The sequence below is a fragment of the Malaclemys terrapin genome, chromosome 10, assembly GCF_027887155.1.
Source record: "Malaclemys terrapin pileata isolate rMalTer1 chromosome 10, rMalTer1.hap1, whole genome shotgun sequence".
Lineage (NCBI taxonomy): Eukaryota > Metazoa > Chordata > Testudines > Emydidae > Malaclemys > Malaclemys terrapin.
This window is the reverse complement of record NC_071514.1, coordinates 14,992,694-15,135,248: the sequence shown is the minus strand read 5'-3', so window position 1 is coordinate 15,135,248 and position 142,555 is coordinate 14,992,694. Positions and strand designations below refer to the sequence as shown.

At 48.8% G+C, this 142,555-nt stretch overlaps 3 protein-coding genes across 6 annotated transcripts in view; 2 read left to right on the top strand and 1 right to left on the bottom strand.

Annotated features, from left to right (window-relative positions):
- Nucleotides 1–1,800: 1,800 nt before the first annotated feature.
- RLBP1 (retinaldehyde binding protein 1) lies at nucleotides 1,801–17,974 on the top strand. The gene is made up of 9 exons (XM_054042517.1): nucleotides 1,801–2,172; nucleotides 6,240–6,308; nucleotides 8,309–8,346; nucleotides 10,453–10,581; nucleotides 12,348–12,552; nucleotides 14,128–14,306; nucleotides 15,051–15,209; nucleotides 16,274–16,384; nucleotides 17,089–17,974. The coding sequence occupies exons 3-9, from the start codon at nucleotides 8,335–8,337 to the stop codon at nucleotides 17,245–17,247; spliced, it is 954 nt and encodes a 317-aa protein (XP_053898492.1). The 5' UTR covers nucleotides 1,801–2,172; nucleotides 6,240–6,308; nucleotides 8,309–8,334; the 3' UTR covers nucleotides 17,248–17,974.
- A 5,336-nt stretch (nucleotides 17,975–23,310) lies between these two features.
- Nucleotides 23,311–88,880, bottom strand: ABHD2 (abhydrolase domain containing 2, acylglycerol lipase). 3 transcript variants are annotated; one of them, XM_054042840.1, is made up of 12 exons: nucleotides 88,800–88,866; nucleotides 84,362–84,462; nucleotides 75,469–75,561; nucleotides 72,346–72,546; nucleotides 52,636–52,811; nucleotides 49,304–49,471; nucleotides 42,334–42,517; nucleotides 37,888–37,980; nucleotides 35,853–35,963; nucleotides 33,941–34,010; nucleotides 32,191–32,275; nucleotides 23,311–30,900 (listed from the first exon to the last, which is right to left on the bottom strand). In XM_054042840.1, the coding sequence occupies exons 4-12, from the start codon at nucleotides 72,537–72,539 to the stop codon at nucleotides 30,704–30,706; spliced, it is 1,278 nt and encodes a 425-aa protein (XP_053898815.1). In that variant the 5' UTR covers nucleotides 72,540–72,546; nucleotides 75,469–75,561; nucleotides 84,362–84,462; nucleotides 88,800–88,866; the 3' UTR covers nucleotides 23,311–30,703. The 3 variants fall into 3 exon arrangements, with proteins under 3 accessions (XP_053898815.1, XP_053898814.1, XP_053898816.1); XM_054042839.1 differs by lacking the exon at nucleotides 84,362–84,462 and having other exon boundaries at nucleotides 88,800–88,880; XM_054042841.1 differs by lacking the exons at nucleotides 84,362–84,462; nucleotides 88,800–88,866 and adding an exon at nucleotides 86,179–86,271.
- A 36,873-nt stretch (nucleotides 88,881–125,753) lies between these two features.
- MFGE8 (milk fat globule EGF and factor V/VIII domain containing) overlaps nucleotides 125,754–142,555 on the top strand; it is a 19,096-nt gene continuing 2,294 nt past the window's right edge. The window contains exons 1-10 of one of the 2 annotated variants that reach the window (XM_054041754.1): nucleotides 125,754–126,001; nucleotides 130,380–130,505; nucleotides 131,962–132,087; nucleotides 133,290–133,403; nucleotides 134,310–134,491; nucleotides 135,236–135,391; nucleotides 136,714–136,858; nucleotides 138,996–139,198; nucleotides 141,396–141,551; nucleotides 141,990–142,555. The exon at nucleotides 141,990–142,555 is cut by the window's right edge and continues 2,294 nt beyond it. In XM_054041754.1, coding sequence (XP_053897729.1) covers nucleotides 125,929–126,001; nucleotides 130,380–130,505; nucleotides 131,962–132,087; nucleotides 133,290–133,403; nucleotides 134,310–134,491; nucleotides 135,236–135,391; nucleotides 136,714–136,858; nucleotides 138,996–139,198; nucleotides 141,396–141,551; nucleotides 141,990–142,133 — 1,425 coding nt within the window. In that variant the 5' untranslated portion in view covers nucleotides 125,754–125,928 and the 3' untranslated portion in view covers nucleotides 142,134–142,555. The remainder of the gene's footprint in view (nucleotides 126,002–130,379; nucleotides 130,506–131,961; nucleotides 132,088–133,289; nucleotides 133,404–134,309; nucleotides 134,492–135,235; nucleotides 135,392–136,713; nucleotides 136,859–138,995; nucleotides 139,199–141,395; nucleotides 141,552–141,989) is intronic. The other variant, XM_054041756.1, reaches the window with a different exon arrangement.

Here is a 142,555-nt window from a genome sequence, read left to right as displayed (position 1 = left end):
TAGCGCCCCAACACCCCTTCCTTCGAGATAGTTCCCTGCACCAACCCCACAGGAACAATCTCTGTTTTTGGGTGGTAGTATCACTGAGGTTCCAGACAAGGATTTTAAATGAGATTACCTGGCTGTCCTTGTGCTTCACTATAACTGTAGCGATAGCATCCAGATTTTCCTGTGGGAAAGCACAGGCCCCTGCCATTTGAACTAAATGAGAATCTCCATTATTTGTTAGCATTATAGGGCCTATGACACACAGCACAGCTCTGACTCCAACCAGGAGCAGGCAGGGGTGCAACATACACACCAGGCCACATATTACAGTGGATTCCAAATCTCTAGCACCTTTCATCTGAAGATCACACTGTGTTTTAGAAGCTTTAATTAAAACCTCAGTCTTGACCCAACAGAGGTGGGCATGTCGGTGTTACTGTCCCCATTTCACATATGGGGAAACTGAGGCACAGAGCAGGGACATGACTTGTCCAAAATCACACTGCAAGTCACTGGCAGAGCCAGGAGGAGAATCTATGAGTGAGAGACTCCTAATACCCAAGCACTGATTACTACACAACCCGCCTTTTCCTGTGAAAAATTTCATAGCATCCCCACCATCCACATGCTCTCTCTCCATAACACACATGCACACACACTTTCTAAACATGGTTTTGGGCCAAATCTGGGTCACAAAGGAACACTCCCTTCCTGGACACATTGACCATGACTGGCTGGAGGTGTTCATGTCCCCTGCACACTTGGATGAGGTGGAGAGGCCATTTGTTAACAGAGCTGCTTTTGGGCTCCAGGATGGAGAACCTCAAGCTTTCATTTAAAACAATCCTTTTCCTTGAGACAAGCTTTGAAAATGTAACTATCAATAAACTGACAGCTAAGAGTGATTGGAACATACAGCCTGGCTGCATGCTACAGCAGAGGCTGAGGGACCCACCGATCCATACGCACATGCACTTCTCAGGGGAAATAAGCTGTGGAATCTGAGGAGCATCCCAGAGGATCTTCTCCCTGCCCTTCCCCACAATTCTCCACCCAGCCCTGTGATCATCATGGGCAGAAACTGGTTCTGTTTGAAGGCAGGCAACTAACCATTGTTTCTAGCCAGCCCCAACATGCCTTGGACGGCTCTGCTCATGTTCAGAGTGCTGCAAGGGGAACTCCCCTCTTGTACCCCCATCGTTGTCAATAGCTCACATGGGTGAGGCACCTTCCTAGTCCCTGCTCCCCAAGAGCAGGAGAGGTGAGGGGCCGAGCTGCTGCTGCACTGAGTGGGAATCCTGTATTGACTGCAGCCCAGCCTCAGCCCAGAATCTATAGAGCTAGAACCGGCAGGGAGCCTGGAGTCCTGTTCCTCTACCCAACAGCTCACTCCCCAACATAGCTACAGAAGTGCTGCAGCAGCCAGGAGAGACCTGCCTCAAGGACCATCCATTAGGACCACTTGGTCTCTCTTGTCTGCTATTCCAAGGAGACCTCGGCCCTTCCCGCCATCTCCCTCTACATCCAGTGGCAGATTGTCTTTTCTTTCCCTCCTCACTTCTCCCACTGCTCTGTGCTTCCACTCAGCACAGTCTCAAACCTCTTAGGAACTACAGCCTCCCGGCATCTCTGAGGAAGGAAGGTTGTGTGGGAGCGAGGAGACTTGGGGCCAATTGCTAGCTCTGCCACAGCGTCACTGAGCAACCATGGGCAAGTCACATGATCTCACTGGGCCTCAGCTCCCAGAGCGGGATCCCGACCCAGCTCCCAACCTGCATGAGGCTCAGGTACTATAGCGACGATCGCCACAGAAGAGCCAATAAATACAAGATCTTTGCAGTTCTAGGGCTCCTGTGGCCTCCTCCGTTCTGCTGCTTCTCAGGGATTCCCAGAGAGAGAAGGCTTCCCAGCCACCCCAGCTGCAGGAAGGAGCCCGGTGTTCCCTCGTGCAGCCGCTAGTGATAATTGCGCTTGCTCCCAGGCAGAACAATGCTCGTTTTATCATCAACAGTTTCTCCACTCTGACAACCTGCTTGTGAGGGGCTCTGACTGATTCACAGACAAACAGCCGCTGGCACCATCGATTGCAAACGGGTCACCCAACCGACCACAATGGGCCCATTGTACTGGAGATGGACGCCGCTCAGTGGACAGGACGGTGCATCTGGAAGGTGCTTTTCACAGGTCCTGTTGAAGTCAAGAGGGAAACGCACACCCTTTAAAGCAGGAGAGGTTCCCAGGGATCTGGAACCTTCCAAGACAGTCTCCATTGTGACTGGATCTGGGGAAGCCAACACCTTAGGGCACCCTCCCTGAAGATGGGTGAACATGCACATCTTTGGCTGGGCTTCCCAGAGCAGATGTCATTCCCAGCACTAGCAATATCCCTTAGCATCGGGCATCATCCTGCTAGCTGGACTGAGCTGCAGGTGAGAGAGGAGTAGGGGATGCTCCAGACATTTTAGTGTAGGCAAGGTGTAGCATTAGAGCCTACAATGGGAACTGTGCACCAGCAGATGCCGAAGTTTCAAATCCCTGGATGGTGGAGTATTAAACTGTAATGATTTTGGCAGAAGCCCATTCCTCCCCACCTCTCCCCAGGCCTGCCCCCATCCCGAGTCATATGTCTCCTTCCTTCCTCCTTCCCAGCAGGGTTTCAATTCCGTTTGCAGTGCAACGATATGGAATTCAAATCCTTAAATCCCAGCAGTGTTACAAAACATGCCTTGTGTAAAACCCTTCATTCCTGCACCAGCCACTTAGCCAGAGCTCCCCTCAGAAACCGCCTTCAGAATAAGAGCCTGGCTAAGATCGAGTGGTTCTCAATGGGCCCTTGTATTCACTTACCTTGTTCCCAAGGATGAAGTGTCCTTCAAGGGGAAGTTAGACCCTCCTCTTATTAAAGAGAGAAGAGAGTTTGGGCACAGCAGCACTAGCTGTGAAAGGACCTGGAGATATGGAAAGATGCAGAGTCCTTAGCACGAATTAATACAAAGCTGGCTAGCAACCCAAGGAGAAGGCTTCCATCTTTGTTAGCATTCACCCACTGGCTAACAGAACCCTCTGACTGGGTGCCAGGGCTTTGAGTTCGGTGTTCAAGTGTGACTATCATACCATTCTCACGTCAGCTGGGGGAGGGGGGAAGAGCCTGAGGGATGCCCACTGATCACTGAAATCAAGTCCCCCATATAAAAGGCTGATTTGGCAAGAGTCCTCACGTTCAGCTCTGGGAATTATGTGGGAAAGAGAGGTCAGGTGGGAGATCTCTGAGCTCCATTGGAATTTCATCCTCAGAAATCTCCTGGCTATGGAGCAGATACTGAAGAACTGCCAATAGGACATGACCAGGGACTGTTGCCCCTTACTAACATTCAGTGGGGGTGTTTTGGTGGCTAGCTCCCAGCACTAAAAGGGGAGGGATCGATGGGAAATCAGGACCCTGAGACTGACAGTCCCCAGGAATAATGGCGAGAGGCCAATGCTCCAGGTCAGCCTGATTGACAGGGCGGGCAGGCTAATCAGCATGACAGGAGGCCAGGGTGGGTCCCGTCCTCCATGTGAGTTGGAATTGCCTGGGTCCGACTGAGTGGGGCCGAGCTTAGGAGAAAGCAGGGGCCCAAGCTAAGCTGGAGAGCAGAACCGTGCCAGATCCAGAGGGGCCAGAGGTGCAGCCACAGAGCCAGAGACGCAGCCCAGGGAGAGCAGATCCTGTGCTGGGAGCAGAGTTGCAGCCACAGAGCCAGGTGTGGTGAGCAAGTGGGGCCAGCCAAGGGGGGACCTTGGGCAAAGGGCCCAGCACAGAAAGACACCCCTAGCTAAGGGCCCTTGCAGGCCAGACCGGGAGGGGGACCTTAACCTGACGGGGGGCTGACGCTGGGAAGAAGGGTCCCGCCACCCAAAGCCCGGAGGTGTGTGGCCACCACCATTGCAAGTGTCCAACCTGCAGCATACCTGCAGCACAGCCAGGGCCTGAGAAGGAAATCTGGGACCTACAAGGAACAGACTGCGAAGTGCCCTGATGTCCAGAGACACTGTTTGTGATGTTCCCTGCCACAGAGCGGGGTGATGTGATTTCCTTTAACCTTTCCCATTTTTCCTTATTCTTTTCTTTAGATTAATTGTTAATTAAACAACTTGTATTTGCTTTAAATTGTATGGAATAATCAGTGGGTCAGAGAGGTGCCCAGTGCAGAGAGGGTACCCCAGAGTGGGGACACCCTAGCCCCTGTCCTAGGTGACCACAGCAGGGTTGGGGGTTGAGCCCCCCCAGGAATCCTGGGCCCAGCCTTGTTGGGGTTACGAGGACTCTGCCAGACAGGAGAGTGGAAGGGGAGCCCTCAAGGGCAGGGAGGCCTCTGGGTAAAGGGAGTGGGAGCGAGGACTCAGATCCTTTCGCTAGCCCACTTCACCGGGGTAGTGCAGAAAAGTTCCCCACAATAGCAGGACCATTCCCCCACTTACACATAGCAGGCTGGAATTCAGTCAGCTCCAGAATGCACCCGACAGCTTTTGACATGGGCCAGAAACATTATGGGCATGTTAGTGAACTGTCCTTGGGAAAGTCCATTTTGGAGTGAGGGTCAAACCAGAATCAGCCTCATTTTACAGTAAGATCTTGGTGGGTCTTGGCGTTCTTGGTCAATGTAGCTGGCTGGCGAGTCTGACAACACAAGAAAAAGGAGGGCCCACCCCATCACAGCTAAAAACTGAAGCTTGGTGCATGGGAGAGGGAACCCATTGCAGCCCAAATACACAAGAAACCAGGAGGCCCTTTTAGAAGTGAACAAGTCTGAGAGAGTTACCTTTGTCTAACTGAACACAGGGGATGAAGAGGCACCATTGTCCAGCCTACCCTGGACCCAAAGCCTCCCTGAAGTCAGCTGAGTTACCCAAGCAAGGAATCTGGGCCCTTCCCTCTTCATATTTCTACACATTTAGAAGAGGTTCCAAAGTCCTTTTTTTAGTGGATTGATTTCAGGTTCCAAAGGTTACTACTAAGAGCCTTCACCTGAGATCCCCAGGTACAAGCTGCTCCCTGGGGCAGAGTGTAATGACCTGGGTGATCTCTCTTTATTCAGTTGCAGTTAGATTGCCTCCTGTGGGGAATGTTACTGTCTTGCCTTTGGCAATGAACATCATTAAAGGCTGCCTCTGTTCCAAGTCTATAGTTGTATCACAGAGGCATTGTGCACCAAGACTGGGATGTTTGGTAATTACTAACTCGGTGCCGACACTGTAATGTTCCATAGCGAGGGGGAAGGGTTGCATCCACAGTTCATTCTCTACGTTTGCATCAGGGTAATTTACAAATTCTAACCACATTTTAATTTAAAAAAAGAAACAAACACCACAGAACAGCTGTGTATTGCTCATCCTCACTGGCAGACACACAGCGGCCCAGCCAAGGCCTCAGGGTGGGATAGTAGGGGAGTTGGGGTGATGTAGGTGAGGTGCATTGGCAGAGCTGTGCATGTGGGAACCCGTGCTGGACCAGCAAGGGGGGTGCAGGTCGGGGTGGAGGAGCAGTAGAGCTGTGTGGGGTGGGCTGCCCAGGACCTCCATGCACTCTGCCTAGTTCTGTTCCCTGGGGCCAGCTTCTCACGCTTTCCTGACCAAATTCACTCACAAATTCTAACAGCTAATGCATCTGTGAGCCCAAGGGCAGGGCTTGGGAGCAACCTGGCGATTGCCTTTATCCCTGAACACCTGGGTGGGAGCAGGGATGAGCTAGAGAATGGAGGACAGAGACATACCCACGGCCCTGCCCTCTCTCCATCCTTCCCACCCAGCCCCCTTAGCCTCCATTCAGCAATCGCTGCCATGGACCCATGTCTCGCTGCATTAGAGGACACAGAGGGAGTTTTTGCAGGAGCGGGGAGTGGCACTCTGCCCACTTCCTCTGCCCCCCACTCTCCTTTCCACCCTGCCGAACGCTAATGAGCAAGGCCCAGTTACACAATAAGAAGCTTTTATACTTCGCTAATAGGCCCAAGATCCCACTGGCTCCCCCCTCTCTCCGCCCTCCTCCCCCGCCAGCCAAGAGGCCACTTGCTTCCCCCCTCCCACTCCTCGTCTGCCTTTTGTATTTTTTAATGGGGTCTCTTGCCTGTTTTGAGCGGACTTAATTAAAAAGCCGCTGTGAGTGATGCCTTGTGACGGCCTAATCCCAACCCGGTGACTCTACAAAGCTTTCGCCTGGGTTTCCCCCTGCTCCACTCCGGCCCTGCTCACTCCCTCGCTGTCTGTGTCAGGTCTCCGCTCCAGTGCCCCCCAACTGCACACGCTGACCCCTCCAGGACGGTTTGGTTTCTCGCGGCCCGGTAAGTATTCGGGACTCTGCGGCTCAGGCTCGTAGTAACAGAGATGTTAAACCAGGCCCCCTACCTGCTCCCGGGGGCCAGCCCAGGATCATTTCCTATTGGGCAGAACCAGTTCTCCCGGGCTTAGTCCAGTAGTTTGAAATGCCCTGAGCAAGACGGCTCCCCTTCCTCCCCTTCCCGGCCTGATAGACAATGGGCAGGGGGAAACCACTGTAATGGACTGAGTGGCTTTGACCTAAACAGCTCTAGAGAGACTGGCTTCACTCACAGGAGGGCCTGGGGGTCCTACAGGATGGAGAGCCCCATGCAGGGCTGCTGCCAACCTGCCAGTCTCCCTGCTGCAGTAGAAGCTGCTCAAAGGAGCTTGGCGTAGACCTTTGTGTTTGCAGCTCATCCTCCCTGTTGTGTGTTGTCAAACAGCCACCTTTAGTGGCTGCCCATCTGGGCTGCTCACTAGTGCTTGAGTTACCTGAAGCTGCTCCTGGGAGCTTTGGGAACAGGGCATTTGGATTCTGAGGAGAGAAGGTCTGTTTGTCCATTCAGAACTCTCCCTGCTGGTTCTGCCCAGCCCATATGATAGCTTCAGTAACACCACCTCTGGTCCCGCTGTGGAAATGGATCTGGCTTTCCAAAGAGGACTTGAATGGCAAGTCAAGCAGAAACATCAACCCTCCTCCGGGAGAGAACAGGGAGCTGGGCAACAGTCATAATGAAAGGAGTCCTACTGTCTGTGGGTGGAAGTTGATCAAGGAGAATTATTTTGTCTGATGCATTCAAACAGGATCCTTCACAGCTAGGATTTGGGCAATAAGGGGGAACAGATGCATCTGCCTGTCAGAGAATTGAGGAACCTCTACCTGAAAGAGTGGATCATACGTGGAAGAGATGCTATGTTGGTTTGAGGTCCAAGCACAGAGCTGAGTGCAGGGCTCAGGACGGGAATAGCAAGGGGTTCTGTAGTTCAGGATCCAAGTGCATTGGCAGCACTGTGTAGGGTACCCCAGGACTGAAATACCTGCTTGTCAATAGGACACCGTCCTGGGAATTGACCAACCCTACTAGGCAACGCTGGCAGCACAAGACATTAGACTGACCATCCTAGAAAGACTCTTCTAGCTTTATGGAGGTACCACAGAGCTGCATGAAACCTCCACCAGAAACCTATCTGGGACTATCTGACCTTCTTCTTAGCGTATGCACAATGTAGTTCAGTTGGCATGTAACCAGGATTCATCACTAAATTTGGTCCGCTGATTGTATCATTAGCTTCCCCAGCCCAGGCCGGGTACTGACAGGGAGCAAGACATGAATGCTGATCTATGCCTTCAGTCTGACCTTCATCAGGTGTCTCTGGCTTAGAGTATTCCACAGCCAAAGTGACTCTCACCAGATCCTTTATGGACTGATTGCCAGACAAAATTCTCAGCTGGCTCTGTGCACTGGACCAGCCATGCTGCATGAAATCCTTCCATCTGCTTCCTGACCACAATGGAACTAGGTGTTTCTGTCTTCCATGAATAAACAAGATGGAACCTGACCGAGTGAGCTCATGGGGTCTGTGGTGATGCCCACTGGGACCTCCTTATTGCTCAGAATACAGTTTGCCAAAACCCCAGATAGGAGCTGTGAGTCCTCAGCATCCCTGAAAAATCAGTCCCAAGGAGTCTGAATAAAGACCCTCAAATTCCAAGGCTACTTTGGCAAACGTTAACCTTAATATTTATAAAACCGCTTGAGTTCCATGGACAGAAGGTGGCATTAATTATTATCTGAATTAAGTGAAGGGGGGAGGTGGGCATCTGATGGCAAATCCCATTTACATCCCATCTCCAGACAAATTCTTCACCCCTTCTCCTGTAGAGCTGGAGAGCAGGTGGGGTGAGTTCAGGCCAGGGCACAGCTTCCTGGCTGTTATGCAGGGCAGGTGTTGAGGCTGGGGAAAGCTTTAGAAATGCTTCCCCAGCTAGTGTTAATGTGGGATTCTTCCTTGTCTCTTTCAGTGTCCTGTGGAAGATAAGGAAGCAGCATGTCTGCAATAGTGAGTACTTCCATTGTTCAGCTCTGCGTTGTCCCCTCCCGTGCACTAACGGGGAACTCGGGCCAAGAATGGGTCATTGCTCTCCGTTCACTCACAGAACTGGGGAAAGCCAGCTGGGCTGTAAACATTCCTTATCCACAGTGCCAGGCCCAGGTGATGTGCACAGCAATCTGACTACCCAGTTTCTCAGCCAGCTAGGTGGGGGGATCTCAGGTTGGCAGTCAGGTTGGATCAGCATTGATGTTAATGGGCACACACACACAAACTGATGCTGTTCTGAATGGTCAGGGCAGTGATCTAGTGGCTGGCTGTGCAGGTCTTTACACAGTGTTCACTGCACCAATCGTGGCTGAATTCCAAGCTCACACGCAATAGAAGCTATGGGAATCATAGAATCACAGAATATCAGGGTTGGAAGGGACCTCAGGGGGTCATCTAGTCCAACCCCCTGTTCAAAGCAGGACCAATCCCCAACTAAACCCAGCCAGGGCTTTGTCAAGCCTGACCTTAAAAACCTCTAAGGAAGGAGATTCCACCACCTCCCTAGGTAAACCATTCCAGTGCTTCACCACCCTCCTAGTGAAAAAGTTTTTCCTAATATCCAACCTGAACCTACCCCACTGCAACTTAAGACCATTACTCCTTGTTCTGTCATCTCCTACCACTGAGAACAGTCTAGATCCATCCTCTTTGGAACCCCCTTTCAGGTAGTTGAAAGCAACTATCAAATCCCCCCTCATTCTTCTCTTCTGCAGACTAAACAATCCCAGTTCCCTCAGCCTCTCCTCATAAGTCATGTGCTCCAGCCCCCTAATCATTTTTGTTGCCCTCCGCTGGACTCTTTCCAATTTTTCCACATCCTTCTTGTAGTGTGGGGCCCATAACTGGACACAGTACTCCAGATGAGGCCTCACCAATGTCGAATAGAGGGGAATGATCACGTCCCTCCATCTGCTGGAAATGCCCCTACTTAGTGCAGTGGGGTGCAACATCGAGCAGGCTGGAAAAGTCCCACTGCCTGGCATCCTGCTGCAGTGACTGAATCAGATCCACTGTGTGAGAACACGCTGTCTGCCTAGGTGCCTTCCAGGCCCATTTCTTCTCCTACTTTACAGCCTACAGCTCCAGCCATCAGGAAGCTCAATTCCTTCCCCCACTTCCCTAATCACTTCTCCCATCCTCCTCTCCCCCACACTTCCTGAGTGTCACCAGCACCTTCTGTTTCTCAAGCTAACAGTCAGGCCCCCACCCCCGTTCTCCATAGAGCTGGAAGAGGACAGAAGGGGACACTCTTGAGCGGCAGCAGTACCACGTCTCTCATAGCTGGCCATGTGTGTTCTCTGAGCAGCTCCTGTGGCTCACAGGGAGACAGCAAGGACCATGTTTCCTCAGGGTTTCTTCAAAGGCACCCACAAAATCGCGCCGTGCCATTTGCCCAGGTGATCGCATGTGCCAATGGGGGATTTGTGTGCACAAAGTAAAGGCATTTGCCAATCTCACGGGCTTGAAGGCTTCTTTCAAATATAAACTAGATTTACTCTGTCAGCAGGAGCCAAAACACAGTGGCAGAGGGAACCTTCTCCCTGTCCAACCCTGACACAGGTCCCATTGCAACCTCTTTACCCATATAAACCAGAACCGAGCCCTGACACTTCTTACAATCTGAGGGAGCCGTCCCCCTCCTGTCCCCAACACAGACCCCATTACCTCCCCCAGCCCGAGGGAGCCCTCCCCCTCCTGACCCCAACAGAGATGCCATTACCTCTCCCAGCTTGAGGGAACCCTTCCCCTTTTGATGCCATTACTTCCCCCAGCCTGAGGGAGCCCTCCCCCTCCTGACCCCAACACAGACCCCATTACCTCCCCCAGCCCGAGGGAGCCCCCCACCCCACCCCACCGACTCCCATGGCGACCTTGTTACCTTTGCTGGATAAGTCAGCGCAGGGAGTTAGTGTCTCAGATGTTGCCCTGGGCACAGTAGGCATCTCTGCTCTCAGTGCTCCCTGCATGCACAGCCCCAGCCTGGGCCTGGAGCAGGGAGGGCCAGGGCACTTCATAGGGCGAGCCTTGTGAGGCGTTCTCCTTTAGTTGTGGTTTTGCTCCCAGACTGGAACGTTCCGGATCGTCTCCGAGGAGGAGCAAGCCCTTCGCACCAAACTCGAGCGACTCACCACTAAGGACCACGGCCCCGTCTTCGGAAAGTGTGACAAAATCCCCCCGCACACCATTCAGAAGGTGAGAGCCATGGCATGGGAGAGGGGCCAGGGGAAGCCAGACCTACGGGGAGGTCACATACCAGGGGGTGGGGAGCAAGTGAGGGGACAGGAGGTTCTAAGGAGATGGGAACAGGACAGTTTCTCCTTTGAACCATCTGAGACTGAGCCTCTGCCCCTCCCATCATCCCCTCCTACCTATCAATGTTCCCAGCCCCACATTGCTCCCATTACTCAGACAAGACCCTGGTCATTCCCCACCTCCACGCGGGCTGCTGACCATGCTGGCCACTAGATGCCACTGAGCACCCAGCCAGGGCAGAATGCCTCTCTCCGGCTGGCCGGGCCCTATACAATATATTTTCATGGCTGCCTCTTCCTCTGGGGCTTGTACTCCACACCTCTGCCACTTGGCTGCCTGCTAATGAGGCTCCCCCGGCTCCTTGCCAGGAGCCCCTGCTGGCTAGCGGGGCGCAGGGAGAGATGGTTGTCTGGGGAGGTGATTTAACCCCATCCCTGCCAGGGCATGCATGCAACCCCTTTGCTGTGTTTCTGGGGGAGCGTGAAAAGACTGTCCCCCCACAAATGAACCATCTGGTAGTGAGAGAAGAGGAGACAAGTGTACGGGGGAGGCAGGTGGCTAAGTCTCAGCCACAAGGAGGCAGAGAGGAGGTGTGATAGAGGAGGGGGATAAGGCTTAGTTGTGGGGCGTAGGATGTGTCCCCTCCAGCAAAGTGAGGAAGGGGATTAATCTGCTCTGATCTCAGAGGAAATCCCTCCAATGGATCCTTTGTCTGAGGGAGCAGCTCTAGAAGCTTCCTCACAGGAGCTTCATTTAAGGATGAGAGATGGGACACCAAGCCCCCACAGTGACACCGGCACAGCTGCTCCCCTCCGTAATCTGGGACTCGAGGAGTGATGTGGCCAACAGGTCACAGGCCAGCTCACAGAGAACAGGCCAGGCGATGACATGGAATCTGCCAAGCAAGGCAGAGAGACTGTCCCAAATCCTCCATCCCAGAGCAGAGCCAAGGTCTGCAGGACTGGAAAGCAACACTGTTCTAACCAGTGAGGGGTAACACAGGGGTAACAAATGGAGAGCAGGCATCTTTGCGCCCCTCGAGGGGATCTGACAATGCTCAAGAAAGGCAAGTAGCGAGAGCGGGGGCTCGGGGGGGGGAGGACAAGGCAGGCTGGAGGGGCATCCACAGAGCGGGGTGGAGCCCCAAGACTGGGATAGCAGAGATGTGGGGCTGCGAGGGTGCTTTAAGGCAGGACTGAGGTGCCATGGAAACCCCTTAGCTAGATTAGGTTAATCAGAAGGGCATTCAAAGAGCAGTGAGGGGAGGGTCTGCACAGCCCGACTGCTCTGCCTAGCTGCAGCCAGTTATCCATTTCATGAGCAGTAACTTAGCCCCTCACTAATGTCAAACCTAAAACTGCCCCTTGGTGCTCTGGCATTCTAAGCTATCTCCTCTTGCAGCTGCTGCTAATGCAGGTGTGAGTCAGTCCCTCATGGGAGGCTTGGAGGCCAGGGCACTGAGAGAGCCCCTGCACCTAGGGTGACTGCACAGGCTGGCAGGCCTTGTCTCTCCTGCAGTTGAAGCGGGAGAGTCTGGGGGCCAGCAAAGCAGCAGCAAATGGCACATGAAGTCACGAGCAGGAGCCTGCGCTTCGGGGGCAGGAGGCCCTGTGTTCTGGCTGTGCAGTCATGGGTCCAGGCGCCTCTCTCCCTCTAAGTACTGCTACTGCTGAATCAGGCGCCTGTTTCCTTCCACCCTGCCCTAGGCAAAGGACGAGCTGAATGAGACAGAGGAGAAGCGGGAGTCGGCCGTGAAGGAGCTCCGGGAGCTGGTGCGTGAGAGAGCCAGCGGGAGCGAGGACGTGTGCAAGGCAGTGGCAGAGAAGGTGAAAGGAAAGGATGACTCCTTTTTCCTTCGCTTCATCCGCGCCCGCAAGTTCGACGTCAACAGAGCTTATGAGCTACTAAAAGGTGGAGCACTCCCTTCCTCTCCACTAACCTTCCCTAGTCCCCAAGCTGGGGGCCAGGGCACTCCCCACTCCTGGGGGCAGATCCATATCCTCCTTGCATCAACAGTAGTCCATGTCCCACCCCCAGGCCTGCTGTCAAGACAGACATAGGGCTCCATGCAGAATCCATCCCCACCGTCTTACACCCTGCGGAGTGGGGCTGATGTCCCGCAACCTCTCTGGATGATGGGGGGTGGGGGTGGACCCTGGAGCCATTTGCCCCAGTGTATCCAGCTGCTGCTAGGGTCCAGGTGTAAGAATGATGTAAGGGGAGAGGATAAGAGGTGGGCTAAAGGACTGGAGGTTGTGGGACAAGCAAATGATGCCAGAGGGGCAGGTGGGGCCAGTGCGGGGCAGGCAGGAGCAGTGAGAAGCTCGGCTCCTCTGGAAGCTCTTATCCTAGGATTCCAATAGGCAGTGGCAACTGAAGCATCTCTGTGTGCTGACCTGGCCGAGGCAGGTTGGGCTGGAGGGAAGGGGGAGATGAAAGGTGGCCCCAGACTGAGGTGGCCACAAAGGCCTTGGCTGTGGCTCCAGGCTCCTTTGTTTCTGTGTCTGGGATAACGAGGCCATAATTAGTGGCAGTGGATTGGAAGATGAGCAGAAGCTGCTGGCAAGGGAGGCATTTTGTCCGTTGGCATTTTCCCAGGGTGAGTTTCCTCATTTCATGCCTGAGAGTCTTTAATGGCTACAGGATGCCAGGGAAAGTGGGGCTGGGGGTGGGGCTGCCTATAGGAGAGTGCAGCGAATCACCCAGCAGAGGAGGAACGAAATAACATACACCATCAAAATCACTGATCAGGCTCCCGAGACTGAGGGGGAACATGGGAGTGTCAGCTGGGGCTCTCGAGATGAGGAGGGGTAATATGGTGCCAGGGAAGGACAACTGTGGCTCCCAGTTGGGGAGAGCTGTGATGTGCCAGGCAGGAGCAGGTTTTTAGCTGTGCTGGTCCCAAACCGGGTACCAAGCAGGAAAGAAGGGTAATGTTCTGTGCTGGGTGGTACTTCTGGTGTGTGGCACTGCCCTGACCCCAGCTAGCAGATTCCCCTTGGGATAGGGCTTTGCCCTGTGGAGTACCATTCACTTGTGCAGCTAGTTTAGGGCGTCGCAACCTCTTGTGGCTGACCTGAACCAGGCCGGACCGGAGCTCTGGGCATGGGCCTTTGTGCAGTCCAAAGCCACACCTTATTCTGCAGTAGAAACACACCAGATCCAGAACCAACTAGATCCAGACTCCCTGGCCCTTCACTTATCGCAGTGCAAGCTCCTTGGGGGCAGGGGTAGCTCAGTGGTTTGAGCATTGGCCTGTTAAACCCAGGGTTGTGAGTTCAATCCTTGAGGGGACCATTTAGGGAACCGGGGTAAAAATCTGTCTGGGGATTGGCCCTGCTTTGAGCAGGGGGTTGGATTAGATGACCTGCTGAGGTCCCTTCCAACCCTGATATTCTATGATTCCCAGGCCTGGCGCTGACGTTGGGGAAAGGAATTTGTTCTCGTCCCAGACCTTGCATACTCTCTCTCTCTCGCTGACTCCAGGCTATGTAAACTTCCGCCAGCAGTACCCAGAGCTCTTCGATAACCTGACGCCCGAGGCCGTGCGCAGCACCATCGAGGCCGGCTACCCCGGCATCCTGGCCAGCAGGGACAAATATGGCCGAGTGGTGATGCTCTTCAACATTGAGAACTGGGACTACGAGGAGATCACCTTTGACGAGGTCAGCTCCGCCATGCTGCTCCGATATGTCATAGCTCCACTCCCAGGGCTGTCCGACCCTGGGCTCCTCTTTCCCTCAGTATTAGAGCAGGGGGCCCACCTCTCCCACTCTGGGCATCGAGGTCTAAGCAAAGCTCTTTCCCCAAAGCTTGATGTTAGTAAGTAAGTAATATCTCTGCTTGCATGGATAGAGCACATTCCAGCCAAAGGGAACCCTGAACACACTCCACAGGCCATGAAAAGTGGGTATCACAGTGCTAACAACACTTAGAATTCAGATAGCATGTTTCATCAGCAGAGCTGAGAGTACTTTACAAAGCAAGGTCACTATCGCTATCCCCATTATACAGAGAGGGGAAGGGACCTGCCCAAGCACACTCAGCAGGTGAGACGAGTCTGCGCTGGTGTAACTTACATGTTCTCTTGACCCATCTTGATTCGTATGGTACCCCATTGTATATATGGGAATCGCTCATGCAGCACTGAAATGCACCAGCCTCTAGTGTGGAATAGGGCAGCTGTTTAACAGCACATAGCAACACCACATAATGTGGATAAGAAGTAAGGGAGACACCAGGAGAATTCAGGCAGGCAGAATATAATTGGCGGAGCTGGAACTTGAACAGAGCGCTGGGGGTAACACTCTGACTCTGGGGAAATCTGCTAAGGGATCCATAATGGCTGGACCTAGCCAGGCCCTTGCACTTGCATGTTAATGACCATTATCTCTCTTCCTCCGGCTCAGATTCTTCGCGCATATTGTGTTATCTTAGAGAAGCTGCTGGAGAATGAAGAGACCCAGATCAACGGACTCTGCATCATTGAGAACTTCAAGGGCTTCACCATGCAACAGGCGTCTGGCATCAAACCCTCCGAACTCAAGAAGATGGTGGATATGCTGCAGGTGAAGCTATCCTTCTGCTGCCCCCAAGTAGGCAACAAGAGGGGGATACAGGCTTAGGTTGTCCATAGGAGATGGGACTCAAAGCAGTGGCAAACCAACCCTGTGGAATCTGCAGGGCCATGAGGCATTCACCTGGCCCAGGGAGGGGATAAGCCAGGGATAACAGCACTAAGGTATTTTAGGTATAGAACATGCCTTTATGTAGATAGGCACTACTGTACTAGTAAGATCCATACTGGAGCTCTCATCATTCAGTACCGGCTCCCTACAAGGACTACACTGGGCAGCCAAGACTCGCTGGCTGATGCAAACATCCTTTCTGAAAATATCACCTTGTAGAGAGAGGCTGAAGCCAGAAATGGTACCATAGTCATGGGTTCATTAGAAGTTCATAATTCCTGTGAAGATGCAGCTCCACCTAGCAGATGTGGCATTCCCTGGGCTGCTCTTTGCCCTGCTTGGCAGTGCAAGTGTGGTTGGCATCATTCTGCAAGACCATCTTCTCATGCCTTCAGCCCCACCAAAAAGTTACTTCTGAAAGTGAAGTCACCATCCCCTACAGTGTTCACTGGCTGATGTTATGTCACATGCACAAGGTCCATCCCCATCATTCTCCCACTTCAGACACTATTTGGGCCGGGCAATGATTCATACCCAGAATTTGGCTGATCCTGTGCTTTTGGAATAAGACCAAAGAGAGAGGGCTCCAGCAGCTTCTGCCAGGAGAACTAGATTGTAGAGAGGTATTTCTCCTGTGGACTGGGGACCATGAGTTGCCCTTGAGGTGCTACTGCTGCCTAGCAATGCCTTAGAACACAACTCGCTTTGCACACTGGCAGAACAGGATGCACAGTCCTCAGTAGTAGGGTCCTCAAGATGGATGCAAGAAGTGGGGTTTTAACAGGGAACGGGGTGATGGGAAAAGGAGAAGAGGAGGAAAAAAATAGCATCTCTGGTGACTTTTTCCATCTATGCCACCGCTGCCTTGCCCCACCTGGATGCTGCTTTCCTGGTATGCCCATCCTGCCCGTGTAACACTCTGTGTATGGATTTGGAATCTGCAGGACTCCTTCCCAGCTCGATTCAAGGCCGTTTACTTCATCCACCAGCCTTGGTATTTCACCACCACCTACAACGTGGTCAAACCTTTCCTGAAGAGCAAACTCCTGGAGCGGGTAAGTGTGGGGGAAGGGCCAGCATGAATTGTCCTTGCAGAGGCTGAGAGGGGTGGGGCAAGGGACCACAAAGGCTCTGATCCAAATCAGGACAAAGCAAAGAAAACCCAAGGGATCAGTTGCTTCTCTGCCCAATGGCTTCCCTGCTCCTGGTTGGACTCTGCTGGTGTCAGTCTGCCAGACAAGGAGAGAAATGCACAGTCACTGGCTAAATGGAGAAACCTGCTCAAACCTGGTTTATCAACCTCCCATTGAGCTGTAGTGTTGCCCGTAGTCAGGTTTTTCCTGAGCTGAGCTCTTCCCAGCAATGCCAGAGCGCAGGAGCTGGCAGCTATGCACAGACAGGGCCCTGCAGGAAATGGGTTGAACATGGAGGGGTGTGTGAAGTGGTAGGGGCACCCGCTCACTGTATTTGGCTCACCATGCCCAGATGGTTGACAGTGCTAAGATCACCCCCGCTGCTGTTTCATTTGGGGACCAGCTGGGAAGATGAACTTGCAGTGCCCCCTAAGAAGAGCTGTTTGGGCAGCTCATGGTTAGTCTGCTGAGGGCCTAAGCCAGCCAGCCACAGGTTCAGGCATCATCTGGCTTCCTCAGGGCTGGGGCATGCTGTTTAGGAGGATGTGCTCCCCTTTGTGTGTCTGAAAGCCCATGTGCACGTGACTGTGCTCAGCTCTGTGTCCCTCCTTCCTATCTCACTCCAGGTCTTTGTGCATGGGGAGGAGCTGGAGTCCTTCTACCAGGAGATCGATGCTGACATCCTGCCAGCAGATTTTGGTGGTAACCTGCCCAAATATGATGGCAAAGCTATTGCTGAGAAGCTTTTCGGGCCCCGGATCGAGGCCGAAGACACAGCTCTATAAAGCAGATCCCCTCCCTGCTTCCCCATACAATAGGACTAGAGATGGCCCTTTAACCCCCCCCTTACTGTAGCATTGATTGCATGACCGCTTGTGATGATAAACTCTGGGTGCGTACCTCCACACATGCTCCTTACCCCTCCAAACTCCAGCAAGGCAGCAGGGTCTGCTGCCCTGAGTCTTGGGAAGGATCTTCTCTCTCCAGTTGGCCATCAGAGAAAGCAACCCATAAACAGTCTGTTCCATGGTACGCCATGAAACTGCTAAGAGAGGACAGGGCAGCAACTGAATGGGGAAGAGAGCGTCAGGCTGCTTGGAAGAGGGAATCAGAACTACCACTGCTTAGCCCCACCCCTCACCTGAACACTGGACCATAGCTTCTCCCCTGCTCGCCTCCAGCCTGGGTAGTGTAGTAGTTGCAAAGTGCATTTCCCTGTGCTTGCTGGCCTGGCTTGTGAGGGTGCGAGGCAGTGGGAAAGCAGATCTCCAAGGTCAGTATTTGACCATCCACAGCAGCGTACTTGGAGGCCTCGCTAGTGACAGGTGGCTACAGCTGAGGAAGGAGAACAGTGTGGTGGGAAAGCAGCAGGACAGCCCCCGGTAGCGGGGAGAGAGCGCCAAGCATCACGTGCAACTGTGTGGATGACACAGCCAGAGTCCATCATTGCAGGAGAGCACCAAGAAGTGCTGTTTGAAATATGTACACAAAGAAATAAAGTGCTCAACAGCTGGGATGCTTTGGGTCCCTTTGCATTGGAGGGTCAGGGACTGCACATAAATGGGCCAATGGGCTGTCATTGATGGCCAGGAAGAGGCTAGATGCACTGGCGTTTCTGAGGGTTGATGAAAGGTTGTGCCCAGAAGGAGAGGATGCAGATCACAGTGCACCTTCCTCCAACGATGCCAGGGGAGCTGGTGGAGCAGAAGGGACACAAGCTGCATCAGGAACAGCCAGTGGAAGGTCCTTGATGTTAGCCCCCCCCCACCCGTGATGCTGACAGCCCTTCTCCCTGGAGAGGCCAAGGCCGGAATGTGCCCTGGAGCCCGAGCTCCCTATTTTCCCTTCCTCAAGGGTCAGGCTCCCTCCTGGCTGCTGTCCATGCTGGGAACGCCCAGCCCCTTTCTCTAGCACGAAAAGCTTGGCTTGGGCTACGTGCAAACACAAAAGGCCTAGCAGGACCTGGGGAGAGGGGCTTCCTCCCTCTGCCCCAGGGCATGTTGGGTGAGGCAGGCGGTGGAACAGCATCTCCAAAGCAGGTGGTGGCTGCACGGTTAAGGCTAGTGATACTGCACTCAGTGGCCCTGAGGGCTCCCCACTCCATAGAGCAGCAATGTCAGCAAAGCATGGGCGTTAAATACAGGTCAGGCTGGAAAGCAATGAGCTTCACCCTCTGAGGATGCCTCTCTCCTCCCAGCATTGCAGCAGAGCAAGGATCTGTGCAAGTCAGGAAGTGGCTGAGGCTGGGTAAAGAGCAACTGAGGGGTGACCCCCTCCCCGCAGGTGCTGGCTTATTCCCTGATCGAAGGAGGGAAGCAACTATTTGGAGGGGGCAAGAAGGGGGGTGGTGCTGTCTCTTCCACCCTCAGCCCAGGGTAGTTTGAGCCAAAGGAAGGGATGCTGTTAGGCTTGTTTTATAAAGCAAAGCAGCCCAGACTGGATCCCATTAAATGAGCTCACTCCGGGAGGACAGCAGACTACTAAGAGTCTTAATCAGGGGCCCTTTGACTGCATTGGCCTCCAGGCAACAGGCACAAGAGGAGCCCAGAGAGACTCGTGGCTTGGAGAAAAGCTAATTTCCCTCTGTCCCAAGACTTCATAGTCACCCTCGACCAGTTAAGCTGCGGCTGTAGCCCCATCCCTCTCTCCTTCCCCCCCCCCCCAAATTCTCAGCTCTCCAGCTACACACCAGTACCCTTAATTTGCAAAGTAAAATAGCAGGGGCCCATCTGAAATGGTTGGAGATGGAGGATGCCGACAAGGGGTGCATTCATCAGGGCACTGGCTCAGACTCAAACCAAACAGGATGTCTGCTCTGAAGCTGCAGGGAGGATGGGGCCTGTCTGACTAGCGAGGGCTGGGGCTACATCAGCCTTCCCCAGCAACAGCACCCGTTCTCCCTGCACATCAGTGCATGCAAGCTCCAGCCCTGCCGCAGGATCAGGGGGTGATGGGGCAATGGTCAATGACTTGGTTCTGTGTTATTTTACCGAGACCCAGTTTGCATTACAGGATCACTCCTGCTAGGGTTTAGTACAACCCAAAACTCTGCTGGGGCGGCCAGGAGCAGGCAGGTGAGACGCCACTACTCCCCTTTCAATTTGCATCAACCAGTTCATTGTGGGGATTAGTATCTGCAGCAATCTCAAGGATATTGTGCCACATGGTCATACAGTCAGCAACCTGTGGCAGAGCACAAGCCAGTGATACTGCAACATGGGCCCCTTGCAGGGGGCGGGGAGGGGCTTCCCCACAAAGCAGGTACAGAGCTCATAACGTGCCCATCGGCAGAGGATTCAACAGCCTGAAGGTAGCAGGTCCTTTGGCTCTTAGCTAGGACGCAGCCCCCATTTCAAGGCCTCTCGCCCTGCAGCATTTGGGAAGTTGACTAAGGCTGTTCACATCTCCTTTCAGCTGAATGACTAGATGACCTCGGAAGCCTCAGCGCAGCAAAGGGAAACAATCCCATGGGGGCTGGGATTAAGCCAGGCACTGGAATCCGACTGGTCAATGCATTGCTCTCAGAGGAGCTCTGCCCAAAGCAGGAAAGGATTTGAGCTGTAGCAGACACAGTCAGCGAGAGCAATTTTGTTGGAGAGTTGAGAGGTTCTCACTCGATAGAGGTCACAACACCCCTCTTCTGGCCCAATACAATTCATTGTACAAGGGGGCATCTAAAGCCTAGTCAAGAGGCAGGCAATGAGGGCACTTCCCCACCCCACCTGTCACTTACACACCCCGCAAGACACTTTGGAGACCTGCTGCACAGCCAGCAGCCTATTGCAGGGGAAAGGAAACAGGATCAACTAGCCACCTTGGTCTGAGTGAAGGAAACACAGGAAGGCATTTTGTGCCAACAAATGAAGGGGGCTCGGGCTGGTTTTGGCAGTGCTTTGCTATACACGAGGCTCAGCCAACAGGTGGTTAACTCTTCAGAGGTGTCGTTTCCCAAACATTCAGGCTACCGTAGCGATTAGGAGACTGGATTTATTTCCAGCACCTAACAAGTTAAGACACCTCTGCCTTCTCGCTCTCTCTTCGCCACTTTCAGACAGGCTGATTTAAGAGCCAGCAGCCCCGCCGTCTGGTCTGAGAGGAGCTAGCGTGGTTCCAAGCTGAAGGAAAGGGGTTGATGTGCCAACATTCACATTTTTGGATGGCGTAGAAGGCAGCAGCCATGTAGGGACTCATTCACCGCTCCTGCCTACTCTTTCCAAACCGTCTTCTCTCCACAAAGAAACTCCCAGCCATCCTCCGAGTGGGGGGGAAGGAGCAGGCAGGAGAACACGGAAAGGGGATACAGAATAAACTGGGCAAAAGATGACCCAGCAAGATACATACATTAACCAGAACTTGACACACCAAGGAGAACAGATACATGGTATACTACCAGGGCAGGACTGCAGCATCCAGCAGCAGAACACTCCCAGCCACAGCTTAAGATGTGTTGTTCCTTCCAGGCAGGACAGCTTTGGCCGATAGAGCACACAGAATTTCCCCTTATGGAGCATGTGGGGATTAACACAGGATTATTTCATGTTTTAGGCATAGCTTTTCATGGTGCAGAGGGAGCTGAGAGTACTTCTGGAAAGCCAGGCCCTATGAATTCTAAGCTTTCCAAGGAGACACTAGTCCAGGGGTCGGCAACCTTTCAGAAGTGGTGTGCCGAGTCTTCATTTATTCACTCTCATTTAAGGTTTCACGTGCCAGTCATACATGTTAACGTTTTTAGAAGGTCTCTTTCTATAAGTCTAGAATATATAACTAAACTATTGTTGTATGTAAAGTAAATAAGGGTTTTAAAATGTTTAAGAAGCTTCATTTAAAATTAAATTAAAATGCAGAGCCCCCCGGACTGGTGGCCAGGACCCGGGCAGGTGAGTGCCACTGAAAATCAGCTTGTGTGCTGCCTTCGGCACGCGTGCCATAGGTTGCCTACCCCTGCACTAGTCTATACTGCCCTCCAAGCCCCACTCCAGTGCTATGTCCTGGATAGATGTAGGTGTGGGCTGGTCAGGTTGCACAGGACAGATGAGTAGTGCATGTATGTCCCTGGTAGGTGGGACAAGGGCAACATGCCCAAGGGCAGGATATCAAGTGGCTGAAGGCAGCTTAGGCCAGGTTATGCAAGTCATGGCAGTGGCCAGTGGGAAGAGACTGTGCAGTGAGAGGGGCATTGTACTGTATCAGAGGCAGGGACCACTGGGAATGCCCAGTGGCTGAGTCTGCAGACTGGCAAAGAAGAAGCAGGACCATATAGCCAGAAGAGTGTGCTAAAGTACTGCCAATGCTAAGCTCCAGAAGACCGATTGGGACGAGGGTGCCTGGGCCAGTGTTCAGTTGCCAGACAAGGTGGAGGGCACTTGCCCTGACTCCAAGGTGGGCACAGCCTAATCCAGGAGTCAGTCATGTGTGAGAAACTGGAATCTTTGATATTAGGCAGATAGCTTCTCTGTGGGTGGGCGAGGTACCAATGGCCTTATCTACTGCCTGGAATAATTTCAAGCAGAATAAGAGGGCAGGTGGGCTGGTGCCACATCTGTACCTCAGCTGCCCCAGTGGAGGCAGATCTAAGCTGGGTAGCAGTGCTCTTCTGAGGAGCATCTGACACACTAGGGGAAGGAGAAGGGGACTACACAGCATAAGGAGCAGAATCAGGGTGCGCTCCAACAGACTGATAGGGATGAGGGTGCAAGTAACAGCTTTTGAATGAGGGGTTCTAACTCTCAGCAGGGCTGCTTGGCTGTAGAGAGACAGCGGCCCAGGGCCGTTCAGTAGGCAGGACTATTGACCTACCTGAGTTTGTCTGCCTGCAATCCCTTTCATGTGGCAGGATGTCAGAGCACTGCCACCTCGCAGCAGGAGCTTTCTCTGTACTGCAGCTTCTTCAGACCTGAGCCAAGCCCTTTGCTCTGGACTAGCTTTGCAGTTTGAGAGGAACATGGTGTGATAGATACCACCTTCCCCATGGCCAGAGTTCCCAAATTCACCACTCACTTCATGCATCAGTCTCTAATGAAATCCCACATGACAACTTCCCAGGACAAGGTACTTCCCCCCCAGAGCAGTGGCAGTGCATGAAATCATTATCTCCCTCTGCAATTCTGTATTTTGTTCTGGTCACCTCATCTCAAAATTCAGCAGGAAAAGGTACGGAGATGGGCAGCAAAAAATGATCAGAGGCTCGAATCAGGGCATAAGCCAACAAACCAACAGGAACGTGTAGGAACAAACTGCCCCCCACCCCAGCTACTTAATGAAACCAGCCATTGTTGGAATTCTACCACTGGCTGCTGTTAGAAACCGGATATCTGATTAGGCAGACTGCTGGTCTGCTCCAATATAGTCATTTCCGTATGGCAAGGTAAGAAGGGTGGTACCCTAGAGCACGGATCAGTCTGGAATTCAGAGTTTTGTAAAGAAATTTAGAATTTCCATGAACACCAGAGACCTCCTGAGAGGTGCGGGGAGAGGAAGGAAAGTAATATTTTAGAACAGAATCGAGGCATCTGTGGATCTGATACTTATCTTGAAGACTGTCTGAAGTGTTCCAGCTCACAGATTTTAACATTCACATTAAGGAGAGACAGGATTCTGCCCTACTCCAAAGCACTTGACTCCACTCTCCACATCTCATTATTTAATGGTGGATTTCCAAAGAGCCCTTAGGCTATGGCTATCATCTTGAGCAAGATGAAACCCCTTTCAGAAAAGCCCTTAACTTTACACCATTTCATGGGCGGACGTTATTGCTGCTGGGTCTCCCAACACAGAGGAAAACCAATTCAGGAGAGATGAACCCATTAATAAAGAGCAACTTTTACATACGCAGCTACCACACAAAGACCTGAACTCAGAGAGTCCTTTATTTTATTTTTTAAGTAAAGAAATTCAATTGAATCAAAGATAACAAAATTACATTGTTTTGCAATGACCTCAATTAACATCACACAGAATAAAGACCAAAAAAAATTAACACACAAGAAAAAATAATCAAGGACACATTGTATAACTTTTTTAAAAGGTAAACGTCAGCAGATATAGAAAAATTGCATTGCTAGTTGCAAATCTTCTCCCCAGGAGCTGGCAGCTCCCGAGAATCTGACTCAGAACCTGGCAGCTGGGGGCAGGTCTCAGTATACGAACGCAACCTTTTCCGGGCAGCATTTAAAGTTAAAAGGATCAGGAATGTGGAAGTGATGATTCCAGAGAATCCAATCAGAAGCAGAATTTCCCATCATTTTTTTTTTTTTTTTTAATTTTGGTTGAACAGCGAGAGTTCAAAGACATCAAGAAAGTGACACTCAACCCACTCCACTAAGGCAGCTGCATTGGCAGAAATCAGAGTACACAGGTACAGATCTGGCTTCCTGAAGGGAATACCCCCTTCTGCTTGGGGACACCTAGGAGAAAGGGATAGGGCTTTTCTTGAAAAATTGTGCTTTCTTAATGAAGAGAAACACAGGTTTGTAGTGAACCAACACCTGGGGCTAGAGACAAATCGCTGAACAGTTGTTTTGGGAGAACGTCACTTGGACCGAATAGTCATTTTTGAACTAAATCTGGCCCATCAGCCATATTTCTTAGGACTCCCAGTTGGCAGCTGCCACCAGTTTTAGCACTCTGGTAAAACGTGCTTCTACTGATCACTCTGATATGATGTGCTGCCTCCTCTGATCATAGCTATGTTCTCTGCATGACAAGACAACCACTGCAAAAGCTTGCCAGTCACATAAAAGCAACAGCTGTATATGCCCCTACTTATACAGCCAACTATGGGACTCAGAGACCTGGATGCTCCCCAAGAGGGTTAGAACTAACCAGGCTGCTTGAAGTTAGCAGTGAGAAGGGAAAACAAGCCTATGCTCAGAGGAAGCAGAGTGGGACTCTTCTTGAAGGAGACATTAGATCTGTTTGGAAAAGGTTGTCTCCTCTTACAGCCCCAGTGCGGTAAATGCTGCCCTTTAATACAGCGATTGTGCCCTTGGATTTAACCAGCAAACAAATTTTAAAAAGGATACAAGTGTTCGAATGAACTACAGTACAGTTCTTGATAACACAACAGTTCCAACCCAACCCAGATGATTAACTGATAATTTGATCTCAGCTCTGGTGCCACCACGCCTCAGCCCCCTCAGCCAAAAGCAGCAGAGTAAGAAGAAAACAAGTCCAGATGGAGACAGAGTGGACACAGCAGTGGGAGCATGTCTTGCAGAAGAGGGGGCCTGGATCCCAGCATCACTACAAGGCACCCCTTTGTAGGTTGTTTGGTGTACCCTAACCTCTGTTCTGAATAGCCTTGTAAAAAACAGAGTACTCATACCAAGAGCAATTTGCTTTCTGCCTAGAATTTGGACCCCCTGCAGTAAACATTGCTATTCTGAGTCACTATGGCTACTGCACGCCACCCAAACACCCAGAGCTGCCAATGGAAGGACACATGGTGTCTGACTCAAGACAGAAGCAATGTACGCATACAGCCTTCTGATTGGCTAGTGTCACAGCTGTCCATACACCACCCACTAACACAAGGCTGGGTCCCTTTCTAAGCTTCTTGTAAAGGAGTTTTACAACCACCAATAAACCCTAGATAGGCATAACATTTCCAGGAGGTTCCTTGCATTGCTCCCCAGTGATCAGTGTCACTACATTTGGCAATAAACCCCCCAAATGCCACTCCTGATGTATCGGATAAGGAGACAGCCCATCTCCTGCTGTACTCTACCGGGCCAACAAGCTAGTGGACTGAGGGAGCTAGCTCATTAGAACGTGGGATCTTCTGGATTTTAGAAAGGAAACATGTTTATGTTTTAGTCAATAGCTGTGAGTCGGCCCCTACTTCTATAGGCAGGAGAAGTCAATTGTAAAATAACCTACTGCTTATTTAGTTATAACTTAAGCCTTAAAACATAAACTATAGCTAGTTTTAGGCTGCCCAAACCCAAGGTCCTTCCCTAGCTCAGTACACACCTGTCGTCCAGCGACATTTCCCCCGTAGCCAGGCTGGTTTTAGCTTTGACTCCAAAGAAGGGAAGTCAGGTGTTTGCTTTCTGCATGAGAACAAAGAGTGACAAGCAGCAGAACTGCAGCTATGTTGAGAAGGAAGTGGGAAGGAATGAAGGGCAAGGCACTAGGTGTCTGAAGGGTTGTCCTCTACGAAGCTTGACAGAACTAGGATGGATGAAGAAAAAGTAGCTGGCTAAAGTCAAGTTCTGAGAGACATCAGTACTCTATGGTTTAACTTAATGCTCACAATCCAAAACAAATACTTCTCGATAAACAAGAATCAGTGTCAAGAAGTGCTGAGGAGGAGACTGCAGAGAGTTTCAGGTGCCTTCACAGTGCAACTGCAACAGGATCAGACTCATCTGGCAACCCTGTCAAGTGCTTCAAAAGGAGAATGTTAGAAACTGGCTAGTAAAGATTCTGGGAGGTCTGATGTAAAGTTCATCATGCTCTAGTCTCAGAGCAGGTCCCAGCTGCTCACCTGCAAAGTTCAAATCTCTGCAGACACCCTGGTAGCAGTGGAAGAAAGACTGGACCAGTCTAAGCGTTCAGAGATAATTGGCTGCAACCTGACTGGGAGAGACCCTTTCTGGTGGTTTGTTTCTAAGTGCCGATGATATCCAATGACGGGATGCATAAATTTATGGTACTAAGTGCTAGTTAACTGAGCCCTAGTGAATTTTATTCCATTCTACCTCCATTCCTCAATCTGAAACCATCAATACAGAAAATCCACTTGTTAGCTCCCATCTCTCACAGCAGATCTAAAGAGAAGAGCTGCACTGTTCCATTTGCATTATCAGGCTATTTCAGAGGCTTTCACTTTGGATGCTTGCTATGGCTAGTGTGGTCGTTTTGGAAGGCGCTTGTTGTGGAAGAGAAAAAGTCTCTATAGGCCTGGAATGAACACATGACTTTCACCTCTAAAGGTAAGAGCTCAAACCTGACCTAGGTCATATGCTATTATGAGGATGATCTCAATATGGTCCCTGGCACGCATATGCCCATATCACACTACCACTGCTAGCATAGAGCATGGGGGACAGCAAATTAGGATCGATGTACAATGGCAGACCCTCTTATGGCAGTGTGCACTGTCTCCTCCAGCTATAGGGTTCAATACAGAAGTCCCCTCTCCAGAAGTCTCAATACAGAATTATGTAGTGCAGCAGATTTTTAACTAGAAGAAAGGCAGAAGAAATGATCTGCAAGATATGGCTTCCAGTCAGACTGGGAAGCTCTTAAGATTTTACACCACTGGTCCCTGACTCATGCATTCAAAGCCATAGCAAGTCACACTGGTGAGGGAGTTTTTAATTTAACATTTCTAGCTACAAAAATCTTGTTGGGATGAACTTAAGTCTCAAAACTCAAAGGAGACCCTTAAAGCCCATGGTAAAAGCCTTAAGCAACTCCTTCCCTGTCTCCCAAAACTAGACTAGCTAACTTCCACACCTCCTTTATCATACTCCAGACACAAGCACAACTACTTCAAGTACTTTACAAAATATAGACAGCTCACCTGAAAGTGCAAGAACTCTTGTGGCAAGAGTGCCAAGACTTAGGTCCACCTCCCTCCCCCCCCCCAAGTGATTGCTCCAGAATGTCTGGGGTGCTAAGTGCTCCTGAAGTCTCAGACTGCATATGGGCAGATAGAGAAGCAGTGAGAAAGTAAGTGCTATGGAAATCTCTATAGGCAGCAGTACAGGGAAAAGTTCTTGCCTGGTGCTATCTCTGAAGAGGAATGGATGCTGATCATGAACAGTTGCCTTAAGTCTTCCACAGTCCCATCCAGTCTAACCCTGGGAGGGGCTTTACTTTCTACAGAAATGTGGTGTCCCTCTTTTGGGATCGCTGCAGGTAGGATGAGCTCACAAAGGAAGAGGGGGTGGCAGAGTTCAGCTGCCAACAACGGTGAAAGAAAGAACTGGAATTTTCCCAGTGAAATCTGCTTCCTTTGGGTTTCTCCAACAGCAGAATCTCTGCCTGTCTGCCCAGTTTGACTGGACAAGCAGCAACTCCCACCAGTTTGGGAATTCCCCCAGGTGCTCTTCTCATTGTGGGAGGAGTTATGTTTAGTACTCAGCAAGAACAGAAGTCACTGACTGACCAGTCACCTGCCCCAATAAGATCAGTTAGTTACACTAGACGATATCCCTGTGTTTGAAGAGATGAAGACAACACCATTCTTCCTCACGCCCTAGGAACCAGGAGACCAAAATGCCATCACCTTACTAAAAGCCTTTCCAAGTCGAAGCCTCCCTCACTGAATCCCAGGAGACAGCGCTCCCCTTCAGGCAGGTTCTACAACACTTCGGTGTATGGTAATGGAATCCCTGAGCTCAGCAGCTAAAGAGCTGCCAAAGACATTGAACACCCAAAACAAGCCTCTGCAAAGCAACGATCCCTTTGATTTGTTAGCAAACGGTTACAAGCCACCACCGGGGAAGGACGCCTTCAGCACTTCCTTTTAGAGAACTGACACCCTGCAAACAAGGGCCACGCAACTCATTTACAGAACAGTTGGAAAAGTTACAAAACTGGGCTTAGTTTAGCCCGGCGGAAAACCCAGGGCTCAGCTACACTGGAAAGGGGGAGAGTTCATAATTATTTTATTAGAGAAAACAATTGAGGTTCTTTTTGTTTAAAAAGCAACTATTTGGGAAACAGCAAAACCATTTCTTGCTTCAAATACATCAACCTGTCACCTGGGTTTTGCCTGCTCGTTGAAGCCTTAACAGTTTGACGGGTGCTAAGGACAACTTCTGTTCCCCTGGGAGTGACGATGACTCCTACTTGCAGCTAAGCTGGGTTTGGAGGAATGAATGATCTGTAGAGGGAATTCCTTACTGTGGGAAGGGCGGTCTGGTCTCTTGGATAGCCGGTGACTTACGAACAGCAATTGCAGAGCTGGCTATAGAGTTTAAGCACTTCTGAAGTTCAAACCCTCTGTAAATAAAGAGCCACATCCCCACACATTTATATCATGTATCTATGCCAATGTGTATCAATAAGAGCGGCTTACATTCAACTTCTAAAAGAGTGGGAGATTTTCTAAGTTATGTCCTATGAATTATTTATACCAACCGCCACTTCAGCGAGAACAGAGCCAAAGTCGGAATGCCCTGTATGATTATTCTGGTGATCTGTGGATGAGATATGGACAAGAGGATGAGCACAAAGACAGACACAAACGCCAACCAAGGATGCCCTTGCTAACTGATGTGCTGAAACGTCCTTTAAGCCAGCCACAAGCGTGGCCAAATCTTGCCAAGGCTTTGCTTGGTCATTTCTTCTACTTCTATAACAGCAGAACCTGAATTCTCTCTCTAAACAAGACACTGCACAGGTTACCACAGTTTGTTAAAACAGGCCAAGGCAACTGGCCTAAGGCAAACCGAAGGAGTTTGTTTCCTGATATGATAATGCACCTTTGCTACAGTAATTAATTATTGCTTTATTAAACAAAAATCTCTCCAATCTACTGAAGTTCAGAGATCATGTGGCCCAGGAAGCTTATTCCACTAGTGTTACAGGACTGAGATTCAACAGGGTGTTTTACCCTTAAGCTTCAACTAAAGTGCCTAGAATGCAAAACCAGGGCTAAAGCAATAAAGTGCTAATTGGTGTGGGAAGTGTGACAGGAACAGAGATGAAGTAAATGGATGATGAAAGGAGTTACAAGGACAGAGTAATGAGATGATGATATTGACGGAACTGAAAGTAAAGCAAAGTTTGACCACAAAGTTCCACTGTCTCGACAGACTGTTTCTATTTTTATATTAAGGTCCTTGATTGTCATGGGGGAGCTTTTCTTCTAGGGTGTTTATCTTAAAAGAGCCTCTGGGCAACAGTACAGTATCAGCCCCTAGATGAGGGAGGTATGCAAGTGATTTTCAAATTGCCACACTTCACCTTGTGCATTAACTGAAGCTGATCTTGGATATCCTGGGTGGGGAAAAGACTTAACGAGCCAGAATGGCTCTAATGCCCAGCTGGACATAGACAGCCTTACCAGATCCTAATAACTGTGGAGGCAGTTAGTCATACAGAGATAAACATTTAAGCTACGCAGGGGTAGAGACATCCAGTTCCCGTCAACTCCAAGGCAAGTCATGTGGCTGAAAAACAAAACCGTTCATTGCTTTGAAAGTTCAGGGGAGAGATTTTGGAACATTCTACCCTGGCACATACAAGAAGGGGAGAGAAGAAGCAAGAATCGATATTGACATGTCCGTCCGTTCCCATCCCCCCCGACACTCCTTAAGAAAGGGTGTATTCATTCTCTGTGAAATACTCTCACACAAATTGGATATACCCCATAGACTGATAATCAGTGGTTCCAATGCGTTTACCAGAACCCGTTTCAAAAAGGCCTAGGTTAAAACACAAAAATACAGTGACAAAATAAAACTCTTTACATTAAAAAAAGGCAAGTATCACAAGAAGGCTATCTGTTTTGTCTTGATGTGAGAGCGTTTACATAGCAGGAAATCCAACAGAATGACCAACGTGAAACTCATCTATACACAGAGGCCCAGCGGAAAAAAAATGCAGGAGCAGCAGAATGCACCACCACCCTTGAGACAGCTGACGCTCTGACAAGTTGCTCAGCGTTTTCTAACCCAGCTGAATCCTGGTATGGGCACTGCCAGAAAAAGCAAGAGGCCCTTGTCAGATGGTGCAAGGCTGAAACTCTACTTGTCACTCCAAGGTTTCACTCTTTCTGCAAGCCACATCCCAGTGGCTTACAGACTGAACTGCTGGTTTCTATGGATTGATACAGGGTTCTCCCAGTGTTAGGAGAGATATGACCAGACAAGGGAACTGAACTCCCAGCACAACTCATCCACAGCTAAACAAGTTCTGTAACTCCGTGAAGAGTCTTGGCCAGTGGAAGAATAACTGGATGGTCAGCAGCACTGGGACTTCTACTTTCTAAGTAGGCCATCACATTAGTATGAGAATCCTGCAGCAAGCCCTAACCAGCAACTCAAAGCAGCAAGCCAGTTCTTCAAATGCAGCAGTGCACTGCAAACCCATAAAGAGACACAAATATGCTCAAAACCAGTTATTGCCCTCTGTTGTAGCTCCATTTCAGAAGAAAACATTGTGGCCAACCCCCAGTCCCAGGATGTCACAAAGAGGATGAAACCTGAAACAGCAGGTGAGGGAATTCAGAGTTCCAGAAGAGGGAAATATAGTGAAGCAAATTGGAGAGAGTCTTTGGGGCAGTTACTCCTGGCCAGACGCTGCTTGCTCTGTATCTGAGCACTGAGACTTATTCCTCTCCCACTGGCAGATGGCATTGGTGTACTGCACCACAAGCTTATCCATCCAAGTGAGGGGTTCAGGAAAGAGTACAGCCCCCTCAAAAAAGCCCAGGTGACCTCCATGTAGTGGTAGCACAAACATGACGTTCTCCCGTTTTTCTGCAAGGTTAAAAGAGAAAGAGCATGAGATTTCAGAAGCCAACTGCAGAAGCTAAACAGCAGAGCTCTGCATCAGCCTAAACAATGGTACCCACCGTGATGTGCTAGGGTGTGTCTGTGCTCCATCTGGGTAGCGAAGGCTTTGCAAGCACGCACTCTTGCTTCACAGCAGAGGAATGCCAGCTTTTTGTTGACAAGGGCCACAAGGGATTTGAATTAACTGACCATATTACAGAAGCCCTCCCATTTCATATAGCTGGGAAGCTCATGGAGACAAGTACCAGCCTGCAGCGCTCTCAACACCAGCAAACCGCTTCAGCGGAGATAAAGCACTGCAGGCTGGCACTGATGTGCAGCCCATAAAGCCCAGCAGTTCCAGCCTGCAGTGCTCCATTTTGACTCAGGCATGGTGCAGGCTGGTACCTAAGGGCTCCACAGGCTGCACAATTCCATATGAAAAGGGCTACAGGCCACACTGCAGAACTCTGGCTGCACTTTAGCTGGCCACTGCTTTATGGCATAATTCATTCAGGGCACCACTTATGACTAGGTTTTCTCCGTATAGCTTTTGGTGCTGGAACAAGAAGCCCTGCTGTTCTCCTATGGGGCATGTGCTCTGTTCAGCGGTGAGACATGAACCAGCTCTTTCTTTTTCATTCCAAGGCTCTGAAGGGTCATTTGCCTTCTTCATGGCCAAGGAACAGCAGGTAGATCTCTTGGGATCTCTCACTCCCAGTCTCATTGGGACCCCAGCAACAGATGGAGGAAGATCGCACAGCCACAAAGCACAACAATAACTCACTTTCACTATACTACACTGGCTGCCGCAGGTGACGGTTAATTTTAACAGTTGGACACCATCATAGTAACTATTAGCAAAGCCTTTTGGGGTTTGCCCTGTTGCTTTACTGATTCTGTGTCGGGAGCCAAGACATGAGGAAGCAGTTCACTGCAGAGCAGAGACTATTTAATCTAAAGCTAAACCATTTCCAATTTTGCTTCCCGACATGAACACCAGTGAGGTAGCAAGAACGCGCATTTCTCGAGGAAACAATCTGATCGTTCCCTTGGGCTACACAGCCAGCTGAACAGTGTTTAGTTGGGTTCTACCAAAATAAAATTTGGAACCTTCTCAGTGAATGGTGGTTTAAAAAGAAGTTTAGATTGCACAGTATACGTCCACCAGATGATGGTAGTCTGCAGCCAGACCTTGCTATACATGGTCATTCACAATGTGATGAAGGGGGAATCCAAAAGCAATAGTCAATTTTGGCAGTGCATTCGACTCACCTGACAGAGCTCTTGGGATCGATAACAGACTGTCATGTACCAGAGGGTCATCAGCAGCATTAACCAGCATGAGGGGAACATAGATCTGCACCATGAAAGAAGGAAAAGGAAAGAAATGGAGAACCAGTGTTACAGATTCCTGGTTTGAACTCAATTCTCTTAACAACAAAAGGCATCTACTCACAACCCACCTATGAATCCACCACTGAGTGCCACATCTTGTGATGGACCTACACCTGCCGCAACAATCAGGAACGTAACAACACACACAATCGAAACCATGCCGGGTGGACTGTCACTGCTGGGCTGCTCTGCAGCATTTGGTATGGTTCAGCTGAACTGCCTGAAGGGCATGCTGGGTATGACAGGGAAATCACCAGTAATACCTTACCAACAGGGCAGTTCCAGACAGCGACACTGGATAGTTTCTTTATGACTGGTACTCGGGATGCATATGGTGTGGCCAATACTTGAGAGCATTTGCATTCTGCTTTTGGAAGGGAGAATCTAAGCTATCACTGCTAGGCAGATGGTCATCAAATGTACGTTTGTCTCTGGCTTCCAAAGGGGACATGCAGCACTCAAGGGGAATGCACTGCTGAAACCTGAGACGGGTCAATCACAAACCGGCAGAGACGGAATAATAGTAAAACTTCAGTTGTGCTTGTTGGTTTGGGCGCAAGATGTGAAGAATGTCATTTCCCTAGGCTCCCTGCAGTCGTTGATGAGAGATGCTTAAGCAGGCCAGAGTGGCATGCAGCCCAAGCATGGTTTTTGATTAGAGGCTGATGTCAGAGGATCAGATGTCAGCCATGATCATGATGGGATTCTGCCATCATAAAAAAAATATATATATATTGCCAAACTGACACCCTTTCCTGGTAACTATCACCCTGCCTTGGGGACAGAGGTTGGACTACAACGTGCTCTTTGTATAAGGCTACTGAAAGAACCTCACTCAGTGCCTGAAGCTGGAGTAATTGAGTAGTTGCCAAGGACTAGCTGAGAGGATTCAGTCTCTTACTCCACACATTCAGTGCAACAGGAGAGACTTACTTTTGGATATTTAAAGCCCTAATGCTTTACTGAGCTTTGGTAGCCTATTCACCTTTATCTTTTGATCCAGCAGGTCTTAAGGGGGTAACTAGTACATTTCCCAGGTTGGCCTCCGCAGCCCTGGGTCTCTGCAATGTCTGATCACCTGACCGGAGCGGCAGTGTCTGAGCCTCTTTCCGAAGTGGAATGATTCATTTTAAATGTTTCTGGAATTGCATAGGTCAGAGTGATACTAGTTTGACATCTTTAAAAGGGCTTAACTCTAGGTTTGGCTTTGTGCTCAGAATGCCATGTTGCTACCACCAATACAGAATTCTATGCTGAGGGGCTCACAATTTGGCTTCATGTAATATAACCTAGGGGAACTGAATTTGGGGTAAAACAGATGCCTCTTGGTTTCCAAGCCAGCCTTTGGTTTGAGGGGAGCGTCACTCAAGTCCCAGATGAAGATCAGGGCTAGGATTCTCAAAGAAGCTTAAAGGAGTTGGGCACTTAACTCACTGAATGTCAATGGGATTTTGGTGCTTAACTCTCATTAGGTTCCTTAGAACTCCCAGCCCTGACACACTGTACACCTGGTGGAGCAATGAGATATGACATCTAGGTACCAGTGATGCAGAAACCAATGAACATTCCTCTTCATTCCCAAGAGCAAAATGAAAGCATAACCACCACCTCCACCGTGGTAGCTTACCTTTGGTAAGTAATGCAGACAACTCTCCTTTTCATAATATTCTTTCAGGGAACTGTAGCCATGGAACTTCCTGAGAAAAAAACCAAAACAAAGAACGGTAAGGCAAGAACACTTACTCTCAGTATTGACCAACTGCCATTTTTGATCTAGTCCACTTCACCGGCAGAAGCCATAAGCTGCCCAATGTGACCTCCTTCCCAGGGCCAGCTCCAAGGTTTTGGCCGCCCCAAGCAGCCAAAAATAAAAAAAAGTCACGATCACCATCTGCGGGCGGCAATTAGGCGGGAGGTCCTTCACTCCGAGGCGGAGTGAGGGACCGTCCGCTGAATTGCCGCCGAAGACCTGGACGTGCCACCCCAAGCACCTGCTTGACAAGCTGGTGCCTGGAGCCGGCCCTGCTCCTTCCAGTGGTTTAATAGAGACCATCTGTTCAGGCCCATCTCAGTGTAAAATCCCAATGTCAACACAGCACAACAGATGAAATGCTGTGTTCTTCTGCCAACGAGTTCTTCACAAGAACATGACCAACGGGGGGAGGCAGCACAGAACCTGCCAGCTTAGCGTGCAGTTCCCCAAAGCATCGAGGGAGCAGAGCAAGTGTGGCACAGTAGCAAGCCGGAGGCAGGACAGATGGCAAATTAAACACTATTAACTTGTGTCTGTTGAGCAGGACATGGATGAGGAAGCCTAGCCACACCTGGGGGTCTTTAAAAACATCCTTCCTGGTTATCAGCAATCTTGACAGAGAGAGGACTGGAGGCATAATTAAGGTTGGTTACATTAACAACCCCCTTTTGGGAGGCATACTCAAAATGCCTTGCTGGATCTCATCTTCAGCTACTTATGAACCCTTAAAATGCAGCTGCTGAAGGGCCCATCCTAGGAGCTGAAACTCACGGCAGTTATAAGCCTTTTGAAGAAAGTAAATACTAATTTTTCTGCTGGAGTCCAATCCAGTCCCACTACCTCCTTCCCACTTCATAAAAGCCACAGCTAAGCTGCAGGCCCCAACCAGGCAGACCTGCTCCTTCCCTGCCACATTCCAGAAAGACTACATGGTAGCAGGACCTCCGTGATCTCACTTCCTACTGGGCACATAGGGCAGGAATCCCCTTCCCTGGGGAGCAGCTTATAAAGCCCAGGTCTCCCCAGGAGCAGCAGACGGAAACACTTTCAGTCCCTTAGCAGCTCTGCTGGCTTTACCACCTGTCAGCTTTGGGTGGTTATTTTGTGACTATAGAGTTTGGGGTGGATGCCAGTGCCTGGTCTTAGGGGAAGACTCTGGAGAAGGAGAATACGAGGCCATTGGAAAACAGACTGAATTAGTGCTAGAATACTTAAAAAGCAAGGGTTAAACTTGAGAGGCAAGAAAAGGCTGATGTTTAATATTAAACAATAAAACCCAAGAGCTGAAGTCACCTCTATTAATGCAGCGAGGTTTAAAATAAGCAAACCATAAGGTTTGCTAAAATGAGAACAGGCAGGTGTTAAAGGTAGGAGGTGTATGTGAGTTTTAAATACACAATCGAAGGTAAGGCAAGGGTTAAACATAAGTTGGTAGGAGCCAGCATGGGCCTGCCACCTCCCCAACCAGTTTATGTCCCAGGCCCCCCGGTTTTCATCCTTCTAGACTTTTAGGCAGGGATTGTCTTCCCAGGGGTTTGTAATGTACCCAGAAAAATAGGACCCTGACTGCAGCTTTGGATGCTTGATTCTTACAAAAGAAAGTAGCAGAAACTTTGTCAAAAGCTGGATCAGAAGTTGGCAAAGATTGGGGGGGTTAGTCGACATTTTGACAAAGTTGCTGATGTCACAAATTTCAGGAGCTTTCTACCCACCTAACAGCAAGTAAGTAATAGGACAACATCAGTGAGAATTTGAAAAGATGGGCTACAGAGGATGCCCGTCATACCTCATGATGGTGTCATCGATCTGCATGAGGGATGTTGCTGTGTAGAGTCTGCTCAGGTCTGAGTCGACCAGGGTTTGGGGCTGCTTAACGCTATCTCCAAACAGGACTTGCCTGAAACACACAGCAGCCGAAAATACAGTAATCACACAACAGCAGCTTGGCCCTGTCCTGCTCAGACGACCCAGAGAAGCTTGCATCTGCCATTGCTGATACAAGCAAATGAGGACTATATCCCCCATCCATGAGGATTTACTTATGAATGAGCCTGGCTTGTTAGTTTTGGCCTGACTGCACAGGGAGGTAAGTTGAGAACTTAACAGCCTTCTCCGGGACAAAGATGCTTTTCTGCTACACTGAAGAACTGCATTTGAGAGACGTGTAAAAAGAGGACTTTTCAAAGCATATCCAGGGACTGGGGGTGTTTGGAGCAAAGGCTTTTTCAGTTAAAGGCAGAGTCCTTTGGCTTCTGACCAAAGACATGGGTGGCTCTGGTAACAGTGCTAGAGATCATGGGTGTAGCATCTCCTTCCCCATCTGGTACTATTGCCTCACCAGTGTGGAGACAATGTTAGTTCATACGGAGAAAGTGACTTGGGACATTACCTTAACAGAAAGCTATTCACTGAGGACATTGTCCTAGTCAGAGATTACACCCAAGAGAGGACGTGTTATTTCACAAGAGCAAAACTCTACCCTGACAAGTAGGAAACATACAGATCGCAGAACAAAAAGACTGCAAGCTGTGGATAGCAGGAGGCTTGCAAGATTTCTATCCCCTTTAAGAGGCAGCTGTAGGGTGGAGATGGAGTTTGTTTTGGGGACCTGCCCTAGAGCATAAGAGATCCATTATGGAAGCAAAATATTTTGATAACTCAACAAAACCTCCTTTAAGCCTGCAACAGGTTTCTCCTGGTTACGATGCTGAGTACCCGTTTAATGGGGAGATTACAGCCCTTCATATATTTTGAGTTTTGTCAAGTTGTCAAAATATTTGGCCATCTGGAGTGAATGATGTGGATCCCCACACACTGTACACACAGATAAGAGTTTCCTTCCCTCCAGAAAGATTCTCCACACTGCAAGGAACACGACAATTTCATTTACAAGATTTCAACTCTGCCAATTGGAATGGGCATGAATAAGTTAGCTATTTTAATTTTCTCCCACCTCCCAAGTGTCTCTGGGCATCTTAAATAAGCCAAGGAGATACCTATGTACGAAGGCAACATGCCCCAATCGCTATCCAAAGCAGTTTTGGCTGTGGTAGGGGGCAAGGGGAGAAATGAACATGAATTTGAGTGGGCAACCAATAAGAGTTAGGCATTCCATCTGACCTATTGCTCATTTACAGTCAAGGCATGGGAGTAAGGCAAGCACAGGTATCAGCAATACATGGGAGTATTCCTTCTAGTTGTGCATTTTTAGCTTTTGTAACTCAGGCTATTGTGTTTGATAGAGCAACACCCCTATGCCATGAATCCTCAGCTGATACCAACAGCAATCCTACCTCTCTGCTCCAATATGTGGCAGAGCACAACAGAGAGGCGCTCCCTCACCTCCTTGAGCATAAGAAGGTCTCTGGCTGAAAGGGAAACACATGCAAAATATACTGCTGATGTCTGGCTGCCAAGGTATATAGCAGGGAAGGAAGACTGCTGGCAAATACAGACCAACACTGGACTTCTCATCTTGCATTTACTCAGTCAATGAGCTTCCTTGGAAGGCAGAAATAAGCAGCTAGGCTCAGGCTGTATGAAAAGGACCCCCACGCACACTATATGGGAGCCTCTGACAAGCAGACATAAAGAATGAATGATATGCTGGGGCAAGCTTCCCTTCCCCTTTTGTTCACTAAAATCCTCCATTCTTGGAAGCTGAAACTTATTCACAGATTTCTAGGTATGGATTCCCTCTAATTTAAATTTTACCCTTTGGGTGATTCCCCTATGGAACTGCACATTAATTCAGCGCTGCTATTGCAGCTGAAGCTGGCTGACCCACGTAAATATTCAGAGCAGACGCCCTACTACTGTACCTGTGAGAGAGGATGATTTTCTTCATGTTGTCTGCCATGAGGAAGTTATAAAACCTCCGACACTGATCCCACTGCATGAAGGTTTCCTGTGCCCTAAACACAAGCACAAGTCAACAAATCAAAGCAGGTAACAACTGTGTACCTAGTTGGAATAGAGCAATAAACCACAGTCTCCAGGCCACTATAACAAGGTGTTATGTAAACAGGCTGCAGGCTTTCCCACCAATGGCTTAATCTCCGATGGAAAAATTTGGTAAACGTCAGAAAAGAGGTCTACACAGTCTCATTAGGCATCAGGTAGTCACCACTATACCATCACTGAAGTGTCCTGCATCTCAGGGCAGCTTTAGACATTGATGGGAAGAGGTTTAAAGGGACACTCAACTTAAGTCATACGTGGCATTTAGCCTATCTGCCTACCTTGCAACAACCATGACATATGAAGAGTATGCAGGGAAGAGATTGACTATGTTTCACTATTTTGTTAGGTACTGCATTTCACAGTACTTTATGCACTGTCAAGTTTGGCTGTTTCCTCTGTAGGTCAGTTTTCCTTGTTTATGCAGCTCTTCTGCGCTGCAACAAGGTTGTGAAGTGTTTAAAACAGGAAGTCCACCTCCAAAACCCACAAAAAAATGGTTGGAGGACAAAGGGATAAATGAAGTACCTGAAACGGCTACATTCTGAACTGGTGTCTCTGTAATTGTCCTGACTGGTCAGCACTCCATTTCACAGCTTACTAAATTAACATATTACCAGTCTCACAGAATTATTAACATCAGCCAAATTACGTCAGCTCTTCCAGAACCAAATGTTTCCCTTTGCTATGCAAAGGTCATGAGCAGGTTATTTCTATAACTGTGAACCCTGTTGCAGGGTAATGAAGAAATATACAGTCCCTCTTATTTACTGAGCAATCCAAGAACGGGGTGAGAGACTACTTCAGGAGTTTAATCATTAATACCATGGGAACTAATAGATCAGAGGGATTTATCAGGACTTCCCAGGTTCAAGCCAAAGGCTATAAGATCCCTAGCAGAGCGTGAGTTAATGAATAAGCTACATTTGTTCATGGCACAATGCAAGAATGGGATCTAGCCTCAAGACTTCCTTATCTCCATGTCTAGCCAGGATATATCTGCCATATACTTGTGGAAAAAAAGACTACATTTCATTGGAAAGCTCTTTGCAGGCAACTGAATCTTTAATGTCATTTAAATCCAGGTTAATTGTTAGAGCTATCACACTTTTCCATAGCTGCTGCTTTGGACAGCAGGCCTTATGCTATAAAGAGCCTGAGCAGAGTGCAAAATGAAACCATTTCCTGTATTTAATGATCTGTGCAGGTTTCATGGGCATGGGAACCTATGCCACAGCCTACAGCTCATACTGAATGTCACATTCCACATGGTTGAGAAGCAAGGCCACATTGTCAAGAGCAAACGCAATAGCAGAACCAAGCCTACACAGATACCAGAGATTTCATAATAGAAAAGCATGTTGTCATCTTTTAGCCTTAGGGGTTGAATTCCCCCATGTAAATTAACTGAAGAAAATAAGGCCTTTATCTATTTTCCTCTCTGCAGCCTCTTCTCACTGACAGTACTTTGGAGAGCCTGGCCTGCAGCACCCAACATCTGAATGGCTTTCCCAACGGATCCAAAATCTCCTTTACCTTGTCTTACCTCAGTCTCTCTCTACTATCAACCACCAACAGCCTTAGAATTTGTCTTAGAGATGGTACAACAAAGGAAAGGGATCTCCATCTAGACCAGGGATGGGCAAACTTTTTGGCTCGAGGGCCACATCTGGGTATGGAAATTATATGGAGGGCCATGAATGTTCACAAAACTGGGGGTTGGGATGCAGAAGGGGGTGAGGGCTCGGGCTGGGGTCCAGGGGTGTGTGTGTGCGCGCGCGCGCGCTCGCTCTGGTTGGGGGTGCGGGCTCTGGGGAGGGTGCCTCAGGCTGGAACTGAGAGGTTCGGAGGGCAGGTGGGGGATCAGGGCTGGGGCAGAGGAGGTGGTCAGGGGTGCAGGCTCTGGGCGGCGCTTACCTCAAGCAGCTCCTGGAAGCAGCGGCATGTCCCCACTCCATCTCTTACGTGGAGGCACGGCCAGGTGGCTCTGCGTGCTGCCCCATCTGCAGGTGCACCCCTGTAGCTCCCATTGGCTTTGGTTCCCAGCCAATGGGAGCTGTGGGGGCGGCGCTTGGGGCAGGGGCAGCATGCAAAATCCCCTGGCTGCCCCTACGTGTAGGAGCCAGAGAGGGGACATGCCACTGCTTCCAGGAGCCACATCACGTGCAGAGCAAGCCCCCACCCCCACTCCCTGGCTGGAGCACCGGAGCGGGGCAAGCCCTGGACCCTGCTCCCTGGCAGAAGCTCTAGAGACGGAGTAAAATGTCTGACGGGCCAGATGCAGCCCCCGGGTAGTAGTTTGCCCACCCCTGATCTAGACTGACCAGCCATCCATATCATGTGTACTCAGGGCTTACATACAGACTTGATGTAAGAGGCCAACTAGGTCAGGTCTGGGGGAGAGTAATGCTTAGCAGTTAAGTCTGGAGGAGCTTTGCACCCTCCCATCCCACACACTGAAATGGTCTACATGGACAGGTGTCCCAATACAAACACCCACCCTACCTTCCTTCTAAGGGAGCTTTCTTAATAGCCCTCTTTCAACCAGCTATTTGGCTAAGGAGCATTTAAAAACAGCGAGGGAGGTTAGGTAGGGAGACTTATTTCAAAAGTCCTCTTGCCAAAAGAACAGCAATGCACAGCACAAGTTCTGTAAATGGAGATTTGCTATAACAAGCTCGGCCAGCAGAGGGAGTCACGGGCTCAACAAACAGCTACCGGTAGTTTTCTGCACTGCAGGGGGCACTCAAGGAAACAGATTTTACTTCGCACTGAGACGAGTCGGAGTCCAATATCATGCTAACAGGTTCTGTCCTAGACTGCCAATCTGCCAGAGCTTCAGGGGATATTACTAACACCAGCACACAGGGAAAAGAGCTACTGTGAGCGGGAGTTTTGGCTACAAGTATGGAAATTTAGCATACAAAACATTTAACAGACAAAAAAAAGGAAGGACTAGAGCCCAATACAGCACTTGCAAGCCCTGTATACAGCCAGCCTCCACAGCTATGCTGCTGCAGCCACGGTAGACCAAGAGAGCACTGATCTTCCGGTCTCGAACCCACACAACACTCCAGACATCTCCCTAGCACTGAAATCCTTTCGGACTAGGAAGCGGGTAAACGTTCACTGCCTTAGGACTCAAACCAGGTCTGACCTGAAGTCTCAGAGGATACGAACTGGTCATTTGTTTAAATTGCTGTATTCCAGCGTTGGGCAATGTCTTAATACTGTTACAAAGCTTCTGCAGCCCAAGGTTAAAAACAGGAGTTTAACTGCATGCGCATTCTTCCCTAGACTTGGTTGAATATTAAGGTGACTATTTTCTAACCAAAACCAGCATTACTATGCATGCAGTCAGAGCATCTAAAAGTGCTCTATAGTGTTTAGAATTCAGCCATCAAATCCCTTAGTTTCAGGTATTTGTAGTGAACCCAAAGTATCTAGGTTCCTTGGCCAGGCTGAAGTTATCTTTGCTATGCTGATCCTTTAGTGTAGGGAACAGTCGTTTTTGCAGCAGCAAGACCACTGTTGCTTATCCTCCTCCCTCTGAGATGGAGACAGCGTCAGTAATTATTAATCTTACTGTGTGGCAATAGAAATCTTACCAGCTTCCGGAGAACACTGCATTACTAGAGGAGTTCTGTACTAGAAGGCTGTGGTAACTGGCACAGAGAGGTAGGTTCTGGCAGTGTTTGTGGGGCCAAGAATCACTAAGCAAACGTGATTTTAGTGTTCTCTCCAGTGGAGTAGCTCTGACTAGCAGAACTGATTCTTCCCCAGTGCTTCCTTCCCAGTTATGAGACAAACACTGAATGGTCACGGAGATACCATTTTAGCTCATAACTTTGTGCTGCCATTCACCATCACCCACTCTCAGTCTAAACTTGGGCTTGTAGTACATTACTATTAACACCAGGTGGAGCTCTTAAAGCTTCCATTTGGAAGACCACATCTTGTTTTGCCAGTCTGACTAAATCACAGATTAAAGCCAGAAGGGACCATTATGAATCCCAAGATACTTGCTGCTCGTACTGATCAGGCTAGTCAGAAATGTTCTTGCTTGTGAACCTGGAGTCTCCTTAATAAACAACCATACAGCCCAAGCCGTCTGGCTAATGGGTCACTCCAGGAGAGACTGGAAAGAGGGGAGATCAAGTCTCTCTTTACAGAAGGTAAAGACAGCATTTAGTGAGTCCAGAGTGTATCACCCGTAGAGGTCAGAGTGATGCATGCTGGCAGGGCAGGGAGCAGCTTGTATCCCAGCTGCCAGCACTATACTTCCACAGGAACTTGTGTGGACTTACCTTAGCGCGCTGTACCCTTGGCAAACACTGACGCAGCACAGCACTCTCTCTTGGTTGGCCTGGGTCTCTCCTAGGTACTTGCACACAATGTTTCCACCCAGGCTGAAGCCCACCACAACCAGCTGGGTCTGAGGAAAGGTCTTCTTGATGTAGTTAACCATGGCTCCAAATTCCCAGGTGCAACCTGTGAGAAAGGCCAAGTTCAATGTAATGTTTTAAACTGAGTGTCAGACCCCCCTCTCCAGCTTTTAAGGAGCTACAGCAAATATACTGGAAGTTTGTGTGCCTTCCAGCACTGGCTTCAGAAGAGAAGCTCTCCAGAGGGTAGAGGAATCCTGGTTACCTCAAGCTCAGTTATGCTGCTGGTCAGATACTTCGCTACTTCTAAAGAAGTAATGTGCATGAGTGTACCAGAGAGCAGCTGGGTGTAGCATGCTTGCAACACACATGCTGGCGAACATAAAATACTTCAGCATGTCAGGAACACTACCGTATGAGGGTGCAACTGTCCACCTAGATCAGGGGTCGGCAACGTTCGGCACGCGGCTCGCCAGGGTAAGCACCCTAGCGGGCCGGGCCAGTTTATTTACCTGCTGACGCGGCAGGTTCGGCCAATCGCGGCCCCCACTGGCCGCGGTTCGCCGTCCCGGGCCAATGGGGGCGGCGGGAAGCGGCGGCCAGCACATCCCTCGGCCCACGCCGCTTCCCGCCGCCCCCATTGGCCCAGGACGGTGAACCGCGGCGAGTGGGGGCCGCGATCGGCCGAACCTGCCGTGTCAGCAGGTAAATAAACTGGCCTTGCCCGCTAGGGTGCTTACCCTGGCGAACCGCGTGCCGAACGTTGCCAACCCCTGACCTAGATTCATGCACAAAGGGCAAAGCATGGAGGCCAACATGTCACTGTAGGAGTTTTCCCATATACAAAACCAGCCCTAGATGCTACCCATAATGCAGGGGAATAGACTAGCCCCACTAGCAAACCTTTCAGCACAAAGGATCCCAAGGTCAGTTTCAGCTAGTACGGTCTTTGGAGTAGGGTATCTTGCTATACTCAGCATTTCAGAAATAGCAAGACTGAATTCATTTTGTATTTGATTACAGCTGAATGAAGGAACGGGAATAATAGGGTCATCTCCTTTCCTTCCACTGAAGATAGAGACATCACTTAGAAGATGGAAGTTACAAGCTGGGTAACATAACAAAAGGTCTTATGGGACTGTAACCAATAACTCTGGAGTTATACCTAATGGAGCAGATAGACTGACTTGCTTGTTCAATCTTCCAGTAAGATGGGACACACAAAATAGTACTTTGATAAGATGTCTCCTATGTCTATCCCCCCCAAAAATATATTAGTTTTCCTGAACTCAAGTGTTCACTATAGAGATTTTGCTCTCACCTGATGTCTAAGCAGAAGGGTAAGTGTAATTGTCTAGAAGATGGAGCTCTCTTCTGACTCAAGCCTTAAGGTTTAGAACATACACACGAGCACTTGCTACAGAAAGTACTCACACTCATAGGTTTTAAGGTCAGAAGGGATCATCTTGATCATGTAGGCCACTCCGGGCCAATGGGGGAGGCGGGAAGTGGTGCGGGACGAGGGATGTGCTGGCCGCCGCCCCCCGCCGCCCCCATTGGCCTGGGACGGCAAACCGCAGCCAATGGGAGCCACGATTGGCCGAACCTGCAGACGCGGCAGGTAAACAAACCCGCCCGGCCTGCCAGGGTGCTTATCCTGGCGAGCCGCGTGCCAAAGGTTGCCGACTCCTGATCTAGGCTGACCTCCTGCACGTTGCAGGCCACAGAGCCTGACCCACTCACTCCTGTAATAAGCTCATAACAACTGGCTGAGTTACTGAAGTCTTCAAATCTTGATTTAGAGATTTCAAGTTACAGAAATCCACCATTTACAGTAGAACCTCAGCGTTACAAACACCTTGGAAATGGAGGTTGTTCGTAACTCTGAACAAAACATTATGGATGTTCTTTCAAAAGTTTACAACTGAACATTGACTTAATACAGCTTTGAAACTTTACTATGCAGAAGAAAAATGCTGCTTTCCCTTTTTTTTTTGTAGTTGATGTTTAACAAAGTACTGTATTTTTTTTTTTTTTTGTCTCTGCCATTGACTGATTGTGTACTGCCAGTTCCAAATGAGGTGTGTGGTTGACTGGTCAGTTCGTAACTCTGGTGTTCGTAACTCTGAGGTTCTACTGTATTCTAGTTCAAACCAGCAACTGACCCATGCCCCACACGGCAGAGGAAAGCAAAAAAAACAAACAAAAAAACAAAAAAACCACCAACCTCAGGGTCTCTGCCAATCTGATCCTGGAGGCAAATTTCTTCCTAACTCAAATATGGTGACCAGTTAGACCCTGAGCTCATGGGCAAGACCCACCAGATACACACCTCAGAAAGAATTCTCTGTAGTAACTGAGGAGTCCTCCCCCTCTAGTGTCCCATCTCTGACTGTTGGAGATATTTGCGAATAGTATTTGTGGATGGGCCATATGTCTCGTCCTATCCTACAGATCCAGGAATATCACTTCCCCATTTGCTAGTTGAACGGAAGAGCTTTCAGTTTTCAGGAACAGTATCCTTTAATGATTTGCACTGCCACCAGCGCATACATTCCCCTTTTGAGTCAGACAGGAGAGTGCATGAAGAGAGTAGCATTCATGCTCAAGTTCACATATGCTGCTCTCCAGGAAGAATGACCTATTTGCTGCAGTCTGGACTGACTGTGACATCATCCTCAGCAGCTGGAGGAATCTTCAATACCAGATTAAAGAGTCTTTCAAATGCCACATTTTGATCACGAACCATCTGCCCTCCTCTTCCCTCCCCATCCCCCACGGTCATGCCCAAATTCAAACTTAATTTCATTATTTCCAGATGGGGAGGGAGAGGTTGACTTCAACAAATCTCAGACAACTTGTGTTCTAGTCCCGGTGTATATATTCCCTTATTTAAAGGTAAAGACTCAGTCCTTTGTTTATGGTAAAGGCTGATCTCATGATTAGCGCACAGGATTGGGATTAAGGAGACCTGTGATTTTATTCTGGGCTCTGCAACTCACCTGCTGTGATCTCAATTGTTGACAAATATATGCTGGATAGCATATATGTGTATAAAAATCATTATTATTGTGTTATCTGCACCACATATATTAGTATGCATTAAGCACAATAATATAGCAGTTATGTAGCCTAAACTGGCCTATACCTTTCCTATAATCCTTTTCACTTATGTTAAGTATCCCATAACACCTTGCATTAGCCAAAGTAAGCTTTGGCTTAAGTAGATAGGAAAGCTGTCAGGATCAGGACATGGGAGGTATTCTCATAGGTCAGTACTGGAATACCCCAAAGGAAGAAGACAGAATGGAGGTTGGTCGTAACTGAAAAGTTCGTAACTCTGAACAAAATCTTATGGTTGTTCTAACAAAAGTTTACAACTGAACACTGACTTAATTCAGCTTTGAATCTGTATTGTGATTAAGAAAAATGCTGCTTTCCCTTTATTTTTTTTTAGTAGTTTACATTTAAACACAGAACTGTACTGTATTTGCTTCTTATTTTTATGGTCTCTGCTGTTGCCTGATTGTGTACTTTGAGTTCCAAATGAGGTGCGTGGTTGACTGGTCAGTTCGTAACGCTGAGGTTCTACGGTGTATGATTGTTCTACCCTGGTACAAACCTCGAAGGTACCTTCATGGACCAGCACCTGAAATTCTAGTATCTAAAACAGGGGTCGGCAACGTTCGGCACGTGGCTCGCCAGGGTAAGCACCCTGGCAGGCCGGGCCAGTTTTATTTACCTGCTGACGCGGCAGGTTCGGCCAATCGCGGCCCCCACTCGCCGCAGTTCGCCGTCCCGGGCCAATGGGGGCGGCGAGAAGCGGCGTGGGCGAGCGATGTGCTGGCCGCGGCTTCTCGCCACCCCCATTGGCCCAGGACGGCGAACCGCGGCCAGTGGGGGCCGCGATCGGCCAAACCTGCCGCGTCAGCAGGTAAATAAAACTGGCCCAGCCCGCCAGGGTGCTTACCTTGGCGAGCCGCGTGCCGAACGTTGCCGACCCCTGATCTAAAACAAAGATACAGAAAGGAACAAAACAACAAGTTAAGGAACTGGGACAAACTGATGGGCTGAATTTTAGTGACTTGTAAGGAAATATGTAACTTGTAAAATCATCCTATAAATACTACCAGCTGAAATGCATAACTTTGGGACCACATCTTCTGCATAAGGTGAATGCGGCATGAGACAGCTTCCCAGAGACCATTTTCCTGTACTATATTATTATTGGCTTCTAGCAATGAACTTGACTGACATTGGTTATTTGGTCTCTTGTGTATATTTCATAACAAACCCAAGTGTTGTCAAACAATTGACTATACTATTTATCAACATTAAGCGAGTCACTTCATCTCTATCTCAGTTGCCCTGTTTAGGAAATACAGCCTTTCCTTTCGCAAGCATTTTGCAAGGTGTGGCTGAAGAGTGTTAAGTATTGTTCTGAGTGCCCTGTACATGGGGTGATCTCATGACAAGTACCTATGGAAGGCAGAATCTGTTACAGCCTGCCTTCCTGATGCAGTTACAACAGTCACTTTTGGGTACCCGCAGTGGTGTTGTAGCTGTGTTGGTCCCAGGGTATTAAAGAGACAAGGTAGGTGAGGTAATATCTTTCACTGGACCACTGCTGTTGGTGAGAGAGACAAGCTTTCGAGGTTACACGGAGCTCTTCTTCAGGTCACTTCTGGGTATATTCAGATAGAAGTGAGCTGGGCACTCTTATCTGTGTTGTGTTCCCTGCCTTTGGTAGAGCAAACAGATGCCTAGATCTGTAGCTAGAATGGTAGTGGGAAGCCAGCATTTGGGCACTTTGCTTTGAGACTGGAACCTTTGGAGAGAACCTAGAATGGGGTGTTTAGATAAACTTGTGTTGCTCTATGGATATTCCCGTCACCCCCTACTGGGGTGTAGCCAGTGACCGAGACTGAGATGATGGAGACCAACCAGCAGAAGAACTCCTCTCCCCATTTTCTGTCTCGTCCTCCTTCACCCTTTCCTCTGTCCCCGCCCCGCCCCAGTGTCAGATACTCGTTAGACCAGCCCTACATGCCCCATTTGGAATGGATTCACTCTGAGGCAGAGCCACAGCCCGTTAGACCTTTTAATTCTTTGCAGTTTCAGGGAAGGGACACAGCTGCATGCATCTCTTTGGCTACCAGGCTGAGCTCTCAGGCTAGTATTTACCACACATTCCCAATCCCTGCTCTCATGGTAGCACAACTGAGCTAGAGAAGAGAGAACCTCTAACAGGAAGAAATAGCAGGCCAGGGCCTCCAGCGAAGTTGAGGGGTGAGCCGGATCCTCTCCTGAATCACTGCTTAAGGGAGGCAACAGGCATTCTGCTAGCTAAAGGGTCGGCATGCAAAGGCCTTATTACGAATGAGACAGAAGCTGGCAAGAACCAACAGGTCTGCCTCATTTAAAGTGCATTAGAAACAGATCATTGTGGCCTGCTCAGGATTTAAGTGAGTTTCACCTGCCTCCAGGGGGGTTTCTGGCACTCAGATTGACTGAGTTTCTGGCAGCACCTCCGTGTACCCTTCTGAAACACCGTTTGTTAGGGCTGTTTTTCCATCAGCCAGTAATACTTCACAAATCTCAGCAGCTCCTCCCTGTACCTCTTAAAACTAGTGGAACATCTTCCTATTTCTCCAGAGAAAAAAGACCCAGTGCCAAAGCCAGAATATATCAGGACACTGCATCCGTGAGCCACTCAGTTAAAACCTGAAACCCAAACAACAAGAGGAACTGAAGTCCAACACTGACCCAATGTAAATTCAGTAGCCGCTGTGCTTAACTGAAGAACTCCTCACTGCTCCAGGGGCCACAGCACTACAGTTCTAACCCAAGGCCTGCCCTTCAATGCACATCCAAATAATTTGGACCTCCCGCAGAAACGCCGCCGAAGGCTGCCCCAGCGTACCTCCCGCAGAAACGCTACCGAAGGCTGCCTGACTGCCGTGCTTGGGGCGGCAAAAAACAGAGCCGCCCCTGTAAATTCCAACCTAAAATGAAATCTGATACAGGGGTTTTAGACAAACTGATAACCCTCCACTCTAGCACTACGTATGGAGCATCTCCAGTCATTCCCACCATGCCAAATGTTTGCAATAAAAAGGGTACAAAAGAAAACTGAGCCAAGTCAAGGAGACCATGTCATACAAGCTAGGCCGAGGCAGTGAATGCTGTTACTGAACTGCCTGCACAGCATTCCTGGGTAACCAATCTTAGGAGATGCTTCCATTCTTGAGAGATCATGTTACAGATGAGCAATTAAGAATTCAAATAGCTGTACCTGTTTAAGCATGGGTTCGAACTACAATCAGCTATCATAGCTGAGGATAGCTGGCATGTCATCACTGAAGAGATGCTGATAAGCTCCCTGTTCCCTTAGTCTGAGAAGGCTGAAACCTCCCCACACCCAAAAAGTAGGCCCATGAAATTCAAGCCAGCATGGTACTGTCACTTATTCAGCAAGACACAGAATTACCTGAGCTTTCCCTGGCATTCACTTCTCATTCAGGGGCCAGTACTCTATTTCTTCCACCTTTCTTCCCAGGATGGGGATATACCAGGCTACGTAAAGGAACCTGACCTTCCTAGGCAGCTCACCATGTTACATGACATATTCCAAGACCTCTCAAGGAGAATACCTTCCTAGGATAACCTACCATACCTCGAACATGAGATTCTACACTCTGCTTCTCCCTTCATCCCCCTGCCTTTCAATATCTTTCCAGGTTTAAGCAATCATGGCAGCCACAACTGCTCCTCAGTATGTACTCTCTCTCCCTCAACTAAGAGAAGCCAGGACTAGTTTTCCTAACTTTGGGGACCCTCAGAAACCAATTAACTTCTAGAAAATGAGTTAGAAAAGCTGAAGAGTACTTACCATATGTGAACATGCGTGGAGAAGTGAGCTCAATATTTGGCAGAGCTCCCAGATGATTCAAGACAGCACACCTATAACCATTTTTCTGGGCATAATCAACAAAGGTACGAATGTACTGCTTCTCGCTGTGATTAGCGATTCCAGGGCAGATGACCATTGTGACATCCTCTGCACATTTAATAAATGGGAGAAATAAGACAAAGCTCAGGTGCAGGTTGAAGTGACATTTAATCAAGCAGGTTTTTAGGAACATTCTATTTCAAGTCAATGGGAAAGCTTTGATATAAGGACAGCTAGAACATGACTTTGCTACCAACCAAATAAAACTGAAGTTAGCCTAGTAGGAGGTGGGGTGGCAAAACTGCGAAGTGCAAAGAAAATACAAGCATGCAACTGTTATTGAAAAGGGAGCTGCACAGAATTTCTTGAGCGACTTACTGAAAGTTTGCATCAGCAGTTCTACAGACAATTCCTAGAGCAGCGATTCTCAAACTGTGTGTCGGGACCCCAAAATGGGTCACAACCCCATTTTAATAGGGTCGCCAGTGCTGCCTTAGACTTCTTGGGGCCCTGGGCCACAGCCAAAGCCCCATCGCCCAGGGCTGAAGCCAAAGACCAAGGGCTTCCGTCCTGGGCAGCAGGGCTCAGGTTACAGGCCCCCTTCCTGGGGCTGAAGCCCTTGGGCTTCAGCTTTGGCCCCCCTGTCTGGGGTGGCGGGGCTTGGGTGGGCTTAGGCTTTGGTCCCCCCTCCAGGGGTCATGTAGTAATTTTTGTTGTCACCACTGTCGTGGTGCAATGAAATTTGAGAACCCCTGTCCTAGAGGCAAGAATTCTATACCAGCTAGGAAAAAGTGCTTTTTCGACAATACACATTAAATATTTTCCCCTACCAGTATCTATTGTCATTGCTAATTCTCCAAGAATTCTGAAGTCTGCTGCTGCCCCATTCTACAGACCAGACAGCATGCCCCTCGAGGGAAATGAAAGATGTTTTTCCCAGGGTACATTATTGATACTAAGTCTACATCCCCTCCAGGCTCACTGGAGGAATCAATTTAGGCCAAAAACTGGAAGCTCTACTATAAGTAGACACACATCAGAGGTTTATTCACTTTAGTTTTGCTTTCACAGAAGTTAAATAAGGTGGAGGTAGGAGATACAGAAGTGTAGCTGCTATCACCCCATATCCTGTGAACAAACATCTTGTTCTGAAATACTATTTCCTGCATATGTCAACATGGTGAGACATCCTTTGATTAGGGTAGTCTAGACTAGGCAGGCTTCTACAGCAGAAGCAGGGCCGCCCGGGGGGGGCAAGTGGGGAAATTTGCCCCAGGCCTCACAGGGGCCCCCACGAGAGTTTTTCAGGGCCCCTGGAGCAGAGTCCTTCATTCGCTCCGGGGGCCCCGGAAAACTCTCGTGGGGCATGGGCCCCCGGAGCTTCTTCCGCTCCGAGGCTTCAGTGGCAGTTCGGCGGCGGGGGGTCCTTCCGCCCCGGGACCCGCCGAAGTGCCGGGTCTTCGGCGGCGGGGGCCCCCTGCCACTGAAGACCCCAGGCCCCCTGAATCCTCTGGGCGGCCCTGAGCAGAAGTATTTATTCTACAATAACTGAACAAAACCTTCTCATCAACCCCAAGATTAAGTGACAAAAGCAACGTGAAACTGCTGGAGTAAAGGTCTCTGCTTACTTTGAGGGAACCTATACTTACTTACTAGCTAAAAACCCTACAGTCAAAATATTCCCCTAAGTGAACTTGGCCTGTCTGACATAGAACTCATGACCAACTACTGTCACCATTCAGCTTCTTTGTTCCACAGCCTAATTATCTTTCAGAGGACCAGCTAAGGGCTTGACGTGCTCTGACGTGGACAAGCACATCGTTACATCTCCGGAAAGTCAGCTAATGCATTTCTGTGCTTTGTGTGTGAGCAAACACAGTAATTGAGGTCCCAAGACACTGTCATGCAGCGCTAGTTATCAAACAAGAGTGCTTTAGTTCTACATCATGCTCACTGGCAACCTCTAGTTACTGCAAAGTTTTGCCTCCCATTAGTTTCTCTCCAGCTCTACAAATGACCTGGACCAGAATGACAGCGATTGTCACTGTGCAGCATCCCACCACAAAGTGAAGATCCTGTTTATTTCTGAAGAGAACCCCTTTGAATTGATTAGACAGAATAAACATCCTTTTCTGAGGACTCAATTAGAGCCACAGGCTGCAAGTGAAGCCAGCTACTGAGAAGTACAGTTCACATTGTTTCAGTGAAATCCAAGTTCAACAGAATCATGCTGGTACCAGTGAGCCAAAAGGTCGAGTTCCCCCTGACAGCATGATGTTTTAGTCAAATGAAGATGCTCATGATTTCTGATTTACTAGGGCAGTAGCTTCCTATCCTACAGATATAGTTACCCACTGATGTCTGGAATCACCTTGTTTTGTACCCTACACTTGTTTAAGTTCTCCTCTTTTGGAGATTCAATCTTGGGTCCAGGATGACTTTGGAAAAAAGTTTAATTTAAAACTGCTTTATGATAAGATCCTCCCCTTCTAGAGTGCTCTAAATACAGAGATTCCCCTTTGCTCACTCTAGAGAGAGCAGGGATCTGCACTGACTTTTTATCTCAACGTTATCTGGCTTGTGCAGTCACTAATGATGGTTCTTGAGGATTGCCATCTAAATAAGTGTTTCCACTTCATTGTGACTCAACAGTTCCCATAGCAGCAGCTAAATGTTTTGGCTTGATCTGTGCACTTTAACTGTTTGGGAGCTTTTGTAAAGGTTGACCCACAGCCAGGAAAGCCAACACCCTTGACCCTTTGGGCAACTCCGAGCATACGTCATAATATGGAGTTATTGCTAACCTATCCCATTTTATTTTCTGAAACTTCTTGTTTATTAAAAAAGAGACCCCAAATTCAATTCCCTCCTATCCACACCAAGATGTAAGGCTCTACAATGCAAGCTGTCAGGTTTAGAGTAATTTAATCTTGGGAATATAGAACACATCCTTTACTGTTCTAAGTGCAAGTCTGACACCACAGGCCATGAAGCATGATTTTCCCAAATATCTGTAACTGACCTTTTAGGGCCCCTGCTCTGAAGTTCAATATATAGGTACAGAGCAGTGTGGATTTTGTAAGCAATAGCCAATTTGGGGGGCTATGAGTCCTCATCTTCCCCATCCATTGAGTCAAAGTTAGCCAGAAAGATTGGGGGCTTTCTCCAGGACAGCAATGTAATTTTTCCAAATGTACTTCAACAAATATTTAGACAAGGCACTAATCAGACAGACAAAAGCCATGCATTCCAACGTGGTTTGTTTGACTAACCTCTAATGCAGTGTTCAGCCAGGGGCTCAAAGAGGTCAAAGGTTGCTGTCGCTCCATCTGACATTGTGAGGTACTTGCGAAGTCCATAAGGATGTGGTGATCTCACTCTCCCCATCTTCCCATAGAGAGCCGTCTGGATATGTCCACTCTTCCCCCAGATCATGGGTGGAATGTACCTGCGAGGAGAGAGAGGGAATTCAGTTTTGTAGTCTTGAGCTTTTAAGAGTCAATTTGCAATCCTCTGACACACCAAAGACATTACCTCCATCACTTCCTGCGGTTAGCTGAACAAGGTTGAAATATATTTGCTACAATGATTGGCAGTGCTGTAATGAGCAGCTTTGACAGCTCAGAGACGAAAGAAAAGGACATGTCTCCATAATGAAGTCTAGTTAGCACGGACAGCAGAAAGGCCAGGCTCCAGCACATTAAGGTTTTAATGACAGAAGTAGCGTACAAATGCTCTTTCAGAAACCAATCAGACCCTTGTGGTCTACTGGTGCCGTAAAAATGGGGCAAGCCACCTTTTAGTGTAGATCAGGTTTGAAGTGGTACAAGTTGCTTAAACTGACTTTAAATTAGTCGCAAAAAGAAGAACAGGAGTACTTGTGGCACCTTAGAGACTAACACATTTATTAGAGCATAAGCTTTCGTGGACAAGTACTCCTGTTCTTCTTTTTGCAGATACAGACTAACACGGCTGCTACTCTGAAACCTTTAAAATTAGTCAGCAGGCATGAAGCCAGTTAGAAATTTGGACCCATACAGACACTCATTGAGCATGAGCACAAGGCCACATAGGAAGTCAGTGCCAAGCCAGTTTTAGGACTCCGGGGTATGGCTCTCAGTCCCATCCATGCCAAGTCCATTAGTATGCCACATGCCTTCCTGACAGGTGGTGGTGGCTCAGTGCTTGTACCGAACTCTGAAGAGCACAGTGCTAGATTAGTGGCAGGAATGTTATTGGGCCACTCGGCCTCTCCTCCGGCTAGATAGGACTAAACGGAAGGAAAAAAAAAAAAAAAAAAAAAAAAACACAGGACAACCCTTCATTGCAGGGAGCTAAATAAAGCATTTCCTGCCAAAGGAGGGAAGCACATCTGTACTAAGCTTATCAGGAGCGTGCTAGGGCTGGATGCCAGGGCAGATGGCTTTTTATCTCTGATTTACTGTTCCTCGGGAACCCAAGAGGAAAATGTGGAGGGTTGGGGGAGGGGCAGGAAGGGGATGGTTTTATCCCTTTTGCTAACACACTAGCACAGCTGGCAAGAATTCACAGTTAATGAGAGGCATAAAGCTGCACAGGCCTGAAAGGTCAGACACCTCACCACCATGCAAGGGGGACAGAGGCTCAGCGCATGTTTCAAAGGGATACAAACACAAATCATCCCTTCACATGAAAAGCATGAATATGATTCATTAACTAGAAGGAGAAAACTAGTCCCAGAGGACATAGGTCAGCATACATCCCAGTTAGGAGCCACGTTCCTACTATGCAGGGCATGTTACACAAAGCAAGTTTAAAGAACAGCTGACAGCCTCTTGGGAATCCGAGAGCGACTGTGGAGTAACAGCTCTGTGATGTTTTCAGGAACTTTTGACATTTGCTTCCTCTTCTATTGCTCCAGACCATATGAAGCAAAGTTCTTGTTTTCTTGAGCAGGGGGTGGAGGCTTGGCCAAAAGCAGGAGGCAAGCGTGGATTTCTCCATTCAACTTTGCTGCTTAAACAGTAGCAATAACTCAATAAAATGAGACCTGAATTAAAGCCTTTTACACCAATGCACTCCTTCACAGCTCTGCCCCATCCTTTCCCCTCCCCTTTCACACCAGTCCCTTCTGCACTTCAACACTGAGTGTCCCCCCAAAAACTACTTTTTTTGTCATTGATAAAATATCAACTGGATACGTAAGGAAGACAGACACGTTCCTATAACCCTGACTGCCTTGCTCGTAGCATCTTTAGATTGCCAGATCTAGTCTTCCTATGTCTGTACAGCCCACAGCTCACTAGGGGTATTACTGCAATAAAGTTATTCCTATAAAAACATTTTGTGGACTCACTGAACATCTAGATTACTCTCCACAAACAAGATTCTTTGGTACCAAGTCTTAAATTATTGCAGAGACAGGGATTTTATATACACATAAAAAAAATCTTAATACAATCCTAACTAGAGAATTACTGTTAATGCTTCAATATTCAAAACAAACAAAAAAGAATTAATTACATTCTGTTAAGATTGCCAAGTGCAATGCAGCAGACGTACTATCAAAAATGTAATTCTTACAACTCCAAACATAGAAGGGGGTTGAACTCACAAGCTAAGAGGAGACAATTCCAACACTTATCTTCACATTCAGTTTCACACAGCCTATTAAAGGGAGTCAACTTCATCTCCTATTTAGTTACTAGCTTATTAACAGAGACAGCACTGAAAGTACAAGTGGTTTCCTTGAGCAGTCTGGCTGTATTTTTATTCTGTTCCGACAGATGATTAACTGCCAGAAATCATATCAGGTTCTGTTCCAAAGTATGATTTTTGGCAGATAACCATAACTGGCTTTCTGAAGACCCTTGTGAACAGCTTGAAAGCATGCATGTGGGAGCACAGCTTCCAAGCCAATGCTGCGGCCACATGCAGGGCTTTCCCAACAAATCAAGAGGAGCTGCTCTGGGGAAGTCAAATCAGCCGGAAACTGCAAGAGTGAGTGAGTGAGTGTGTGTGTGTGTGTGTAAAAGAAGCTTCTCCTCCACCACGTGCTGTGGGGAGGAGAGGAAACGAGTAAGGAATAGCCCCAGTTCTCTCTGCCCCCACACCCTTCCCTCCACCCCCCAAAACCAGTCAAACTGATACCTTTGCTTAAACCAGAGGTGGACAAACTACGGCCACATCTGGCCCGCGGGACCGTCCTGCCCGACCCTTGAGCTCCTGGCCAGGGAGGCTAGCCAGCCCCTGGCCCCTCCCCCACTGTTTCCCCTCCCCCGCAGCCACGCAGGCAGCGCTCTGTGCGGTGGGGTTGCGCGCTCCAGCATGTCTGGCTCCGTCCGGGCGGCGCGGCTGCCAGACATGCTGTTCTGAGCGGTATGGTAAGGGGGTCAGGGCCAGGGGGTTGAATAAGGGGCAGAGGGTCCCAGGGGGGCAGTCAGGGGACAGGGAACAGGTGGCAGTTGGATGGGGCAGAGGTTCTGGGGGGTGGTCAGGGGACGGGTTGGATAAGTGTGGGAGTCCCGTGGGCCCTGTTAGGGGGCGGGGGTGTGGATAGGGGTCAGAGCAGTCAGGGGACTGGGAGTAGTGGGGTTGGATAGGGGGTGGGGTTCTGGGGGCGGTTAGGGGCGGGGGGTCCCGGGAGGGGGCAGTTAGGGGACAAGGAGCAGGGAGGGAGGGTTGGATGAGTTGGGGGTTCTGAGGGGGCCAGGCTGTTTGGGGAGGCACAGCCTTCCCTACCCAGCCCTCCATACAGTTTTGCAATCCCAATGCGGCCCTTGAGCCAAAACGTTTGCCCACCCCTGGCTTAAACAGACTGGAGCAGTTGCACTCTCCCCTATTCACTCTAATAGTAAGTGAATGGAGCTAATGCTAATGTATATATGAGCAGCAAGCATCAGGACATGCACAAGTAACTTTATCCCTACAAGTATTGATTAGAAATATAACAACTATTGTTAAATAGAAACGTACAACTAGTGTTCACACATCTTTCTATTAATAGTACTGGATTGCAGAATAGTCTACAAGTGAGTCAGTTTAAAAGTCTCAAGCTTAAGGAACTTGCTAGAGGGCTCTCTGAAAAGCCTTATCTCAAATTATTTTTAGTTGAGACAAGGGTCATATTCAAATGCAAAACTAGTAGATTTACTCTAAAAGCTACTGCTTTAAATTTGGGGAAGAAAATATATTACTCATACATACAGATTTAATCCCTGCTTTAAATGCTGATCTCAGCAGAACCTTAGGGTACGTCTATACTTACCTCCGGGTTCGGCAGTAAGCAATCGATCTTCTGGGATCGATTTATCGCGTCTTGTCTAGATGCGATAAATCGATCCCGGAAGTGCTCGCCGTCGACACCAGTACTCCTGCTCCGTGAGAGGAGTACGCGGAGTCGACAAGGGAGCCTGCCTGCCGCGTGTGGACCTGCGGTAAGTACCTTGTAGATCGAACTAAGATACTTCAATTTCAGCTACGTTATTCACGTAGCTGAAGTTGCGTATCTTAGTTCGAACAGGGGGGGTTAGTGTGGACCAGACCTTAGCTCATAGGGCCTATAGTTTCTCCATGATACAGTGCCAGAAACATACATGATGTTTCAATTTCTCACAAAAGATATCCCTCCCATTTGTTGGGAGAGCAGCACACACCAGTGCGACTGATAATACAGCTTAACTCCCAGTAGCTGCAGTATGTATGTATGTATAATCACACCCCATTCACATTGCCCCCCTAGGGGACAGGAGTCTGAAGAGGGAAAAAGAGTATTAGAAGAAAGGGCTGATCAAGTGGAGCCCATATCCCTCTCCACTGGAGAGTAGACCATCAGAGCTGAATTTATTCATTTAAAAAAAAAAAAAAAAAGATGACTGCTACTCTGAAAGTTTCTACAGGCCACAGTAATTCTGAAGCCCTATAAATTGTGGGAATATCTCTTTCAATCTAAGATGTTGTAGAGAGTCCCCAAACCAACACAATAAAAAGCCTCATCCTCCTTGGGAAATGCCACCTCCTTTACAAATGTGGCAAGAAATCTGCTTGGGGAGCACCTCAGAAGTACCCAAGAAAGAGAGCTGCTGCTCCAACTCTTCAACCATTAACTCTTTGAAACCAGCCTACTGAGATGATCTGAAGGCACACAATATTCCTCCTACTCCTTATTGATCTAAACCAGCGTTTCCCAAAATTGGGACGCCGCTTGTGTAGGGAAAGTCCCTGGCGGGACGGGCCGGTTTGTTTACCTGATACGTCCGCAGGTCCGGCCAATCGTGGCTCCCACTGGCCACGGTTTGCTGCTCCAGGCCAATGGGAGCCCCGATTGGCCGGACCTGAGGACGCAGCAGGTAAACAAACCGGCCCAGCCCTCCAGGGGCTTCCCCTACACAAGCGGCGTCCCAAGTTTGGGAAACACTGATCTAAACATTTTTCCAAACTATGTATAAAAGCAGCACTGGAAATTAAATACAGCTGTTTTAGTATTGCACATATACATCCACCCCAAATGCTTTTGAGAGCTACACAGGCAATAGCAGAGACTTTGAAGGTAGAGAACAGATTGAGGGGGAACTGGAGTCTGTTTCCAAATATATATTTGAAAGTCCAGAAGTTAACCCCTTTTTAGTCATGCAGGAGGACATAATCAATACATGGCCACTTTGCTTCATGCTGCTTTAACATCAGGGTGTGGTATTTATGCTGCTGACTTTGTGCCAAGAGATAGAGGGATGTCAGAGTCAGACATGCAAAACTCTAACCTAAAGGAGGAAACATTGAACTTTCCTCCAGGGTATTCCTCGATATAAACAAGGACCTTGCACAGTTGCTCAGTGACAACAGGATGTTACAGTCTGTATCTCTCAAGAGTTCAGATCCAGTTTGACATGTTTTGCCATTCTCCTGTGCTTACTGCCCTCACTCCATCCCCTCAGCACAGTGTTGGAAGATACATTTGAAGAACCCCAAAACAAAAAAGGAAGGCATTATACCGAGACCCATCCTTCCTGCAAGTGTGCATTCCAAGAAGGCATAAAAATAGATTCCAACTGAAAAAACAGGTACTTCTACAAGAAGCAAAACAGAGGACAGAAGCCTCAATTGCTTTGTTTACAAAAGAACTGTTACCTTGTACCATGCAAATTATCCCCTAGGGTATTTTCGAGAGTCTATCATCCAATTAGGAAGCTTTTAAGAGAAGCTACAACTTCATATGCTAACTGCATATATATATATATTTTTATTAGTCAGACATCTCTATACTAGGAGAGGTGCACTGGATCTGGGTGACTGCCAGCAGCACTGTATAGTATGCCAGCTACCCCAAGATTCTTCAGCAACTATGCACGTAAGAGCAGATTGAGACTTAAGTCTAGGACCACAGGTGGGGACAGAATCTGGGTAATGGTAACACGCTGGGCAAGAAAGATGGAACTGAACAAAACTGTGTTTGAGTTTTATTGTACAGTCCCATTTTATAATGGCACAGATTACTTGCTGAAACAAGAATGTGAAATTGCATTACTGGGATGGTAGTACACAAGCTGTATGCAATTCCATGGGCAGGGTATATGCAGAGACATGGCCGAAAACCCCAAAGCTATATTAGGCAAGGAACAATCCATTGCTGGAGATATGGCTGATGAGACACAAGGACCAGCTCTTCCAGCACTGAAAAAGCTAACTATTTTCTCAAAATCATGATATTCTGCTTTTGTAAAGAGATCTCAAATTCTGGTTTCTATATTCCACATTAAGAGGTAGTTTATTTGGCATTTTTACTCATTTTCTGAGGTTGTAGTACTTATTTGAGTTAGATATTTAAACACTGAAGAAGAGGGGCCTGGATGAAAGGGTCCAAAACCTTGGACTGGCACCAACTAGCAGTTATAGCCCAAGCCACTGGGATTTCACAGGATAAGACACATAATATTATCAAAAGGGACAGGTACGTTTGGGAGAGAAGTTGCTACACTTCTATCCAAGCAGGGGCAGAAAGTTGCTGCTGCCAGGAAAAGGAAATAGGTTCTCAATGGAACTACTTCCCACATCTTCATCAGCATTTTGTTCCCTTACAAATCTTTGATTTCCACACTCCCACACCCAACAAGACTGTTGGAAACCAGGCTCATCAGTCTAGCAGAGGCATGTGTTCAAAGACCTACATACTCCCATTTTCCTACAGCCCCACCCCAATGTTTACTTGTTTGTAACAGCTGATTGTAGAGGCCCAAGATTTTCTTGGACAACATTTTATCCAAATAAGTTTTAATAGAAAGAGCAAAAATATAGCCATATGCTTGCTGGGCCTAACACTACTAAGATTAGAGGTTATTTTCAAGAGTTTAGGTACCAAGGACATAGCCTTAGAGTGAAGAAGTAACTGGTTTGTCTAACTTTAATATGGTTCATATGTTACCTGTGAGAACTGGCATGTCAATACTACTGCGCTTGTGGAACTAAACCAAGATATTGAGCTCCTGAAGCGACTAATGCACATCCTACTTCATGAACATCTGACCCCTGGCTTTTTCTAGGGCACTAGGAACAGTTCCCTAATAGAGCGATTCCAAGTCATCCTGCATTCTTATCTGCAAGAGGGAATCCTTCCGCTTTACTCCTACCTGTCTCCCCATCAAAACTTGGTCCTGCTAGTGAAGGCAGGGGGCTGGACTTGATGACCTTTCAAGGTCCCTTCCAGTTCTAGGAGATGGGATATCTCCATTAATTATATATTATTATACAGTCAGCATTAAGCAGCAAGCCACTCTACAATGGGGGTGCAGGGGGAAGGGAGGGAGGGAAATCAACCAGCTAAGGCCTCTGGAGTAGATATTTTTGGTTGTTGTTTGGAAGAAAAAAAAAAATGTTCCCTTGGCAACTATGGTTGCAGCGTCCAGTTGCTGACAGACTGTTCAGTGCTGCCTTCTTAATTAGAAATCTACGACAGCAGCAAGCTCCATTTTCACTTCTCCCCTTATTTACATGCAGCCCAGTTTACAGTTACTATCACATATCCAGTCATTCGGATGTAACAGCTTTGGTGACCCTGTAGTGCCACAGCCACAAGATCCTCCCAGAGGGGGTGAGCCAGGACACCATTCTAGGTGCCCATCAGTGTGTGCAGAGCTTAAGATTTCAATTTTATTTTATTTTAGGTTCATAGTCCATTCCTTCTCCCCACCTATGCTATGCTTCCAGCCTCTTATCCTGTCATCCTAGATCATTGCTGTCAATTTGGAAGTATTTCTCTGAGGATTGATACTCCTGCCTTCAGGTTAGAAATGATTATGTAAGCACTGATCGTAAGAGGGGTGATTCCAGGATGGCAGTTTGTTTCACAGCTCCAGTTGAGTTTTACACTTCAGCCTGCCCAGCCACAAACCCTAAGGTAGTTTACACAGTACACACTGAATGTGCATGTTTAGCAATCTTACGCCTCAACAGAAAGGATTACGTAAAAGGATGCAGCACAGGGATCCCAGAGATTGTGCAGGTATGTTCACAGGCTGCCTATGTGCTCCCCACATCTCCATTCGAAATTCATGCCCGCTTCATTCAGAACAAGATTTGAGGTTCGGCAAAATCCTATTTCTTGCACCAAAGGAGTCCGGGAAGCAGAACTTGCTCTCTGCACAGTGATTTATTCTATTTCACTCAAGCTCTTGGAGGCGAGCAAGCGGAGAGCCTTTTTAGGCACGTTACCTTAATGTAGCATGCAAAATGCTCAGCTTTTCAGAAGACCCATTAAGTGGCTGAGCAGAGTTTAATTTAGAAATATCTCGCTGCTTTGCTTAGGGCAAGGACATCTTAGCATTAGTCACGTGTTTACACTTCTGTAGTTAGACGTTATAAACACTCACTAGCCTTGAATGACCAGCCTACCCAGAATAGTACTTTGATGCCAAGATTAGGTTCCTTCTGCTGGAAATGAAGAGAGCTAGCCTAGGAACACATAAGGAGCCATCTGCAGTTTAAATAACCTGCTTTGGACTCCTTTACAGGCCAACAGCCACTATACCAAGGTAACATTACTAGAATAGGTAAAACGCAATCTTACCCAGCCTTCATTTTAATCATCTCCTACCAAAGCTTCAGCACTTTACTCAATGGGTTTTTCCACTTGTTCAGATAGCCTTGTCACAATGAGACTGGGGACTATGTGCACAAAGTCCCCCACACAAAATCAAAGTCACAGAAACTGGTGGCCAAGAGGAAATGCCTAAGGAGGCTAGTACCATCTTGGAGAAAGTGAAGAAATCCTAAAGGTTTAGCTTCTTTCATATCAGGAGGAAGAAGAATTCTATAATCTGGGTATAGAAACAAAGATCTAACATTAGGTAACATCTCTCAAAATCCAGACGTTGGATGCTTCAGTGGAAAAGGAGAAACATCCACTTATAGTGAAACAAGGGCAAAATAAACTGGATTTAATTTCAAAAGATTATAAATTTATCCATAAAAACAGGGACACGATACTTCGTATTCTTCATCCCCAGATCTCAAAGTGCTTTACAAAAAAAGGCACATAAAAGAGCTATGAATTACTGTAAGTTATATTGCCTCGTGTCGCAGGCTGGAATAACTGGAAAATAAATCCAGAGCCTCCAACCAGTATGCAGTAAGGTTACAACAGGGTGCAAGAGACCAACTATTTCTTTGTCCAAGTCAGAGGAACTGTGGGGTAAATTATTTCTATACATTATAGATGAATCTGACTAGTGAGTGGATGTAGCTAGTTAAGACAGGAATGTGTTGAGGGAAAGCGACTTGTTTTTCCTCTTTCTTGGTGTCATCAACTAGGAGTCAAATCTTTAAATGAACCCTAGCAAAGCTGGAGCATGTTTATGCAGGGGTGTTGGTGGTCGTTTTTTAATCTTCTAAGCTACCGCTTATGAAGATAAGAAATATCTTTACATTGATAAATCGGGTAGGAACGTCTTCCTTTCGGAAATCCCTTCTAACTCTTTAGTAGTACATCAATTATTACAATAACCACAAATTCTTACCTACTGAAGTTTTCAAGTTAAGCCAATCATGGACTTAAACTATAGACCAACTAGACAGGGTCTTAATTTGAACGGCAAGCTCTCTGGAGTAAGAGCCATTTTACTGAGTTTGTACAGGCCAGAGTACAACACGGTCTGACTGAGGCCTTGAGTGATACTGCAACACGAACAGGCCAACCACAACCACCAAATAGGTTCTGCTCTGTGGAACAAATGGTAACATATCAGAGCTATAAGAATCCAGTCAAAAGGTCACTTGGCTCTCCATTTTTTAGATAGGCCTTCACTAAAACACTTGAAGGCTTATTGTGAAGAATTATGCTGTCTGCTTCTCTTAATGGTGAGTTTAAAAAAAAAAAATCCTTGGGAAACACCCACAACACAATACTGTGGTTAAAGTCTATGTAGGACTGGCAAGGACAGTCCTGTGAGTACACATCTTTATTTATAGAATTGGTGTGACCTTCAGCTTTTACTATTAGTAAAATGACAAATGATAAAGGGGGGGAGGGATAGCTCAGTGGTTTGAGCATTGGCCTGCTAAACCCAGGGTTGTGAGTTCAATCCTTGAGGGGGCCACTTTGGGATCTGGGGCAAAAATCAGTACTTGGCCTGCTAGTGAAGGCAGGGGGCTGGACTGGACTCTATGACCTTTCAAGGTCCCTTCTAGTTCTAGGAGATAGTATATCTCCAATAAAAAAAAAAAAAAAAAAAAGGCAAGTCCATGTTATGCACTGTGGTTTATCACCACTGCTGCAGGAGGATATGTTAGCAGTGACAGCTAGCCAAGCATTATGTTCCGAAAGCGCCAGCACCCCCACCCTCTGCAAGACACAGAAACAGCCTACCCGTTTTCAACTTTATTCTGTACAACACTAAGAAATAGTAAGTCATTACAGGAAATATTTTCAAACTCAACCCAGCTGAACAGAAACACCTTTAATAGTACAGCATGAGTATCAAGTACTGGAAAAAGACAGCCAGAGTTTTGTTTAATATGGAGGATCAGGTAGTTGTTTAAGGACAGTATTCTGTACGGGAAAGAGCTACAACAGAAAGTTGCTCCCACAAAATCTCAACAGGCAACCAAAACAGAAGGGCACGTACCCAGGTAGATGCTTTTAAAGCCCATTAGAACTGAGCAGCACATGAAGGATATATGTCCTGAATGGCATGATGCAGAGAAACATGGGCTAGAGATCAGACCTACATAGTTTTGTTAGATTCCTTGCCTTCTCTCTAGAGCCGGCAAAATGGGTGCACCTGCAGAGAGGCTTGTTAGACATGACCCATTAGAATTCACTCAGGAGTCCATAGTGGGCCCATCATGGTAAGTCCTACCTGGTCGGAGACCCAGTTTTAAAACTGTAGCTCCCACCAACACAGTTAACATGATGTGTGGTCTTCCAGTGGGAATAGGAACTAAGATTTCCCAAACTGTACTACAGAGTCCAAGGAGATGACAAAGGCTCCTTTTAGCTTCTCCATCATGCAGCTGCAGTATAAACCAAAGGAAAAGAAATACCCTGAAAGCAGCTTCTCATTCTCCAGCCCAAACAAGCTACTCCAGTGTAGGACAGCATGTCTCTCCACTGTATCAAGGAGCATTGGCAATCTTGTGTACTGATCAAGAATGCTGTAGCATTTCAATAGGCTGTTTACAGTTTTATTTCTCCTTTTGTAAGGAAGGCTAGAGACACTAGAACCAAAGAAGTCTATGCTGGCACCTGCACAGTTTCTGAAACTTCCTGGCCAATACTCAAACTCTCACTTATGACGACCAGAGTGAGACTGGAGCAGCCAAATTTGAATCCAAGTCCAAAAGGTACTAAGTGCCGAACTAATGAGTACGGGGTGGTTTACCACAGGACCTTGCTCTGGCTCATCTAAAATGACCTCCCTGTTATGATCAAGTCTGCTACAGATTACTAATACCCTGACCAATGACAGACATCCAAGGCAGCACATTATAACTTCTTCCAGTAGATATCCTATAAATATCCTTTATGAAACTTTACACCACCCGCAGACACCAATGTATTTCAATAACTGACCACTACAAATCAAAGCTGACAAGAAAGCAAGTCTGGGATTGCTGGTTACCTACTATAGTAACTGACTTACATGCCCTGTCACTGATAGGTACATAGTGTTAAACTGATAACTAGCCTGAACTGGCTGAGTGCATGCACATCCTGTTATATAAACACCATTAGGATTTGTGAGCCTATTTTCAGCACCATATGCTTTGTGTTTGTATAATGGAAAGCCAACCCCATACATCAGTGACTGAGGCAGTAAACAGTCCCTCTGGGAGAGCAAGAGGAAAATATTTGTTAGAAATGGACATGAGTTGGTATTAATAGAACCAATACCAACAAATCAGTTTCCAGGTTAAGTTTTGGTGGCTTGCGGACAGAAGATTACAATTCTCAGAGTATGCTACTTTTTGAGTGTTCTGCGATCTACTTTTCTAAAGCAGCTCAAACAAAGCACACAAAACTATTCTATTTTTATTAGGAAGTGTCCGTGTTCAGATTCTCACACATTTAAAAATGGACATTAGATACTTTGTATTTCATGTGCTGTACATTTCAATTGAGGAGCTTAGTGCTTTACAAGCATTAACCCTTACATCACTTGGAGGTGTTACTATGTGCATTTACAGATGGGTAAGGAGGCAATAGAGTTAAGTGCTCTGCTCCAGGTTACAGCAAGTCTGCTACAGGGTCAAGACTAGAACCCAGGAGTCCTGTCTGCTAACTCCCATGCTGTAACTAAGAGGCTACACTCCCCATTCTTTCAGGGTGGGACTAGAGGGAGAAGTGGTCCAAGTTTAGGATTTTTGGACTTTCTCCCAAGAAGACTGATCTTGGAAACTTTATAGTCATTACCACTTTGAGAATTCTTTCCCAGGTGTCTGGCTGGTGGGTCTTGCCCAAATGCTCAGGGTCTAACTGACTGCCATATTTGGGGTCGGAAAGGAATTTTCCCTTGGATCAGATTGGCAGAGACCCGGGGCAGAGAATAGTTGCCTTCCTCTATAGCAGGGGTCTCAAACTCAATTTACCTTAGGGCCAGTGCCAGTCCTCAAATCCTCCCAGTGGGCCAATGTCACTCATGCTGCCCAGAACCTGCCTGAAGCTCTGGGACGGAGTTTGGGTGGGGGAGGAGGTCTAGAGTGCAGGCTCTGGGATGGAGTTTGGGGCTGGGGGTGTGTGGGGAGGGGGTGCAGGCTCAGGGAGGGAGTTTTGGGGCTGGGGATGTGTGGGGAGGGGGCACTGGCTCTGGGAGGGAGTTGGGGTGGGAGGGGGTATGTGGGAAGGGGGCGCAGGCTCTGGGAGGGGGTATGTGGGAAGGGGAAGGGGATGCAGGCTCTGGGAGGGGGTCGGGGGTGCAGCGCTTACTTGGGGCTCCAAGGTGGGGTGGGCCAAGGGGCCTCAGTGTGCTTCTGCCCCCAGGCACCGCCTCCACAGTGTCCCATTGGCCGCAGGGGCGCTCGGAGTGGGGGCAGTGTGTGGAGGCACAGCCCCGCCCTGCCCCTGGGCCGCAGGGAGGGGCCGGCAGTCACTGGAGCGAGCAGGCAGATGCCACTCAGCTCTGCTGCGCTGCCCCTGAGGGGGGAGTGCCCGGTGGCGGCAGGTGGGGCTAAGGGAGAGACCCGGCCCCAAAACTGCTCGAGTCCCGTGGGCCACATTGGAGAGGCTTGCAGGCCGCAGATGGCCTGCGGGCCAGGAGTTTGAAACCCCTGCTCTATAGCATGGCACACAGGTCACTTGCAGATTTAAACTCGTGTAAATGGTGGATTCTCTGTAACCTGAAGTCTTTAAATCATGATTTGAGGACTCCAGTAACTCAGCCAGAAGTTAGGTGTCTATTACAGGAGTGGGCATGTGAAGTTCTGTAGCCAGCAATGTGCAGGAGGTCAGACTAGATGATCATGATGGTTCCTTCTGACCTTAAAGTCTAGGAGCTTGCTTCCTATTCACTACCTAAGTAGAAGAGAAACTTACAGATGATTCAACCTCCCTGGAATGATTCAAAAAGTCTTGAAGGCTTCAGAGCCCTTAAATATTTAGCAGCAGAGATTCTGCATCAGCTCAGCTGGCCTGTTGCATATTTGGAGTCTTAGCTGTCGGATACAAAGCCAAAATGAAAGCTATTTGGGGAGCTTCATACTTATATTAGCCTTCCTGTGAAAAAAGCCACTGCAGACAGCAGAAATCTAGTCTGTGGAAGTTGTCTACAGAGACAGGAAGCACTTGCATTGCAAAAGGGGTTTCCCTCAGCTATGCTGCATCCTCAGTTTTTTGGTGTTTTTTTTTTTTTTTAAGTACAGTTTTATATAAACACAGTAAATTTCATAAGCTATATCCCCAAAAGCTTTATCATTAGAGGCAAGGGAGAAGTGTTCCTAGTCAAACCGACGAAGTGGAGTATCATGGTAGTCTTCTGGAGAACACGAGCTGCTGAATGAAAGTATGGTACCAACCATATGGAAGATTGGAAAGTCAGTGCTAGATGACCATAGGGAGAGGGGAGTGGAGAGAAAAGGCCTGGGCTCCAATCTCTCACAAATCCACAGTGGATTATTTATTAGCGTCCTGCTTTACCATCAGATTAGTTCACATGTCCCTGAGGCTGCCAAATCATAACTTCTCTTTCAATTAATTTGTCAACTGTTTGTGTTAGGTAAAACACTAAGTGTTTGCTGTCTTCTCCTTGACCACTGTTGGAGAATGGAGGGAGGAGACGAGCATAAGACAACTTGATATTTGCTCCATTCAGGAGGAGGAAGCAGCCAAAGGACAAAGCATGACAGTATGAAATAGTATTCTGGTGCCAGGCAGCATGACTAGGATATAAAATTACTACACAGGCAAAGGATAAAAGGGTAAAAAAACCTAGGCTGTATTCCTGGGTGTGCCTTCAGCATGTATTAAAAGGCTTTTTAGAGTCATTTTCCTAACCCTGGCCATATGAAACATGTTTGCAGTTTTAAATCCTTGATGAGAAGTCTTGGGGGGGGAGGTCTGGGAAGGAAATAGATCTCCTGTGGTTATCAGTCTCACCCCAAGAAACCAGAGAATGGATACACTGGTACAGCAAGAAAACCCACATACCAAAAAGCATAGCCCAGAAAAGGCACAACCAACACAAGATGTGCTTGTTTAGGTGAGAGTCAGACAACAGAACAAGTTATAGTTCTAAAGCAGGGGTAGGCAACCTTTCAGAAGTGGTGTGCTGAGTCTTCATTCATTCACTCTAATTTAAGGTTTTGCGTGCCAGTAATACATTTTAACGTTTTTAGAAGGTCTCTTTCTAGAAGTCTATATTACGTAACTCAACTATTGTATGTAAAGTAAACAAGGTTTTCAAAATGTTTAAGAAGCTTCATTTAAAATTAAAGTAAAATGCTGATCTTACGCCGCCAGCCTGCTCAGCTCACTGCCAGCCTGGGGTTCTGTTCACCTAGGCCGGCAGCAGGCTGAGTAGGGCCTGCGGCCGGGACCCCAGACCTGGGGGTGGGTGTTTCAGGGGTCAGGGCTGGGGGAGGGGGTGCAGGGCAGAAGGCTGGGATGTGTGTGTGTGGGGGGGGTTCAGGGATCAGGGCAGAGGGCTGGGGGGTGTGGGGGGTGTAGGGCAGAAGGCTAGGTGTGTGTTGGGGTGGGGGGGTTCAGGGCAGAGGGCTGGAGGTATGGGGGTGCAGGGCAGAGGGCTGAGTGTGGGGGGGGTTCAGGGCAGAGGGATGGGGCTGTGGGGGTGCAGGGCAGAAGGCTGGGTGTGTGTTGGGGTGGGGGGTGCAGGGCAGAGGAATGGGGGGTGCAGGGCAGAAGGCTGGGGTGCTCGGCTCATGGGGGTGCTCCCAGCCCCCTGCCCTGAGTGGCTCATGGCAGGGGGCTGGAAGGGATATGCCCTGTTCTACCCCCTTCCCCCAGGCTCCGTCCCTACCTCTCTCTGCCTCCTCTACGGAGCTGTGTGCACGCTGCCGCTCTTCCCCCTCCCACTCGCTAGGGCCATCAGCTGATTGTCCAGGGACGGAGAGGAGGAGGGGCAGGAAAGCACCACACTGGGGGAAGAAGCGGGGTAGGGGGGAAGCTTGGCTGTTGCAGAACCAAGCTTCTGCCTCCTGCCCCCGCAGGGGAGAACGGTAGGCGGGGGGGCTGAGGGCTGGGACCACGTCAGGGGAGCTGCGTGCCACTCAGAATCGGCTCGCGTGCCGTATTTGGCACGCGTGCCGTAGGTTGCCGACCCCTGTTCTAAAGGAACAAGAGGGACAGCAGGTTGCTAACTTAACTGAACTTGTTTGGAAGCTGGTGACAAAAGACAGGTGCAAATTTGGTCATCCCAGACAGGAGCGGTGCCAGGGTTTTTGGCGCCCTAGGTGGGGGTCCTTCCGCGCTGCCGGTCTTCGGGGCACTTGGGCGGTGGGTCCTGGAGCGAGTGAAGGACCCGCCGCAGAATTGCCGCCGAAGACCCGGAGCGCGGAAGGACCCCTCGCCGCCGAATTGCCGCCCCCCCCCCAAATCCTGGTGCCCTAGGTGACCGCCTAGGTCGCCTAAATGGAAGCACTGGCCCTGATCCCAGAGCACTGAGAGACTGACAGTCACTGATCAGGATACAGGAGCCTCAAAGCAAGAGACACTGCTGCTTAAATTATGACTGTTAAGACCTGCTGCTACCACAATATCGGTTATAAGGTATTTCCATTTGATGAACAAGACAGAGCCAGACAATGAAAACAGTGGAATGGTGGATAGGAGGGCAGATGGGGATTTTAGCAATGTACCACATCTAATTCCTTTCCATTGGCTGGGCCTGAAGAGAGTCCACAAGAGATTAGTGGAGATCTTGTAGCTAACTTATTTGGGGATCCTGTTACAAGCACCACTGGCATCTACCAGTCTCAGGTATCTAGCTGGAAACAGGCTCAGGCAACTATGAAGCTCCTCACTAATTCACTTAACACCAGCTGGACTACTGAAGGAAGGTACTAGGTTTACATCCCAGTTTGTGGTTCATGGAATAAGTCTGTCAAGAAAAAAATAATAGAATCAAAGAGGAACATGCTACAGGATTACACTTAGTAAGGCATTGAACATGAGTGGCATGTCTGATGAAGACACTCTGGACTCAGGTTTCTCTCAGAGTTGGACTAGCCACAGCCAAGTTTCTAAAATCAGATTCAGTAGCTTCTGTGTCAGATGCTTTCTGTTGATGAGTATAACTAAAGATTTTGAAAGTATATATGCAGCTGAAGGCTGTGAAGCTGGGACTAAACCAAACCCTTAGAAATCATTTCAGGCATTTCCTACAGAGTTTTACAAGACAGCATCCAAATTATTCTCTCATTTTTACCCACATGCGTTCCCTTTCCTGAAAGCTCCCTACGGCCAGTCGCTCACTCACTTTAATAATACCTGTTAACAGGACACTACTTTTCCAACATGTACACTGAATTTGAAGTTGTGGCTGTCTGGAAGCCAGAGTGTGATCTTCAGTTCACTACTATAGAGAAATAGCTGCACCAGTGGGGGATTTAACAGAAAGCTGAGTACAGACACAAAGGAGGAGAAATTGTGGCACTTTTTTTTTTTCTTCAAACATGAATGCAAAGTAAGCTTCATAATCAGCTTCCCTTATGCTCTAAAACAGCTAGTATTTAATCAAGCCTTACAAGATACTACAATGGAGTATGAGCACAAGTAATTTCCATGTAGTGTCGGTTAATTACTCTTGTGAATGATTTGCAGGCACATTTACAGAGATTTAAATATTTGTTTCCTGAAAGTATCTGGAAATGGAAGTTAAAATAAATCCTTGTCTATATGTATTTCATTCTTAAAATTAAAGACGTAAGAGAACCACAGTACCCCTCCCAAAGGGAGGGTATCTCCTTTTAGAGAAGAGTTACAGACTGAAGAGAGTCCCACTCAGATCAGAGTTTTGACACCATGGCTTCCGTGAGAACGTGGACGGTAAACAGTGCAATATTGCACCAGCTGTTACTGTCATGTTAAGGCTCTGTGGAAAATTTACTTCTGTATTTCCTCCAGTTATTGCAAAACAGAATCGCAACCTTTAAGTGTTGCATTATCCGTGTTCTTGATGTTTATATTCTAGAGGTGTCTTAGAAAAGGGAGGAGCTAGACTTTAACAAAGATGAAAGTCAGAGATAGACGGGGAAGACCAGTGCCCCTTGCAACAGCCTGTGTTGAGTATATCCACCTGGACCCCACCTTCCTCTGGAGCACTGAAGGTCACAAGTCATGTGCCTTCAGAACGGCTGATCAGCATAATCCTGTGTATGTGATCAGAGTCACTGGAGTAGAACCTCTAATCCCAGAGAGTATTTGTTAACATACTGTACTTGAGCAATCCATTGCCCCCTGACAAATATTTCTTGCAAATCTGGGAACAGATGGATGGTCTTGGGCTGCAGCGCTGGATTGGGATTCAGGAGATGTAGATTCAATTCTCAGTTTTGCCACAGGTTTAGTATGTGAATTTGGGAAGTCACTTAGTTGGAGCCTCAGTTCCCAATCTGTAAAATGGATAGAATACTTTCTTCCTCCCACCCTTCAGTCTGTCTCTTTAGCCTGTAAGCTTTTAGGACTCAGGCTGTGAACCGTTGTGTTTGCACGGCACCTAGCACAATGAGACCCCAAATCTTGGTTGAGGCTTTTAGATCCTATTGGAATACAAACAGTGTTCCTGCTATCATAGAAGCCATTAGACTTTTCACACAAATAAAAGTTCAGGTTAATTCAGTAATCCCTGAATTCTAACAGATTGAACCAGTCAATCAACACAGTATTTCAGAATAAGGACCCCAAGATATTTTCCGTTCCTTGTGTATAACCACTTAAGAAGCTTTAAACTGAAGTCAGTTTCCTTCCAAAGCCTCACACACAAGTTCATGTAGATTCTTCCTCAATGTAACAGGCCAGTATTAAGCATTTGATTTTACTTCTCTCTTGTTAAAAGTTACGTCGACTTTGCAGACAGCAGAGTAGGAAAAGTTTTGGCCTGATAACTGCAGGAGTGACCCTTTAAGGTAACTAACAGTTGCTAGTTTGACAAGCCTCCCTCTCAAAGAAGAACTGGCAAGAACCAGCATGTCATTGCTTTCTTATTTATTAGACTGCTATGAAAGAGATCTGCTTTGCTCAACATTTTGATGGTTTCACCCATCTCTGAAATGAATTGCAGGCACTCTGACAAATGGATTGAAAAGCTCTTATACTGCAAGTTCTAGAAGTGACAAAATGCTCTGACTCATTGGAGCGTAGGACGTTATAACAGATATTCCCTACTCCTCCCACAGGAGGAAGCATGTTGTGCTGGGCCCTACTCTTCCATACTGGGGAACACGTCCCAATGATGTAAGCCAAGACACTGACTGGGTCAAGGACTGCCTTTCCATGCATTTGTACAGCACACAACACAATGTGTATATGTCTATACTGCAGCTGAGAGTGAGCCTCACAGCCAGGTAGAAAGACTTGTGTTAGCAGAGCTCACACTAGCGTGCTAAAAAGAACTGTGTGGACATTATGGCACTGGCGGCCGCTCGGGCTACTATCAGAGCTTGGACCAGGCAACTGGGTGGGCTTGAGCTTGGATGGCTACCTTGAGCCTCCACCAGTGCTGCTACATTGGCCCAGCTATTTTTAGTGTGCTAGCTCAAGCCCTACTAGCACAAGTGTGACTACCCGAGCTGAGGGGTTTGCTCCCAGACATGCCCAATGAGGCCTGGATCCTGGGGACCCTGGGCAATACTGTAACAATCATTTGGAGGAGCTTTTTTTATGCCATCAAAAATAGGTCCCTGCCCTTAGTTCTGCATCTCAAAAGAATACCCTGCCATCTATTTCTACCCAGGTTTATGGTGTTCTTGTACAACTGTATGCAGTGGGTTGAGAATAGCTAAGCTCAACTTCTCTTCACTGTATAAAACAGTTCATTAGTTATAAGGCTGTATTTATCACTCACTCTTTGGTCAGAAGCGGGCAGGATTTGAGCAGGAAGCGCGACAGAGCGGTGTCCTGGTAAATGAGATCAGGAGGGGCAGTTGGGCTCTTTAGATTCAGGCAGCGAACGATGACATACAGAACAGCGGCGACTGCAGCCAGCTTCACCCCATCGAACACTGCTGGCAGCTCGGGGGTTTCCAGCATTGCATTCATTTTAAATCTAGAGACAAAGAAGAAGTTTAACCTTTTTGCAATGTATTGACATATTTATACAGCAAGTCAAGCTGCAGTATGAAATACAGAATCCCACTGACAGTGCTATAAGCGGGGGGATAGCTCAGTGATTTGCACATTGGCCTGCTAAACCCAGGGTTGTGAGTTCAATCCTTGAGGGGGCCATTTAGGGAACTGGGGTAAAAATCTGTCTGCGGATTGGTCCTGCTTTGAACAGGGGGTTGGAATAGATGACCTCCTGAGGTCCCTTCCAACCCTAATATTCTATATTCTAAGGAATGCTTCGCTGCACAAATAAATACTCCCATGACAGGGTCCACTCAAAACAAGTCACATCTGGAGTTGCCTTGCATTCTATGACTCTAAAGGGTCATCTCATGTAGCTCTGGTACAGACAGGGGGATCAGTTAGGGACGGAGATTTATTCCTATTCAGTGTTGCATTATGATTTCAGTAATGTGGGTCTCTTAAGCATCAAACACTGCCAAGATCCCGAAACCACTAGCTGACCGCAATGTCTCCAAAGAATGCCCAGCACAACTGAAGGTGTGAGTGGTGCCATGTTTTGGGAAGAGATGAGAAACCAAGACGTGCCCAATTTCTCCTCATAGTAGGTCAAGCCATAGTTCCACACAAAGTCCCTAGAACTGTCATACCACTGTATCACTCCACACCAGCTTGGAAGGAGCTAATGAGGCTGAGAAGGGGGAAGTTAACCAGGTAGTCCACAGCTGAGGGGAATTTGATGGACTAAAAAAATCCCCTGAATGAGGACAGAGCCCATCTGGAAAGGAATAGGAGGGGCTAAGATGGAAACCAGGAAGCTAGCAACAGAAAGGGGTTGCAGGGAAGCAGTCTGCAGTCACTCCTTGGGGGAAGGGAGATGTGTTTGGGCCTAGAGTTTTAATCTGCGGCAGGAGCGGCGGAAGCTCCCTAAAAGTGTGTGTGTGGGGGGACTATTGGCACCCACACTATGGCTCAGGCCCCACACCACCCTTTCCCCCAAGACCCCTTCCCTGCTCGCTCCACCCCACCCCCTCCTCCACCTCCACCTTATGGCCGGTAAAAAGTGTGAGGGCATAGCCCCCCCACTTTTAAAAGTGATGGGGCCATGATCCTCTGCCCCACCTTGTTCTGGCACTCCTGATCTGCAGTCACTCCCTGGGAGGAGAACATTTGGGCTGACAAACCCAGAGGGAACCCAGAAGACATAGGAAAGGCTCAGGATGGTGCAGATCTTGGCTGCTGATTAGAGGACCCCTGAGCTGGAACTGGGAGAAGAAGGCAGGCCTGAGTGTGCCTACCAGCCACTAGGGAATGAGAAGACTGCCTGGGACCCTTTGTATAGAAAGCCGAAAAGGTTTCCCCGGAAGGGAAAAACGCACAGTGACCTGGCCAGAGGGCCAAGCCACAAACACAGAGCACCCAAGTCAGAGAGAGTGCGAGAGAGCAGCAGGGCATGCAGCAAACAGCAGAAAGGAGTGTTGGACCGGCGTGGAGCTAATCCCCAGACATGGCCAGAAGGAAGCGCTCTAGCAGTGAGTGGACTCAGAGACAGTCTAAATCCTTCAGACTGCTTGAGGATAGGAACACTGGAATGTGTGTTTGGTAATGGGATACCTATTCTTTAGAAATACCAAACACCCCAGAGGAGCAGTCTGGGTCAGTGGATTTAGAGACAAGTTTGACATGATGACACTATCATGAAATAGCATCGAAGTAAACTCCTTCTCACACTGAACTACAAGATAGATTAGAGTAAACACAATCATGTTATCTGAACCCTCCTTATCGTTAAGGCTATGTTTTAGTCACGGGTATTTTTAGTAAAAGTCATGGACAGGTCACGGACAGTAAACAAAAATTCATGGCCCATGACCTGTCCATGGCATTTACTATAAATCCCTGACTAAATCTGGGTACTTGGGGGGGAGGGGGAGAGCAGGATCCCCGCTGGTGCTGGGTTTTTTTTGGAGGGGCTGGCAGGCTCCCTACCTGGCTCTGTGCATCTCCCTGGAAGTGGTGACATGTCCCTCGGCTCCTAGGCAGAGGCAGCATGCGAAGCCGCCTGGCTGCACCTACACCTATGAGCTGAGGGACATGTCGCTGCTTCCGGGGAGGCCCCCAAGGTAAGCACTGCCCGGAGTCCTCACCCCATCCTGTGCCCCAACCCCTTTCCCTAGCCCTGAGCCCCCACCCACACCCAAAATCCTGCTGCTGCGGGAGTTGGGGGGGCATGGTGGCCTGAGACTGCCCCAGCAGTGGCCAGTGCAGAAGTCATGGAGGTCCTGGAAAGTCACGGAATCCGTGACTTCCAAGACCGCCGTGACAAACTCGCAGTCTTACTTATTGTTGCCCAGGAACACAGGGATTGCCAGACTGGATCAGACCAGAGGTCCATCAAATCCAGTAACCTGACAGTGCCAACACCACAGACTTTGGAGGAGGTGCCAGAAACCATGCAGTGGACAGATATGGGATAACCTGCCCCTCATAATATCAAATATCCTAACTTGGTATCAAATGCCAACTGAGTTTATTTTTCCACTTAGACTTACTGTAGTTCTGCAACCAAGAGACGAGATTAGGGTTAAAAACCCAGAGCCCTACACAAACAAACACAAGGATCACACACTCTTCATCCCTCTGTATATGACAGAAACTATGAGAGTCTCCAACTTTGGCCTAGCCTCTGCTCCAGAAGCAGACATGCAACAGTCAGCCTCTATGTTGACATCATCGAAATGCAGAACTAGAAGGGACCTTGATTCTAGGTCTCCAGCTAGCTACTGTTCTGGTAAAGCAATCCATTTAAACAGAGCCAGAGCTAAGTGGGCAATTTTTCCCTTAGCCCTTCTCTCCCCACGCCAAATATTAATTCATCCAAATAAACGAGAGAAATATTTACCAGTGTTGCTTGTTCTTCAGAGCTAGAAGTATTCAGACAGTCCTCAAAGGATCCGAGTTTTACTGTTCAGATCGATGTTCTAGTAGAATTACCCTAAAATAAAACCACAAAGATCACATTACCACCACTTCCAGTAGAGAGATATGCAGCCTAACAGAAAGAACACAAATTACTGTGTAGAGGTCCCACTGCAGACAAGAATGTCGGCAAGCAAAAAGATAATGGTAATTAACTTGTGTCTGAAAGTCATGGTGACACAGTGTTACTCTGATATATCTGCTTCATGGAAGCCTTTTTTCAAGTACAGATTACTTTAGTTGATCTATCCTGCGTAGCAATTCTTGAACTGCACAACGTAAGTATTTTCACTGCAAAAGACAGATCCCACTTTCATTGAAGCACCTTGTAAATTCACACATGCTGGAAGTGAGAAGCACTTTTCAAATACAAGTCAGCCTTGCACTTGAGAAGACAGGACATTTGAGAAGTGGTACTGTGCAGGGATCAGACACATCTCCCAGGATTTCCTGCCATTGCAAGGGTCTACCAGGCCTCTTCTCAGCTTTCTGTAGACTGTACAGCACCAGCATTGTGGAACTGCTAACCTGTCAAACTGAAAAAAAAATCATTTCCATTGCTTTAACACAGGCTTAGCCAAGAGAACTCTTACTTTAACAGACAGAAGCTCATTTACAAACTCTGTTTGGCTTCCACACTTTTGGTATCACAACTTACAGCATATCACTCTTCAGCAAGATTGTGACAGCAATCAGGAGGTTCAGACATGCCCATTTAATTAACACTAGTATACACATGTGCCAACACTCATGGCAAAATCTGGTATGTCATGACATTGCATTAAGGCAAGTGAAAAGGATATAGCTTCAGAGGCCAGTCACTTATGCTTCACTATTGGTTCTTCTGATCCCCTATAGACATAATAGGCTAATTTGGAATCCAAGCTTCTGGAGAAGATAATCACAGCCCTGCCTTCCACCCTCCATGACTCAGCAACTCTGCATATATTATTTTAGAGAACATTCCATCAGCCAGGCTAGCCTGCACTGGGCTAACCAATGATATTTAATTGTCTTTACAGGAAAGCTCTTAAATTTGTATGCCTCCTATCCTCTCAAAGGAACTTCAGTGTACTTTTGACCAACTGTTGATAAGTTGGCATGTTAGAAGCCATAAGATATCATTAGAACTATATCTACACTGTAAGAAACAAGAGGGATGACAGTAAGTCAAGGGAAATTTAAGATGGTGACATTTTTTAATCCTTTAACCCACATTTCCATTAAAACAAGATTGCAGGGATCCACATATCAAGTGATTGTAATGGTTTCTCCATCACTTGGGGTCTTCAAATAGACTAGATGTCTTTCTAAAAGATGTGCTGTAGCTTAACCAGCAGTTAGGGGCTTGATGCAGTAGTTACTTAGTGAAATTCTATGGTCTGTATTATGCAGGAGGTCAGACTATATGGTCATGTCATAGAAATTTCTGTCCGTTCCAGCTGAGGAATAAGGAGAGCCGGACATAGCTAATCAAGCAAGGAGTCCCGGGAGGGACGATCCATTTATTTCAATTGCAATTGGGTTCGAGCTCATAAGTCAGCAAGAACAAAGAAAACACTTACACCAAAGCATTATATGCTGTTGACTATGATAATCTATCGCTTTATGATTGGTCAAAATTTACCATCATTACCATACATAATTAGCAAGCTACATGTATCTGTCCCTCTTATGACCCCTTATTGTCCATCTACTTGCCCCCTCCTCCTTGCTTATTTTGCAAACTAAGCAGTTAGCTATCTACAGGACGCAGGCACAGAAAGGTCCATTATCTCCAGGTTTGGAGTTTGGCTACATTTCCGTACGTGACAAATTTGCCCCCTGGCAGTTAAGTAGAATAATTTTATATCAGTCATAGTCTCGTTCGTTATCGGAATTAACCGGACAAATCGCTTAGTTGGTGGAGCGATTTGTCTGGTTAATATCAGTCATAATAAACAATAAGGTCTCATCTGGCCTTAAAAATAGTCTAGGAATTATGTGGACAGGCTTGTGTCATCCTGACCGTGCTTTCACAAAGTCGAAAGTGATGCTAGTGCAGCAGTTAGATTGTCTAAGTGCCTCCCTCTGACCTATGTACAGCAGTACGTCACACCAAGCTGAATGACACATACTGCTGTACATAGGCCCGAGGGAGGCACTGTAAGTGCCAGGGGTTTCTGTTAAGAAATAAGTCCACAAAAAACAAATATAGGACAGAAGTCTTTGAGACAATTTAGATGAGGATAAGCCAGGCAAAAAGTAGCAGAAATCAGTGAGAAAGAAACAGGCAGAAGTCAACAGGAGGCACCGCTGAACTAGAACAGTTTTTGAAAACATGCCACTGAGAGTAAAACAAAGTTGAAGGTCACTGCACACTCTGCACTAAATACTGGAGGTTATAGCAAGAATACTAGTTTTTAAAAGTCCGTTTGCTTATGTTCAGGCATACAGAATTAAGGAGTCAGGAGTAGATGTGGTTTGTGGGGGGTGGGGGTTGGTAATGCATTAAATGGTGTCTTCTGCATACAAATACCTGGCATTTCCACAGGGGACAAACTCCGCTCTTACTGACAGGTTACCATACGTCTCAATAGCAAGCTGTATGAAGGATTGCATAAAATGCAAGAAGAATACAACTGTACATCTGTTTCTTGCAGGCTCAGTAGCATGTGCATGGCAGGATATCAAACTCTATTTCAAATTTTATGCAATTACACGAAACGTTTGCATCCATAATCAGCACAAACTAGAACTTTTTGTTCTGCCTTTTCCTCAGAGATTCAAGTCAATTGACGATTCCGCAAAAAGGGTACCTGCCAAAAGCTGAAAGAACCCCCTAAGGAATTTCTGCTCATTTGGCAGGAAGTCCTAAGACGCATGTTCTGAGACAGACCCTGCACTTAGGGTCTCCTCATTTAGCACCTGTGAAGATAATCTAATCCCCTTGGAAATGAGACTACTCAAAGCACATTAACCAAATGTTAATGCATGTAAGCAGGGTCCCCACAGACAGACAGTAGCAGGCTAGTGCGGGATAGATTCAAATCCCAGCTTGCAAAGAACTAACTGCTTGCAGACAAGCCCTATGAGAGGAAACTGAACAAATCAAAGTTGCAGCACACAGTTCAGTGCTGAAAGACCACTCACAGCTTGTGCCAAAATCATGGCTCGAGGGAGGGATTTGGTTGGTCAATCAGTCCAGCCTTTAGAACAGAGGATCTGGCTCCTATCATGGTCTGACAGAAACTTCTCAGCTAGCACCTTTGGAGGATTTTGAATTCTTCATTACATAGCACACAAGCCAGATATTTCAAGTGTAGAGGTGCTGTAAGATTATGGGAGACTGTTTACATTGCATAAGGCACCATGTAGCTGGGGCCAGATGGACAGGAGTGTTCAGTAAGTCATCTGATTTTATGGAGAGCAGCTAGCATCCAAAGGACCCACCCTTGGAGCGGAGCACTTTGAAGAGATCTGCCCATACACTTTAGCGTTCTAAGCAAATTTACGTTTGAAAACTTTGCTTGGATAATTCTGTAAGTAGGGAATCTCTTTTGGCCCTGCTAATAGAGACCCTTTAAGTCCAGTTTGCAGCCAGAGCCTCTTGAATCTTTCTTCCCGTCTCCCAAAAGAAACTGCTTTGATTCTTCTTAGCAGCATGTTTCAACAGAACCATTTTAGATCTAACCCATCACAGGCAGCTCTTGCATTTTGTCCTCCTTGTTCCAAATCTGGAGTTTTCACAACCCATTTGACAGATTCTCTATAATATTAACTGCTGCTCCAATGAACTTTCCACAAAGGAGCCTCGCAGATTCCTGCTTGTCAAAAAGAAATATGGCAATTTCAGTACATTTAACCACAGGGTGTACAGGTCAGATGTCCACGGATACAAAACCATTAGGGCTCTGCTATTGCCTTGATAATGACTCTTTATCTTACAAAGCAAAGAAACTCGCATACACTGGGAATGTACTCAAGCACATTCCCAGCCTTCCCTATGTTTGCTCCCACAACTCAAAATACAAACATGTTCACGAAATAGCAGGGAACCAGGCAAACCAAACTAGTGCATATAAGGAGACTGCATTCAGAAATACATTCAGTATTACTTAAGAGTAACCTTTATCAAGGGATAGAACCATCATAATGCATTTTGCTGCATTAGGGTACATCCGCCTGACCAGCTCTCAGAATATGGAGAGCTATCTTATCTAAAACTATGATTAGGTTTGGAAACAAGATCTCTGGCGTGCAAGTGAGGTGTCATAGTGGAGACGTTGCTGAAGTCCTTTATGCATGGATCAGAAGATATGAGTGTTACTCTGCTTCAGGATAATAGCAGGTTGTTTGATTCACCAGACTAAAGCAGAACTAAGGCCCCTGCCCCATTTAATTGGCAACACTGAAGTAAGTAGAGGAAGGTTTCTAACCATCAGAGGAGTGAAGTTCTGGAACAGCCTTCCAAGGGGAGTAGTGGGGGCAAAAGACAAAGCTGGCTTCAAGACTAAGCTTGATAAGTTTATGGAGGGGATGGTATGATGGGATAGCCTAATTTTGGTAATTAATTGGTCTTTGATTATTAGCAGGTAAATATGCCCAATGGTCTGTGATGGGATGTTAGATGGGGTGGGATCTGAGTTACTACAGAGAATTCTTTCCTGGGTGCTGGCTGGTGAGTCTTGCCCACATGCTCAGGGTTTAGCTGATCGCCATATTTGGGGTCGGGAAAGAATTTTCCTCCAGGGCAGATTGGCAGAGGCCCTGGAGGTTTTTCGCCTTCCTCTGCAGCGTGGGGCATGGGTCACTTGCTGGAGGATTCTCTGCACCTTGAGGTCTTTAAACCAGTATTTGAGGACTTCAATAACTCAGGCATAGGTTAGGGATTTGTTACAGGAGTGGGTGGGTGAGATTCTGTGGCCTGCGTTGTGCAGGTCAGACTAGATGATCATAATGGTCCCTTCTGACCTTAAAGTCTATGAGAATCCCTTATGTGTGGAACCCCAAGAACCAACCTCCCCATATTTGTCCTTATTTTGTAGGGTAACTGCAACCTGGATACTTTGTGATTTATGGTAGATAACTTGCCTTAACAAAAAACAAACAAACAAACAAAGAAAAAACAGGCAACCTTATAGGTCTCACAGTAATTTATGTGGAAAAAAATACTGACCAACCCCTCCTCCAACAGGTGTGCAATACAGTGTAGCAAGTTATTTACCTAACATGCTACCCACTGGAGTGAGAGTTACACTAAGCACAAGGGAAATACACAAATCTCAGAGCACCTTACAACAGCACTCCATTACTGCACAGGCAGTCTCTTCAGTGCAATGCTACTTCATTAAAGCCCTGGGCGGGATGCTGCTGGCATCAAGTCACAGTTACATGAACCAACAAGGAAGTTATAATCTGATCTTTTAGGCCTATTAAACAGGACCTGTGTAACTATCTAGGAGGCCTGATAGGTTCCCTCACAGTATTTTTAAGAAAGCACAGTCATACTGTCCAAGCCTTATGTATATTGAGCCCTTCTCCTAGTAGGGAGCCTGACACTGTCAAAGTCCCCACATCAGAACTGTTTTCAGCCACGAGGACAGGAAGCAGGGCCCATCCCAGATGCTCTTTGGTCAGCTGCAGGAGTTGCTGCTGAGTGATAAGATACACTTCATCCCACCCAGGGCTGAGCGCTCATCACAGCTTTCTCTGCAAAGTAACTAAGAGGCAAAGTCCAAAAGCACTAGGCAAACAGGCCAGCCTCAACTATTATAAAATATAGTTAGAGAACGATACCTACACAGTCAACATTAGAGGGCTCAGTATCTCCCCGTGAAGTCGCACAGGGTTATTTGTGCAGTCTCCCAGCACTTGCAGGAAATAGTGCAGGAATAGTGCGCAGGGAATTCCATTTTCTGAGACCACGCATGAGAAGAGGAATCTTGCAGAGCCCTTCACACAAAGCAGCCAATGAAAACTAGCAGCACAAGTCTAGGGGAGCTCTTTAATTTTAAGTTTTATATTCATAAATTCAAAAACTAAAAACAAGGCAACATCATTTCAAGACTGACATAAGCAGAAGTACAAGGACCACTGTAAAGAAGCCCAACACACAGTCACAAGTTAAGAACAATACACAGAATGCTTCTGGCACATGCAGTTCTCAGCTTCTGGTGAGGACTGATCAGGAATGCAAGATATGTAAAGCCTTAAAGTCAGTCGAGAGCTCCATCCGTTGATATTTTTTAGGTTTTTAGAAAATGTCACCCTCCACACCCCTCTCATTCCCCCCAAAAAATTTCTGCAAAGGCATAAAGGGCAGTGAAATGCCAAACTCCCAGTGAAACTCAGTGAGTACTGTAATCTGGAAAGGTTCTTAGGTGCCTATTTTCCTCCCCAAAATCAGTTCACTTTAATACTTTTAACCTAGTTCTGCCTAACGAATCATGCATATTTCTCCCAGTATATGCACTTCAGATTTTAATGCATGTCTGAACAGCAACTAGAAAAATGGGATTCTGACTAGGATTACCAGGCCATACCATAATACAAATTTAATAAATCTAAACTCTGCACTTCTAGTTCATAACCCGAGACCCTGCCCCTACTATGAATCAAAGGATAAAAATCACTGCCACATCCCGTGACCCAACCAATTCTTGCCACAATTTCCCTACAGAAGGGCACATTCATACCATATTGCCAGAGGACCCCAAACTCCAGCCAGGCCAGAGACATCAGCTGGTACTATACAATGTGTGAGGGTTAGCACACATCCAGTACGTAGCTTATGATTGTAGATTAAGTATACATTAGAATTAGTTAAATAGTTTGCACTGTCGGTGTATTGGTGTGCATTACATTTCGTTATTTACACACACATAATGCCTTCCACAGACATTATGAGATGCAACCCCAACCCTCAAATTAGTTTTTTTTAAGGCGGAGTTTTGTCACAATTCTAAGAATGTTTCCATGTTTATTTTTAGTCCCAGTGTACACAAATGTATTTGGAATTGATTCCCGTGGAAAGATTGCAACTGAATCTGCTGTACTGAGCTAATGCTTTAGAAGTAGAAAGTGAAATCAACTACATTCCAGCTATTAAAGATTACTGGGTTTTTTTGAGCAGACAACCTGGAACTGTAAAAAGCAAACAGCTGAAATTGGGATAAATTGGTTAGATTTAATTTTCCTCATTCTTACAAATGTGACATGTAAAAACACCTTATTTAAGTGACAACAAAAGCTTTTTTATATAAGAGGAGTTATTGAAGGGTCTAGCATTCCTGAGAGCTCAATCCAAAGTGACAAAGAATGCTAATGCCCTGGATCGATCTCCCCACGATTCCACTTCCGACTACGTATTTTCATGCTGTTTAACTGAAGTGATGCAGATGCTGAAACAGAAATTTCTTAATGGTGTGATGCAACTTCAGTACCAGGCAACTATTCTACTATTGCATGTATGCAGTGACACAGGGGATAACACAGGACATCTTATGTTCGCTTCCTACCACTGCTGCTAGCACTAGCAGCACTGAATTTATGTTATCAATGGGAGTGCTACCCTGGAGCAAGTACCAGAATTGTAAGCACCATGTTGTACAAAAGTCCTTTGGGTAGTGTTAAATTGTGCTTAAAATGCTGCCAACTGCCTGCACTCCTCTTTCCATTAGCATTCCCACCATTGCTAACTCTGGAGACATACCAGCAACAACAGTGGCTTTTATTTATTTTTATTTTTAAGCAAAAAGCTTAGTTTAAACGGCTGTTTCCCTCCTTGTACGTTGACATTGAAATCGGTTGTCTGGTATTGAAGTTAATCAACCCTTTTAAATACATGATTAACTTATCCATCAGATGAACCTTTAACACTAGATTTGGCTTTTAAAGAAAGAGTGGGAAATGTTTATTTGTACATATGATCAGATTTCAAATGTTTGGAGATATTAAAACCGTTCATGAACATTTCAGATTAACAGCAGCAGGTGAGGTTTATTTTAACATTTAAGTAATGTTTTACATCACAAATACAGTGTATGCTGAATAATCTTTAGAACAAATCCAAAACCATAACTGAAAATAACAAACACTAACAGAACTTCAGAAAACCTTAATACTCCAAACAAAATATTGTCCCCAGAGCAGGTGAAACCACTAGACCTGCCACCTAAAGCAAAATTTGGTTAAAAGCTAATTCGGGGGTCGGCAACCTTTGGCACACGGCTCGCCAGGGTAAACACCCTGGCGGGCTGGGCTGGTTTGTTTACCTGCCGTGTCCGCAGGTTCGGCCGATCGCGGCTCCCACTAGCCATGGTTCACCGCTCTAGGCCAATGGGGCGGGGGGGGGGAGGGGGGCGGGAAGCGGCGGCCAGCACTTTCCTCAGCCCGCGCCGCTTCCCGCAGCCCCCATTGGCCTGGAGCGGCGAACCACAGCCACTTGGAGCCGCGATCGGCCGGACCTGCAGACGCAGCAGGTAAACAAACCGGCCCAGCCCGCCAGGGTGCTTACCCTGGCGAGCCGCGTGCCAAAGGTTGCCAACCCCTGAGCTAGTTTGTGCCCAGGCTGAGACTTCGTATGTCAAGATTTATCCTGGGTAAGTATTACTGGCAGTATTACTGGCCATTGAAAGTATTTATTATAAAATCCTAATGCCACCACTAAAATTAATCTGCAATCTTTTGTAAACACAAAAGAGGAACAGAAAGGCCAAGGGAGTAATTACTGGAATTCGCAAACTGTTTACTTACAATTATTAAATACAAAACAGGCCAGGTAGACAATGGATGCTACAAATCCCAGTCCAAAGAGCAACTGATTTTGTACTTACTAATTTCTAACTGCTTTGTTCATAGCTGTCTCCACCGCACCTGAGCGCCAGACACCCAAACCCCATCTTTTTCTACAACTTGGAACCAACTTGACTTGTACCTGCCAAGCAAATCCACAGTGTTATTCTGGTTATTCCTTCATCACTTCATCCCCCTCAACTATTACCTCCACCCACAACAGTGTTGATATTTGGGACGGTGTGCCCTTCAGGATAGGGAAGCATCTTTGAGGGTGCGGCTTTACCTGTCACACAAGTGCTTCTCCCATCTATGTTGCTTTACAGCAATCTTGGATTAGCTCACTAAATAGGAAGCCCAGATATCACCTGAAGAGAAAAGAGGGCTAGAAAAAGTTCACTCAGAAGCCAAAGCTCCATCCAGAAGAAGCTGTTTTTCCACAGTGGGGGATGGTGACAGAAGGGATATACAGCCACAGCCCTTCCTGTAAGAAGCTACTTCATCCCCAGGAGAAACAGGGAGAGCTTATCCCTCTCCAGCACCAGTAAAGTCTGGGGCAACTGCCATCCCCCACTGAGACTCAGTCTACACTACCAACTTATTTCGCCATAACTATGTCGCTCAAGGGTGTGGAAAATCCACATCTCTAAGCAACATTGTTATACTGACCTACCCGCAGTGCAGTACCTCCTATGTTGACAGGAGAGCCTCTCCCGTTAGCTATCACCACTCAGAGAGGTGGAGTACCTACGTTGACAGGAGAAGCTCTCCCATTGGTGTAGGAAGCGTCTTCATTAAGAGGGTGCAGTTGCAGTGCTGTAAGTGTAGACAAGCCTGCAAGTTACGCTCAGTGCAAAAAAGCTGCAAATATATCCTACAGCAGGATACGTATGGCAAGGGGTTATTAAAGAAAACGCAGATTCGAGCCTGTTGTATCCAGTTGCCTAAAGATGCAGCTTTCTGTCCTGTACCCTCACTAATAAAGCCTATAAGAGGATGAACAATGGAGCAAAATGAATGCATCTCTAGAGCCCTGCGCAGATACAAAATCTGTATACACATCTGATCCGCAAACATGGTCAGTGGATATCCACAGATTTGCAGGGCTCTATGCACCTCTACTGGACCAGGAGAAAAAGAGCAGTCTGCCCAAGCTTCCCTTGTGGTGTAGGAACCAAACCAGCATATAAGAACTGAGTTAAGGTTTGGCAAGGGGGGAAAAAATTGAAGGAAGCGGACCAAAAAACCAAATAAAAAATGCAGAATGAAGGTCTAGCCAAAGTCCAGCTGTTAGAAGTAGAGAAGTGGCAACCAAACATGAAAGAAAGTAGGTCTAATAAAATGAGGAAGGGTACAGTGAGAATTCTAAAATGGCTGCACTACTTTTTAAAGCCCATCTCACTGAAACGGAGTTATGACAATTAGGCAGTAACAGCTATTTAGATTAATAAAACAGCAATTGATAAAAAGTAATAAAATGAAAAACTGAACACTTTGTACCGGTCAGTTGATTCGATTAATAAGCCTGGCCCACAGGCATTTCTAGATCAGCAGTCATGAGAGGAAGGAAGCATAGTAGTCATCTTATATATAAAAAAGGGAAATAGCAATTCTGGTACTTACCATGACAATAGGACAACTATAACTTCAATCAAAACCAAAACAGGTAGTTATCTAGATGCCAAAGAAAGCGGGAACTGTGTATGCATAGTTGTTGGTTTAATAAAGAACTAGTCATTGCAGACAAGGATGAGTTTTTAAGAAAATATCTTAAAACATCAGTTGATGAAAGACATAGAACAGCTCTAACACATGAACAGCAGTACAATATCGGATGGAGTGTAACATGAAATCTTACCTGGAAAACCCAAACTGACTCGGTTATAGCACTGTCTCTCAGACTGACAACTGAACAGACCGCAAGTGGTAGTCAAATGACATCTAGAGTTGGCTACAGAATGCCAGAAATATGGCAGTGTTGTAGCTGTGTTGGCCCAAAGCTATTAGAGAGACAACATGGGTGAGGTAATATCTTGTATTGGACCCGCCCCCCCCCCAAAAAAATTGACGGTGAAGTCCTTAAAAACATAATTTTCATCATAATCTCTAAACTGCCAAGAAGACTGCTATACAGTCTCTGAAATCTAACCACCAGATACTGATCAAATCAGCAGAAAAAGAGGGTGCCATCGTAGTCCTCAACTGTGAAGACTATGTGAATGAGACCAACTGACAACTCTGACACCACCTACAATAAAGAACTTAAAGAAGACCCCACCCCACACCGCAATTTACCCATGCCTACCATAACATGTGGTGTACCTCATTCAGTGCATAATCAAAGACATTACCTCACCCATCTTGCCTCAGAAATATATCAGATAGGTGCTAAGAGTTGGCCAGGGAAGGAGGTAGCAGAGGGAAATGTATCCAGTAGATAGAATACCAGACTGAAGTGAGACCTGAGTTTTAGTTCCTAGGTCTACCACCATCAACTTGCGACCCGAGTCATTTCACCTCTATGCCTCAGTTTCCAAGCTGTAAAATGGGGATAGCAATACTATTCCACCCTTGCAGAGCACTTTGAGATCCTTGGATGAGGAGGTGCTATAACAATGCCAAATATTATTGGGGACGGGAGGAAGGAAGGGTGCAGCAGGGTTTCATATTATGCACATTTTTATTTAGGATCTTTATTAAATGACCTGGAAAGACAGATTATGGCTTATTAAGTTTGCTGATCCCAAATCAGAAGGGTATTTCAGACACCAGTGAGAACAAAGTAATAATACAAGGAAAACAAGAGATTAAAGGTATAAGCAGGAAAATGGAGATACAACTTAAGATAGCTACAACCTACAGAGTAAGGCAAACAATCCTTTTTTTCTAATGGGAAGGTGACACTTGGAAGGCAAGAACAGCTGAAGGAGACTTAGGGGTGATAGTGGACAGCAAACAAGACATGAGTTTGCAATGTGATATGGGTGCAATAGAGGGTAATGCAATTTTGGACTGCACACACAGAGGCATCACCCCACCAAACTGGGAGGCAACTGTCCCTTTATATAGAACTGAAATAACTGCACCTGGTAGACTGCACAGACAGATGCCAATGAACAGAAGTAATAAAAGTGATCCTGAGTTGAAGGGATTGAATTACAAAGAAAGAACTAAACACATGCAGCATAGCTAAATGGAAACAGGGGAAGGGAAGAGGACAAGACATGAGAACAGGTTGCAAATATCCAGAACACGTAAAGCCTCAGGAAGGGTGAGAATTTTTTGTCATGGGGATGGGAGAGGAAGAGCATGTTAAGAAAGGGAGAAAGCAGATGATGAATGCCAGAGAACATTCTGGAGGTCATATGCATCCACATGAGGCATGGGCTCTGTAAAGTACAGGTGAAAGCCTGTGATATTGGGGTAATTTTGGACTGGGCTGCACAGAGCACCAGTAAGTGTGCAATAAGGGCTATTCTTGCTCTGATGTGGGAGTGAAGGGCTTGTCATCCACAGAGGCAGGAGAGGGCCAAAGGGATAGGGGAGAAAGAGAAGGGTCCTTGATTCCTGCCCAGGTCCCCCACCCCACAGATGGCTGCAAGGAGGGATGGGGAAGACACCATATCCCCGCTGGGCTCCCCACCACTAGATGGATGTGGAGTGAGGACCTCAATCCCTGCCCAGCTCTTCCCCCCCTCTCATCATGGTCGGGAGGGTAGGGGGGCAGGGTAATGACACTCGATCCCTGTCCAGACCCCCCCCATCATAGTGTGTGTGTGTGTGGGGGGGGGGGGGGTAATGACACTTGATTCCTACCGAGCTCTTCTCCCCCCATCATGGTCGGAGAGGGGTGTTAATAACACTTGATCTCTACCCAGCTCTTCCCCCCACCCCATCATGGTCGGGGGGGGTTAATAACACTTGATCCCTACCCAGCTCTTCCCCCCATCATGGTCGGGGAAGGGGGGGTTATAACACTCGATCCCTGCCTAGCTCTTCCCCCGCCATCATGGTCTGGGAGGGGGATAATAACGCTCAATCCCTGCCCTGCCCTGCTCTCCCCCCCATCCTGGTCGGGGGGGGGGGTGACACGCGATCCCTGCCCTGCTCTCTCTCCCCTCCTATCATGGGCTGGGGGGGGTGACACGCGATCCCTGCCCTGCTCTCTCCCCCCTATCATGGACTGGGGGGGGGGGGGTGACACGCGATCCCCGCCCTGTTCCCCCATCATGGACGCTAGGGGGGAGGACTCGATCCCTGCCCAGCGCTTCCCCTCCCCCATGGATGGGGGGTGGGAGGGAGGCACTGAATCCCTGCCCGGCTCTTCTCCCCCCCCCCGGATACGGGACACTCGATCCCCGCCCGGCGCCCCTTCCCCTCACGAGATGACGGGGGGAAGGAGAACAACCGATCGCTACCCGTCTCCCCGCCCTGCCCCCGGGGTGTTATGGGTGGGGTCTCGGCCCCTGCCCACCTCACCTGTAGGCCCAGCCTGGTCTCTGTTCTCGACGCTTCCGGCACCAGTTCCCATCGGTCTGCAGCCGAGCCGGCCCTGCTACCAACTACCCCTTAGCAACCTCCCGTGCAATTCGATTGGACACTGGCCACGCCACTCTCCCCAAAAACCGGCTTGGGGTTGGCCAGTAGGCCGGCGTGGGGGTGGGGACACGCTCACACCCTGTAGCTGCTCAGCTGTTGGCTGCTTGTGGAGCAGTTGAGGCGGATCTTTGGATTCCGTTGGCTTTCAGTCACTGTCAGTCAGAGGTGGGCGGTGACGGCCATTGGCTTTATGATGGGGTGGGTGGCGAAAGGGAGGGGTAGGGGCTGGGGAAGCGGGTGGGGGAGCTGGCCTGTTCGTGAGTCACCAACACGGCCTGGCTTTTCTGCGGGCAGGGCTGGTCCCAGCCAGCCACCGGCCAGGCCCCATGTACCTGGCTCCCCACTGCTCTGGAGCCTGCCCAGCCCCCCAGGAGGGCCCCAGCTCAGTGCCAGGCCCTTAGTCTGACCCTAGATCCAGTGTTTCCCAGAGGGTGGGTTGGGGGCCTGCTGCAGACAGGAGGCTGGAGAGCGAGCTCACCCCCGCAGCGGCTGATCCTGCAGAACTGGGCCCAGCCTCCCGCTCTGGGCATGGCGACTTGGCACGAGGGATCACAGTACCACTCGGGTTTGGTCTGGCCACCCGTCACGATGGCACAGCCGCCCTGTCATATCTGAGTGGTGCTGCCATCCCATGCAACAGGTCACAATGCCACCCATTCAGCTTTGGCCCAGTCACCCTCTGTCATGATGGAGGCACAATGCTTTACCCCACACAGTCCCATGTGGTGGTCCTGCTTTGGCATCAGGCCTTTAGCCTGCAGTTAAGAGCCCTGGTTTACTATCAGCTTTTGGACTGCAGGGTCCCAGTGGAGGGCAACAGTTTGCTGTCAGCCCATTAATCTGCAGAGTTTGACACTGGACTTCAGCCTGAGGGGTCCCAGACAAGGGCTTGGTTCAGGAATCGGCATTGACTTTCCCCAGTGTCTTAAGTTTTCATGCATTGGGTTTCAGCCTGTCAGTTTGTGCTCTTCCCCTTTAAGTGCAGCTGCTCAGTTCTTGCAGGTGGCAGTTCATGTGCTGCGGGAAAGGCTTCTGTCCAATGGGAGTCAGTCTCCTCCCATCGGTGCACAGAGAGTCCATGTGCGGCATGGTGAGGTGGGGCAAAGAGCAGTGAGTGACAAGCATCTTGATTGTTCAGCCCAGTGAAGAGACACGTGAGCCTTCCAGTGAGGGAAGTGGCTGCTGTGAGCAGAATCCAGATGTACTTGGATTCTCTGTGCTTAGAGGAGACAGGCCCCCCCAAAACAGGCATCCTTGTATTCCTCCTGCTTGTGAATCCCAAACCTTAGGATGTAACACTTGCCATCCCAGACCAAAATGATTCCAGACGAGAACCATAACAACAAACAGCTCAGAAGGGAGCTGGGAATGAGGTGAGGATCGTTTCTCCTGCAGCTCCCAAAGTTCAGAACAGCCTCCCTCCCTGGGCATTTCTTCTTCATAGTGACCCTCCAGCTCAGCTCAGCTCAGCTGTTTTTTCTCCTTGGCCTGTGCCTCTGGTTGCTCTTTCCCTCTGATACTATTTTTTAAACTTTGTAACTATATTATAATAATGATTTGTATTTCCAAAGCTATCTTCATCTGGAGATTACAAAGCTCTCTGGCCCAGATCCTCAGAGGTATTTAATCTCCTAACTTCAACTGATTTCAATGAAAATAGGGAGCCTAAATACCTTTGTGGATGCAGGCGTCTGGAAACACTGATTAATCCTCATGACACCTACACGAGATGGTCACAATTGTTGTCCCCATTCCACAGAGAGGGAAACTGAGGCACAGACAGGCAAAGTGACTTGCCTAACTCATCAGTGGCAGCTAGGGAACAGAATGCGGATCTCACTCTCGATCCTGTTCTTTAGGCACAAGCATAGGCGGCGAGTTATATGGGCCTGTGGTGTCCGTGCTCCACCAATATTCAGGAATGTGGGCCCGGCTCCACCAAAGTTTGGGCTTAAATTTTCAGAGCCATCCCGTCCATAGGACGGAGCGGGGCAATTGCACCGGGCTCCACACTTTGGGGGGCCCTGTGCTTCAGGGGGACACGAGGTCCAGGGCGGCCTGCAGGGTTAGCAGCAGGCCTGGCGCCGGCACAGCAAGCAACCCAGCCCCAGTCCACCCCACTCCACCTCTTCCCGGCCCTGCTCTGCCCCCACCCTGCCTCTTCCCACCCCAGTCCACCCCCGCCCCGCTCCTTCCCCCGAGCCCCCACCCTGCCTCTTTCCAGCTTCTTCCTCCTCCCCCGAGCGACACTGGGAGCCAGCAGGGCGGGCTGGGGCCGGGTCGCTTGCTGCTGACGGCGCCAGGCCCCCCACTAACTCCCCCAGCTGCCCTGGACCCCACGTCCCCCTGAAGCGCAGGGCCCCCCAAAGAGCAGGGCCGAGGGCAGTTGCCCCAGTAGGACGGCTCTGCTTGGAACCGTTCTGGGCACCACCAAAAATTATACTAACCTGGCACCCATGGGCACAAGTTCTTCCTTTTAGCTGCTTTGGAGGAACACAGACCAATGAATTCAGTTCTTGTCTGATAAGGAATCTTTTAGTTTCCATCTGAATTGAATGAATGCATTTGTAATGTTAAGACTATTCAAGTCTAAGTAGATTTGAGCAGTGCTCCTTACACTTCAGGCAAATTGTATGCACCACTGTTCTAGCACAAGTACAATCCCACCAGCGGAAGTAAGAGTGAGTGCACCCAGTGTAGATGAGACACTGACAGTTGCTGGCTTTGCATTTTAACCAATGTGATCAGGTCACTGGCAGCACATCAATATTAATGCTCCTAATGTTGCTGCCACCTATGGGGATACAATAGATAAGTGAATTTCAGAAAATCCTCCATATAGCCACACAGCCCTTGTGTCTCAATTTCCCCATCTTTAAAGCAAGGATAAACTTTACTAATTTTGGGGGATGTGAGAATGGATTGGTTAATTAATGTTTGCAGTGTGGTTTAAACTAGCTACCCTGTTTCCCCGAAAATAAGACAGTGTCTTATATTAATTTTTGCTCCCAAAGATGCGCTAGGTCTTATTTTCAGGGGATGTCTTATTTTTCAGAAATGAAAAATGCCTTATTATCGGTGGATGCCTTATTATCGGGGAGGTCTTATTATCGGGGGGATGCCTTATATTACAACGAGAGGCAAAACTGTAAGTAGGCCTTATTTTCGGAGGATGTCTTATTTTCGGGGAAACAGGGTATATACATTCCCTAGTCAAGTTTTAATGCTATATGTTATCACTAGCCCATAAAATGAGATTGAGTGTACTGTAGGCAGAATAGCGAGTGTCAAAATGGCATCTGCTTATTCAACGCACCAGTCCCTGTGTTTGGCTTTGAGTCACCTATCCTCACAAGTGAGTCATACCTGCTCGCTATTTATTACTCTACTCTTGGTAGCACTGCGAGTCTAGCAATGGGAGAACAACCTGGAAACTCTTCTGTCTCAGGCATTACCAACAGAATTGACAGCTGAGTTCTGACTGCAGGATCTTTATCACTGGCAATGACGTAGGAGGCAGAAAGAGACCACCTGGTTTTCTGATGCCGGGTGGAACTTGTTAGCAAAATCTGCTTTTGATAGATAAAGTGAGCCCACAAGATCGGGGAGCCAAGGAGAGAAAACAAAAAGAGCCCCACGATATGAAGTTTACAAAGCCACTTTTCTGATAACCTCACCAAAGGGCCCCATTGCATGACAAATGTTAGACTCCTAACAACATCTGCTCCCAGCTGTGTTAATATCACGGTCACTTTACAAAATTAGAAAAAATCCTCTGATTTCAGACATTTTTCTTCCTTTGTTTACTTACCGTTTAAACTCCCCACATAGCGTAAGCTCTCACGAAACTAGTCAAATTTTCCAAAGATTTGTGTATCCGGAGGGATGACTAACTCGTAAGAACTGACTCATCATGAAGAAGATAGCTCCGGAAACAGACAAAAAGGGAATTGCTCAATTGAAAAAATTCAGCATAAAACCAAACGCAATCCTAACTATGGCTCTGAGGTTTCTCCTTGGCAGTGATGAGCTCTGGATTCCTTTCTAAAGGTCCAATCCTGCACTACTTACTCTGGGAAATCTGCCATTGATCCGTGGTCTCTGGGGTCCCTATCATCTTCTTTTAAGCATCTACCTACACACTGTGAAAAAATGGTGGTTAAATGCCATGTAGTGTAGCTGTATCAGTCCCAGGATATTAGAGAGACAAGGTAGGTGAGGTAATATCTTTTATTGGACCAATCTCTGTGGGTGACAGAGACAAGCTTATGAGCCACACGCAGCTCTGCTTCAGGTCTGGGAAAGGAACTCACGGCAAAATACCACACGTAATCTGTAAGCCACTAACCCCCTTTTTTTGTCCTATAACTGCTGAGGTATTAACAAGCCACTCTATCTTGAGACCGCTCCAGGCCAATGGGGGCTGCAGAAAGGGCGGCCAGCACATCCCTCGGCCTGCGCTGCTTCCCACAGCCCCCATTGGCCTGAAGCGGCGAACCGCGGCCAGTGGGAGCCGCGATCGGCCGAACCTGCGAACACAGCAGGTAAACAAACTGGCCCGACCCACCAAGGGGCTTACCCTGGCGGGCCGCAGGCCAAAGGCTGCTGATCCCTGCTGCATGGGTTAACGATAGGCACACGCCAGCCACCATCCTCCCATTCCCTCTGGAGTGCTCAGCCCCTGTTCCACTGAACTCTCAGATTCATTATTCCCAAAGGAATAAGACACACTACACTAGCTTGTAAGATTCAACTCAGGATCGCCGCTCTACTTAACATACAGCACTTAGATAGATGGAGAGTGAAAACAATATGTTTATTATTAAAAAACAGAGATTCGAGTGCTAGTGAATGAGGATATTGGAAACAAATGGTTACATATAAAACAAAATCACAACCTACTTTCTAGAGCCTAGATTTAAGTAATGAGCATTCCCTGATCTCCTACAAGATTGTTTCCTCCAAGTCCTTTTCCCAGTGTTTTTTTCATAGATTCATGAATTCCAAGGCCAGAGGGGACCATTGTGATCATCTAGTCTGACCTCCTGCATAACACAGGCCCTGGAACTTCCCCCAAATCCTAGAGCAGAACTTTCAGAAAAACATTTAAAAATGGTCAATGATGGAGAATCCATCACAACAATGTAAATTGTTCCAATGGTTAATTATTCTACCTGTTAAAAATGTACACCTTATTTCCAGGCTGAACGAGTCTAGTTTCATCTTCCAGCCATTGGATCATGTTATACCTTTCTCTGCTAGATTGAAGTGCCCTGTGATGGTTAGGGGAACCCCATCCAGTGCGGGATGAGTGCACCCCAGGCTCCGAGCCACCCTCTACCTCAGGGCAGGAAGGCCAAATGGCTAAGGTCGATACGGATGCCCTCTCCCTCAGGGCTGTATGGCCCAATGGCCAGAGACAGGGGCCACCACCCCAGGGGGTGATGGCCAGGATAGGGGGATCCTGGATGATCCCTGCTGCACTCGATCCCGTCTCAGGGCCCTGCCACTGGCAAGTGTGTCCGCCACCTAGTCAGTGGGGATCCTACCACAACACACTGACTCTGCTTTGGGAGGGTTTACAACTCACTCCCCCTCCCTGAGCCGCTTCTTACCCTGTTTACTAAAGTCATAGTCCATATAGCTTCGGGGTCTCCAGATTCCTCAGCACAGGTAAATCCCTGGGACTCCGACTCCAGTCGGTCAACTGTAGGCCTCCAATCTGGTTCTCAGGATCTCTGGCTCCCACAAGCAAGGGCTTGAGCCTTTACCAAGCATCCTTCTTCTTCAGCAGTCAGCCCAGATTGAGCTGGGCTGCTCCCTTTTATATCGTGCTGCACCTGGGGCATGCCCAGTAGAGATGTGGGGGTGTAGCTTCTTTAGCCCACAATGAGGAGTTAACCTTTTCCCATCCAGTGTGTGCACGCCATCACAAGCCCATTATTAAATATCTGCTCCTTGTGCAGATACTCATAGACTGTAGTCAAGTTAACCTTCTCTCTGATAAACTAAATAGATTGATCTCCTTGAGTCTATCATTATAAGACAGGTTTTCTAATCCTTTAATCATTCTTGTAGCTCTTCTCTGAACCCTCTCCAATTTATCAACATCCTTCTTGAATTGTGGGCACCAGAACTGGACACGTTATTCTAGCAATGGTCACACAAGTGCCAAATAGAGATAAAATAACCTCTCTACTCCTCCTTGAGATTCCCCTGTTTATGCATCCCCATCTCATAAGTTCAAGTCTGTTGGTGGCTTGTCCTCACAGACTGAAGGAATAACTGGGGGTTCATCTGCACCCCAGATATAGTTTAAACAATTCATTGTCTTACTCCTAAACAGAATAACCTCTACTGTTTTTGTTTTTCCCTCCAGCCCCAAAAATCTATTGTTTATCATTTTGCTCAAACAATAAATGGGTGTCCATTGTAAAAAATATTCAGTTTGCATGTGACCAGCCAGAGTGAGTGTCTTCCCTTTTGCCTGTCAGGACTATATGGATCACCTTTCAGTGACTTGCCTTAACTCACATAATTGTTAGTATATATACATAACGCTTCACATATTTTCCATAAATACATCTCAGAATGTTTGTGATGACCAGTGTGACTCAGGCTTTCATTGGAGAACTTAACAGACAAAGAGAGGACTTTTGGATAAACAGCCTGAGTTTAAACTGACTCAAGGTCTTCTTTCTGATCCAGCAAATGGACAGTACATTCTATCCAAGGGGAGGGCCTCAGTCCTTAGGGAAGGGTTGGAAGGACTGACACTGACTTGAGCTCTTGTGGAGATGGGGGTGGGGGGTGATCTCTGGTAAGCTTATTAACATGTGTGTAGGTTCTGTTATTGTTTTTAGTATGTTTTCTCTGTAATGCTTTTACCTATTGAATAAATGTGCTTGCTTAGAAAAAAGCTGTGTGGTAGCTTAAAACCATGGGCAATTACGCTGTTTATAGCCTCTGAGGAGAAAAGCAAAGCAGGCCTGCTTAGTCAGTTCGACTTGCTGGGGAACTCACAGTGTAGGCAAGGAACTGCCCAGTCAGGAGGGAGAGAGAGATACAGATCTCTACCCCAGAGAGGTGATGGTTGGGGAGCTGGAAGCCTAGGGTGGGTGCCTTTGCTGAAACCATGGAGGGGGAATACAGTTGCAGTTGCCGAATTTGACATACACACATACGGGGGGAGGGGGAGGCAGGGAGTGAGGTTCAGACACCTGCTGAGAGGAAAGGACTCCCATATCCCAGCTCACATTGGGGGGGGGCAGGAACAGGGGTTCAGACTCCCCTAGATGGGTAGGGCCCCCCAAATCCTGGCACACACAGAGAAGGGGAGAATGTGGGGCTGCCCCTATTCTCCCCCAGTCCGACCTGTCACTCACCCCATTTTTCCTTTCAGGTGTCCCTCCCCTGAGCTTCTGACCTCCCCTACTACTCATCCCCATTTATCCCCTCTCCCAGTTCTACCTTCCCCTCAATGCAGCCCCAAACCCCTATTACCCTCACTCCTAAAACACCCTGTGTTTTTATTATTACATTCTCCAACGTGGGGGGAAACAATGAGAGAGGGACAGATTTTAGCAATATGCCTTGCAGTCTTTTCCAGATCTCTGCCCAAGGTGGGACTCAAACTACGTAACATCAGGATCAAAGGTTTATTGCTGCTCCCCCCCAAGCTATCCAGCTGTAGTGAAAACTTTCCCCCTGCAAATCCTCTTGGCTTCAGTCTCTGCACATGCTAAGAGTAATCTATCTGCTGTTTGACCCTTTCTCAAGAGCCTAACTGGAGAGCCCAACTCTTTTGCTAATAAGGTTCTGAATCTTGCTCCCCCAAAGGGTTAGGGGGTGTCATGCACTCCCTGAGGTACCCCTCAAATGAGTGAGACCGTTGTGCCAGGATCAAAGCCATTGAGCTCTAGATCTGGGCCAAAAACAACAACAACAACCCTTTGCCAGAACAAACCTTTCGAAAAGCTGTTTGCTTCGGCAGGCTGTGACTCAGGAACCAACAGATCATATGACCTCAAATTTGGATCACTACATGTACCCTGTGCCCCTATGAGGCATACGATATTTCAAGGCAACCTGAGTAAGTGTGCAGCTTTTAGGGTACTACGAAGAGTCAGCCTTTAAACAAAAAGGGTTTCTCAACGTTAACTATAAGAATCTATGTTATTGCTGACCTATTTAATATGAGAGGTGCCCAGATACTACAGTGATATCTTCTCTAACATAAACATATAGCAAAACAGCCCACCATACACATTTCTTCCCCAGGGAGAGGATAAGAGAACAAATATGTGAGACCTGTTAATCACACTGCTTAATGCAGTACCGTACTGCAAGTTTCCAAACTGTAGTCCATGTAGTTTGGGAGCCACTGCTACTGGAAGGCGCTCCGATATTACAATGATGAGTACAGTATAAGAACCTACAGAGAAGAGAAGGGAATAGCCAGCACTATAAACCCTTATACTTACAGATGGCAGGTTGGCGGGACCCAGTCTATAGAACAGGAGGAGTGGAGCTAGTAGTTGTGCTTCTGCTGCAGGAGAAGTGATGCTCCCAGAGAAGGGGCATTATTAGCCTGCTCCCATTGAAGTCACTGGGAGTTTGTTATGGCTTTCCAAGGGAACAGGCACAGGTCCTCAGTGTTACACTGTGGTTCAGGAACAAGGATATGCTGGGAGGGAGGCAACATGTGTGAGAACATAAATGAGCCTGCAGGATGTTAAAATGGCCCCACAGCTCATGTGTGTTGGGGAAATTGCCCCCTCCCCACCCCCATGCGTGGCATGAGCCAGCGTTGCTAAGGTCAAACCCTTGTGTTGATTAGCACAGCACTACTCCTGTGACTGTCTGTGTTTTGACAAGCAGTGTGGTACAGGCGGGTGGAGCTGCCTGGCCAGGAGCCGAGGCTGAGTCTGTGCAGCTCTCAGGAAATGCCATCTGAGCAACAGCCTAAAAAAATCTCGTAAATAAAGAGTGAGAGTGAGGTGTCCGGTTACCAGGCAGCCTCCCTACTTGGAAAGGATTTGGCTGCCCCATGCCAGCAGCTCCATGCTTCTGACTTCCCTCCAGAGGAGCAGTATGATACGTGTGGCTATTACTAGAATCCCCTTGCTTAAATGCTTTGGATGGAGGGAGTCTTATTGGTTAATTATTTATATTGCAGAAGAACCCAAATGTGCTAGGAGCTGTACAGACATAGAAAAAACACAGCCTGATTCTCATTGTCTTGCATCTTGTGTGGTCATTTACCCCGGTGCGAAGTGGCTGAAAAGAGACTTGCAGTTCAGAATTCTGCACCTTAGACCAAAATGCACCGGTGTACGTGATGACACAGGGTGCAAAGCAGGGAGAATCAGGCCCAAAGCTGTATAGTCAGGGGGACAAAGCTAAGTAAGGCCTTGAGGACCTTTATCTTTAATTTTTCACCTCCTTCTTTCCTTTGGCTGCTGTTGCCACCATGGGGGATTTTTATTCCTTCTCAGCCATGATCTTGCTTTGCACAAAGGTCCCGTGATTTTTTCAGTCTCTCTCCTAATCATCAGGCCTGCCCACTGATTGAGTACCTCACTCTCCGAGCCCATCACACCCTCGGGGGGAGTGCTGAGACGTAGAACTCTACAAGTGTGGCAAGAGTAGAACTGAAAAAGAAAAATCTCTTGTGACAGGGACCTGGTTGCCAAATTGCAGCAAATTTAATGCTGGTCAGTGACATGCGAAAAAAAGTAAGCTATGAAAATTGTAAGCTATTCAAAGGAAATGATTCTTCCTTCTTGCAAGACTGTGCCTGCTTTGCCATGAGAAATGAATATCTGCTCCCCAGCTAGGGAGCTGAGTGTGAAACAGCCCTGAGGATGGTGCCCTATGTGACTGCTGAGGCACACGGCTCTTTGTGTTGTGTACACATTTTTTTTAAAACAGAGCCCAAAAGGCTGCTGGGCACTTTGCAGATCTATAAATAGACAGGTCCCTGTTCCAAAGAGCTTACGGTCTGCAGACACAGACCAGGGATGGGAGAAGGGATGCAACATGCAAACCAGCCAATGAGGTGGCTCTTGGCCAATTCCCATCTAGTGCTTTTCCCTCTTCCATTTCCACCACCTCTCCCTGTTTTTTCTCACTATCCCTCACGTAGTTCCTCATTGCCAAGTTCCAACCCTGTCACCCCACTTCCGCCCCAATCCAACCCATTGATTTAACACAGAAGAAACTCCGTTAGCTATATTACTCATTCGCTAACTCTCTACTCAGTTACTGTCCTCTAGTCTTTCCCATGTCTCCGTCACTAGGGAGTCACACACCTTGTAGCTTCTCTAGGCTGAGCTCATTGCACACACCAGGGGTTCCTTCCATTCCACCATTCCCCCAGGAGCGGCGCCAGGGTTTTTGGTGCCCTAGGCGGGGGTCCTTCCGCGCTCCCGGTCGTCGTCGGCAATTCTGCAGTGGGGGGGTCCTTCCGCACTCCTGGTCTTCGGGGCACTTCAGCGGCGGAGCGAGTGAAGGACCCATCGCAGAATTGCTGCCGAAGACCCGGAGCATGGAAGGACCCCCCGCCACCGAATTGCCGCCCCCCAAATCCTGGTGCCTTAAGTGACCACCTAGGTCACCTAAATGGAAGTGCCGGCCCTGCATTCCCCCCACAAGAAACTTGTGTGCACCCTCCTATTCCCTTCTGTTTCAGGAACTCCCTATAACCTCCCATCATCCCACTTCCTCATGCCAGGGGTGTGTGTCACCCAATGTCCCTGGGACACTGGCAGCTCATGCCCAGGCTTTAGACCTCAGATGAGCACTGATAAATTCATTGCTGGAAACCAGTCTGTTTCCCCTGTGTGTTAGGATGGTTAAGATGGGTATTGAACTTACAACAATGTGTTTAGTCTATATGAAATAAAGCTTGTAAGTTGCTGCATGCATTAATCTCACTTATAATATCGTTATCACATGCTATAAGGTGACATTTAAGTTTTTGCTTTATGACTGTAAAAACGTTTGCTCTGAAAGTAAAACTGGGCACTTTGCAGTTCTATAAATAGACAGGTCCCTGTTCCAAAGAGCTTACGGTCTGCAGACACAGACCAGGGATGGGAGAAGGGATGCAACATGCAAACCAGCCAATGAGGTGACTCTTGGCCAATTCTCGTCTAGTGCTTGTAAACCCAGTCAGGAGGGCTCATCTTCTAGCCTATGGACTCTCATAGGGCTGGAGCTAGGAAACAGAAGCAGAGATCCCCAGAGTCAACCTAGGTTAGTCCTAAAAGTCATTCAGTGCTGACAGATTACTATAACCTTTTAAAACCATAGACTGTAACTCATTTGTGTATAGAGGTCTGCCTGCTTTAACCTTGTAATAACTCACTCATTTCTTTTTCCTAGTTAATAAATCTTGAGTTAGTTTATTACAGGAGTGGTTACAAGCAATGTCTTTGGTGTGAGATCTGAGGTACAAATTAACCTGGGGTAAGTGACTGGTCTCTTGGGACTGGAAGCAACCTGATTATTTTGTGATCTTTGGTGTATAGCAACCAACTAACACTAAGTCAGTTTTGCCTGGGTGGCAAGACAGACTGGAATGGCCAAGGGGACTGTCTGTGACTCCATGGTAAGACTGTCATAGTGCTTTAGGAAATCACACTTGTTTTGGAGTGGGTGAGATCTAATTATGGAACACACAAACACAACCAGTTTGGGGTCTCTGCGCTGCTTCTTGACAGTCTGTCCTAAGGTTGACACTCTCGGTTGAGAACCAACTCCAGACAACATGACACTCCACATTTGCCAGTTTCCTCACCTGTGCCAGGGCCCTGTGTGCCCCCCAATCCCTCCTGCCCCCCCAGACCAGGGTCCCCCTTCTCCTCACCATGCCAGAGACTTTTGAAGCTGCTGCCTCTGCTAACCACATGCCTACGGCTCCCTGTGCTCCCCATTTCTCCCATTCAGTTTTTCTGATTTAGCCCAGAATTAATAGGGTTCTGCCCACTGAGGCACAGACTGTTCCTTGACATTTAAGAATTGATTGGTTGCTGTGTTCAAAAGTTATTGTGGTACAGACAGACAGAAATGCCCTCCAGTTGAGTGTCAGACCTTGCTTCACTGAGCCAGCAAATCAGTCTCCTTTCCCCCCTCCCACAGATTCCTGACTCCCAGGCCAGTAAAGGCACAACTCCTGGGTCCTCCTGGCAGCAACTGCTGCCGAATCCTTTCTGCAGGAAGTAGAGGAGGTGGGAGGGAAGGTAGGTGGGTGGGTGTGCATGAGCTTCTTAAAGGGCTAGTCCCACCCTGGATGTGCTGTGGCCTTCAGCAGTGTCCCTGGGTGAGAGACATGGGCACGCATGGGGCCAGGAGCCCCCAAATTCCTGTCTCTGTGGTGCACTTGGCTCCTGCTTTCTGGTGCTCCTGGCAGCCTAACCAATCCATCATAATAATTACTAATGTCTGGTGCCTCTGTGGCACTAATAAGTCAAATGTGTTGGGGTGACAGTGTTTGGTTTATTTGCCGGGACTCTCCTTCATTGCCAATAAAAGAGGTGTTTGCTCCCAGCCCTTCCCTGAGATAAGCCACACCCAAGCCAGCATTGACCTAGCAAGCATTCTGCTCAGGTGTACTTCCTAGCAATGCAACCACTGCAACAGCCAGGAAAACATCTGTTCAGCCAACGCTCCTCTCCACATCGACCCCAGCTCGTGGGCCCTACCACCCAGAAACACACACCAGATTCCTCAGCAACCTCATTTTCCATTCCAACACAGAACCACCCGCAATGCACATGGCTAGTTCTTCACAAGCACTGCATGTCCTTACTCAGATAGATAAAGATATGTGCCCTGGAGATATAGGCATGGGTGCAAAGCGTATAATGTGCTAATTGTACGTGAGAAAGTCTGTGTTCATAGATAGGATTGCGTGTGGAAAAAAGAAGTATTTAGTTGAGCCATGGTAGCATTTTCTACAATGCTTCTGGTTCCATGTGCAGGGCCAGAGGCAGAACTGCAAGGTCTCAATGCATGGATGAGCCAATAGTGTAGCAAGGAGGGATTTAGGTTTATTAGGAACCGGGGAAGGATTGGCCTTTACAGGAGGGATAGGCTCCACCTAAACCAAAATGGAACCAGACTGCTCACACCATTTATCTTCTGCTTAGTTCTGAGTGGCCTAGCTGGCATTGTTCTGTGTTTCTGTGAAGTTGGGAGTTTGGGATGACTATGGCTGTCTAGCTACAGGAAGCCAAACAAGCGAGACTGTCAGTCCCAAATTTTGGCATTGATTGATTTTGTCAATATTGTCTCTAGAAAAGTTGCCGTATGAATAGTGGTAAATGTGGAGAGTGAAACAGGGATTTCAATCCTGCTTAAGTGAAAAGCTCAATGCAGCCTGAACTATGGAGGTGTTACCAAATCTTCCATAATAAATATATCAGGGAACTTTCCTGTTCTTTCACTGAAGCAATTCCACAAAATCACAGCAGGGGGCAGAACAATCATCCCAGGAAATCACACCACACTATACCGTGCAGTAGCTGTAGAAATATGCAGCAGGACGGGAGCTAGCCCTACCTGTATTTGCATGAGTAATAGTTACCCTTTTGCAAACTCTGTCAGATGCCTATGTTGCTATTGGGTCAAATTAATACAACAATCAGGAGAAAATAAGTGATGGAGCTGACTCCGTAGCAAACTGATTTCAGTGGGAACCTGACTCTGCCAGGGTTATGCTCCACTTTGCAAGGCTAACCCTGAAAACCATTTGGAAATTACAGCTGATTTAACATACAGCTGCTCTAGAGTGACCAGACAGCAAGTGTGAAAAATCGGGACGGGGGTGGGAGGTAATAGGAGCCTATATAAGAAAAAGACCAAAAATCGGGACTGTATAAAATCAGGACATCTGGTCACCCTAAGCTGCCCAGAACAATACCAAGCTCTTTTCAAGATCCTGACCCTACAAACAGGATCTTCTCAGTGAAGAGACATCAGGTTTGGAATTTATTCCTAGCAGACATGAACCTGAGCCCGAGTTTCACGATATTTAGGACATGATGCCAGCCTCATCATCTTTGGGGATCCTTCTCCTAAAAGATGAGATGCACAACGAGATTAATCACCTACTAATTTCTCTTATTAAGCAACTTCATTCTGTGAGGATGGAGGATTGTGTTCCTGTTCTGGGATGGAACTGATGTGCATCTTAATGAGTGTAACATGTCCAGATATCATGAGTATGGGCACCTTAGACATTCCTATTAGAATAATATCAAAATAATAATGATTGCAGTAATGCAAAACTCAATGGTTCACGTGCAGGCGTCTGTATGAAACTTAATTCACATACAGGGGTCCTTGTGAAATTTGGCAATTCTCATGCAAAGATCTGTCTGAAACCGAGGAGTCTGAAAAACTTGGCAGTTCAAGCACAGAAGTCCCTGTGAAATTACCACCTCACAAGGATTATGGGGACATTTTCCTCATTTTTGATCTGTGTGGAATTCACGCCCCAGGTTTCACTTTGATTATCAGAGAGTTTATAAGCTAAGCAGGTTCGACCAGGTTGGTACTTGGAAAAGAGCCCTCCAGGGTAAAGCAAAGTACTGCAGGAAATATCAGAATTAGTGGCTAAATAGGTGGCGCTCTTCTGAGTTAGCAAAGAGCAAGTGCTAGGGGGTGCTATGCTGCAGGAAATGGTGATGGTGACTCAATTAACTGCACTCTCCTCTCTTGAGACATGAGCTAAGGCTCGGAGGTAGTAATAAAGGGCTGCTGGAGATGCTGTCTTTGAGATGAGATGGAAAACCAAGGTTCTAGCCAATTGTAGTAGTAATTAAAGATCTCCTGGCGCCTTTTACAGGAGTTGGGATGTTAACCGCAGTATCCAGGCCAAATTCTGTAATCCTTACACATTGTGAGCCCAAACCAATCTTATCCTGCTTTTTTGTTACCACCCACAATGCTGGACTGCTCACAGGGCAGCCTCTACTATATAAGAAAAACACCCCAAAATCAGGACTGTGCCTATAAAATTGGGACATCTGGTCATCCTACTTGAGGTGCAGCGTGAAAGGTACAGTGATACAGATGATAGCACAGCATGCTAGAGACATTTTCTCCGCTCTGCTCCAGGTGTGAACGGAGCAGCAAAGCAAAATTAGTAAAATGTCCAAAGTGATGCCCACATTTCAGGGATTGGAATGTGTTACTGTTGCTTTCCTGCTCTCTCTCGCACATGGAGTGGGGAGGAACTTCAAGAAAAGTGAGAGGAAGCAACCAGGGATTAGCAGGGGAGACAGGAAACAGCAGAGGGAGAAGCAAAGGAAAAAAAATAGCAAAAAAGACATGTGGAAAGACATAAAAAGGGAGGCAGGAAGCGAAACAAGGGGAAAGAGAGTGAAGAAAGGAAAACAGAGAGAAGAGGAAGATAAGAGAGGAGAGAAAATAGAGAATAAAGAAAAAAGAAAAGACAGAAATGAATAGGGTGACCAGATGTCCCAATTGTATAGGGACAGTCCTGATTTTTGGGTCTTTTTCTTATATAGGCTCCTATTACCCCCCACCTCCTGTCCCGATTTTTCACATTTGCTGTCTGGTCACCCTAGAAATGAAGAAGGTTGCATTAGCTGTTGTACAGCAATTAAGGGCTGCAGCCATGTTAAATGATTCATGGGGTGATTTCTCTGCATCTCCAGCTGCAAATGGCAAGGCCCTCTTGTTGGTCTGCCCTTTCTGTCTGCACCCTGCCCTCCTACCCTGAGTGAGGCTGAATAGTCAATTTCCACAATGCACTTAATTGACTCCATTCCTGTTTACCCAATATCAGATGTGGCTAGTTTTGGAGTCTGCCAGGCCTAGCAGAGAGAAGGACAGATGAGAGACTGACACAGACAAAGCCAGGGGGCGCAGGACGAGAGACGGAGAGAACAGAAATGTCTGTAATACGAGGAATGTGCAAAAAAGATAGTTCTTCCAGTGATTAGGCATCATAAAAGATGTCTCGGCTAAAAGCGATGAGGGGAGACTGTGTTGGATCCTGGGTGGAAGCAGAGAGACAGCTCAGATGGCATCATGCTAAGGGAGGAATCTGACAGCAGATCAGGTATGGACAGAGGGGATCAAACCGTAACTACAATATGTAACCCTGTCCAGGGTGGGTCATATTCACCTCTGACGGATATCTGAGAGCTCTGTCCTCGCCTTACACTCAGGGGCACTCATGTAGCTTGTCATGCCAATAAAGTCTTATTGAATTGATTTGAATCATAACAGGTCCAGATGCAGGTGACCCACAGCATTTTTTCCATTAAAAAATAGGTGGGACGCCAAACCCTGGACGCAAGCAACCTAAATGTGTATGTTCCTAGCTTACTAGACTCCCCTGTAATGAATCAGGTTCTTTCCCCTGCTAAGTGCTCTGAAATGCAATTTTTGGAATGTGGTGGGGCTAAATAAGTAACTGTCCAGGGGGAGTTCCACCGGTGCCTAAGACACTTCCTTGCAGCTCTCACATTCTCAGAAGACACCTAGAGGGAACGCTGCTTCCTGTGTTTTAATGTTGGCCCCATGTCATTAAAGAGCAAAAGAAGAAACAAATCCTGTCCAGGAATTTGCCAAAAAAAAAAAAAAAAAAAGCCACTGAGCAAATGATCAACAAAGCTATTCATATCAAGTGCTGTGAAGGCCTGAAAAGTAACTGTGAAACCAACACCATCTCATTCCCAATATCTGTTTCCTGTATGGCTCCAGGTCAGACATGCTGACTTTACTAGAGAAGGACTGTCTGGATAAATAGCCATTACTGAGTTGTCTCGAGGGTTCACCAGGGAGTCAGTGCTACAGCTGGGTCCATTTCACTTCAATCAGCAATTGGGAAGACAAGGAATGCATGGAATTTGCAGCAGATATTGAACTAGGGGGAGTTAGAGACACAAGTGAGGGCAGCGCAATAATACAAAGGCTTCTAGACGGCTGTGACTGGAAAAGGGGAATCTGTTAATGTCTTGGTCAGCAGCTCCCTTCAGAAATATGGGGAAATGTTTCAGTCAGGATATTACGATGTAGCCCGTAACTATGGTATGGAGAATAAGAAAGAGAGAAATGTAGCATAATCTTTCTAATGAAAATGGAAGCTGCCCAGAACAGGCTGCTCTTCAGAATGATTCCCCCCATGCCAATTCTTTCCCCCTGCTTTGGGAGGGAAGCTGTAGTGTAGATGAGACTTGGGCATTTTCACTATTGTGTCACTGTCATCCTTGCTACCATGAGAGGAGCTGCACCAATGAGGAGTTAAAGTTCCTAGGTTTCCTCAGGTCGAGAAGGCCTGAGGTGGAACAAGTGAACTGTCTTGAGAAGAAAGAGGAATGATTTCAGGGGGCTGATGGGGTAAGACTAAGAGAAATGGAATGGAATTAAGAAAACAAAATTTAGTCTGAATGTCAAGATAAACTTCCTGGCAGTGACATAGATTTCCTGATGGCATAGTCTCTCCAGAGATGGAAGCCCCATCACTTGGGACATTTAAAACTAGATAGGGCAAAAGCCAAGCCTAGAAAATGTCCCATAGGGAAAATCCTGTAGCAACCCCCCAAACATGGGCTGGTTGGGACTAAAAGGGCTTTTTCACTTCTACAAAACTAGCTCTGCGGAGCTGAGACATCCTCAGGATTGTAAGCTGGTTTTCCACATCACCACCGAGCTGCCAGCTGAATTCCCACTGGGGAGTCTCTATCCTTGGAGGTGATAGAAGAGGTAGCGGAGGCCAGGTGGAATCTGCAGTGGCAGCAGCTACAAAAATTCTCTTCTGGTTTATAAACTGAGCGCTCTGGCTGTAATAAAACCACTCAGCGCTTACAGAGCACGTTATACATTTTGATATACTTTACAAACATGTGGGATCCACCATGTACATTTCCCTTCCTGTTCGCCTCCTCAGTGTGCCACAAGCTCTGTCCCTGCATAGTAAGCGGCTGATGACCCTGATCTGAGCCCTGGCGGGTGACTTCTGCCGCTGACGCTCCCACACGGATTGCTGGTGGGACACATGCCTGGCTTAGAGTTTGGGTTTTTGTTTTCCTTTTGAGGAAAGGAGTAGCCATGTGGGAACAGAAAATGAGTGACTGGAGCCACTCTTCTGGATGTGGGACCTTGACATTGTGGTGGGGAGGCCAGACCATCTCCTGCTGATGTTTCCATTCCCTGCAAACATGTGGTTTTGGGAAGCTGCAGAGAAGGAGCCTGAATTCATGAGCCAGAGAGAAGAACCCATCTGTAATCTACCTAAATGCAGTCTCTATTCAGAACAGAGGGCCTCTTCCATTCTCACATATCCCCCCGGCCCCCGTAGGCTTCAGAGGGCGCATCTACACAGCTCTCAGAACCCAGGTGAATTGACTCAGGCTTGCTGTACAGGGCTAAAAATGGCAGTGTAGTCATTCAGGCTGAAGAGGGAGCCTGGTCTCCAAGACTGTCCCCCCTCGCTGGGTTTCAGAGCCTGGGCTCCAACCCAAACCCGAACGTCTACACTGCTATTTTTATCTCTGTAGAGCAGAGATGGGCAAACTACGGCCCGCGGGCCACATCCAGCCTGCGGGACCGTCCTGCCCGGCCCCTGAGCTCCAGGCCAGGAAGGCTAACCCCCAGCCCCTTCCCCGCTGTCCCCTGTCCCCTGCAGCCACGCTGCCACGTGGGCCGCGCTCTGGGTGGCAGGGTTGCGCACTCCCACCGAGCAGCGCGGCAGCGTGTCTGGCTCCAGCTGGGCAGCACAGCTGCCAGACATGCTGTTCTGAGTGGTTTGATAAGGAGGCCGGGGCGGGGGGGGTTTGGATAAGGGGCGGGAGCTTCTAGGGGGCAGTCAGGTTGGATGGGGCGGAGGTTCTGGGGGCGGTCAGGGGACGGGGGATGAGGAGGGGTTGGATAAGTGTGGCAGTCCCGGGGGGGGCCTGTCAGGAGGCGGGGGTGTGGATAGGGGTGAGAGCAATCAGGGGACTGGAGCAGGGGGGTTGGATAGGGGGTGGGGTCCTGGAGGTGGTTAGGGGCAGGGGATCCCGGGAGGGGGCGGTTGGGGGACAAGGAGCAGGGGGGGTTGGATGGGTTGGGAGTTCTGAGTGGGGCAGTCAGGGAGCGGGAAGTGGGAGGGGTCAGATAGGGGGCAGGGGCTAGGCTGTTTGGGGAGGCACAGCCTTCCCTACCCGGCCCTCCATACAGTTTTGCAACCCTAATGTGGCCCTCAGGCCAAAAAGTTTGCCCACTCCTGCTGTAGAGCAAGCCCCACAAACCCAAGTCAGTTGACCTGGCTCTGAGACTCACTGCCGTGGGTCCTTTATTGCTGTGTAGACGTACCCAGAGGCACCACCAGAGTCCTGTGTTGGGCTCCCACTGAGCTTCAATTGAGGCACCATGGGAGTCAGCCCCATGGTTTATAGGAATCTCCTGGCATCTGAGACAACATGGCTGAGACAGGACCAGATTTTTAGTGATTGCCTCACCTGTAAAGCACTGTCCCCTTCTGAGGCTGCATCAAAGATCTGCACCTACCTGAGTCAAAGCCTAGGGGACACAATGGGCGCCAAGTAGCCAAAGCTGCCTTTAGCCCTAGGGACTGCAGGGGAAAAAGAAGGAATGGGTAAGACTTGCAACCAAGTCGGGCATAGTCAGCCTGGAAATCCTGCACCAAGTTATGGATGGGTGGGTGAGAGAGATGATGGGATCCAGACAGGCTTGTGTTCTCCAGTAGAAAGCTATCTGGCCTCAGCCAGTCTCAGAAATGGCAACTGAGGCCTTGGCTACACTTGGGACTTCAGGATTCAGCGCAGCAGCGCTGTGAAGCGCGAGTGTAGTCGCGCCGCCAGCGCTGTGAGAGCTCTCTCTCAGCGCTGTATGTACTCCACCTCTCCGAGGGGAGTAGCTTGCAGAACTGCGAGCGAGCGTGCAGCGCTGCAGGCTCTGATTACACTGGTGCTTTACAGGGCTGTACTCACTGCGCTCAGGGGGGTGTTTTTTCACACCCCTGAGCGCAGCAAGTGCAGCGCTGTGAATTGCCAGTGTAGCCAAGGCCTGAAAGGCTTCTTAAAAGGGCACCCAATGTATCTTTTAAGTACTCCTGTTTGAATAAAGGAGTCCCTGATAGGGTTACCATATTTCAGCAAGAAAAAAAGAGGACGGGAGGAGCCCCGCCCTAGCCCCTCCCACTTCCCGCCCCCCCAGAACCCCCAACCCTCCCCCCGTTCCTTGTCCCCTGACTGCCCCCTCCTGGGACCCCTGCCCCTAACTGCCCCCCAGGACTCCACTCCCTATCTAAGCCTCCCTGCCTCTTGTCCCCTGACTGCCCCAACCCTTATCCACACCCCCACCCCCAGACAGACCCCTGGGACTCCCACGCCCCATCCAACCACTCCCCACCCCCTGACAGCCCCCCCCCCCCAGAACTCCCAACCCATCTAAACCCCTCTGCTCCCTGTCCCCTGACTGCTCCGATCCATCTCCCCACCCCTGCCACCTGACAGCCCCCCCCAGAACTCCCAAACACTCCCCCCTGCTCCTTGTCCCCTGACTGCCCCCTCCTGGGACCCCTGCTCCTAACTGCCCCCCAGGACTCCACTCCCTATCTAAGCCTCCTTGCCTCTTGTCCCCTGACTGCCCCAACCCTTATCCACACCCCCACCCCCAGACAGACCCCTGGGACTCCCACGCCCCATCCAACCACTCCCCACTCCCTCCCCAGAACTCCCAACCCATCTAAACCCCTCTGCTCCCTGTCCCCTGACTGCTCCGATCCATCTCCCCACCCCTGCCACCTGACAGGCCCCCCCAGAACTCCCAAACACTCCCCCCCTGCTCCTTGTCCCCTGACTGCCCCCTCCTGGGACCCCTGCCCCTAACTGCCCCCCAGGACTCCACTCCCTATCTAAGCCTCCCTGCCTCTTGTCCCCTGACTGCCCCAACCCTTATCCACACCCCCACCCCCAGACAGACCCCTGGGACTCCCACGCCCCATCCAACCACTCCCCACCCCCTCCCCAGAACTCCCAACCCATCTAAACCCCTCTGCTCCCTGTCCCCTGACTGCTCCGATCCATCTCCCCACCCCTGCCACCTGACAGCCCCCCCCAGAACTCCCAAACACCCCCCCCTGCTCCTTGTCCCCTGACTGCCCCCTCCTGGGACCCCTGCTCCTAACTGCCCTCCAGAACCCCACCCCCTACCTAAGACTCCCTGTTCCTTGTCCCCTAACTGCCCCCTCCTAAGACCCCCCCCAACTGCCCCCCAGGACCCTACCCCCTACCTGTACCCTGACTGCCCAAAACTTTCTCCACTCCCCCCAAAAAGCCCCCCCCGTTTCTTGACTGCCACCTCCAGAACCTTCCTGCCCCCGGTCCTCCTTACCCTGCTGCTCAGAACAGAGTGTTGGGCTCTGTGCAGCCGAGCCAGACACGTGGCTGAGCTCCCCAGCACAACAAAACCCGGTCCCTGGCCCTGCACAACAAAACCCGGTCTGGCCCTGCACAGTGCTGCCGGACTGGGCTGCAAGGGAGCTGCCGGCTCAGAATGCAGGGCGGATCCGGCTCCTCTACAGCTGCTCCTGAGTCCAGCCCGGGACTTCCCTGCAGCCCTCCCAGCCGCTCGCTCTGCTAATCCCGGACATTGTGAGTGCTTTACAAATTCCCCCCCGGACGCTATTTTTAGCACACAAAAGGAGGACATGTCCGGGTAAATCCGGACGAATGGTAACCCTAGTCCCTGAGCTATGGCAAATCCTACCCTGATCACCAGGCCCCAGGGGATTTGAGCGGGGCGGGGGAGGCGTGTAGGCAGAGCGGCTGGGGCATGAATTTAGACATTCTAATTAAACTCAGAAATCAAGAGGTCAAAGGGAAACATAGTGAAATAATCAGGGCCAGGCATGAGAAGGAATCTTTCTCCTTTCACATAGATATGAAGCTCAGGAAGGGGGAGGAGAAAAGAGGAGGATTGGGGAGGGAAAAGCAAAAGGGGAATACGCTTTAAGAAACTGCATCTCTTAACTAGCTGACAGAACAGGTTTCTGTAAATTCCTTGGAAGACTATGTCGTCCCTGTTCATTATTCTTATTCTTTATTTCTATATGGTAGCATTAAGAGGCCGCAATGGAGAACATGGCCCCTCTGGACAAATACAGAGCAAGAGACAATCTGGGCTCCTAAGAGTTTGATATCAACCATTTCCAGGAGTAGATTGAAACTCCCAATTAAACGTAACTCAGAAGGGTCTCTTTAGGATAGTGGTTCCCAAATTTTAACAACCTGTGAACCCCTTTCACTAAAATGTCAAGTCTCGCAAACCCCCTCCTAAAAATGAATATTTCCAGGAATTTTCTCCTTTACCTGAGTATAAATTATAAAAACAGTGATCTTGGAAATATAAAATTTGTTTTTCTGACATGCTTATTACACACTATTTATTATCAAGTATTATTTATCATTACAGTATTTTTATTACATTATGAAAACGGCAATACTCTTCCAAGATCTCACTTTTGTAGCTTGTATCACTTTGAATAAGCCTGTTATAAGACAAGGCTTCTTGGAGTATCAGATGTGAAACAGCATGAAGGTATTTAAGAAACCACCTCAAAGAGTTCCTCCTACATAAGCATTCAGGTCTTGAGCAGTCCAGGCACACAATGCACGTTACAACAAAGCTTAAACTTGTACTTCATAATAATTTTAAAAACAATACTAGCTGCCTATTTAATTTTAAAAACAGCAAAAAATATCCACCTCCCTTTCCATTTCTTATAAAGTTTAAATCTTCTCAGTGTGCTAGAGATGCTTGCTTTGATCTGCACAGGGCTGGCCTTACCATGAGGCAAACTGAGGTGGCCGTCTCAGGTGCCAGACTCTGGGGGGCGCCACTAGGACCCAGAGTGTAGAACATTGTGTCTGCTGCTGGGGCATATGTATTCTCTCTGCTCTAGATGCACAGAGATGGTGGAGGAAGGAGGGCACAACAGACATAACAGGCAGGCAGGAGAAAAGGGGAGAGGGAATAACAGAAAGCAGCAGGAGCTGCAAGGAGAGAGAGGAGGAGGAGCCTCTTATGTACCTCTCTAGCACCCCCAGGAGCCTGGACTGATTAACACCAGCTTCTCAGGGAGCTTCCGGTTTCCTGCTGCTTCCCTGATATCTTCCTTCACTCAGGCCCTGCTACCAGCCTGCTTATTTGTCCTCTTCAATTGAGTGTTGAGAGCCACTATAGCTGGCACAGAAGAGCAGTCATGAGTGAAAGAAGAAAACGCCCCTCTGGGGCAGCATTCAGAAAAAGAAAGAAAGAAAAGGAAGCTTTTCTATCTAAGCAGGAAGGAGCTCTCCTGAGATACATAGACACAAATGTTCACAATGAGCCTTCCGGCCCCAGTGAGGATGTGAGTAGTGAGGAGATGCCTGATCTTCCAGTTAGTCAGAGTGCAGGTGACCTGGCAGCTACTGCAGCATCCATATCTCCATCTCAAATGGATGTAACCATGCACATTCCTGAAGAAAAGTGTAGATCAGAGAAGAGTGGTGGAGGCGCAAGAAACAGCTGCTGCTGAGTTTAATTCCTTACGTCTAGATGATCCAGGACTGTGGACCCACTTGAGCAGCAGCCTGAGGGACTTCCTTGTACTGCATGGGCCACAGCAAGTGAAAAACGTCATGTTCCCCAAAGACAATGAAAATATAAGTTTCCATCCAACACATTACTGGCATGAAATCCCCAATGGTGACAAAGTGGAGGGGCCATGGCTTATGTACTCAAAAACCCAGAATGCTGCATACTGTTTTTGTTGCAAACTCTTCCAGTCTAATGTTCCAGCCACATTGGGTTCTACAGGAACAAAGGACTGGAAAAATCTGGCTAGAAATCTGGCATGCCATGAGAAGGCAGCAAATCACCACAGAGCATTCCATAGGTGGAAAGAGCTTCAGCTGAGACTAAGGTTAAAGGCCACCATAGATGATCAGCATCAAGAGATTGCATCAGAGTCTCTTTACTGGCAAAATGTCCTGAAAAGGCTCATTACCATTGTGAGAATGCTTGCTACCCAAAACCTAGCACTGTGTGGTGCTTCAGATCAGCTGTATGCACCAAACAATGGAAACTTCCTTAAAATTGTGGCGCTGATGGCTGAGTTTGATGCTTTACTCCAGGAGCATCTAAGAAGAGTCACCACTCAAGAAATGTACACACACCACTACCTTGGAAAAACAATTCAAAATGAGATCATATAGTTATTGGCAACAAAAGTCAAACAAAAGATTGTGGCAGATCTGAAGTCAGCAAGATATTACTCTGTTATTTTGGACTGCACATCTGACATCGGCCATATGGGACAAATGACTTTAATGGTGCGTTTTGTAACAACAACAGAACCTAGTGAAAATGTCCCTGCAATGGTGACTGTCAGGGAGCATTTTCTATAATGTATTGACATTGATGATACTACAGGAGCTGGTATGACAAATGTGCTTCTTAAAAAGCTGGAAGATACGGGAATTGCGATAGCTGACATGAGAGGTCAGGGCTACGATAATGGTGCCAAAATGAAAGGAAAGATCAGAGGAGTGCAGACACGGATCCGAGAGTTAAATCCTCAAGCTTTTTTTGTCCCATGCAGTTCTCATTCATTGAACTTGGTGGTCAGTGATGCAGCATCAGCTTCTAGTGAGGCTGCTGGATTTTTTAATGTAATTCAAAGCATTAATGTATTTTTCTCTGCATCAACTCATCAATGTCAAATTTTGAAGCAACATCTGGGAACATCTTCTCTGACACTGAAACCACTGACTGCCACATGATAGGAAAGTTGAGTGGAGGTGATAAAGCTTATCAAACACCAAATTGGGAAGATATATGATGCCATGGTTGCCATTATGGAGGATAATGCTATGACAGGAACTGTTTGTGGGAGAACAGTGACAGAGGGAAATGGAATCAACAGAAACATATATAACTTAAAATTTCTGTGTGGCTTAGTGTTGTGGCATGACATACTGTTCGAAATAAATGTTGTAAGCAAGAGACTCCAAGGGGTTGACCTTGATATATCTGGAGCAATGGAACAATTGGACAAAGCAAAATCATACCTACAGTCTTACCGATCAGATGAGGGATTTCAAAACGTTCTGAGGAGTGCACAGAAGTTGGCAGAGGAACTTCATACTGAAGCTATTTTCCCACCCATTCAAGAATACAAGAATCACTGAAGAAGAAGACATTTTGATTACAAGGCACGGGATAATCCCATAAGACCAGGGGTCGGCAACGTTCGGCACGTGGCTTGCCAGGGTAAGCACCCTGGCGGGCTGGGCCAGTTTTATTTACCTGCTGACGCGGCAGGTTCGGCCGATTGCGGCCCCCACTGGCCACGGTTCGCCGTCCCAGGCCAATGCAGGCGGCGAGAAGCAGCGCAGGCGAGCGATGTGCTGGCCGTGGCTTCTTGCCACCCCCATTGGCCCGGGACGGCGAACCGCGGCCAGTGGGGGCCGTGATCGGCTGAACCTGCCGCGTCAGCAGGTAAATAAATATGGCCTGGCCCGCCAGGGTGCTTACCCTGGCGAGCCGCGTGCTGAACGTTGCCGACCCCTGCCATAAGACTGTGGTTCTCAAACTAGGGCTGCCGCTTGTTCAGGGAAAGCCACTGGCGGGTCGGGCCGGTTTGTTTACCTGCCATGTCCGCAGGTCCGGCCAATCGCAGTTCCCAGTGGCTGCAGTTCGCCACTCCAGGTCAATGGGATCTGCAGGATGCAGCGCGGGCCAAAGGACGTACTGGCTGCCACTTCCCGCAGCCCCCCTTGGCCTGGAGCAGCGAACCGCGGCCACTGGGAGCTGTGATCGGCCAAACCTGCGGACGCGACAGGTAAACAAACCAGCCCAGCCCGCCAGGGGCTTTCCCTGAACAAGTGGCGGCCCTAGTTTGAGAACCACTGCCATAAGAGACCCCAAACAACAATTCAAAGTTGAATTCTTTAACCAGGTGCTAGATTGTGCAATAGTCAGTTGAAGAACATTTCATGCAGCTCAAGGAACACAGCAGTATATTTGGGATGTTGTATGATATTCCAAAACTCCTCACTATACCTGAAGAAGACCTACACCAGCAATGCAGGGCACTAGAGACAGTGTTGACACATGATGAGATGCGCGATATTGATGCGAGTGATTTAGGTGATGAACTGAAAGCCCTTTCAAGATACATTTCAGCAGGATCAACTCCAAAGGCTGTTCTGGAATATATGTGCACAAATAAGATGACCACCCTCTTTTCAAATGTTTTTGTTGCTCTGTGCATACTTCTAACACTTCCTGTAACAGTTGCCAGTGAAGAACGCAACTTCTCCAAGCTGAAGTTAATAAAAACACATCTACACTCCACAATGACACAGGAGAGGCTGGTCGACCTTGCAACCATCTCAATAGAACATGGCCCAGACTGTGGACCTTCAGGAAGCAGTTCAAATCTTTGCAACCAAGAAGGCATGGAAAGCGCCACTTTGATTATTCAAACAGATAAAAATCCCAGTGTTTACTAAGCAGACAAGAAAAGTTACATTTGCTGTTCAGGCATTTGAAAGTTAAGTGTTACTCAAAATTTTTGAACAAGGCATTTTAAGTTGTTAGTTCTCCTTTATTGGGGTAGGTAGCAGAGCAGTACCATGAGAGGAGTAGAACAGGAAGAAGGCAGAATCGAGACCTTTCAAAGTTTTGGCCCAAGCAAAGGGGCATGGGGGCGTCATTTGAGTTTCCTGCCTCAGGTGCCAAAATGTTGTGGGCTGGCCCTGTCTGCTTAGCTCTCGGAAGTCCAGGGGCTCCAGGCTGCGGGCCCCATGCTCCCTGGGGTCACTAGGGACAGCTCTGTCTGCCATTAGGGAATTTTTTCCCCGAGAACCCCCTGTAAAATTTCGCAAACGCCCAGGGGTTCACAAACCCCAGTTTGGGAACCACTGGTCTAGGAGAATGTCCCCCCTCCTGGGAGGGTCTTCCCCAGCATAATTTAATTATCATGGGAAAGTCCTCATGTGGGGAGCGGGTCTCATTACCCGCAGAACATGAAAAGAACCTGGATGTTGTATCAGGATGAGAGGGCATCACAACATGGACCCAAGATGTGGTGGCAGACGATGCTGATCCCTCTGCCTGACATGGGGACTCTCCTCACAGGATAAAGACTGAAAGAGGGCTGCTTCCTGGTGCCACTGTGTCCTTTTTTTCCTTGTGCCAGAGCTGTGGCAATTCTGCATGTTGAGTGAGTGAAGGTCACCCAGAAGGGTGATTAGAGCAATGAGTGCAGCTGGGATGCTCTGCAACAAAGGGCCCACATCTGTCAGGGGAGGGTGTGGTTCCCAATTAAATGAATGGGAGCACAACAGCATATAACTCATGGCCCAATCCTGCAAGGTTTTACCCACACACTAATCCCATCAATGGGACAAATTGCCTGAGTAAACATTACTCATCTGAATAGGGCATTGTCAAATCAGGACCAGCATTTATCCCTTGGCTCGAATCACTCAGTTATCAAATGAAATAGCAAGAGTAAAGTTAGGAGAGAGCATAATTTAGGATGTAGGAGTGTGTGGCAATAGGTTTCCAAAAAGAAGGACTATTTAGTGCTTATCTGCCTGCAAGTATCTGCTTTGTATTTGAGCAGATTCAGTCCACTCATCCTTGCTAATCATTACAATGGTTCCATTGTTCTGTAGCTTGTCTAGGCCACTCTGAAAGGAATGTTGATATGTGCTATTAGGAGAAGGATACTTCACCAGTTGGTGCCTCATTTCCCCAGATGGAAATGGGGAAATCCCCACAATCCCCAGGGCATTGTGAGGATAAGTCTGTTAAAGACTGGGAGGCACTCAGATACAATGGTAATGGGGGGTTATATAAAAGTACCTTAGATACACTAATATCAATCTGAATAGAATCTTGTTTTATTGAGGTTGGAGCAGAGGCTGTGAAGTCAAGCCGCCTTGGTTCTTGTCTCTGCTCCGAAACAGATTTGCACTGTAAACTGGGCAAAATCATGTCACTGCACTGCACTTTCCTCATTATAACCTGGGAACAATAATGCTCTACCTCCCTCCCAGGGGAACCGGACAAGAAATGGCTGTAAAGTGCTATGTGCTATAGATTATTATCCTTCAGTAGGTGGGTTTATTTAGATGTTCCTGAGTTCTTAGTTACCTAAATTTTAGCAAAGCCAAATACTCTGGGTTCCTACAAATAATGGCCCTTTATCAGTAAGGGAGCTAAAAATGTAGGAAGCTCTTTTATGTGGGGAGAATAAGGAAAGGTCAAGTCTCATGCAGAGACTGAAAAATCCCAGATGTCTTTTCTGGCCATCAGTTGCCAGGATTTGGGATGCAGATTGGCCAGTGACTAGGTCAGGGCAGATGAAGCAGTTGAAGCAGGTGATTCTGGGTGCAGATCCCAGCAGCGAGTGCCTGGTTGCCCTGTCAAGGATTAGGAACAGGCTATGGATTAATCCTCTTGAGACTGCATTAAGCACGTGTGTTGTTATAGAAGGCTTAATTTCATAGCACTAGGAAATCTCTCCGGGACCCAGATATTGAGGTATAAAATACAGCCCGTATTGTGTTGCTGTGACCTACTCTTCTGTGTGTGGGGCCGAAGGGAGGGAACCTGTTGCAGACACATAGTGAGCAGAGAGGCGGCCTTGGGACCTGAATGCTGAAGTGACTTGGGCACGATGTATAAAAAGGTTTTCTAAGACGCAGAGGATATGGGAGAGGGGTTGGCCTCTAGGCAGGAAGCAACTCTGTCAAGTTTAACATTGGTCCACTTTAAGGGAAAATGTGGATGCAAATGCCAAGCAAGCTGACCCTAAAGCCAAGTGCCATGGTGTGAATTCAAACACCAACCGTGTAGTGTCATGAGAGATTTCAGTACCTGGTGCTGGCCTAAATGACAACCACAGAAACATAGAACCATTGCATTAGAAGGGACTGCAAGAGTCATCTAGTCAAGTGATTCTCAAACTTTTTCCCCCGCGGACCACTTGAAAATTGCTGAGGGTCTCGGCGGACCACTTAATGATCTTTCCTAATGTTGTTTGTACCATTAGCTAACTATTGTAAAGCGCTTTGGATAAAAGTGCTATATATAAATAAAAACAATAATAAACTTTTTTTGTTCTACAAATAAAAGCACACAACTCATATTTTAATATCAGTAGTCTTACCTTTCTAATGCAATGGATATTCCCTCTCTCCCCCGCCGTGGCAGCCCCCCGGCTGGGGCTGGGAAGGAGCGGGAGGGGGAGATCTCTCCCCCACCACAGCAGCCACAGAGCTGAGGCTGGGAAGGAGGGGGGTCTCTCCCCGGCAGCTGCAGCCCTGGAGCTGGGGAAGTCACCTCTTTCTCTGGCTGCTGCAGCCCTGCACATCCCAAATCCCCCCCCACTCTTCTCACCCCACTGCCCCCTCCCAGTTACCTCCTATTCCCCCCAGGGCTACCACCTCACCTCACATGTGTGTCTTCTCCAGGGTACAAGCACCTAATTAATGGAGCCATGCCTGTGCGGCTCCACTAATTAGGTGGGTGACCCTTCATTCTCTCATGTGCGGCCGTCCAGGCATGCACCCTAGAGGGAACTATCCACGGACCACCTGAATGGAGCTTGCGGACCACTGGTGGTCCACGGACCACGGTTTGAGAACCTCTGATCTAGTCTAACCCTGCCAAGATGCAGGATTTGTTGTGTCTAAACCATCCAAGACAGATGGCTCCAGCCTCCTTTTGAAAACCTCCAGCAAAGGGGCTTCCACCACTTACCTAGGCATCTGTTCCATTGGCCTACTGTTCTTACAGTTAGGAAGTTTTTCCTGAGATTTATTCTAAGTCTGCTGTGCTGTAGTTCATACCCATTGCCTCTTGTCCTGCCCTCTGTGGCAAAAGAGAACAACTTTCCTTCATCTTTTTATGGCAGCATTTCAAGTATCTGAAGACCGCTATCATGTACCCCCTTAATCTTCTCTTTTCCAAACTAAACATACTCAGTCCCTTCAGCCTTTGCTTAGATGGCTTGAATTCCATCCCATTGATCATCTTTGTTGCTCACCTCTGGATCCTTTCCAGTTTCTCTCCATCCTTGCTATACATTGGTGACCAAAACTGGACACACTACCCCAGCGGAGGAGTAACCAGCACTGAGTGGAGTGGGAGTGCCTAGAACCAAAACGCCTAGAACTCTGGTACTGGGCTGCCCCTGGGAAGAGAAGAATCCACAGTGCACCGGGCTTTATTACAGATTGAAAGAGGCCATTGAAATATTCCAGATTACGTCTGGGATTGTTATGAGTTGGATTAAACTTCGTTGAAACTGGTGGGTGTAACAGCTGTTTTTCACTCAGGATAAGTGTACAAGCAGTGGAGCTCCTTGATGGAATAAATGGCTGAAACTACAGGGACCTCCACGCAAAACAAAGCTGAAAGCCTCATGCAAGGCAGGAGTAGACATTAGCCATGTGGCCCAAGGAGGGGTCAACTATGATCTGATAAACAAAGGGGAAGGGGACTGATTGGATTGGAGCAGAGTGTCTGTATGTATGAGATGGAAGCAGCAGGAAACGGCACAGAAACAGAGAGAGAGAGAAGGAGCAGAAAGCCAAGAAGAGAGCAGAACAAGAATGGAGGCCGGGGCCCTGAGTAAAAGCCTAGAAAGCTTTTTGGGCTGAGTGCTGGCTGAAGGGGTCTTGGAACTGTGAGCAAACGGTTGTTCCAGTCCTCCTGAGTTCAGAGAAACAGAAACCTGACTTTGTGTATTCTTGGGGTAATTAAACAGGATTGCATCAAAGAAATACATGGCTTCATCATCAATTTCTCCTCCTAACTGAAACAATCCTCAAGCCCTAGATTTTGGCTAACCCCTTGGGTCGAAAGGGGTAAGAGTATACTTAGACCCGGTGGAAGCAGATGCAAAAGAAACTAAACCCAGCAATAAAGCCTTCCATAATGAAACTTAGATTGTTGCAGTAGGATGCAGTGAAGTTGACCTTTCCCCTCAAAAATCTTTTAAATAATCCATCCCTTGCAGGTGGCTTGGCTGTTCTGTGAAACCTGGTTTGGGTTTAGAGTACATGGAAGCTGCCTCCACCCATGTCTGATTTATTCTTTTACGTTACAGGTCAGTTACTCTCCTATTTAATTCCTGGTGCATAGGATGTGTATTCATTCACTGGGCTCAGGGAGATAAGGCTGGAAGGTGATGGGCAAACCTAACTTCTATGATTCCTTGGAGTCTGTCACTCCCTTTCGCAGGTCTTCTTTTAACAAGTCACTGTTGCTTCCTGGAACACTTTGAACTCTATCTTAGTTAGGAACAATCTGGCTTCCCCATGGCATTTTAAAAAATACTCATTCCCCAGTTTATTGCCAGGAACACAGTGGCATTTATGTCCTTAGGGACTGAAGGAAAATATGCTGCTTTTTATTCTTTTAAAAGACCATCCATCTCCCTAGAACTGCCTCTGTGGCTGAGTTACAGGGTAAACACCCCTGTACAGTGACTCACAATTCCGGGAGCCTCACCCCACCCACTTCTGGGTTCTCCTTTCTGGCCTCTTTCCTCTCAGGCTCCCAGCTGCCTAGTGTGCTCTGAACACAACAACAATAATTACCCCAGTATTGGTTGCTTCCACAAAAAGCAGGTTCTTTGCGCCACTTCCTCCTGCAGCTTCTCCTCCAACTGAAGTGACCTCCTCTCTTTGTGGAGTCATCTTCATGTCAGTAGTCATTGACTGTGATGCCACCAGCAGAAGATGGAGATGCTAGGTGTGGAATAGGTGGCTAATAGGTCGCTATGTTTCCTGGCATGGGCGGCATGGGGCTGTGCTCCTGGGAATTATTTAACTGGTGTGGGCCTATCCCTTAACTCCAAATAGCCACCTGGCCATGAAAGGCCATAATGTAAACCAATAGTCCTTCGCTGATCCAATCAAATGTACTGTCAGCAGTAGGCCCCTGACCAGGGTACCTTTCTTAGGTCCGTGCCACAGCTTCACCCTGAACTGGCCTTTGATAAACAGCCAGCCCTTTTTATTTGGCCTGCTGGGCCTTGATTGGCCTCTGCCTGCTCCTAGCCCTTCTAACTACTGGGGGACCAAGTCTCACTGGTTCTTCCAGCACATGATCCTTGGAGACATATCTAGGCAACCCCAGAAATCCAAACTCGCTTCTCTTCTCTTCAGCTTCATAGGGCTGAGCCAAGGTGGCGGGGCCTCCAGTAAGGAGCCTGGTACCTCCTGTCATAGTGCCTTGGGCAATTTCTGTTACTCTGGACTGCTCTGCATATACGTTGGGGGAGAAGGCAGGTTAATAACGAGGCCATTCAGGAAGGAGTATCAGAAGGGTAGCCATGTTAGTCTGGATCTGTAAAAAGCAACAAAGAGTCCTGTGGCACCTTATAGACAAACAGATGTATTGGAGCATAAGCTTTCGTGGGTGAATACCCACTTCATCAGACTCAGGAAGGAGTGTTGCTTATAATACTAAATAAAGTTTGCATGACTGATGATCAGATGATTGACTGAGAAACCACAATGACAACAGCAGCATTATAAACAGCAGTAAAATTAACGGTAATGCTGAGGCACCAGACAGGTAGGCTGTGCCAGTACATCTCTCCTTGTTACTGTCAAGGATGCGTCTCCCACTCTCTCCCAGGTGTTTCTTACAAGGATTGACAGTGCTCCTGCTGTGTTTGAGAGACCTGAGAATAAAAAAAATGAATTTGAAGGGCAGAAAATTCATTAACTGAACAAAACACTTTCCCCAAACAAGACATAATTAGACGGTAGATCTCATTGACTCACGATGTTGTTGAAGCCAGGAACTTTATCAAAATTCAAAGTTATTGAACATTGAGGTGGACAACAAGAACTTCTGGAGTTCGAATAGCTAATGCTAAAATAAAGTGTTTTGTAAAAGGAGATAAACCTCGTGGTTCAGGATTTAACCTAAACTCTAACCACTAGGGTTTAGGATGAGACTTCCATGGGAGGGGGCAGATTATTCCACATCTTCCCACTGCAGGGTTTATTGCACCTTCATCTGAAGTGTCTGGTGCTGGCCACTGTTGGAGACAGGACAGTGGACAAGAGGGACCTCAGGTCTGATCCAGTCTGGCAGTTCATTTGTTCCAATTAGCCCATCAGTGGAGTCCCCCATCTGGTAGCTGGACTCCCTGAGAGTGAGGCCGGGATCTTTCCACAGTTGGCACTCAAACCCGGCACCCTCCTGGACTCCTTAGGCAGATCTGCCAGGTGGGTCAAAAGGGAGCCTCTCCTTGGCAGAGATAGTAGGAGCTGTGCAGAGGGTCTCAGTTGGGAGATGGGCCCCCGCCCTGGCTAAGCCCCTGCTCATCATGCTGAGTTGCTCTTACAACTGAGGTTGTCTGCCCCCGTCTGACACGGAGTGTCACTGAGCTTGTGGGGAGTGGCTAGAAGAAACCGCGCTGCCAACTCTCCCCGCTTGCAGGGTGACTGCAGCCAATCTCCCAAAGCTCCAGACCCTGCCTGCAGGAAAGCCCCTCTGATTGGCTGCCTGCCCCACTTGCCTGCCTCCTGGGGAAGAGCAGCCAATCAGGGCTGCTGCAGAAGGCAGGCAGAGCTCTCTCCTCCTCCTCCTCTCTGCAGCCTGACACCTTCTTCATAGGAGGAGAGGAGGGAGCAGAAAGAGGCTAGCGGTGCAGGGCAGATCCTCGGCTCCTCCTCTCTCCCTCCAGGCATGGGGGGAGAATCCCTGGAGCTGCACCCCCAGCCTGGAAGGGGGAGCAGGGACCCTGCACTGAGAATGTAGGTCCGGGCCATGGACACTGTGAGGGTAGAGGGGGCTGGGAAGATGTGGCAGCCCACACAGACTGCACAGACTGACCTGCCCACCCAGCATGTTTGCTGCACTGAGAAGTTCATTTCCACCATTCCCCAGAAGTGGCTGGAGCCATGATGTCCTTCCCCTCTGCTCTCTCCTGCCTGACGGGACAAGAAAGGGGGGATTGTGCTGCACAAAGACCACTCCTCCTGCTGAGCCTTGGCAGCAGTGACGCTAGACCCATCCAGCTGGCACTGCCCTACCCAGCCCACTGTCCCCATATTCCTGCCAGGAGGGGGGCACATGCTGCCGACAGCTGCCACGGTCAGGAAGTGCCCTGCTTCCTCTCATATCTTCATGAGCTTTCACCACCATGCCAAGGGACAGGGGCTCTCAGTGGAAAAACTGTGCCCCAACACAGGGGCTGAAAGGGGCCATGCAGGCTGGAGCCTTGCAGACAGCACATGTTAGGCTAGCTCATTAGTACTCCTCACGGCTGCTAATTAAGCAACTTTGTCTCCAATGCCAGATTTGTAACCCTTTATTTCTCATCTTCTTTACTAACGGCTCTGAGTGTGGTGCAGGCCAATGGCTGGGCGCTGCTCCAGGTCAGACCCATGTGCTATTTCTGGCCTGCTCTCTCATTTCCCAAACCAGCAGCGGTGCCCTCCTGGTTAGGGCCTTGCACTGCCCTGCAGAGCGTGCAGTCAAGTCTTGGTCTGTTGCTCCCTGGGGCTGGGGTCCTGGTCACTACTTTGCCTGGGCCTCAGGACTGTGCTGCCGGAGGCCTGAGCTTTTGGAGCTGCAGCAGCCTAAACGTGGGAGACCTCAAATCTGGCCAGTAGTTGCGGGCTACAGAGGCTGAGACTGAATCCCAGGAGCACAGCCCAGCCCCAAATTTTATATAACCAATCAGCAACCCTTTTGTAGCTCCCCACAGCCAATAACAGTTCTTGCTGTCTTGGTCCCCGTGCTCCCATTGACGGCAAGAGCTAATGAAAAGAGACATATGATGGGTTGGAAGGGGTAGAGATGTGTCCTGTTGTTATCTGCTTTGGGTTGATTGTTAGCATCTCACCTGGCAACCCTGGCACCTACCCTGATTCTCCCTCCTTGTCCAGGCCCATCCTGGGGCCTAAGAGCTTCGTGAACTGGGGTGCCATCAAGAGACAATGTGATTGAAGCAGACATTAGGAAGGGCTGAGGGAGAGGGATCTGCTGTGGCAGTGATTCCCTCTGCATGTGGGCATGCAGTGTGCCCGGGCATGCAGTGCAGTGCCAAGGAGATAATTGGATGACGTGAGATGCTATTCCCATTCACTGGGAAATATTGTCTCCTATCCATTTGGCCCATTATTTATTTGTCAGTCAGAGATTTATAAACACAGACTTTCTATCTAGCACCCTCTCATGGCAAAGACACACCTTCCCTTGTGCCTCCACTCCCCAGATGATGCCAGCACAACTCCAGGAAGAGGGTAAGTTAGTTTGCTGCTGCTGCATAGGAAGAGTAGAAAGCATAGTTTTGGTAGGTCCCACAAAAATGGAAGCTGTATTGAAAACATTCTCAGTGACTGAATGTTGACTACCCGTATTGCCATATGAGTCAGAAATCTGGACGTTCTTACAGGCAGACTTGGAGTGGCTAGTGGCACTCCCTATGCACTGTCAGCACCAAATCCTGACCATCAAGTGGTTTGGCTTTGTGCGAATGTCACAGTCTCCCAAAGATCTGGCCTTCCTTCACTCACTCATTATATTCGAAAGCAGTGTTGCATGCTCTTTGGCCACATCGCCACGATGAACAAAACCACCTCAGTGTACCGTGCTTTCAAACTCTCCATTGACGTGCGAAGGGGTACATGCCCTGTCCTACTGGGGGCTGCCCCAGAGATGTGTGGATCCACAGAACTGAGCCAGATCAGGGAACTTCACTACACGATGCCCAGTGCAAAGCCTTCAACCTTGGTCACTCTGACTGGCACAAGGGTCCTTAGCACTCTATGTGTAGATGATGATGATGAATGTTGGCTAATTAAACATAGAATCATAGAATATCAGGGTTGGAAGGGACCTCAGGAGGTCATTTAGTCCAACCCCCTGCTCAAAGCAGCACCAACCCTCAATTAAATCATCCCAGCCAGGGCTTTGTCAAACATAGGTCTGTGCAAGCCAATGTACTTTCCCCCTTGCACTATAACAAGCAGCAGTTAGTTAGGAACTAAAAAAACATTGGCAAGTGTCCAACTTAATCTGAGGCCTGTTTGTTTATTATTGTGTTGCAACAGTGCCGAGAGGGCCCAGCCTGCTGTGCTAGGTGCTGTACAAACACAGAACAAAGAGATGCACCCGCCCCACAGGATTCAGCTGACAACGCTTCAAACTGAGTGCACTTTCCACAAATGCTTGGGCGCTGCGTGTCAGGAGTGAACTGCATGGACAGAGCTGTATGGAGGGCCCGGATTTGAACAATAGGGTACTGCAGGTCAGGCCTAAGGGGCATTGGCAGGGCTGTGTGTAGAGCCCGGGACCGGGACTGGAATAGCAGGCAATATTGCGGAGCAGCAATGAGGTGCTTGGGGTGAAGACCAATGCTTAATTTGTAATGAAAGAGGTGTCCGGGCTCAAACATTTTTTGTTTTTTACATTCCTAACTGATGCAGCAAGCTGGGGCTATGGACTGCCAAACCGATAGGTGCCGGGGTGAAGCACTGGCGAGGGCACATGCAGTGATGTCTCTTGCACAACTCCTTGGCACTGGGTTTGCATTTTGCTCCTTGCGCTGCATCCAAACAGGGAAGGACTTTCACTCCACTTCCTTCTGAAGGGAGTTGCCATGCCATCCACGTTGCCGCCGAGTGCATTGCCCCAGGCGTGGGCCGTGGGCCCGTCCCCACCCCGGCACACCCCTGCACCCAGCTCCAGGAGCAGCTCGCCACTGCTGTTTGGGGTGGGTGCCGCGTGTCATTGGCCAGCCAGGCGGAGCACGTGGGGCTGGGTGGAATCTGCAGGCTCAGCCTTGGAGGGGAGGGCGCCCGTCTGACTCACTCGCTCTAATCCCTCTGGAGGAGAAGTCAGGACACAAACAGACTTGAGGAGCGAGTCCAGCCGGACGGGACAGGGAGCGGCGTAGAGCCGGAGTGGCGAGCCTGAGCCCGAAGAGAGGGAGATGAAGGAATCGAGCCCTTTGCGGGCGCTGATCGGTGCCATCCTCGCTGCCTCGGTGGTTTTAGCTGTGACGGGTGAGTTTGGATCATAGGCTTAGTTTGATTTCTCTATTTGGGGGCAGCTCCAGTCTGGCCAATGGGGCTGTGCGTGGGGGCCAATTCTGTACCTGTCTGAGGCTTGTCGTTTGTGGGGCAGCGCCCCCACCTGCCCCCCAACTAGGCCTATGGTTTGGATCATTGGCCTTTCCCTCCTCCCACCGTCTGTCCTGCTTCAGGGTCTCCCGGGTGTTTCACACTCCCCAGGCTGAAAATCTGCGCTGGAAGGGGGGGCCATACCCAGCCTGGCCCGCCTGCCGCTGCAGATCGAAGTGTGGGATCTTCTGGCTGTGGGATTCGCCTCGTCCCCAGGTGTGGGGGTGGAGAGGGCCAAGTAGCAGTTGCTAAATCTCCTTCCACTTCTGGCTGATGTTGAGAGCTGGGAGAATGGGCCCCTGGGGTGACAGCAGGAGGGGTATGGCGCTGTATGGCGAACGCTCAGCATTTCCCTAATAAGACCCCCACTAACACCTAGCTCTTAGACAGCACCTTTCATCAGTAGTGCTTCACTGGCGTGAGTGCACAAATCCTGACAGCCCAGCCCCGGGAGTCAAGATCGCTGTCCCCATTTTACAGAGGGGGAGGTGAGGCACAGAACAAGGTCACAGGGCAGGGAGATGCTGTGGGTACAGCTCTGGACTCACACCCAGTGGCTGTAAATAGAATCTAGGAAGTTTGGCTCCCAGCTTCTAGCCATTCGCTACAGAAGCCAATAGTCCTGACTGACATCCTAGGCCCCAGTCGTCTCTCCCAGAGCTGGGAAGAGATTCCAGGAGTTCCGGCTGACAGACCCCTGCTCTAACTATTAGATAACACTTCCCTCCTATACAACAAAACACCCTTCCTTGTTTGTAGGGCCCTTAGCTGGGAAGGGAGGAATGGGCATGCTGTGAGCACAGGGCTGGCCAAGGGGGGCAGGGCAGTGGTGAAGAGGCTGTACTTGGGGGGTGGGAGGTAGGGATGGGGTGAGGGGCTGAGAGGGTGGAATATGAGGAGTGGTGAGGGACAGGATGTGGGATGAAACATGGGGAGTAGAGGGAAAAGACAGGGGGCACTTGCTGGAGCAGTGGGGGGCCCTGGGGCAGTAAGGGACCGAGGCTGGCACAGGGACAGTGGGGGGCCTGCAGGTTGTGTTGTCAGTTTTGGTTGGGAGGGGCACCCATTTTCCCCACCCAAGACAGTGTCTTGGACTGACCCGGGCTAGGGCTAGGGCTGGGATACGGAGCCCAGAGCCTCACAGGACATTATTTTTGCCTCCCTGCCAGTTCTTGAGGCCACAGAAGTAAACATTTCCAAATGTGGCTGGTGATTTTGGGTGTCTCAGTTGGGAGCCCAATGTGGGACAGTTGGGGTCTGATTCTCAGGGCACTCACAGCTCCAGTCAAAGGCAGTGGGAGCAGGAGGTGCTGCGTGGCTCTGAAAATCTGGCCCCAGCTGTCCCAGACACTGAGGCACCCCAAATCACTGGGGGCTTTTGAAAATTTGGCCCTTCCCTCGCCTGCTAACAGTGGGGTGTGGCCAATGAGACCTGCTGGAGAGAGGATGAGGAGTTATTCCCCAGAGGGAGGGGGAAGCTCAGTTACTTGCTATACTTAAAATGTGCATAACTTATTGGGGCCCATTCTGCCCCTGCCCTGGGGAGGAATGCAGTAGAGTGGCCTTTCCAGCCCCAGTCTCCTTTGCCTGGTCTCCTCTGTCTTGCTGTGTCCTGGCCCCAGTGTGAACCAGATGCTCCTGTAGTGGAGGCAGCTGGCACAGCAGATGCTTGGGGGGAAACACACTTGTCACCCATGTGTCTCTCTATGAACAGACCCAGCGCTGTGTGTAGAGCCTTGGCCAGCTGGCTATAAGGATCCTTCATACTGAGTTTCTGAGTGCCCAGGAGACTTGAGGAGCATGGGGCAAGTAAATAGCCCCATTCCTTGATAAATGAAATGGGCAAAGACATCCCCACTCCCCATTGGCCCTTCAGCATCGCCCTCCTCCTCTGTTGTAACTCATGGCAGTGCATTGATGGAAGATGAGGTCATGCAGAGCCAGGCTGGGCGGCACAAGCAGCAATTTGACCTGGTGCCCAAGCTCTTCCGCTTTCTCAGGCTGGACTAAAGGAGCAGCAGCAGCTTTTCTGAAGCCTCCAGTTAACACAGGCCGGCCTGCTCCATCTGCCATGAGCACACCCCGCGGATGTGGGATTAGTTCTGAGGAGCCTTGCTATTAAAAGACTAATTAGTAATAACTCCCTGAGCCATGGCTTAGGCTAATGAGAGCCGTGCTGTTCAGTGCAGCTCTGGGCAGTGAGCTCTCAGCCCATTAACTACCCACACAGGTAGTGTGTGTGTGGGGGGGGGAGCGCGGCGGAGGCTGTCCCTGGGGTCTCCACCTGAGCTAAACCCCTGCTCTAATGCCTGCGGCATGAGCCGATGTGGCAGAGAGAAGCTTGGTGTCAGGAGACAAGCTGCCCCAGTGCTTGCTAATGAGAGACGCAACCTTTCGCCCAGGGGTCACCCGTTTGAATCCGCCCACGTCGGCATGGAGGGCCCTAGAAGTTATACCCAGCTGCCAGCTGTTTGGCAGTCCCCCTCCTCCGCTGTGTGAAATGAACTGGTGGGTTTCAGCCCAGCTCCCCGGGCACAGCCAAAATCACTTTCACAATTGGCTTCTTGGCCGGCAGTGTCATTAGCGAAACCAGGGGCTGAATGGCTATAGAGGAGTTTCCCTCATGCCCCTGTTGAGGGTGCCGAGGCCTCACTGGCTGACAGGGTAAGGGGCAGGAAGAGCTTGCCCCGTACTGTGTGAACGACACCTGTCCTAGGAATGGAGATTTGCCATCTTCAGGGGAGTCTCTCACAGAGCGCGGTCCTGGGCAAAGGCTGGTCTGCTGCATAGAGCCATCTACAGGTGGGTAGCATGTGGAAAGCAGGTGGGAAGACTTCTCCTGGGCACTACTTGGGGCAGATGCCCCGATGGACCCTGGGGGCCTCTCCCTGCACCCAGGAAATGGACACAGACAGGAAGTGCCCTCTGGGTAAGATGCATTTTCTTGGGGCAGGTCTGAGCCGCCTGGGGGGCTGACCCCTCTCGTGCTCGCTTGCTGTTTGGAGCAGCAGCTGGCCCTGTCTTCAGGCAGTGATAGGTACCCCTCTGCTCCATTGAGCCTGGCTCCTGCGCTTCCAGAGTGTTTGTTCCTTAGGAGATGCCGGTTTTTCAATCTTTCACAAATATAAACCGTCTTAACTGAAATCTCAGATGCTCGGCCCATCTGATTCCTGGGGTTAGTGCATCTGGAGCCCTATTCAGCTTTCCCCCACTCCGCTCTGCTCCCTGCACTGCTTGGATACAGGTCTAGGGGGTGGAAGGAGGAACGTTAGCTCCTCCACTTACTCCCCAAGGAGGGCAATGTTGGCTATGAGTATCCATAGTCCACCCCTTCCTCCCAGGATGTGTGTGGTCTTTTCACAGCCTCCCCTGACCCAGTGAACTAGGAGGAATGGGTTGGAGCAAAGCACATTTAGGCTGAATAATAGGGAAGTTCCCGAAGAGTGAGATCTGTGTGATGGAAAACAGATTAGATTGCCTAGGGACAAAGCTGTAGGGCACAGACTGAGGAACCAGCTGCCCTGGCCCCCAGTGCAGGATGGTCAAGGTGTGGAGGGGTTGTGGTGGGGAGGGGGCAGGACACGGGAGATGGGGGACTGTCACTGTCAAACCGCAAGATGTGGGGTGACGTGTTGGGAAGATTGGTGTCAGCAGCTGCTTGGTGGCTCATTAGCGCAACTGGAGTCAAAGCAAAGGCCCAGTTGCAGAACAGTGGGCACTGATGGTTCCCCTCTCCCTGAGCCTCCCACGCCCTCCTGCTCCTAGCATGCCTCACCTTGGGCATTACCCTGCAGTGCTGGAGGAGGGCGAGACATTCAGACACAAGAGGAGAGCTGGAAACTCCTTGGGGGACTTACAAGGGACTTTGGTCTCCTGGGCAGACGCTGTAGAACTGCACTGAGAATGTAGGTCCGGGCCATGGACACTGTGAGGGTGGGAGCTGGGCAATTTCCCTCCTCCTAGCTCTGCCGGTGCCCCTCTGTCCTGACTGCTCTTCCAGTCCTGGAACCCCATACATAGCTCTGCCAGTGGGTCTCACCGTGTGTGAACTCAGCCTGGGGCCCCCCATACACAGCTGTGCCACAGCACTGCAGACTGTGCTGCACCCAAAGTAACATGGAAGATCTCTGTAAAGGCAGGATATCTGCGTTTGAATTTTCCTGCAAGATCAGATTTCAGTCCAAGCCCTGGGTCTGTAGCTGGCTCATGTGTGGTTTGCCTGGCAGTTAGTGTTTGTAATGACTTGTGGCCTTGGTTACAGGTGACTTCTGTGATGTGAACCACTGTGAGAACGGGGGTACCTGCCTGACTGGTAGCAATGAGACTCCATTCTTCTGTATCTGCCCTGACGGTTTCACTGGGATTGACTGCAATGACACAGAGAAAGGTACAGCCCATGCGGGAGGCGGGTCCAGATGCTCTGAGACTGGAATCTCATCTGTATGTGATTGTGATGCATCGACAATAACACAGCAAAGTGCATGGTGCCTTGGGGGCACTAGCACATAGCAAAGTTCCCTTGTCATGACCCTGTCCGCTGGCTGCTTCCAAGTTCCAATCCTGCGGATGATCTGTGCAGGGTGGTGTTCTAAAACTGGTGCCTATAACAAGGACATGAACAAAGGTAGATCTTAGACACTTGGGATGCGCTTCTTCTCTTGGGGAAATAACTAACAGACTGTCAAAGTACGTGTCATACCTTTCTCTAGTGATCGGTCTACTGCAGGGTAACATCGTACTACTGCTACCTGGCAATGGAGTGGTAGAGATCTCTGTTATGGAGCTGAAGGTCCCAGTTTCAAACACTGATGACAACCAGTGCAGGCTTGTATCAGATTCACACACACTGCGGGAGAACTAACCCAGAGCCAAATGCAGTTATGTCAGATCCATGCAGGACTTGGGATTGTTATGCTTATAAGAAGCAAACTGAATCTTTTAAAAGGGGATATGGCAATACGCTGCGTTTATTGAGAGTACAGTTTGAGCACTGAAATCCGTATACGCTTCCATTCACACACACACACACACACCACACACACACACACACACACACACACACACACACTCCTTAGTGTTGCTCGGCCACTTCCAGTGGCCAGCTGAAACTGCACACAAGGGAGGGGGAGCATTCGAAGCTCCGATGTTGATTCAGAACGAACCCAAGTCCCATGGCAATGCACCCTTCTTTTATAGTGATAAGTTCCCATACAAGTCTCTGGATCTTCCTGTGTCACACTGGAGCTGTCAGTCATGAGGTGTTCAAGGTTGCTGTTTAGCATTATTTTGAGTTGTTCCCGGGGAGGATCCGCAGCTGTTTCTTATCTGTCCCTTTGGCTCAACTCCTTATCTCGTCCTTGGGGTGTATGCCTTTGCTTTAGGGTCATCAATCTGCTATCCCGTAATAAAGTTGGTGCCTCTTGACTCCTCCACTCCCTTCTTGACCATCCGGCCCAGCTGTCCTGTCTTAGTTAATCACCATACATTCGTCACTCACACCAAACCGTAAATAAGGCAATTACAGCCATAAAATTTCTATCCTTCTAAGAGCGAATGTTAACACAATCAACAAAGAATAAACTCAGAACAATTTACTAATTCAAGGCTACAATTTCTTCTTACTAATTCAAAGCTAGCAAAATGGAGTATAAGGCAAAATAAGCAAAATGGAGTACAATTTTACTTGGGACAATTTCTTCCCATTAGGCTTTTGGCCTACAGGGTCACCAAGTCACAGTAACGGGTATGCTTTTACCAGAGCCCTGCAGCCCTGGAACCGTGTGGATTCTTCCTTTCCCTGGTCCCATTTGACAACTATTTGCTTCCTCTGTTTCCTTTCCCAGGCCCCTGCCACCCTAATCCCTGCCACAACAATGGCGAGTGCCAGCTGATGCCCAACCGGGGCGATGTCTTTATGGAATATGTCTGCAAGTGCCCTGCGGGGTATGCAGGCACCCACTGCCAAAAGAGTGAGTCAGGGCTGCTTCTGCGAGGGTGGTACCGAGCACTGGCTCTGGGGGAGATGGGGACATGGCAAAAGACCTCTGTGCAGGAGGAGCTGCCAAGGTGGGAGGGGAGCATGGAGACCAGGTGTCCAGGGGGTGGATTGTGTTTGTGTATGTGACCCAGTTACCTTCCACATATTGTTGGGGTGTGTGTAAGTGACTAATCCAGCAAAATACCCCACTAGGTTTGTTTCCACCAACTCATTGGATGTTTCTCACCCTGAGCTGCTGGGAATGCACTGGGCAGCCTCGCATGAACCCTCTCCCCTCACATGCCTCTGAACTGACTTGCTGGCTCTGGTGCCTGCTGGCAGTGGTTACGTGAGTGCATCCATTCTGCAGCAGCCCAGCTGTCAGATCTGCTCTGGATCACTGGTCCTGGAGCCACCCCTGGAAATCTAGGAGCTGGAGTGGGAGGGGAGACCTAGGGACCAGCATGAGGTGGGGTGTGGGAGCTGGTGCCACTTGGGATAAGTAGGCCAGCACCAGGTGAGATGCAGGTACTGGTGTTGGGTGGGATGTGGGGAGGTGCCAGAAGAGATGGAGGAACTGGGTAGGATGTGATTGCCAATTCTTGGTAGGATTTGGGGCCAGGTGGTGGGTACAATGTCGGACCAAAGCCAGGTGGGGTGCAGGGGCTGGCATCAGGTGGGATGCAGGGTTCAGCATTGAGTGCACTGAGAGAACTATAGAAATGAGAAAGATACTGAGGGAGAAGGCCGTGTAATGAGTGTGTCTGGCTGCTGCATCTTAACCATAGCCCGGTCAGTTCTGCTTTTAGGACACCTGGGGCTCTGCCTGCTCCAGAGGGGAATTTGTGCATCATCTGCAGTGTAGCGTGGGACCTTCCCCAGAGCTTCACACAGATGCATAGAAGAACCAGTGCCCCTAAGCCCAGTCCATTCCGGTAGGAGAGGCTCCCTCCCACAGTGGCATAGCTGGGCATCTTGGCTAGAACCCCCACTTCTACAAGCAGCCCAGCAGTCACCTGAGGGCCGGTATGAATGCAGTTTGGATTAAAACGCTCACTTAGCTTGCCAGAGCAGCTGCGTGCTGATAACTTTCTGCGTGGGTGACGGGACACCCTGTCCCACCATGTGGTGCTGGGTTTGAGGCTGGGGGAAAGAGTCTCTCTCTCTCATCATCTTCGCTCCTGTCTCCCCTAGATGTGAACGAGTGCTCCTCACAGCCATGCAAAAATGGAGGCACCTGCCTAGACCTGAACGGCGACTATGCCTGCAAATGCCCCTCTCTATTCATGGGGAAGACCTGCCATGTCCGTAAGTCCCTGACCGTGACAAGCAGCTACAGATCCTGCCCCTCCCCTCCGCCCCAAACTTCCCATTGCCCCGCTCTGCTCTCAGCAGTACCAGCAAGCACAAAGGAGGCCTTGTTGGTTGGCATTAGGAAAAACGGAGGTCTATGGCTTTTGAAGTCAGCTCCGTTGTTGTCCATGAGCCCCATGACACTGGAGAGCCCAGTGCTAATGAAATTAGTGCTGGAGGAGGCAACCCAGAGAGAGCATTGAATCCCCTATGGAGGATCTCCTGCTCTTCTCACATCTCATGACTCTGGGATAGTCCCAGAGACTGGATCATAACCCATCACAAAGAGGGCTTTCCCTTTTCAGATCTCTTTACATCTTGTTGCTGTGATGGGACAGCTGTGGTGGCTGGATAGTGGAGAAGGGAGGTTCAGACAAGGAGCGTTCCCTCTTTAGGCTGTCCAGGTCTGTGACGGTGGTGAAAAGCTGCATGGAGAGCTCTGCACATACCTGGACATCTTCTCTGAGAGCGTTCAAGACAGTTGCTGACCAACTGGGCCTGAACAATCTTTGTTCGGGAAGTGCTGTGAGCATGGCTGTGGGGAGGGGTTAAGATGAAACTAGATGTGGCTGGGGAGCAGGAAATACCAGCCACCTTCTCATTTTAATGAGACACCAAACCAGTGCCCCAAGTGGGCAATGAAGGTCCCTGCTCTGGTCTAGTTTCCATTTCATGCCCATGAGATAGGAGGTCTCTCCAGAGAACCAGGAATGTGATGATCAGAGTGTCACCTTCTCTTTCTCTCTTGTTCTCCTCTTCCTCTCTGTTCTCGCTCTTCCTTTATCGATGACCTGCCCTTCTTCCTTTTCATTCCCAATCTGCCTCCCTTTTCTTTCCCCGTTTCCCCTTTCCCTGCTCCAGGCTGTGCTGTTTTGCTGGGCATGGAGGGAAGGGCCATTGCAGATGCCCAGCTCTCGGCCTCATCTGTGTACTATGGGTTCCTAGGCCTGCAGCGCTGGGGTCCTGAGCTGGCCCGACTCAACAACAATGGAATCGTCAATGCCTGGACCTCCAGCAACTATGACAAGAGCCCCTGGATTCAGGTACCAGCTGGCTGGAACACACAAACATTCCCTTGGGTGGATCATGAGCTCATTGCAGAACAAGCTTCCTCTGAAGCACCAAGCACTGGCCAGTGCTGGAGACAGGATGCTGGGCTTGTTGGAACACTGCTTTGTTCACATGTGGCAGTTCCTACCCGCACTTCCCCATGCTCCAGGGCTGGGACTGGGGGGACTGCTCTGAATTCTGTCGGCCAATGGGAATGTGAACCCATTGTCCTAGTCCCTGCTGAAATCTTCACCTTGGAGAAGGAGCGGTTTCAGATGGGAATGTTAACATGACTATAAGAAGGGGGTGTCCCAAGGCAGTATCCCTTTGGGGGCAGCTGGCACTTCTTGATGCAGGATGCGCAATCTCCTGGGAGGAGGCACTCAGGAAACACCTTGCGTTGCTCTGCAGCAATGCTCTCTCTGGTGGTACAGATGGGCATCCTTCCCTCCTTGATCAGAGGACTGGGATCGCGGTGTGAGGTTGTGGGGATGAGGAGTTCTAGCACAGCAACAATGGGGCAGCCTGCAGATGGACAGAGCACCCACTGCAGAACAGCCCCTTTCAAGGGTGCTGAGGCTGAGTTGATTCCCAGGAGTCCAGCTGGGCTGCAGGTCACATAGACTAATACTCTATGGGAGACCTGGGAGGGCAGGGCTGTAGCGCGGACCATAATCTGTGTCAGGCTTGGTAGCATGTTCCCCGCCCCATCCCAGTAACCCTATGCCATGCCACAGGTAAACCTGCTGAGGAAGATGCGGCTGATAGGGATCATCACGCAGGGTGCCCGCCGTGCGGGCTGGGCCGAGTACGTCCACTCCTTCAAAGTAGCGTACAGCCAGGATGGACGTGTCTTTGTGTTCTTCAGGGACGAGAACCAGGATCGAGACAAGGTGGGTACAGCAGTAATGGACCTGCTGCCTCCAAACCTGGGATGGAAATGGTGCGGGGGGGGTGTCAGCTTGGGGCAAGGTGATCGATGCACTGGGGGGGTCGGCACATGGGCCTGTTACCACTGTGAAATTATGGCACGGGTGGGGCCTTGTGTCACTTTGTGGAGGTGGCGTCTGCTCAGCGGAGATGGTGTGTCATTGCAGGGGCTGCAAACAGGATCGGGGGGTTCTCAGAAAGGTATTGAGAACAATAAATACCAGCAATTTCATAATAATATACATGATTATACACACACACTACACCTGCCTACACAGAGCACAACCACTAGTCAACATTCAGAGAATCCCTGATTTGTGACCAACACCCCAAGTTTGCTTTGCTCTGATTCACAAGCTTCTGGGCAGCCTCAAAATGTTTGTCAACCTATCAGGGAGCAGGCCCAATGCCCCGTTTCTTGGGTGACCAGCCACACAACAAGAAGAGCAAACAGTGACCAGGCAAAGTGAAGAGTTAATAAACTCACTAAAGGTGTCAATGATTTGTCCAGCCCCATCAGATCTAGTCTTGACAGCAGATACATTTGTGGGAAATAGGACTGGTCTTTGAACAATTTGCTAGAGGGGCTGAACTGGTAACAAATAAATCAAGCATCTCTACTATACTATAGTGTACAATACTGTATATGTATCTATTTACAGAACCAATAGCATATCTATACTGTATCTACTTCCCTATAAGTCACCTGATGTATAAGCTGACCTACTAATTGACAGCAGTGTTACCAACTCTCAGGATTTTATCACACATCTTGTGATAATTGGTGTATTTCTTAAAATCCCAGCTGCTGTGATCCTGTGACTATATGAGAATCTCAGCCTTCATAAAAAAATATATATATATATTATAACCTTCATGGTTGCAGAGAAAAGCATGTAAATGTGACCCCAGTGTACTCTAAAGGGTAAAAACAAAACAAACAACAACAACAAAACAAACACAAGACAAGTGGATAAAAAAAAATCCAACATTTCTTGTTTTAAAACAATCTCATGAGTTTTAAGCCAATCTCATGTTTTTTGGGGCTTGACTCATGATCTTGTAACATTTTGGTTTGGCAACTCTGAGTCTAAAGCATTCTTCAGTGTTGGTGCTGAGTTGTTCTGTCGCATGGCTTTTGTTATTGTGTCTACAAGATAAAAATCGGACTGGTGGGTCAGGGATTACTATGGACAACGGTATGGGGTAGAGAAGGGATGAGGATTTGATATTGGGCCCCATTCCTGGCCACTAAACACACTCATCTTGGCGTGTGCCTTTGCAGGTTTTCCTGGGGAACACGAATAATGACGGCATGCAGTCCAACATGTTCAATCCTCCGATCACAGCCCAGTACATCCGCATCTACCCTGTGATGTGTCACAGGGCCTGCACGCTGCGCTTTGAGCTGGTTGGCTGCGAATTGAATGGTAAATGTCTACTCCGGGTCAAGGATATAGCCTTCTGCTCTGGGGCACTCATGCCTGTCTGTTGGATCTCTGAGGCGGATGGATGTGCATGTCCACAGCACGGGCTGTGATCTGATCAGATCACACATGCTGGGCTGGGTCAGTGCTTGGATGGGTGACCTCTAAAGATATCCCAGATGTAGGAACCGTCTGTTGAGACTCAGTAGGGGGTGTTCTTCCCTCTGTCAGTGCTAACCTTAGTGTCCCAGTGTGGCACTAGAAGGCACTGTGCTGCAGGAAGTGGTGCGGGCGACTTGGTAGGGGAGGTGTTGTCACCTCGGAGTCATTACTGACCAGTGCAGTGCTATGGGATTTTGTGCCATTGGAGGTGTTGCCTTTCTGATGAGACCTGACAACCCTGAGTTGTGAAAGATCCGTTGGCTCTTTTTGTGAGAATAGGGGTGTTAACTCCAGGGTCTCAGCCAAATCACATCCTAGATAATGACATTCTACTCCCTAAATCCTTCCCAGGCAGTCTCAATTAGGATCTTTCTGCACTCCGTCCCAACCCCCTGAGTAGCGCTGCTGTGCGGCTGTTGAACAGCTGCTGAGATCATTTCCCTGCTGGCTGAAACAGCTTCTGTAGAGTTTGCAAAATTCTTTAGGATCAAAGTCTCCTAGAAAATGTAACAGCAGTAGGCTCAGCCAATCAGATTTCTCTCTCGCTAGCTCAGCATTCCTAACAAGACACATGTGCTAGGCAGTGCTTGGCATAATGGGCCCAGTTCTGTTGCCTGGCTGTTTGGTGGCTCCAGTGTATTGCTAGTGGGATTGGTGCATCCGTGTCACAGCTGGGGACTTTAGCAGAGGCCAATGATCAAATGGGGCATGGACACCAGCCTCGCCTTAGGGGCGAAGGGCCAAGAGCAGGGTGGAGGGGGAGTTAAGCTTGTTCTGCTACGGCCCATGCTGGAACTGCTCTGGGGGATAGAGGCCTCCGTCTCTAGCGTTATGAATCTTCTAAGTTCACTTTCTGTTTCATGCCCTTGGAGCTCTGCCATGACCCCAGTAGTGTCTGGACTCTGCTGGGGCCCTGTCCCTCACAGGGAGGGGTGAGGAACCTGGGAGAGAGAGCCCCGCAGGAATACCGGAACAGGGGTCCAAACCCTGGGAACACCAAAGGCAAGCAATTGGAATTAGCCTATATGGACACAGGGCCTGGAGTTCATCTGGAGCCTTTCAGGGAAAGTGGGGAGTGCTCATGGTGGGGGCTGGACATGGCCCTGGGGCATTGGGAGCTCAGGTCTAATTCCAGTAGTGTCTGTGCTTTGGTTTTCCATCCCCTCCTCCCCACACACCAATCGGCTCTTTGTCTGCATCAGTGACCACAGTGACACCCACTGGTAACAACGAGAATTGCAGGGCTGGTCACATCTTCCTGGCTGCAAGATTACAGTGTGAACTGGCCCGTGGAACAATCCAGCTAGGCGCTGCTCCACCCTCCCCACTTGGGGGGGTTCGCAAGGCCTCAGACAGCCTCCACACTCCAGCCTGGGGCTTGTTTCCCTATGGCGGTGGTTTGCAAGAGGCTTCTCTAGGCTGGGGATTTCTACTGGGCCCAGAAGGAAAAGGGACCTTCCCCCTGGAGTGGACTCTGCACATATAGCCTGAGAGCTGTGTGCTGTGCTTAGAGAGGAGTGGCCCTCCGAAAGGACTGGACATTGGGGCTCGGGCTTCAGCCATATTTCTGGAGGGGCAGTACTGACAATGTTGTCCCTATAGCCCTCCTGCAGCAGAGGGCGCTGCCACACAGTGAATGGTCCTCTCGGGAAATTAGGCAGAGGATAAAATGCAGAACTGGAAAAAATGTACCGCCCAATCCAGTGGCTTCTCGAGAGGGACAGGGAGTTTTGAGGTCCCAGCTCTGTGTATATTTGGGGTTCCTGCTCTGTGCTCATGGCTCAGTGCTTTTTATGCCTCTACATTTGTGGTCTCTGCTCTTTGCGTCTTTGGTGTCCCTGCTCTGTATTTATCTGGGAATCCTGGGACCCTGCTCAGTGTCTGTTTGGGATTCCTGGGTCCTGCTCTGTGTTTGTTTGGGATGACTATGCTGCTGGACTCCTCCCTTTCACTGTGTCTATAAACCATTGTGTTACAGTGTATTTCAACACGGCAGGTTGTTCGGAGCCGCTGGGCATGAAATCCCGCCTGATCTCTGACCAGCAGATCACAGCCTCCAGCGTTTATAAGACATGGGGCATTGATGGCTTCACCTGGTACCCACATTACGCCCGCCTGGATAAGACAGGCAAGACCAATGCCTGGACTGCACTCAACAATGACCAGTCTGAGTGGCTGCAGGTGTGTCTCCATCACCCCACAGTGGCTCTCCCAGCAGGGAGGTGAGGTAGGGAAGTCTGGTGATGTGAGCATAGGCCCTGGGACCAGGAGTACATGAGTTCCAATAGCAAAACTCACTCTGATTCACTCTGTGGCCCTGGGCAAGGCACCTGAGTTCTCAGCCTCACTTTCTCCATTTGTAAAATGGGGCTAATAGTCCATTACAGCTGTCTGAGTGGCCACATATTCCTATTGTGAAGGGCTAGATGCTTTCGGGGTTACCAGGGTCCCAGGGAGGGGAGCTTAGATACTGGGCAGAATACAGGCAGTGGCTGGAGCCTTATTGTTTCAGAAAAGCCGTGTGTTTGCTGTGCTCTGTGCATCTGGGATGGCAAAGGAATCTCAGCCAGGGATTCATAGCAGAGCCGTAACAAGGAATCTTTGTGCCTGAGGCAAGGGCCGGCTCCAGGCTCTTGGGCGTCAATTCGGCAGCGGGTCCCTCAGTCCGCCGCCGAATTGCCGCCGAAGAATGAATGAAGCGGTGGTGGCAATTCAGTGGCAGGTCCTTTCCTCTGAGAGGGACTGAGGGACCCGCCGCTGAACTGCCGCCAAATAAGCAGTGGCGGTAGAGCTGCTGCCGAAGTGCCACCGATCGCGGCTTTTTTTTTTTTTTTCCCCTCCACCCTGCTCGGGCGGTAGAGTTGCGCCCCTCCGCTTTGCGCGCCCGAGGCAAGTGCCTCACTCGCCTTGCCCTTGTTACGGCACCGAGTCATAGACTCTTTGGACTCTCCTCCCCCCAACTTTCCCTCTTCCCATTCTCACCCTCTTTCTTTCCCTCCCTATTTTCTAGGGGTCCCTGCTGCACCCCTAGATCTAACCATTTGTATGAGTGACTGGAAGCTGCTTGGGGTGGGTGGCAGAAACCCTTGTCAGCCCCACCACCTATCTCCTGTGGCATCCCCCCACAGCGCCCTTCCTCCCTCAAGATCAGCATCCCCATTCTGCATGGATCAGCCCATGGGAGCTTGGCTCAGCTCCTCTGCCACATGCCTGACCCTCCAGCTCAGAATTGGCTGCCACTTGGCCTCAGTTTCCTGCTCTGTGCTAGTGAACCACAGGGGAAGCTCTCTCATCCCCTCCTGAAGCCAGCGTGGTTACTCCATAGCCTTCCTACAGTTTGGTTGCTGGCCCAGGGGTGGGCTACCGGAGGGGCCAGAGACTCCTGCAGTGCAGGAATCTGTCAGGTTTCCTGTCATTACCCCAGGCCCCGGCTCCTTTCTCAGGTGATTTCAGAATCCTCTGTGGGTGCAGCTAAGGCAGGGAAAGCGAGAGTCTCTAGGGAGCTGAGCAGTCAGTCCTGCTCTTGGGACCCAGGCAGGGCCCTCCAGAACAAACCTTCCCCCCCAGCATTTGCCTTTATCTGATCTTCCTTGTAATGCTGTAGCATTCCAGACAGGTCCCTTTACCGGCTCCTCCCTTTGCTGGGGTGTCTCTGGCCCTCGATGAGATCTTTTGGTTCATATGCTGTGTAACCTGGCTGCTGCTCTCTTGGCTCCACGCCAGTCTTGTTCTCTCCCTCCTTGTTCCCTGCCCACCTGTGAGGAGACTCAGCACCAGCGACGGCACCCAGGCTGGGGGAAGGCAAAGGAAACTCTGCATGCCTAATTTGGGGCTGCTCTGGGGCCTGGTGCACGTTGCATGACTTGTGACACTGCTCTGCAGCCCAGAATAGCGGGAGCACAAAGAACCCTAGCCACTCCCTCGCCTAACCCTGAGCTGCCCACTCCTGCCTCTGGCCATGCCCCAGCACACCCGTATGCCAGGCAGGAGTGGAGGGTTGCCTGTGTTGGCTCTATGCCATCCCTGCATGGGGTATTCCTCAGGGGACTTTTCCACCCCCCCTCAATGCACTGGGCTGGAGTGGGGGCAGAATCTGCCCATGTTCCCAGTCTGCCAGGTCGGCTATGTGATGCGTGCAGTGGGCTGTCCTAGGCAGTGGTGGATCTTCACTTAGCAATGGTGCACAGAGCTGGAGTGGGTACATGCAGAGCCCAGGACTGGAATAGCACAGGGGCTGCTGTCAGGCTTGAGGGCCATCAGCAGAGCTGCATGGACGAGACTTGCACAGCCCCTGACTCTCTCAGCTTGCTTGGGACCCGCCTGGCTTTTGGGGCAAAGCGAGTGGACGTCCTCTGAAAAAGCCCTGTATCTCTGGCAGATCGACCTGCTGACTCAGAAGAAGGTGACCGGCGTCGTCACCCAAGGGGCTCGGGATTTTGGGCACATTCAGTATGTGGCGGCCTACAAAGTGGCTTACAGTGATGATGGGACGTCCTGGACCGTTTACAAGGACAACAAGACAAACAGCAGCAAGGTGGGTGCAGGGAAGGGGCTTCGGTAGCACAGGGGGAAACTACAAATCCCAGCATTCCCAAGGGGCTGGAATGAGAAGGCGCCCAGACGGTACATGGCAGCAGTGATGACAAAGGGTCAGAGGAGTGGTTTCACTAACCAGAGAGCTGCTGGTGATACCACAGTACTTAGGTCATCAACAAGGAAGACCAGGGGACGAGAGCAGCTGTACCTGGGGTTTAATGGGGTAGATGTGGCAGGACCCTCATACAGACCATCCTTGCTGTGTATGGGGGGGAGGAGGGGACAGGTCACTGCTCAGCAGGGCACTTGGACAGCTCCCCATAGGCCTGTGATCCTGTAGTGTGTCCTCTCCCACAGTGCCTGCAACCTGGCATTGCTCCCTCTCCCCTAGCAGGACCTGCTCCTCGTTCTAATGGCTCCTCCCTTCCCCTTGCAGATCTTCCAAGGAAACTATGACAACACCTCTCACAAGAAGAATGTGTTCGATGTGCCCTTCTACGCCCGCTTTGTGCGCATCCTGCCTGTGGCGTGGCACAACCGCATCACGCTGCGCATGGAGCTGCTGGGCTGCGATGAGTAGTCTGCTGGAGACGGCAGCGTGGAAGGCAAGGACTGGGCTGCCGCCCCCCCCCCCCCCCCCAGCCTCCCACTCCTGGCCTTTCCCCTGCACGCCTGCTACTGTAACATCCCCCTCTCTGTGTCTCACCCACGCTGCCCCACGACATCTGTGTCTGGTTCCTGGTCTGGCAGTGGGGAGGGCTGGAGAGGGGCAGTGAGTGCATGACTGTAGCTGAAGCTGATAGAAATCTTATGGGAGGGCTCTGGGTCCCCCTCGTCTTTGCTTTAGAAGAGCATGTGACGGCCCCGCATTGGTGAGGCTACCGTATTTGCACTAACACGCAGAGGCCCCTGGAGCTCTCTGGGCCCACAGCTCTGCACTTTAGGGGGCTGTCCCAGATGAGGGGCTCTTGCCCTCTGAGCCCCTCCTGTTGGTCCAGGTGT

What these genes read in the sequence shown, in the direction of transcription:
- ABHD2 (XM_054042839.1), bottom strand. Translation starts at nt 72,539, where the DNA reads ATGAATGCAATGCTGGAAACCCCCGAGCTGCCAGCAGTGTTCGATGGG. An exon ending in TCCACGCATGTTCACATATG is followed by an intron (nt 42,518 to 49,303) that starts GTAAGTACTCTT and finishes CCTTTCTCACAG; the next exon opens with GTTGCACCTGGGAATTTGGA. An exon ending in GTCTGCATTACTTACCAAAG is followed by an intron (nt 32,276 to 33,940) that starts GTAAGCTACCAC and finishes TTCATGGTGCAG; the next exon opens with ATCTATGTTCCCCTCATGCT.
- RLBP1 (XM_054042517.1), top strand. An exon ending in AGGAGATCACCTTTGACGAG is followed by an intron (nt 14,307 to 15,050) that starts GTCAGCTCCGCC and finishes CCTCCGGCTCAG; the next exon opens with ATTCTTCGCGCATATTGTGT. An exon ending in AGATGGTGGATATGCTGCAG is followed by an intron (nt 15,210 to 16,273) that starts GTGAAGCTATCC and finishes TGGAATCTGCAG; the next exon opens with GACTCCTTCCCAGCTCGATT.